This window comes from Podarcis muralis, chromosome 10 (assembly GCF_964188315.1).
Source record: "Podarcis muralis chromosome 10, rPodMur119.hap1.1, whole genome shotgun sequence".
Lineage (NCBI taxonomy): Eukaryota > Metazoa > Chordata > Lepidosauria > Squamata > Lacertidae > Podarcis > Podarcis muralis.
This window is the reverse complement of record NC_135664.1, coordinates 39,494,812-39,638,990: the sequence shown is the minus strand read 5'-3', so window position 1 is coordinate 39,638,990 and position 144,179 is coordinate 39,494,812. Positions and strand designations below refer to the sequence as shown.

Sequence of the window (144,179 nt, the reverse complement as noted above, 5' to 3'; positions counted from 1 at the left end):
CGGGTGGCGCTGTGGGTAAAAGCCTCAGCGCCTAGGGCTTGCCGATCGAAAGGTGGGCGGTTTGAATCCCCGCGGCGGGGTGCGCTCCCGTTATTCGGTCCCAGCGCCTGCCAACCTAGCAGTTCGAAAGCACTCCCGGGTGCAAGTAGATAAATAGGGACCACTTACTAGTGGGAAGGTAAACGGCGTTTCCGTGTGCGGCTCTGGCTCGCCAGAGCAGCGATGTCACGCTGGTCACGTGACCCGGAAGTGTCTCCAGACAGCGCTGGCCCCCGGCCTCTTGAGTGAGATGGGCGCACAACCCTAGAGTCTGTCAAGACTGGCCCGTACGGGCAGGGGTACCTTTACCTTTATCTTTAACATGCTCAATGCAAACAGGTTCATGCCAAACACTGAAAAGATCCAATTCTCATTTGCTCGATGCCTGCAGGGTGTTAATGCTTGTTACCATAGAACAATTTCAGAAGAATTCTGTATATGTGCCAAGTCTCAGAATCAGAGTACTCCAGGGGCTATTTTCCCCCTCCCGAAACTGAATTAAACACAGCATTTTCATTAACTGCATCGGCTGCTTTTGTCATCTTATTATCTAAAAATAGTTGTGAACAACAGCAGAACAACAATAATCCAAGCACAGCATCATAACAATGGGGAAGGGGACATTGAAACCTGCTTCATTTCTTCCTTTGGTCATGCATGTTTAGTTTAAAATGTGGAGGCAGGTTGATAAAAATGTCTGTTGCATTGAGGGACTCAAGGTCTTTGTAAAAAATGATGAATGTTGCAAAAAGTGAAGAGATACCAACCATCCCAACAGATGCAAATGTTGCAAAGGAAGGTTATCGGAGACAAGAAGGAAAAGGAGCCTGCAGTCAGGAGGATTGTCAAGTCTTTTCTAAAGAGTGTGTGTTACATGAACAGAGGGAGCTGTTTGCTAAGAATGGAGAGTCTGTCCACGTTGGTTTTCCCCAGTTTCTCATCTTAAGTTCAGGTCCTTGCATTTCCACTTCAAATTTCTAAAAAACACACACAATCAAGCACTCATGAACGTTCATTAGTGTTTTAGTGCAAATGTAATACATACATCATTGCATCCCACGTTGCCTTTGTAAAGCAATTTCCCTTATAATAATGCATTTTTGTGTGCTGTTTATTTTTCACTAATATATGCAATGGACAGCCAATGAAGCTGAGTGATGGAAGATTCAGGGTGGATAAAATAAAGTACTTCTTCAAGCACTGCCCCAGGAGGCAGTGATGGGCACCCACTTATATGACTTTATAAGAAGATTAGACAAATTAATAAAGGAAAGGGCTACTAGCCATTATGGGTATGTTATTTGCTTGCTTCACAGCCAAAGTCACATGCAAGGCTGTCTAAAACTCCCCCTCTCTATCCCTTGCAGGATTATTAAGTCCAGGGTCCAAAATTACCTACCTGTCCCACCAATCTCCAAAGATAATTTTGAATTGAGTCACTTGACTTACCTAGGGATACTTAAACCTAAAGAGGATGAAATCTGACTTAAATGAGGGCAAGGAGTCCCGGCAGATGAAAACAGACCATCCTCCCAGTCCTAGTAGTTTGTCAGTTTGATCTTCTCAAGACAGAAAGTTTTTAAAATAAACAAATGTCAAAGGATAAAAAGTTGTGATTTTCCATGGTTTGTAATGAATGTGATTATTCCCTGTCAATGAGTATTTTAATGGAAGAATCTGGGGTATATTCAGACAGGCATTTGTTGTGAAATGCCGGTCACAAGCTTTTTAGGGTATCTACATGATATTGTCATCAAAATGCTATCCTGTGCTTTTCAAAAATTTAACCCATATTCCCCCCTTTCTATGGAAAATAGCCCATTATATATTCAGAGTCACTGCTGGTGTTGAAGCTTCTTAAAGCATTTTTTTTAGGGCAGGGGGAGTGGAAGTTTGTTATTGGGAGGGGTCTGACCTCTATCACCACATCCTTACCTCCATATGCTCAGGGATTTATTTATTTTTTGAGCCAGAGCTCACCGGAACTCAGCTCCGGCACCTCTCAGGTGGGTGCCATTGCCATTTTAGGAGAACAAGGCAGAAATTCGAGGTGAGCTCCAGCACCTCTTTTTCTAGAAAAATAGCACTGCTGGCTATTTTGTTCCTGGCAGCTTAGCCAAGAGGAGTGTGCCTGTTTCCACTGATGGCTGCATGCTGAAGTGATGGCTTTATTGTAGCAACCTGGTTCAAAGAAGCTGCTCTTTTAAAATTTCCACACAGTATATGCAGTATCACTGCCTCCACTATTCAGCGGTGTCTCCTTCTCTGCCCAACCTCCTAGCCATGTAGTTAATTAGGGTGTTTGGCTCCACAACTGAACTAATTTGGGACTAGATCTGAGGCAGTGTGGGTGGTGCCCGAGTTGGCACAGAGCACATCAGCCTGATTGTTGCTGCCCCCCACCCCACCCAAGATTGGAGCCACAGGATAGACCACAATGGAAGTGGTGGTGCTACTAGCTACTAGCTGTTGTAGACCACAACATGCCTTAATAAAGTTGGTGCATGGCTATAAAAGAAGCAATAGTAATCATAAGAATAATTAAAAATAATACATGATTTGCATCCAGACTGAGTCATGCTTAGAGAAGGGTACGGTAGAGATCTCGTAAATTTTATTCTGCTCTTGTCATAAGTCTGGATCCAACCACATGTGATATAATTAGCTATTAAATAAAGAAATGGCTATTTTCTCTCCCAAGAGAATTTATTTGTTTTTGTGTAACTTAATGATAAACAAATTGTGAGCCTGCTGCACAGAGAGCCTACAATCTCGTAGGTGAGCATGTCTGCTGAAGTTAAGTTATTAATAGCGCTTTGATGCTAAATAAATCTGAGAGTCCATATGGTGCAATGGTTTAACTTTTTGGCTTGGAGATAGAAACTTTTGAAGACCATAAATTGTGTAAGGAATGCAGATGAAGGCTTGATACACCTGGATGAAGGGGTAAATGTGGTGGGAAGAGACCCCACAACTTTAATGTGACCCTGTTCAGTTATGGCGTTGGGGAAGTAAACAGGAAATGTTAAAATTTCACTCAACTCTTGTATAGCAGACAGAAAATGCACAGAAGCAATAATAAGTGGGGTTAAACAGAATACCACCATAAATTGCTTCAATTGTTTTTGGATTAATACTGAGCAGTGCCTTTGAGAGAGCTTGACTCTCTAGCAACATGAATCTACAGGAAGATTCAGAAGGAATAAAATAAAATTAGAATTACAAACAGAGTTTTTGATTAAGCTGCTAAGATTTTCTTTGAAGATAAAATGCCTTGTAAAACTGCTTCTCCAGAAAAGGAAAGCTACTCAAAGCAACATCTTTGCAGAGCATGGCTTCACAACATATTCTAGCTGAGTTCTGCATGGTATGCATAATTTTAGTGTCATGCTAACTAAAGTATTAAGGAAGGCACAAGTTCTCTGAAGGCATTTCAGCTGGAAAATGTCGTTTATGAGTTTGCTTTTTACTGGGTTGTAGCATTTAGCAACTACAGACAGGGCATAAACATTTTTACATCCGTCACAATGTATAGCATTTTGCCCCTTCGCTTCTGATCCAATGGATATTCTGAGCACTTCTACAAGGTCAGTTTCCTTCCAAGGATACCTCAAGCGTGCACAGGAATTGTATGCTATCTTTGTAACAAGGGTTTGGCTGCATTGATGGCTTCCAAGGATAGAGAAAGCGTGCGCCAGAATGTTATAGTATCTTTGTAACAACTGCTTGTCTACACTGAAGCCTTCCAAGGGTAGAGCGAGCATGCACAGAAATTTTATGGTATCATTGTAACAGCTGTTCGTCTCTGCACTGAGGGCCAAACTACAGAGGTGATGCAGGCTTTTGCGTAATTCCCCTCTTTTCTTTTCTTTTTAATGAAAAGCATTTGTTAGAGGCTGCAGTCTCGAGCAGCACATCAAGGAGTGGGGAGGAGATGCTGAACTATTTCCTCTCTGGCTATTGTTTCCACTGAAAATCCCCTCCAAGTTACGTATTTGCGAAAGCTAATTTGGCTAAATACATTTGTACGTGCTGTTTGCAAACCTTATTGCTTAACTTACATGGCAACCCTAATTAATTTTGGTCATAGTATATGCTTTGTGTCAAATTGGATATGATATCATTGTTAATTTAGGTTGATGCATTGTTTTTGCTTTCTTTTCAGCAGGAGAGAGAGATTTGGCCAAACTTGAGTGAAGGAATCTTTCACAAGGTTCCCAAATTTTGAGCAATTTCACTCTCCCATTGTAGCTCGATTGGAAACAACCCATAATGAGCACGTCTCCCTTTCATGCAAAATTGGATTCAACCAACGTACAAGAAATGTACAATACGTGAAACATTGTACATGCAATGCAGATGAAACACTGTACATGAAATGGCATAATGTACAATGCATGGGGAAATGATGCAACATTGGGAAGGTACATAGCTCAGTATCAGAGCATCTGCCTTGCACGCAGAATTTTTGAGGTTTAATCTCCAGCATCTCCAAGTAGGTCTGAGAAGGGCCCTTTTCTGAAACTTTGGATACCAGTATGCGTAGACCATACTGAACCAGATGGACCATTGTTGTGACTTAGCATAAGACAGCTTCTTATGTACCTAACCCAGAGCTTTCCAAACTGTGTGTCGTGACATGTTAGTGTGTCAGCTGTAGTGTGTTGCACGAATGCTCCCCACACTCCTCCTAGGGCTGGAAAGGGTTAGTTTAACATCCGGTTTACTAGTAAAACTGAATTACTGTGTTGCAAAATAATGCATGTTCAAAAAGCATGTCACCAGCTTGGAAAGTTTGGAAAGCTCTGACCTAACCCATCCTAAATATGTAGGACTTTAGGGTGCCACAAGACTCTTCCTTGCTTTTGTGGCAAGAGACTCATTCAGTTGGCTACCCTACTGGTAGAGATAAAGTGGGTGTTTTCTATAGTTAAACCTGCAGTGGGGGATAAATGGGAAGCTGCAGAATTGGTGCAGAGATAAGTGTCACATTTTCAGAAATGTTCAGTAATGGCCAGCTGGTGCCAATATCAAAGACTTCCTGTCTTTGTGAGTTGACAACAGCAGCTCAGAGCTGTTCAGATCACTGGATGAATAAGTGTAAAACATGACAAACCAACTGCATGCAGCTCTGAACAGAGAATAAAGGCTGCTTTTCAAATGTTCTTTTCAAAACGATGCCAACCTGATAGTGTTGCTACTTTTCATAATACGGAAAGTTAGCTCTTTAAAGACAGCAACACATTTTAGGCAGATAAAATTCACCTTACAGTGAGCATTTAAAATCCTTGTTATGAGGATCTTTAGCTGATGACCATAAAGGAAAGTCTACATAAAGGAGTCTGTCAGAGAATGGGACATTTTCAATGCCATCTATACACCTGTTCCTTAAAATTACTTGTTATGGAACTGCAGAGCCAAAGTCATTATCATTTTGCATGTTCCTAGTTTCTTTGCATTGGGCAGAGAAAGGAAGAAAAAAGCCACATTTAAATAATGACTAACCAGGAGTTTGCAGCCAAATTAGGCAAGAGCCTGGATGTAGGTAGGTCTAAGATGGAGGCAGGCCTGGGAGATGGAATTACATTTCAGTGCTGGCAGGAAAATGTAGATAGTGAAGCCTCATGCCCTTATTAAATGTGGCTCTTTTGGGGGGCAGGGGTGTTATTGGATTGTTGTTTTTATTTTGATTATATATACAGTGGTACCTCTGGTTAAGAACTTAATTCGTTCTGGAGATCCGTTCTTAACCTGAAACTGTTCTTAACCTGAGGTACCACTTTAGCTAATGGGGCCTCCCACTGCTGCTGTGCGATTTCTGTTCTCATCCTGAGGTAAATTTCTTAACCCGAGGTACTACTTCCAGATTAGTACAGTCTGTAACCTGAAGCATTTGTAACCCAAAGCGTTTGTAACCCGAGGTACCACTGTATTGTGGTTTTTATGTTGATCTTTTCTGTGAACTGCCCTGAGACCTCCAGGTATAGGGTGGTATATAAATTCAACAAACAATTGTAATAATAAGAGTGAACCACTGGAAATGATTAACAGCAGCCTTCAGAGAGAGGATGAGCAGTGGGAAGGGTTTTAAAAGGAAAAAGTTGTTAAGACAACGCAAGTTTTGAATGTGTCGCTGTGGTCATCCAGAGCCTTTTAGAGTGAACGGCTATTACTCAAGCAGTAATTTCCGCCGTGCATGAAACCACATGAGAGGCTTATTGTCTGTAATGTCACAGCATGTGACATGGATAATTTACTACTTTCTTCTTCCTTCAGTTTTTGACCGTGTGTGACAGATGCCAAGTAAGAAGCAGACCACTTGATGTGGAAACTTGCAGACAACTGGCTTTTCATGTAGTTCCATGGATGCTAAGATCAATTACTGCTTGGTAAATGTCATCCATGAATTGCATCCAACTAAGTTTTACTTATTGCACCCAGCTAAGTTTTACCTGAGTTAGTCATGTCCATTAATTTCAATAGGTCTACTCTGTGTATGACTAACTTTGGATGCAGCCCCAAATCCTCCCCCCATTTTTAAATTTTAGAAATAAAAACAATGTACCACACACAGAGATCTAAGTGAGAACACTTATTGTAATTATCTCAACATGCAACAAAAGAGACTAATCTGTGTAACTGTTCATTAGGGTCCCCCCCCCTCCACTTCTTAACTAAAACCAGGGGCAAGCCAATGCATGGTGGAAGATTCAGGGCAAAGCAAAGAGAGTGTTTCTTTACCCCACACAGTTGACTTATGGAGTTTGCCACCATATTATATAGTGGTGCAGTTCAGAGATGCAGTTGCTACCACAAGATGGCCAGCAATTTTAATGGCTTTCAAAAGTCTTGATAAACATACAGTACTTCTGGGACCAGCATCTACCAGTTGATGGAGAATGATAGTGGAGAGGACCATTGTTCTCATGCTGAACTTGTGTGATCCCTAGAAATATCTGGCTGGCCACCGTGGGGAAAAGATGCTCGACTAGATAGGCCCATGGGTCTGGTCCATTCTTACATTATTATTATTATCTTTTCTTTGATCTAGGGACAGTCTTAGCAGACATGAAGTTTCCAGCCATTTAAGCAAATTGCTTTATAGAACCTATTGAGCCTTTGTGGCATAAAATAACATTTGTACAACATTTTATACTGTGTCTCAAATTCAGAGTTAAATAACATGATATAATAGATTCAAACATGGAATTTCGGTCCTCTTTCATAATTTCATTTATACCCCTCTTCAGGGTTCCCTGAGCAGCTTGCAAAAAGTAAAAATTACAAGAAAGGGGAATTTCTTTAATTGAAATACCAAGCTCCCCTGCCCATTTGTTTTTATACAGATTATTTTTTTAAATGTTACCCTGGTCTTGTTTAGGAGAAATGCATAGAAATAATAATAATAATAATAATAATAATAATAATAATAATAATAATAATAATAATAATAATAGTTAATTCACAATCAGTCTGCAAGGGTTTTTTTTTTTTTGGAAAATAAACCCTTATTTGTGTGATCAGTTTCTTTCTGTTTTTTGTTCTGTCACAGTCAGATTTCTTAATACTCTTGTAGTTTTTGTACAAGAAAATGTCAAAAAGTATTGATAAGGTAAGAGGTGGACCCTGAGTTCGTTCACCTAAAGGGCATATGAAGGGCATATTGATCCCAACAATTTAGAATGATCTGTCTTCTTCAACTTCCCTGCTACCAGGAATGTTGCATCTATTATTAAGATTGAACTCTGAATAACCACTGCCAAAGGTGAAATATATGGCAACACATTTTTTCACCACACAGTCCAAGATTCCAAAGCCTGAGAGCCAAACTAGTCGTGATCTGTGATTAGTATTTCCGACTTTATTTTGTTTTCTGTTATTATCACCCTGTGTAACTGTCTTGAAGGTTGGGGAAAAGGCACTGCTTGATTCTTTCCCTTGTGCCATCTCCCCAATCAAACTACCTCCCTCTGAAGGTGCTATTAGCTTCACAGTTGAAGTCATATGCTACTTGTAGCCATGAGGAGAGGCGGTGGCTAGAGCAGGGAAATGCCATGGGGCAAAGGGTTAAACTGAACAATCTTCCCCCAAGTTCTTTAATTTTCAAAGCAGTCAATAGGGGCTGCTAGGTGCATTATTTAAAAACAAAAACCTCCATAAGATTCCCCGTGCCATGCCTATTTTGGTTCTCTGAGGGCATCTTTGTGAAGAAACCTATTAATCTAGGCTGTTCTTTCTGATTTAATTATTTTAAAAAGTATCTTAATGGTATGGAAGAGCTCCTGCTCTAAGCCATAGCATACCTGCTATTCTGGACGAAGCCATTCCATTAACTATCTAACCATGGCAGCCTCATACTTGTTTTTAATAACAGGGGAAACATCAATCTAGAAAGAGCAGATGAAGATAATTTCAATGTCTCCCAGTTATCTAAATCTGCTTTGAATCATATGATTTAGGGCCTCTCAATTTAACTTTAACAACTGACTAAAGAGCCGCCCTCATCTTTTTCTCCCAAAATGCTTAACAGATTTATAGTACAATAATCTCACCAAGGTCCTTCCCATTTAATATTACATCTTGCACAAAATTTATTTTAGCATATAGAGGTTTCATAAAATGCATTGATGGTAGCTAGTATAGCTGTAAATTCAATACCGAAATCTGGAAATCTGGAAATAGTAAAATAATTAACTCCTCTACATCCAGCTATATTTGGGCAGTTAGTCCTGACAGACCAGCTCCCTGGGCTCTGACTGACTCCTGCTATCAAAGCTGAGGCTGCTGAACAGAATCTTGGGTTGGGGTGTTGCTTTTTTGGGTGGGGAGGGGTGGCTGCTTTTGTTGCTGTTATTTTTTTAAAATTTCGGGTCTTCTGATATAAGTGGAAATTGTTCAGTTTAGTTGTGTACACTTTGATGTAGAACCACAGTTAAAATATTTTTTAATTATTTACTTGATTTTGGGGGGGGGCAGCTGCCCCCAGCTCCCCCTTAGCTACACCCATGTGTTTTGTTTTCTTATGGTTTTAATTTTGCATGTTTGTTTGTTTGATATATTCCTTCAATATCGGATTCTGTGTTTAGCCTGTTTCAGTGCCTAGCTGAAAGAGCGGTGGGGGGTGGGGAAGGGGCAGCATTTGTTGTTATGCTGGCGGGGGTGGGGCAGGAACAGGCTTGGCCACTATGGCTAGGTGTATTGGTGTGCATCTGGACATTGTGGCACCTTTACACAGAAAGGCTATTTGAGTCCACTTCACTCTCTCATTGACCTCTTCATAATTTTGGTGCCTACTCAATTTCTCTCAGTGCAGAGTAGGATAAGCCAGATGAAGAGTTTGGAAAGATCGAGGGCACAAGGAGAAGGGGATGACAGAGCACGAGATGGTTGGACAGTGTTCTCGGAGCTACCAGCATGAGTTTGACCAAACTGCGGGAGGCAGTGGAAGACAGGAGTGCCTGGCGTGCTCTGGTCCATGGGGTCACGAAGAGTCGGACACGACTAAACAACAACAACAAGGAGTCTCAAAGTGGCTAACGTTCTCCTTTCCCTTCCTCCTCCACAACAAACACTCTGTGAAGTGAGTGGGGCTGAGAGACTTCAGAGAAGTGTGACTAGCCCAAGGTCACCCAGCAGCTGTGTGTGGAGGAGCGGAGACGCGAACCCGGTTCCCCAGATTACGAGTCTACTGCTCTTAACCACTATACCATACTGGCTCTCAGATGCCTTGTAGGTGAGTAGGAATTGTTTTTACTAGTTAGCAGACTGGTATTCCTGACTGGGATGTCCTCCCCACCCCACTTACTCACCATTCCTGTAAAATAGGTTTATCTGGTCACATTAGGGCAGATGTGTGCAGGAACTCCACAAGTAAGGTAAGGTAAGGTAAGGTTAGGGGAGCACCCTTAAACACCTTTTGAGGTGAAAAGTGAGCTCCAAAAGTGCCTTTCAGGTTGTGGGATCTGCTGGCAAGGTAAGAACCACATTGAGGTCTAACCTATATCACCCACTTGGAGTTGTAGGGTCCAAAGAGGAGGTGAGGCAGGATGAGTAGGGCAAGAGAGGGATGGGCTAAAAGCCTACATCTGAAGGCAGCTCTGTTTAGGGAAGTTTTTTATGACTGATGTTTTAATGTATTTTTAATCTGTTGTTTGGAAGCTGCCCAGAGTGGCAGGGGAAACCCAGCCAGATGGGTGGGGTATAAATATACTATTATTATTATTATTATTATTATTATTATTATTATTATTATTATTATTATTATTATCTTTTCCCAGAACTGGGACCGGCTTGCCCATGTTATTCAGCAGTTTAAATTTCTGCACAGACTGCCACCCTGAAGATCCTTTGTACATAAATGGAATAGATATGGCCCACTTCACCCATAAGACATCTGCTTGTTTTTCAGGTTATGGTTGTAAATTTGGTTGCTAAATGTTCTGTTGTCCATGCAAAAAGGTAAGTTGGTAATTGTAATCATGCCTTCTGAATACTAAATACAACTACCCATTTCTTCTATTGACTTTTTACCTTATTTAAGGCTTCAATCCCATGGATTTTTACCTTGGAAGAAGTTCTGTTGTACTGAGTGGGACATACTTTTGAGTAGGCATGTATAGGATTGCACTGAAAGTCTGCACAATACTTTCTGTGCACCCCATCCAAATACCGTGACAAACTGCAGACTGCAAACCGCTCAATTCCTGTAATCAATAAAGTTGTGGCCTAATTTGACCCATTAACCTGAATTCTTGTGTCCTGTGTCTTTATTTCTTTGGGGGGAGGCGGGAACTCGCCATGCAACCAAAGTTATTATTTGCACAGCTTTTGGATCTTTCTTTCCTCACCCCATACCAACTAGCTAAGCATGAATACTGGTAGTTCTTGTCCAGTCTGAAGAGAGAAAACAGAATGGCTCCTGATGTTTAGCAGGAAACATTGACGAGCTCTTCAGTTATGAAACATGCACATTACGTTTCAAGACATGAGCATTCAGAAATGTCCAAGCTATTTGCTAGAATATTGGAATTCCTATACAAAGTCTCTACTTGCTGCTCTTTTTTTGCTTGCCCGTGAAGGTGCTAATTACAGCTCTTTTGATGTCAGCAAGTATCTTTCAATTTCCCCTGGAGACATCGTGAAGGTATTTGTAAAAGTGTGTGTGTGGGGGGAGGATTTTCCCATAACCCAGACTGAATTATAACTACAAGTACCTACTCACCTCAGTTTTATATATAATGGCCTCTGTAAGTAGGAGACTGATGTTCAAAGAGAAAATGTAGACAAGATTTAATGTTTAAAGTCATGCCAATAATTTCTATATCAAACAAATTTATGTGTTTCCATTATGAAGCACGTATGCAGCATCATTATCTCAACAAGAATCTAGCTTATTCCAATATTTATTGATGCCATCTCTTCTGCATTTAGTAAATAAGCAAAATGTCATTACTTTGGAGTAAGGACACGCAAATCTGCCAATTTTGGTTTCTCAGTTTCTCATTTTTCCCCAGTCTTGTGTTAGTTCTCTACAATGTCAAATATATTTGCATTTTTAGAAAAAGGCATCATGAAAATTCTTCAGCATTAGTGCAAACTTCCCCTAATAAATATGTTTTTCTATGCATGATAAACACCTTTTTTTGTCAAGCATTTCCCACTAATATAATACATTTTTGTATGTTATTTTCACCAGTATGTGCATTTCTAAGCAGACTTTACCCTAGTATATGCATTTCTGTACACATTACATGGTTGGAGGACCCTATTGCAAAATTCAGAGAAATGGTTGCATTTTGGTCCGCGTATTGTTTCAGACAAATTAAGTGGCTATTCTATTGTTTTTGTCCATTCTCTAGCCTGAACACAACTTTCTCCTTCAACTTTTCATCATAGGACTTAGTCTTATTTTTGAACAGCTCTCTTTCATTTCAAAGAGATGTGTACAATAGAAATTCCTGATGGATTGTGCCCATTACTTGTTTGCGCTAGCATTTTCATGTGAACTCACACCATCTACTACAGCTAGCAAATGGAGGGAAGCTATGACATATTTTCCTTGATTAAAAATATTGATGTGAAATAGGGATGGAGGCTAGGACCTGAACAAACGTGTTCACATTGCAGGGGAAAAGATCTCAACTAAACATTAGAAAGTACTTCCTTCTGGTGTGAGCTATTTCACAATGGAACAATTTTCTGCTGTTGACTTAGGGAACATGTTAATGAAATTTGAAGACACCAGAGGAGGTATCCTTAATTCAAAGAATGATCAGGAAGTGATGCAATGTAAACTGGACAAACATAAGTTGGACTCATTCTTCTTCTGTAAATCTCTCTGAGGTTGGTTATGGTTGTTCAAAAAAGAGAGAGAAAAGATCAAGTGGTATGTAAATTATATGAACTCATAAATTATATAAAGAAAAGAAGTGGAATGAATGAACTCAAACCAACACACTATGTCATATACAGACATCAGCTGGACCCAAGTCATGACACTCTTGAAATCATCATCAAACATGGCATTCAGAGGCTGAGGGCAGTGAACACAAAATAAAATAAGAAATTTATGTGGCCAAAAGAAGTGTCAGTCAAGGGGACAGATGGATGTCAAGTGGAATAAATGAAGGGGCGAGGAAGTTGAGGTCTTCCAGATGTTCTTGAATTATAGGTTTCATCATCCTTGAATATTGACCATGCTCATTGGGCCTGATTTCTGGAATAAATAAATACAAATATTTGGCAAGGCATTTTTTCCTAGTAACTAGTTCTGCTGTTTTGAGTGTCTATTTTGAAGTGAATAATATCAAAATTAGTGGCTACATGGTGGCACAGTCATAGAAGGGATGGTCCTGGCTTCAGAAGACTAGATTCCATCATCTTTTGGCTCCTTTTTTCTTTTTTTGTTCAATGAATCCTCAGCTTCGTTTTGGAAATAGGGTATCCAAAACTGCAGCTGCCATTCTGTCAGCAGCTTAGGTTTCGCACCATAGTACTGATCCATGATCCAGAAAGTCACCTTTAATTTTTTTGCCTTTGGGAAAGATGTTTTCGGAGCACAGCGAGTAAATGTGTAATTTATGCTACAGCAAATCAGCACAGTGCCCTGTCATTCATTCTTTCCATGACGTACCTGTCACGATGAAGGATCTACTGTAAGCTCTTTTAGGGTAGGTGAGAAGGAAACGAGTGACAAAATCAGTTACTTTTCCTCAGGCAATGAACTCCCAAAAGAGTAAAGACCTCCCAAACTGATGGATATGCTTTTTGGTTTCTAGAGTGTCATAAGCCATACAAAGCCGATTTGTGCAGTGTCTATAATGAGAGTGGCCATTGTTGAATAGTACTCACATGCTTGTAATACTCCTACAACAAGCCTTTGGCTCTTCAGAAAAGCTGCCAAACCATTATCCTGTTTTTAATTTGGCAGTGCTCACCTCCCCTTGCAATGAATCTTATCAAATCATTGTAAAGATTGCCTTATGCAGCTAATTTCATCTCCTAGCTTGATGCAGTGTCTCAGCTCTGTGGTCTAGTAATAAAAGAGAGAGACGAATATATATATAACACACATTTTGAAATGATGCAGAAGTGACACATACTAGTGACTCATAGATGATGTGTGTGATTTACATGAGTAACTGTTTCTTTCAAGTAGACAAACCAGCGCTCATGTCATCTTTTATGGCAATTACCTAGGAATAATCTCCACTTCACTCCCACAAACCTTTAATAATCTTACACAAAGTACAATTTCTACTCTGGAAGGATATGCCTGCATCATAGATGTTTTATAATCAATTAACTCCAGGCTTCCTGAATGAGCACATTTCCTAAGGATGCAAGTAAGTCTATTTTAATGTCAGACTACTTGAATTTTACAAGGTAATTCCCCAGAAGGTTTCTCAGATATTCTCATGGGCTTCACACACACACACACACACACACACACACACACACACACACACCCTTAAAAAAATAAAAGGTTTGCAGCCATCACTGTTTTCCCAGCAACACTTTCAAGCAACATTCTTTTTTTTTTTTTAAAAAAAAAAAACATATTTAAGATGACTTAATCAAATAGGCAAATGCTGAACAAAAATGATCCCCCCCCCATTTTGGCCATGTGACATTTCAGAATTATGTCATTGGGGATGTATATACAGTACCAAAAATTATGTCAAAATAACTTGTCATGATGGGGGAAATGTCTGTCTTCCTGAGGCTTCTTTTAGCTGGCAGGACTTTACTTGGGTGTTTTTTTGGAGAGAAAAAAAGACCTTACCTTTACAATTAAGCCACAGCTTTAAAAATAGCTCCATATTGATTGCAAATTAAATTTTAGCATCAGGAAGAAAAACTATATTGAAACAATCCATATAAAATTTTCACATATTTTCCCCCTAATTTTTTAAAAAACTCATTTCATTTACAGTTACATCAAACACTCATCATATGTCCCTTCACTATGTTTGACTGTTTAGTAAAAGGTTAGATCTTTCTTTGGAATGCATTTTTAATAAGCACTCATTCATTTTGGGGGAAAAGCCATTGAAATGAATTGCCTTTCTTGAATGTGATGTTCTTTTTGTATTCTTTGTAAAGGGATTTTGAGTTTCTAATTACACATTGCAGTTTCTCATAAATTCATTTCCATTTATAAATTCTGTAAATAATTTGAACTGGAGACTGGAGTAAAAAGTCTATAATAGTAAAATAAATTTGCATAGAACAGCAATAATCTTTTAAAAATCCTCTTGACAGTTTATTAAAGGTAAAGGTAAAGGTACCCCTGACCGTTAGGTCCAGTCGTGGGCGACTCTGGGGTTGTGCGCTCATCTTGCTCTATAGGCTGAGGGAGCCGGCGTTTGTCCGCAGACAGCTTCTGGGTCATGTGGCCATCATGACTAAGCCGCTTCTGGTGAACCAGAGCAGTGCATGGAAACGCCGTTTACCTTCCCGCCAGAGCAGTACCTATTTACCTACTTGCACTTACCTACTATCTACTTGCACTTGACGTGCTTTCGAACTGCTAGGTGGGCAGGAGCTGGGACCGAACAACGGGAGCTCACCCCGTCGCGGGGATTTGAACTGCTGACCTTCCAATCGGCAAGCCCTAGGCTCTGTGGTTTAACCCACAGCGCCACCCATGTCCCTACAGTTTATTATAGCTAGCTAAATATAGATATGATTAAGTCACAGCTTTTACTATAAGGCAAGTGTATACAAACAGCATGAAAAAGGTAAAGGTACCCCTGACCGTTAATAGAAGCAATGAAATCCTAACCATATTTATACAGCAGTAAGTTCTATTGAATTCATCAGGGTTTACTCCCAGTTAAGTGGGGATAAAATTACAGGTGAAGCCATCAGAAAAAGGTAATATAAAATTAAATTAATTTGCCTGTGCACGTGTGCACACACACACACACCACAGAGTGAATGCTTATTCACAAGGGATCATTACATGTGGATATACCCAACAATTCACCACTAGAAAAATGTGAATTTAAAGTAATGCCCCCTGGATTTATCCATTTATAGACTAGCCTGAGAGGCTCGGAACTCTCAAGTCCTATGCATACAGAACTGCTTAAGCCTAAACATGTTAAGATTGCAGGGAAAGTTGATCTGTCAAAGAATTCCCAATGAATCAATAGCAAAACCATACCATGAACTCGGGTTGGGCTCAACGAACTAGAAAAACAACAATGGAGGTGTGTGGAATCTAACAGAAAGCTCAACAGGTTGAGACAGATTCAGGAAATTATATCTATGGCACTTGCATTACCCACTTCGACAGGTTATTACAGATTCACACCTGTTGAGTGTTAAAATATTTGTAAATGCCTTTTTAGCTTGAGGGATTGCCTCTTTCAAATGCATATTGTGGTTACTATCTACTTGCAGCAGCTTTTTCTAAAGGAGAAGTGCAACTGAAATAACGAAAATGCTTCATACTTCTCTGTGCTGCTAACATAGGCAGTTTCACTGTCCTCCTGTGCTTCTGCCTTAAGGGACCCTCCAGCCATCATTTTTATTGTGTATCTATGATTATTTGTTATCATTATGCTATTGGGGTGGTCAGATGCACTGCTTTTTTCTTAAAAAAAATATGTTTAGGGGTACTCTCATTTTGACTCAAGAAAATCGCCATTTTATAGTTCAAATTGGGAAAAATAAATGCAGTAAATTGACAAAAGTACAAATATTCACAAAATGTTTAGGGGTATGAGTCCCCCCAGAAAAAAGCACTGGTCATATGCAATCTCACTTTCCTCACTGTTTGCACCTGCAAAAGTTGCAGGGCTGTCACATTGCTTCATTTCCCATCACTGTATCCGATAAATCAGGTCCTCCCTTAAAGAGGGCACGTATTGCGGTGAGACCTGGAAAACCGACACCCTGTGTTGTGGGTGGGTACTGTTGGTCAGCCACAATACCCAATTGGTAGGCCCCTCGAAGCTGGGTGCAATCTGGCCAATGGGACGCAGTCCAAACAGTTTGAGGGACCTATTTATGCCCATGAGCTTCCTCTTTTGACCCAGAGCTTCCTCTTTTGGCGTGTGCATTCGGAACACCCGCCCACCTCTCCCTACCTTTAGGGCTTGTTGCACTTGACCTTGCTATGCCGTTGTGTGTCGTCTGTCGTTGGGACAGGGGCATGGCAGGAATTTTCCCCACTTGGCTGATTGGCTGTTGCCATTTGGGTTTCGCCTGGTGCATAGCAAATCGTTACAACTTGTAAGGTTGCAGATAGGCTCTGGTTCAGGTGATAGGAATGGGAGAACGCTCTCACCATCCCTATGTGAAGGGTATTCCGTTAAAAGAATCCAGGGACTCGATGGTTTGGTCAACTCCTGAGAGGGGGTTGTGCCCATGCTTGAGTCGAGGGGGACATTTGGGTGGTGGAGTTAGCCCATTCCTGGTTTTCCGCTTATCCAGGTGTTCACCCTTGGCTGACCTATGCTGGAACCCTGGGTCAGCGCTATCTGCATGGCAGGGAGCTAGTCGAACCAGAGCCCATGCAACTAGTCACTTTCTGTAATCAATCAAGTTGTGGCCTAAATTCTGCCAAAAACCAAAATCAAAATTTGAGTCATGTGTGAATTTATTTGGGGGGGGGGGTCTGGGTCTGAACACGCAAGTTCCAACTGAATTCACATAAGTTTTCATAGCACAAATGTTTTTGGGGTAGGGGTTTTATTCCTGCTTTTGTTGCACTGTTGCCCCTCTGTATAGTGATAATGCGTTAGCAATGCATCGCAGGACAACTAATACAGCAAACAGTTCACCACTGGTGCACTATCATTGAGTCAAGAACATGTTGTAGAATTCATCCACAATAAAACACCAGTCTGAAAGGGCCCTACGGCCATCTTTCACATCTCTGCATCACATTTAACCACAAAAAGGTAACCGCTGACAGAAACCTGGAGTCAGGCCACCTCCACACCATACATTTAAAGCTGTATTATACCTCTTTACTGTCATGTCTTTTGCCAAAGAACCCTGAGAACTGTTGTTTGTTGTGCTGAGAGCTGTTAGATGACCCAGATTCCCCTCACAGAGCTGCAAAATCTCTCAGCATTCATAACAAGCTGCAGTTCCCAGGATTCTTTGGGGGGAGCCATGACCGTCAAAATGGTGTAATCGTGCCTTAAGTGGATGGGGTAGATGAGGCTTTAAGTTAAGGTCATCTAGTTTCTGTTTCAAAATATTACCAGTGTACCATGGCAGCCAATTTGGGCAGTTGTGGCTTCCCCCAAAGAATCTTGGGAACTGCGGGATCCTGGGAACTGGGGAGGGAATCCCTTGGGGCATATTTGAGGACTTCCCTCCCCTACTAGTCTTGGACAGGCATGTGCTATGCTTAGCACACCACAACCTGCCTGGTCATTACAGTGAATAGGTGGTCCATCTATGTCGAAAGCTCCTGTAGAGCTCTCAGCACCCCTGCTCATCTCCATAGCCTCAGCACATAAGTGGTTCTCCAATGGCACAACTGTAGCCTATACACCAGGGACCTCTGAGGAGAACTGAGGAGAACATACTTTATCAACAAGATCTGTAATCATAAGTTGCTGAATGTCTGACTGTAAATATATATAAATCTTCACTCTCCTAAAGTCAAAAAGAGAGAGGTGATAATAGAACGTTCTACAAGCAAGGAATTTTTTAAAAAATGAAACAAAACAGAGAATGTTGCATTCCAAGTCCTTGCTGGATGACCTCTCAAATGAAGCAGGAATGTAAACTATCAATACAAATAGTGTCCACCGTATTCCCCCCTCCAAGGACCTCTGCAGCACAGCATGCGTCAGGTTTTGAGTGTTCTCCCATCCAGGTATTGGCCAAACCTAGACCTGCTCAACTTCAGAGACAGAACAACATTGAGTATCTTCATCCCTGCTGGGGATGGGCAGTACCAGCACCAAGTTTCAGGTAGCCCTTGAAATCGTGCCTCTGATGCCCTCCCCCTTCCAACACCCTCCCACTACATGGCCAAGACCAGGCATCCCCAAACTTGGCCCTCCAGATGGGGACTACAACTCCCATCACCCCTAGTTAACAAGGACCAGTGGTCAGGGATGGTGGGAGTTTTAGTCCCCAAACATCTGGAGGGCCGAGTTTGGGGATGCCTGGCCAAGACCATGTAGTACTTCTTTTCTTTTGCTAATGCCACAGTGGAAACAGCAACACTACTCGCTGCCCTCCCAGCTAACCCCCCACAGTGCATCTTAAGGGGGGAGGTGAGGGCAGAACTGCTTTTGAATAGGAGGCTCCCATTTGTGGTCACCACACACGAGTCACATTCGTAGCAGACCTATCAAAATTAGCAAACCTAAGTTAATCATGTCCATTATCTTCAGTGGGTCTGCTAGTATAACTAGTGTTGAATAGAACTCAGGAGGTCCATTAACTGCACCTGTTTTTCATTAGCAAAGGCACTTAAATAGTGCAGGTGAAGTCCAGAGAGAAAGAAATGATGTGGCAACTGAATAAAGCAGTGTATAATTTGAGAAGAAAGGAACAGAGTGGTTTTGTCCTTCTTATTTCAAGACTTATACACAGCAGGGGGAAGCTCCCTCAGAACTGTGCAGCCAATAAGGGCCCATGCTTCCTCAGCAAATATGTCACTCTGACTGGTTGCCAGGCATCACACTACCAGCATCCCTTCTTAGGAGCGGACTAACACTGAGAACAGAATTCTATTACATACTGAATGATCTCTGCTGTTGCACTTCCAACATTACCATCACAGGTTACATACATGAATTTAGAAAGTTGGCACATTTCCCTCTGGTAATCAATCATTCCTTATGAAATACAGCAAAGAAGATGTTGGAGGAACTTTTAATTGGTTTTTACTAAATATACTTGTGTATTCTAATTAGAAGCATAAAATTTCTTAAAGTTGGTTATAAAAAAGTATTTGAAATGAGCCTGTATGATTTGATAGGCCTCGAGGTCAGAACTTGGAAGGGAAAACCCTTGTTTGCATGTCACAAGCTTTAATAAAGAACATTTTTATGAATACAGGTAGCCTGATCATCAAAGTACTTTGTTGGCCCACATCCCAGGTGTGGCTGTTATGGTAGTTGGGAGATTTTTATTTTATTTTATTTTTACATTCTATTCGTGGAGAGAGGGCACAGGCAACAAAGAGTTTCACTTTAAGATCGAAAGATTTTGATTGCACCAAATAGAACTTCTTCCATTTTCTTAGCTGATGGCTGGATCCAGACCCATAAAAAAAAACGTTTCAGAAAAACAACAACATTGTAAACCTCAAAGGGGGAAATCACATTGGCGAAAGATGGAACTCTACAGTCCCATCAGGTGTCACAGTGTTATAACACATATAAAACACTTTTTCTTTACTAATTTAGCTGAGTCTGATGTGTCTCTGCGTTGCTTGTTACCTACATACAAGTAAATAAATTAGAGAAGGCCATGAGAAAGTCTTGTGGTATTAGGGGCTTTTTTTCCTGCTAGGCATACTGTACTTAGAAGACTCCTTCCTGTGGGTGACCTGTAATAAGAATGAATCAAAACAGAAGTAATGAAGGGTAGGGATAGAGAAAACGGCTTCCTTCCATCTCAGAACTATGAACCTTAGTTATATATGTCATGTCATTGCCTCCGACTAGGGTGGGTGCCTTTGTTCTTGTTAGTTAGATTGTTAGTCTTTAACAATCTAAGAGGGGAAAGTTAACAGGTGACGCTCTCCCCCAGTCCTTAACATCTATGTTTGCAAAGCTTTCTCTGTTCAACCTCTGCCCATTTTACAGCTATTAGAGGCCCTGAACCCTGCCAGAAAAAAAGGTCATACCTTCATTTATTTATTTCCAAAGTGTTTCTGGAGAAAATCAGCACAACATGGATTTGGATGAGAAAAAGTTAAATCAAACACTGCTTATTAATAGACTTTTGATATCAAAGTGTCTCTTGCTTTTACGGGGGGCAGGGGGTGCCTAAAGAAGAGAACGACATATTCAATTTCAAACCAGAACAATAAATTCATCAACAGGGTAAGAAATGTGAAGATCTTAACATAAATGTTAAATTCTTCATCCAAGGAAAGAATATGTTTTGTTTACCATTACAATGAAATATTTGGATATAAATCAATTTTCCTCCATGTTGTTGTTGTTGTTGTTGTTATTATTATTATTATTATTATTATTATTATTATTATTATTATTATTATTAATATACCACCCTATACCTAGAGGTCTTCATATTACTGAACTCTGTAATATTACTGACCACTGTAAACATAAAAGATTTTTTGTTGCTTCTTTCATAACAATTTGTGGTGTTTGTTGTTGTTGTTTAGTTGTGTCCGACTCTTTGTGACCCAATGGACCAGAGTACGGCAGGCACTCCTGTCTTCCACTGCCTTCCACAGTTTGGTCAAACTCATGCTGGTAGCTTCAAGAACACTGTCCAAGCATCTTGTCCTCTGTCGTCCCCTTCTCCTTGTGCCCCCAATCTTTCCTAACATCAGGGTCTTTTCCAGGGAGTCTTCTCTTCTCATGAGGTGGCCAAAGTATTGGAGCCTCAGCTTCTGTTGTGGTGTTATGGAACTCATTAAATGAATTGTTTAATGTATTGAGGTTTGTCAAGGCTTTGTTCTTGTAGTGGATCAGTGATCCTTAAATAATATCATGCAGATCTTCCCATTGGCTACTGGAGTTTGAGACGTAAGTTTTTTTGGGGTCAGGACCCAAAGCATATCCTCTGTCACTTTGCTGTCGTGCCAGATTTATAAGGGCAAGGAGAATTTGGCATATGAGCACTCTCCAAGGAGAAATCTTCCAAGTGTCTTTTGCGATTACACAGTCCTGGGAATGACTGGACATTACAAATTAAATACATTAATCCCTTCCCCCATTTATCACATTTGTATCTCACTTTTCTGCAAACCAACACAATAACACCATTCTAGATAGGCTGTTCTTTATTGTCTCTTTTTCTTCACTAAATTGCCTCTCAGTGACATCTTTAACCTTTTTCTTTTGCCACAAAAGAAGTAGAAAATCTAGTCTTATTGTGCAAAGTAAGCATTTGCAACAGGGGGTCGAGAACACCATTCTAGATGACATGCATGGATTTTTCCATCACAGGTTGTGGAGAAAGGAATGAATAAAATGGTGGAGAGTTCCTTTTGAAGTGTATGTGAGAAAAGATCTCTACTGAGATAGCTTAAGCTCATTCAAAACCTCTTACTAAAACACTCAGTGCAGGAGCTCAAGCTCAAGTTTAAATGTTTTACCCACCACAGGAGATGGAACATGCATCTTTATGTTGTCAGGAGAGTAGCTTTAATAATCTGTTTCATCACACACAAAAACCAAGAAACTAGCTGCAGTTTGCAAACAGAGGATATGATACAGACAAAAGCAGTGATGTCAATGTTGAGTGTCTTCAGCTCATGGTCAATGATGGCCATCTTCTGTGATTTGTTGACCTGCAGCAGGTTGATGTACAAACCAGGACACATGGTCCTGATGTTCTAGCTTGCTGAGCACAAACTATTGCCTGGTGCAGTAGTTCAGTCTGCTTGTCGAGTGATACTCTGAGCTGCAAGCACCCATTGAAGCAGGTGGACAGTGACGGGCCAGCACTTTATTGACTAGGGGCTGCCTGCCTTAAAGGGGCTGGTAGCTGACCAGTGAGATGTGATAATCTCTCCCACCAACAAAGGCAACAAAAGCACTTGTACCTTATGCTAGTAAGGTTGAACTTACTCATGGCTGCTGCCTCCCATTTTGTTTTCAGCACTGAAATGACCTCTCTGGGGCACAAACTTGGGTAGTCTATATAGAGCTTCTGGGCTGCCCAGGGTGGAATCTACACACATATAAAAACTGTTCTGAAAATGCTTTTTTTAGAAAAGCATTTTTAAAAATACATTGAATTTTCCACAAGGCTCATCTTCTCCATCTAGTGCTACACTGTATATTGCACTTAAAACACACTTAAAACGTTTTGCTTGCAGCTGTTTAGCTGAGTCCCAGAAGACTAGACTGTTGTGGTCCAAAGGAAAGTAAAATAAGACATTTGGCACCAACTTGACTGCAGGAGCTGCTGGAAGGAGGCATTCAACTGCCTTAGGGACTCCTCTCTGGATTTGTGTAGGGTTTACTCCTTCGCCTTCTCTTTTCCTGAAGATGTCCCGTAAAGATTATGGATTGTTCCTCAGGGTTTACTGTATAGCTGCAAGATCAGGGTATTAGTTTTCCTAGATGGGCTACCTACCCGGGTTAATGAGCCTCATCTGCCCCTCATTTCCATCTACAGCACATTGACCTCAACTCACTTGAGGGCATAAGGCCCATTGGCTAACCTCACCTGTTTCAACTAGTTTCCGGGATGTGGCCACGGTGGGAGTTGAGTGTAGTGTGAGGACAAAAGGTGGACAAACTACCCCATGAGGAACACAACATGTTACACACCAGAGGTATTACCCCTCCCCTCACACCCCACAAGCACCTATAAATCATACGTATTTCCTGGTCACCCAGTGTGTTCCAAACCCTGGTGGTTTTCTGACTGCGAGCATTATTGGTACAGAACTGAACAAAATAGTGAAAAATGAAGTTCTGCAAGGCAAGTTAAGTCAGGCAAGTTACTAATTTGGACAATGTCATGACTAGGGAGCTTGATATCATTTCCAAACATGACTCAACTTCCTGTACTTCACAGCTCCTTTTATTCAAACAAAAACCACATGCTGTCTAGAATCAACATCACTGTAGCAATGTTGTTAATTAAGTTCTCACTGAGAAAGACTGTCTATGTGTAACTAACAGGATTAACATGGTCCTTGACTGAATGAAGGAAGATCTGAAAATCTACAGTAGAATGGACTACCCTAGAAAGTGGTGGAGCTCTCCTTCACTGGAGGTTTTCAAACAGAGGTTGGATGGCCACCTGTCAAAGATTCTTTAGCTGTGATTCCTGCTTCGCATGGGGGCTGGACTAGATGACCCTCTGGGTCCCCTCCAATGCTACAATTCTATGCTTCTAAGAATAGAAAGGTGATGTTTCCTAAGCAAACAGGAAACCAAACCTGGTTTCCACTATATAAAGGTGTTCTGGAATAAGAGGATGCTGTCGGATTAGGCAATGAGATGATTCCTTAAGAAATTCACATTCAATCGAAACCCTGGCCTAATACAATTCTAGCACTGCGTTGGAATGCTCCCTTCCCCACATTTGTCAGCAATGGGAGAGGAGGGGGAGAGCATTTGCCACCTGCCACTGGAGGGATAGCAACGTGCCATGGTCATCACCCAACTGGACACTGTCAATCAAATGCGTTTTTCCAGCATGCAAAGTAGGAATCAACACTGTGATGAATACCCCCACCCCAAAGATTATCAGAACCCTCTTCTCACTATCCTGGGGGTAGGCTTAGCCTGCTATATGATCACATGCCCAGCAAACTTCTCGGTCGCCCCTCCCTCCAACTGTGGAGTGCTCATCTCCTGGAAGTAAAGGGGATGGAGGCTCTGATGGAATTCTGTTGGCAAGTAGAAACAAAACAACTACCCATTGGCTTTAGTATTCTCATGCTACTGCTCTTTGATTATTACCTATTTGTTCTATTTGTGCAGAGTCTTGCCCTTTGGATGCAGCACTCAGACTCATGGCTAGAGGAAACCCAAAAGTTTCGTTCACCAAAGCAGCACATGGTCTCAGCTCTAGGGTACATGGCTAGGCCTTGGCAAATACTTCCAAATACTTGGCACACACCTCCCATTCTGCTTTTGAAGAGCAGGGCAGGACTGGTCACTCACACAGTTCTTGTCCCAAACAAGAAGATTGTGCTTGCACTCCTGTGGTGGGGGCCCTGAGTACAATCTTCCAACTGTCCTTCTGCCTCAGGTTCAGCTATCCCTGCTGAGTGGTCAGCCATCGCATCATCTGCCTTGGGAACTTCATTTTTCAAGAGGCAGGATAGAGACATTATGTGAATCAGCTCCCATGCCAACATTAAACAAAATAAAGGCAGGAAGAAGCAGAAGGTGTGCCTGAAAATGGCAAAGGAATAGCAGCTTTATTCTCTCTATTAAACCCAACAGTTTAATTCTCTCTAACTTCTGGCCTTTAACATCCAAGCCATCCTATAATTAGCAAGACATGCCTATCTTCATTTAACAGACTGTTCTTCCTTCCTTCAGCAAATGTTTTGTGCCAGACCTCTTATTATTTAAATATGCTCTGCTTCACGGCCGCAATTATTTCAATAGGTTTTTCCATTAAAACGTTTCTACTTCAATCTTGAAGTTAAAAGTTATGCTTTTTAACACATGCCCGTAAACACAAGCTGTGTAACAAGTCTGGGCAAAGAGCTGACTTTGAACTGCTCCACATGACAGTTGGCAGGTTTCACTTAAAATGTTGCTCGCCTTGAGGACCAGCACCACACATTGTACCACCTGAGGGGGGAGCCCCTCTCTTCCTCCCCCCTTCCTTTCGAAATGTTTTGCTGCTTTGTCTTCTCAATGCCTTCCTCTAAAGAAGGGGGTCCTTCCTCAAAGCCTGGTATGGGAGGGTAGGGTTTGTGGGCTGTCTGGAGCACTGCACAAAATTGGATTGGGGGGGCGGGTTTGATGGCTGGGGCAAATGAACAGATGGCCATGGCAAGCAAAGAGCAAATTTGCCACCCCAGTTCCCACCACCACCTGAGGCAGTTGCCTCAGTATGTCTAATGGAAGAGCCAACCCTGGCCTTCCTGGCATTTAATGGAGTTTTATAATCTTTTGTAATGCATCCCAATGGAGAGTTGATTTTCATAGCCTGCGGTCCTAAGCATAAAACTTGAGAGTAAGCCTCACTGGGCTCAATTGTACTTACTTTTGTGTAAGCATACATCATAATATACTAGTATGAAGCCTTTATGGGTGATGCCTTCATACAAAGAAACATTTCACACTAAAAAAATGGGAGTTTTCCTCCTCTTTGTAGTAGCATATAAATTTTATGACCTATAATAGATGGCTTTCAAAATTATGAAGTCTTAATAAATTCAGCTGCTCTCAGATGCCAGCTGGTTTCTGTTTGGCACCAAATGACCCCTATTTCCCACAGAGGCTAGAATCTCTCTCTCACCCACACTTTTCAGACAGGATTACCATGGCCTCTGACCTGTCTGTGATGAAACCATATTTAATACAAGGTCACCATGTCAATTAATGGAAGAAACCCTTTTATGAATATAGCAGAAAGCATTATTCTTGGGTGACCTTTATAGCTTTACATCAGTCCTAGACCAATAATTAAAATGTAATTTTGCCAACTGTGTTCTCTTTTGACTTAATTCTTATTAGATTTAAAATGTAGGGTGTCTTTTTAAAAGACTTCTGTAAGAAAGGTGAAAATTATTACAAGGCCTGTGAGTGAGAAAAGCAATTTAACAAGCTCTTTAAAAAGCAATAAAATTATTTTGTGGACTAGAGAATTACAGCCACAGACATGAAATAAAGAGGTGTGACAAGGTGAAGTTTTATTAAAACAAGGGCCACATTTATTTAAAAATGGCAAATGATTATGCAAAATATATGCAGGGTGACTGTGGCACATGGCATGATGGTTAGAGTTTCAGACTAGGACCTAGGAGACATGGGTTTGAACCCTCATTTGGCCACCAAGCTCGCTGGGTGACCTTGGACTAGTAATAATAATAATAATAATTTATTATTTGTACCCCACCCATCTAGCTGGGTTTCCCCAGCCACTCTGGGAGGCTTCCACAGAGACCAAAAATACACTAAAATGTCACACATTAAAAACTTCCCTGAACAGGGCTGCCTTAAGATGTCTTCTGAATGTCAGGTAGTTGTTTATCTCTTTGACATCTGAAGCGAGGGCGTTCCACAGGGCAGGAGCGACTACTGAGAAGGCCCTCTGTCTGGTTCCCTGTAACCTCACTTCTCGCAATGAGGGAACTGCCAGAAGGCCCTCGGTGCTGGATCTCAGTGTCCAGGCTGAACGATGAGGGTGGAGACGCTCCTTCAGGTATACAGGACCGAGGCCATTTAGGGCTTTAAAGGTCAACACCAACACTTTGAATGGTGCTTGGAAACGTACTGGGAGCCAATGCAGATCTCTCAGGACTGGTGTTACGTGGTCTCAGCGGCCACTCCCAGTCACCAGTGTGGCTGCCGCATTCTGGATTAATTGTAGTTTCCGGGTCACCTTCAAAGGTAGCCCCACGTAGAGCGCATTGCAGTAGTCCAAGCGGGAGATAACTAGAGCATGCACCACTCTGGCAAGACAGTCCGCAGGCAGGTAGGGTCTCAGCCTGTGTACCAGATGGAGCTGGTAGACAGCCGCCCTGAACACAGAATTGACCTGTGCCTCCATGGACAGCTGTGAGTCCAAAATGACTCCCAGGCTGCACACCTGGTCCTTCAGGGGCACAGTTACCCCATTCAGGACCAGGGAGTCACTGTCTCTCATCCTCACCTACCTCACAGGGTTTTTTGTGGGGGTCAACTGAGGAGAGGCAGAACCATGTATACCACCTTAAGTTCCTTGGAGAAAAATGTGGGGTATAAAGGCAACAAATAATTGCATAAAATAAACCCAGCTGTTAACCCATTGGGCAGAACTAATGGCACTGCTGCAATATAGGCAGATCACTTTGCGAGCTACTGACAAGGGGGTAGGGAGAGATTACTCTTAGCATCCGTGTGCAAAGCATGGGAGAGCATTTGTGTGTCAAAAATGGGAGAGAGGAAATTGACAATATTGGCAAACAAGGCCTGAAAAATGGGAGTGGCAGCAATGGGAGCTTTCTTCCCCATAATCTAGGGATAAAAGACACTAGGGTATACTATTACACCAGCCTTCTCAAGCTATTGCTCTTGAGCTGCTTTATTCTGCCATTTCTCCAATGTGCCTGGGCGATGGTCATGTATGTGAGAGGTACTTCAGGGTGGGGAAGGCTGCCATGCATACATCCAGAGTTTGAAAATGTGTCACTAGTAATATAGAAGCAAATAGAGGATTGCTACTACTGAAATTATGTGCTACTGTTATTAATGAAGCATGCTCAGGATCATGTGACTCATGGATTCAAAATACATTTATATATACACTAAAAATAATTCTAACTCAAAACAAGAATGGTTAAATAAGGAGGGAGTGGGCGTTTACACTCTTCCAGAGCATTTCGATGATTTTTTATTTTTTATTACAAGCAGTGCACTATTTCAGCACATGGCACTAATTTGTAAGGATTTATAACCACTTGCAAATCTAGAAGATGCTAAGAAACAGAACAGCTTCAAGAGTTTTTGATGACAACTCAAATGATACATTGGTCAGCCCAGAATTTAGCTTTGAAAAATATTTATCACGTGTGGGAGGTGATGAAAAATTGATAGTTCAAAACAGAAATAATTTGCAATGCAAATGTTTATTGTTCAGCTTTTTTAAAAAAAAAGTACAATAAAACGATAGCCTGCGAATATGGGAGACAGGAGAACAAAAATCAATGCAATTTAAGAATGCACTTGGAGAAGCATGTTGTTGCAAAACAAGGAGGCAATCATTCATGGTTCTAATAAAATTACATCTGGAATAGTATACACTTCTTGGCATGTCCGAAAGAAACAGAAAACAATCAACAAATTGGAAAGAGTTCAGAAAAGAACAGCTAACATGCTTGTCTTGCTGGAGAGACAAAATGACTTTTGATGATCTAAATATATAGCTTGCACAAAAGTTATGGAAGGACACAGTTAATCTAAGTTGGGGAAACTTTCCCCCTCCAGATGTTACTGAACAACACTTCCCATCTTCCCTGACCATTGACCATGCTGCCTGGGGCTGATGGGAACTGGACTTCAACAACATCCAGAAATCCAGAGTAAAGTACATGAAAGTCGACAAAAGATTATAAAAACTGGTTTGTTCCACTTGGTGGTTTCATGTGTAAAAGATCCTGCTGAGATCTGGAGATTTTATAGCAAAATCATACACAAACACAAGTGAAAGGTACACAAATGGTGCTGTACAAGCTTCAGAAATGAAACTGGCATTACAATATTTATGAACAAAGACTTGATATACTAAAAAATAATAATAACTGTGACTGCAATCCTAAATTATTTACTAGAGAATAAGCTACTCTGGTCACTGTGTGACTTACAACTGAGCAAACATGTCTAAGACTGTACTATAAATTGGCATGACTGCTACTTAGATCCATTTCATATTTCAGGGTGCTAAATAGTCAGGCTTGGATCAAGATTGACTTGGTTGCCACGGAAATAGATGGGTTTAAGTCAAACCATAACTAGCTTGTCTCATTAGTTTCAGTGGGTCGTAAATTCAACCAGCTGAGTTTGGGTCCAATCTTCTGTCAATTACTGTTTGACTTCCCCCCTTCTGACAAAACACTTACAGCTGTCATGCTTTCGGAAAGTGTTTTAAAATATTGTTTTCCTGTTTTTTTCAAAGCATCAAGCCATTTTTCAACACAGAAAGTGAAGCCTATGTGTTTTCTTCTTGGTTGTTCCATAAGAGGGAGAAGATATGCATGTATTGCTAATTATCAGAAAGGATCTTTGTTTTCCTTGATGTGTTCCAGATCTATTGGCTGCTCTAAATTGGGCCAGGGCACAGATAGGAATTGAAACAGAAGGTTATTGTGCATATCAGGTTTCCTTCACAATAAATGAAGTAGCTGTGCATAAATGTCTGCATTTCCCTGATACTGGCAATGATAGCAAATCATTTTGTGAGGTTGGTTCCCCCTGGAAAATATTATTGAGTTCTGCGGTGTCAGTAATATGACTTCCCCAGGGCTGCTCCAATTTGCAAATATCTACATATACTTGTAAGTTTCAAAATATTTCTTTGGAGGATGGGAGAGCTCTGCTGTTAAACCCCAGTGCCTGTACCACTAACGAAACAATGGGATGGATCCACAGCTTATTAGCCACACTAACTTTTCACATTAGGGCTTAAATGTAACTGTCTTGCTCAGGATCCATTGTAATAGGTATCAATCATTTTAAAGCACCAGTGATTTAACTGGGAAAATGAAGCCTGTGCTTCAATTTCTCTCATATTATGTCAGTTTGCAAATCTTTCTATTATTCCCCGCCCCCCCCCCACTGTTCCTTAAAAACTTTGCTCCTAGGACACACATTCCAGCCAGAATTTTGTGTGGTAGTTCACCTCCCTCAAACATCACATTACTCACTCACTGCCATCCATTGAATAGGCAAGAGATGGTAGCATCATCAATGGACTAGGAGGTATAGCCTTATGGAGCAATGGAAATGGGCCAATGGTAAATATTATAAAATAATTAGGGGTGGTATTCAACTAAAGTTTTCCTCAGAGTCAACCCATTGAAATGAATGAACATCAGTAAGTTCAGGCCATTAATTTCAGTGCATCTACTCTGAGTATAATTTAGCTGAACTATGCCAATCTAACATGATCACAAAAGACAGCCCTTTGCCACATGGAAAAAAAATGATCACATGGAAATTCTGTTCCTAATAAATATTGTTGGGTTTTATGTCATTGGTGACTGAAATAACCATTGTTTATGCAAGCCTCTTTTTGTGGTGTTTCTGCTTCTCGTGTCTAAGACAACAGGTTTATCCTGATATCATGTTGGAAGGTTGGCAGTTCGAATCCCGCAATGGGGTGAGCGCCTGTTGTCCGATCCCAGCTCCTGCTCACCTAGCAGTTCATAAGCACGTCAAGTGCAAGTAGATAAATAGGTACTGCTCCGGTGGGAAGGTAAACAGTGTTTCCATGCGCTGCTCTGGTTCGCCAGAAGCGGCTTAGTCATGCTGGCCACATGACCCAGAAGCTGTCTGCGGACAAACGCCAGCTCCCTCGGCCTATAGAGCGAGATGAGCGCGTAACCCCAGAGTTGTCCGCAACTGGACCTAACGGTCAGGGATACCTTTACCTTTTATGTAGTTCTATTCCAGGTTTTACACAAAGCTGGGAAGCTCTGGAGACCAGAACTGGGAGCAGTTGCAAGTCTGGTGGACTTTTCTCATACCTAAGATGTGTTAGACTTTGTCCTCAATAAAGTGGTTTGTTCACCGTCCTATGTATGAAGATTACATCTTACACCTGACAACCAAGAATTATCTTCCACTGAGTGCCAATGGCAATGAATGTTTTGGGTTTTTTTAAATGCCAGACTGATACCATCAAAAGTCAAACTGCATGATAGCATCTGCCAGGAAGCTCTTGGTTTGATCCTTACAGCACAATCCTATTTACTGTGAAATATGATCCATTGAGTTCAATGGAACTTACTACCCAGTAAGCATGTATAGGATTTTAGCTTTAGAAAAGCTATCCCTACCTTGATGTAATTCAACAGAAATAATCCTACACTTTTTGCAGTTCTATTATTTCAGTTTTGTAAATTGCCTTTCACAGATTTAGGAGATTCCAAGTCTGTTTCATGTTGTTGTTGTTTAGTTGTGTCCAACTCTTCGTGACCCCATGGACCAGAGCACGCCAGGCATTCCTGTCTTCCACTGCCTCCCGCAGATTGGTCAAACTCATGTTAGTAGCTTCAAGAACACTGTCCAACCATCTCGTCCTCTGTCGTCCCCTTCTCCTTGTGCCCTCCATCTTTCCCAACATCAGGGTCTTTTCCAGGGGGTCTTCTCTTCTCATGAGGTGGCCAAAGTATTGGAGCCTCAGCTTCAGGATCTGTCCTTCCAGTGACTGCATATTCTTTCATGTTACTGATGTGCATATATATAAGGGTACTGAAGAGAACAAATTTAAATACATTCAAGAACATGCAAGTGTTTATTTTCAGCACTACTCTTTTCCACCCCTTCCTCTGAATATCACATCACAATCTGGTCTTGAGTTCTGGATGGCTTTGCATGTTGATAAAGTCAGAAGTTCTATTGGGCGCTTGCATTTCTCTATATTGATGGCTAGCCTGTTATTTCAACAGATGAAAATCTTGAAAGGTTACTTTTCTCCTCAAACCATTAAGATATAATTTTGACCAGCCTGTAAACTAAAAGTTTGGCTTTAGCTAGCAAACTAAATGACGGTTATTTGATTTATTGCTACTGCCATAAAAGAATTGCCAGAGGCAGACCTTGAGAGTGCAGCAGGGAAAATTCCATGAGGTGAAATTTGTCCTGCCATCACAGTGCCATGAAGACAAGGGATGCACATGGTGAAATTCTGCTTTCTTTGCAACTCTTAAAGGTCTAGTAACACCTTCATGGTCTAGACCTGGCAACCTTCAGGCACCTCTATTTCCTGATTGATATTTTGGTTCTGATCCAGACCAAGTAAGCTGTGATTAAATCCCATTGAAAGACACTTCCAACTTGTTCCATTAGTTCCTTTAACTTGTTGGTTCAAATAGCATTTAGTATTTAATATTTTAGCTGCACTGGGTTGGCTTCAGATGAATATATTTCATATGAAGAAAGTGAGAAACATCTTGACTCCTCCAAATTCTCCAAATCACACTTTCAGCAGCACAGAATCACAAACATGGCATGTGTTCTCGATTTTTCAACCACAACAGCCTTTACTAGAGTGGAAATAAAAAAAGGGAACAGGTTCCGCCATAGTCCTTTGTCTGGTGGGTGTTAACTTCCCCTTCACTGTTTATCTGGAGACATGGAGACCTGAAGCCTCTGTTTATCATTTCATTGTTTCCTTCCTTTTAAGAGGAAGGAACTGAGGTAATTCCTTGCACTGACACATCAAGTATTCACTGAACCAGTGATCTTCCAAACACAAATCAAAGCTACTCTTATAATCTACTCCCCTAAATGGGAAAGAAACTATTAACACATATAGATATGGAGGGATTAAAACAAACTGATAGCACAAGGATATAAAAAGGTCATGAGTAGAATTATGGAAATATCAAACGTTTGGCATAACTATGTGACATTTTGGCTGGTCTTAATAAAGATTTTGGAGGGCTTCCCCAACCCATGGACCAACACTACTACATTTACTTTTTATTTGCTATTGTGTAAATTTGATTTTTTTAAGTGTAGGTAAGCATTTTGGTCCATTATAGAAAATTCAAAGGTAAGATGTGGAATAGCTATTGTGTCTTCCCATCCATCTCAGTAGCTTTGGCTCTCAAAATGAAATCTGTTTGCATCCAAGGTGATCTTAAGGCTATGATGAACTGGAGGCTTTTCCTTCTTATAGAATCATAGAATCATAGAGTTGGAATAGACCACAAGGGCCATCGAGTCCAACCCCCTGCCAAGCAGGAAACACCATCTTGTCCAGCTTTTATTTATTTTCCTTAACATCCAAGCTGAAGTAAAGTTATACAGAACTTAAATGCTCATATACTACTTACATTCTCTCTGGTCCTGATTAAAATATTGCTCTGCTATTCCAATGGGATGCAAAAATATCTTCCATTTTTAAAATCCTTACTAGGGCAGTGCCTTTATTAGGCCACCCAAAACTATCACAAAATAGTATGCAAGCTTATGAGTTGTCTGGAAGGTGTGGGTGGGGAGGAAAAGGGTTAACTTATGATGAAAACATGGCATAGTCACACCCATACTATACATTTAAAGCCCATGGCTTCTCCCAAAGAATCCTGGGAACTGTAGATTGTTAAGGATGCTGGGAATTGTAGAGCTTTGGGAGTAAACTACAGTTCTCAATATTATTTGGGGGAAGCTTTAAATGTATAGTGTGGATGTGCTATGAATCTGGTAAAACACAACCAACAGTTTTGTAGTACCTTAAAGACTAACAATTTTATCACAGCATAAGTTTTCATGTACTATAGGCCAGCTCAACAGATGCATGAAATATCATCATAATTTGTGGGTGAACTCAAAGTGGAAGTGGGAAGAAGTGTTTTGTGTGTGTGTGTGTGTGTGTGTTTTGCCGGAACAGGTTAACACAAGTACCCCTCCGGAAACTGCATTGCAGTCTCCCGATGGAACATAGGAAGAAGAGGTAGCAAACATTCACATGAGGCTCCACTAGGGGCTGTGTAGGTTTCGGGTTCCACCTAGGAAGCCTACTGGGAAGAATGAACATATTATTGCATGCTACCCCAATCTCAGAATGGTGCGAGATCCCAGGTGTTCCAGGTGGTTACCCAGGGTTTGTGTTTCCTTTGGAATGAGGGACAGCAGTGTCTGTGGTGTCTTTAGGACATATGGTTTATTTATGCATATATACAACTTGAGCCTCTGATGGAGGGGTTCACAACATCAGCAACTCAAAAGGGTCTGGCTTCTCCCATAGCCACAGCCTTGGATTCAAGCAGAGACCAACCCTTTCTCCCACAGAGCCCCTTTCTTTGGTCTCCTTACACCTCACGAGGAGGCTAGCCTGACTTGATTAGCTTTTAACACTTACTGTATCCAAGGATTAGAGAGGTCTGGCATTCAACAATATACAGTAACGGTTGACCTACCATGTATCCAAAAGTGATGCATTGAATATTATCAGTCTGAAAACATGCTTGGAGGACTTTGGAGGACTGAGGGTTCTGAAAAGAATACCGAGTTGGATAAGAACTTGCCAGATGACACTTCTTCTCCTCCCCACCCCCGAAAATTAGAAATCAAGACCCTATGTATTCCCACGCCTAAATACGGGATCACTTCCAGCTAAAGCCTTTTGTTTCCTCCAGTGGATGAGACTTTATGTTAATCGGATAAGAAACAGATCCACATTCTTGGGTTGGGGAGGTGGGTGGGACAATGTTTGTATTCCCTTAAGAGTGGCCCACAGTTTCCGAACTTAATTTTGTATTTCATTTGTGTGATTGTGTGTATGTGCACACACATATATGTGCCAACGCACATAAGCCAGGAAAAAAAAGTTTATGGTTCCCAGAAACACTGTAAAAGACATCCCACATGACAACATTGTTGAATTCAGTGCTTGTTATTTCCTACAAAACTCAAGGGTGTTCTTGATGTTTAACATTTGAACAAGTGACTCTAACTGGGGCAGGGGAAGAGTTGCAAAATGCAGAGGCATAAGAGGAGTCCAGCTGGATCAGACCAAAGACCCATCTTGTCCAATATGCTGTTCTCACAGTGGCCAATCAGATGCCTATGAGAAGCCTGCAAGCAGGACATGAGTACCCCAGCAATCTTCCGAGTTGTGTTTCCCAGAAACTAGTATTCAGAGGCAATGAGATGGACCTTAACAGAACTAGAATATGGTGGTAGCAACGTGTTGAAAGAAGTTAGGGACAAGAGGCTATGCACTGGTTGAGAAATAATGGCTTGGAAGCAGGGGGTGACAAACAAAGGTGACCCAATTCCTTCTGTATTTTCACAAGATCCACAACCATGGTCTCCCATGGTTTTTGCTTAACTAATTAGCAGCAATTGTATTTGTCCCCACCACTCCAATTAATACCAGCTTGAGGAAGGGGCAGACAGTTTAGGACATGAAGAGTAGGGTCAAACAGCTTCTGCCAAGCTCCTGGGAGCTTGTAAATATTCCAACAGAAAGCACCACCTTGTTGGTTCCTATTCAGACCCATGTGAATATTGCCACTACCATGCATGCAGAGGGGAAACGATTAAAAGAAACAAAAATGCTTAACACCCTGGTGTGATACCTGAGGTGTGACATTTCTTGTTGTTTCTTTGTTGTCCGATTTTCTTTGAGATTACTATTGATGAGCCAAGCAAAATGAGAGAACAGTAACTTGGTCAAAATGACTCCCACACAGGAATTCACTGGCAGATGCAATTCTGAACATAAACAACACTGTATAAAAGTGAATGGAAGTAAGAGCTCTGAATATTAATGGAGCCCAACAATATCCCAAACAATGCTTGCTTGTTTCAGTGGGAGTCTAACACCTTTCAGAGCTAAAGCCCTCTCAAGGCTGCTCACAATCAGTATCAGAACCAATTAAACATGTAAAACTTGTAAAATTCTAAACTAAGCCAAGCACAGCATATAAACCGTACACGAGTTCAGCCAAGCTGTCCCAATAAAAGATTAAATAATTTAATGTGATTTAAAACAGAGAAATGGCAACAATCTGAAGTGCAATACAGCATCCAACAGCTAATTGAATGAAAAGCAATTTCTTATTTTTTTTAAAGGCAAATTTAAAGGCAGAGAGGAAAGGAGTGAAGCACACCTCCTTTAGCTAGGGAATCACCACAGAAAAGGCTCCTTTTAAAAAAAACAAAACCTTGTTGATGTGTGACCTGGGCCTCTGTGGCAGTTCATATGGGTACAAGTGTTCCTTCATATGGGTAAAGGACCCCTGAACAGTTAAGTCCAGTCAAAGGCAACTATGGGGTTGCTGTGCTCATCTTGCTTCAGGCCGGTGCCCTCGGTGTCCGAGGGAGCCGGTGTTTGTCCACAGACAGCTTTCCGGGTCATGTGGCCAGCATGACTAAATCGCTTCTGGTGCAACTGAACACTGTTACGGAAACCAGAGCACATGGAAACGCCATTTACCTTCCCACTGCAGTTGTACCTATTTATTTACTTCCACTGATGTGCTTTCAAACTGCTAGGTTGGCAGAAGCTGAGACAAAGCAATGGGAGCTCACCCCGTTGCGCGGATTCGAACCGCCAACCTTCTGATCAGCAACCCCAAGAGGCTCGATGGTTTAGACCACAGTGCCACCTGCTCCCCTGTTCCTTCATATAACATGGCCTGAAAATATTTTGGTTTTTGAAGGTTTCAAACCAACATTTTAAATTGGGCCCAGTAGCAGCGAGGCAGCCAATGAAGCTGATATAATATTGGCTAAATGTCTTCCAAATAACAAGCCCCAACAAGCATTCAGCAGTCAGCTGGGTGTTAGCATTTGGGAAGCGCTAAAGAGGGGAACTTGCATGCATCCCGCCAATCAGCTGATCTCCAGTGCCTGCAAAACCCCTTTCATCCAAGTCCTGCTTTTAGCTGACTGTGTCGCAGTTGGACATCACTTGACCAAAACAGCCTTGTGGGCCCAATTTGTCCTGTGAGCCAGAGGTTCCCTACCCCTGCTCAAAGGGTTTAGCATTAGCGTAACTGCTGTGGTGTGGGCCTTGGCAGGTGCCCAATGACACCAACCCCTGACACCAGCCTTGGCCTTGGAAAAGTGGCCATTCCTGGGAGCAACATAGCTTCCCTATTTGCTATAGGCTTCCCACTTGCACTTAAAGCAGGATCAGTTGCCCCTCACACATAATCTTCTTTAAGGGCTGCAAAATGTGTGGCCCTCCCTTTCTTCATTCAGCACCCGTAGATTTTCTTTCTTGAAAGAGGGATGGACATTCCAGTTGGAAAGAGCCATTACCTCACTTTGCTGTCCTTATCTTAGATATGTGCTTGGTCAGCAAAGGTCAAGCACTCCATTCTGGAGACCTTCCAGCTGCGCACTTGGAAACCTTCCACTTTGAAGTAGTTGCATCTTCTGCTCAGTTTTATATACCTGAGGATTGTAGCATTTCAGGTTTCTTGGAGTTTGTATAATTTCAAACACATAGAACGACACATGCTTTGCCTTTTCCCACAGTGAATTCTACCTTCACTGTCTTTCCATTAATGGTTTTCGATACTAATCAAGGGCAGCTTTTGTGCAAGAAGACGAGGTAATTTGTTTCCTTAACTTAGCTAGGATGGCTAAGAAAGGAGTTTACGAGCACAAAGAAATGGCATTTGTGTAAAATGATTAACTGATTACACTTCCTAGTTAAGAAGTAAATGCTGCATTACTTTGAAGAACACTTCTTTTGATCTTCTGAGCCGACAATCATCTCTTCAATCTCTTAATCAATGTCATGACTAAAGAGTTATTTTCTAATTTCAAAATCTTGTTATGAAAAGTAGGCGCAGTCTGCCCACTTGACATTCAGTATGGAACAACTGACATTTAATTGGAAGGAAGATCTTTTCATTTCCTGGATGGGAGTAAAGTGGACTAAGAATGTGGCATTTATTGATGGTCTTTAGGGTTGTCGTTTTTTTATGAGAGAAGCACTCAGCTTTGTAGAATTTTGGACTGAAAAGTAAGCACTCAATAATATTAAATATGCTTACACTGTACAATTAAAACTGTCCACTCAGAATAATATATGTGCTTATAAAAAAAAGGGGGGGGAGAGGGAACAAGCCTTGGTGCTATACCAAATCTACAAAAGGGTGTTACACTTCTATATTCTAGATTTCCTTTTGATTATTATATAGGCTATCATAACAAAATTATATTGTTAAGCCTATATTTATGAAGAATGAGAAGTGATCTAGCTTAGTAGAATAGCATCTGTTTTGGGTGCAGAAGGTTCCAAATACAATCCCTGGCATCTCCATGAAGGCCTGTGAAAGACCCCTGGACTATAACTTTGGAGAGCTCCTTCCAGTCCGTGTTCTGTAGACCATACTGAGCTGGATGGATCTATGGTCCGCCTCAGGATAAGGCAGATTTCTATCTTCCTGTGCAAGATTGTCAGTAAAAAAAACATCAGTTTTGTTCACAGGTATACATTTGAGAAAAGACAGCAGGAAAAGAAAATCCCACCCTTCTGGAAATTTGACGCCAATAACAAAATACATAGAGTTTTAAGGGCCAGTTTATATACCGTATTTTTCGCTCTATAAGACGCACCAGACCACAAGACGCACCTAGTTTTTGGAGGAGGAAAACAAGAAAAAAAATATTCTGAATCTCAGAAGCCAGAACAGCAAGAGGGATCGCTGCGCAGTGAAAGCAGCAATCCCTCTTGCTGTTCTGGCTTCTGGGATAGCTGCGCAGCCTGCATTTGCTCCATAAGACGCACACAAATTTCCACTTACTTTTTGGGAGGGAAAAAGTGAGTCTTATAGAGCAAAAAATATGGTAATTGTTTCATCCTGTTGTGTTGGCTGAGAGTCACATGGCTGGCTAAATCCATAGCTGTGCAGCAAAAGGTCTGCATTGAGTGAGTGAGGTTGGACTCCAATGCACACCTGTGTGTGAGTAACCCACTGCACACAGCAGGATTTGCTTCAGAATAAACATGTCTAGGCTTGCATGGTGTAAGAACAATGAAGCTGCCGCTGGCTGGAACGGTTATGTGAACTGGACCTCAGTTTCAACAGTCTACTGAGTCAACTTTTTATGATTTCACAGCTACGATTCCTTCTGAGTTGCAAAGGAATTCATGTAACACTGTTGACATTTATATATTTGTATGCAATACTTTTTATGATTTTCTTCATCTCTCCTGTGTAGTCTTAAATAAATTTCATTTAAAATATCTGCAGGTGCATATAAATCTGCCAGTCAGTCACTGCTGCTGCTTTATGACATGTTTCTGCCCATGTCAAGTCAGCATTTGTTTGCATCACTCACTTATCTTGACCTTGGAATGTAACACACTACTCTTGAAATTGTTTCCTCCTTTGAAAGAGGCAGTGGAAGATGAAATATGTCAATGGCAAACAAGCAGCAATATAATATGCTAGAGCTGGCAAGACAGGAATGGGTAACATGCTACTGATAAAAAGCACCAGAAAACATGATTTATTTGGGGGGTGGCAGTGGGGGACAATTTACCTAGCAGCTTTTGATAAATGCTATGGTTATACCCTTAAATCATCCATTCTCTTGGATGCTCATTCGACACACCACCCACCCAAATCCAACTGTTTTAAAGTTTTGTTCTCTCTTTTGTTCTCTCTCTTTGTGTTAAGAAGAGCCTGCTGGGTCAGGTGAATGGTCTGTGTAGTCTGTTATCCTGTCCCCAAGATTTGCTAACCAGATGCCTATGGGAAGCCTGCAAGCCATATCTGTGCACAAGAGCACTCTTCCCCTCCTGTGGTTTCCAGCAACAGTAGTGGAGGTGGAACAAAGCTACCAGGGTGAGTAGCTACTGATAGCCTCACCCTCCATTAATTTGTCTAATCCTCTACTGAAGCCATCCATATTCCACTTGCCACTTCCCAATTGGTCCTGATATGTATTCTCAGTTGAAAACAGGGCAAGAAAATCTGCAAACTGTTCGGGAAAGGTTACATTTTCCTGTGATTTAAAAATAAATGCAGCACTTTTCCTCCTGGAGGAGCAATTTTCTTTGGGACTACAGAACAAAGGGGAATAGTTACACCCTTCCGCCATGTACCATGATATGAATCTAACTGCCAACCTGGGGCTTTCCAGATGTTTTGGACCACAAGTCTCATGAGTCCAAATGTAGCCGAAAACATCTCGAAGGCAGTTGGTTGGCAAAGACTGCTTTAAAACAAACAAACAAAACCCCACATTAAATTTGATCACAGATTTAACATCGTGTTTAATTTGGCCCTTATTCTGCTCCTTTTTCAACAGCCCAAAGGTGTTTCCTATTCACATATTCCTCCTATTTCTCTCATTGTTTTTGAAATACGCCCTCTGGCTCTAGAATGTACCATTAGGCCTGCCCATTTTATCCGTTGGCTACAGCAGATGCAATCCTTGTGTCACAATCTTTGGCTTCTAAATAAATTCAACAGCCTCACTGATGAAGACACCCATTAATAATACTAAGCTAAAAGTTTCCTGCTATTTGTGCATCTTGGTGTTCTGCTTCTGTGAGACATCTAGAAGGTTATACAGTACTTCTGGTCTCCAAAACCACTGGAGATAATGCTGCAGTTCCTCTTTTGAGGCACATACAGTATTGTTGTACCGGTACCTGAAAAGTTTGGTTACTTGCTTTTCAGACAGCTTGTCCAATAAATATGAAGCTTATGTCCAGCATTATTTTTCTTTTTAAAGTAGCTTGGACAGTGTGAGCCAAGTCTGACATGAATTTCCCAACCAACGTTACTATTAAAAGTGCTTTGGTCAACTTACATCCAAACCATAAACATGTAAAACAAAGATGAACACTGCTTATCTTTTGGAGGGAACATATTTGAGATAGATGGAATTCTGACAGCGTCTATCAGTACATCTTTTCAGTCAGCTTTCCCCCTAAATATGTAATTTCCTGCAGTCTACATTTGCATTTCTGATTATTCAGCGATAGACCTGCTGCTCTGGTCATTCCAGCTTTGGTCATGTTCCTCCAACATTTTTACCCAAATAAATACTGCACCAATATAAACCTTAATGTCTTCAAAAATCCGCTACTCTTTCCAGTGAAAGATACTTATTAACAGCGCTTTTTTTCTAAAAATATGTTTAGGGGTAGTCTCATTTTGACTCAAGAAAATCACCATTTTATGGTTCAAATCGGGGGAAATAAATACAGTAAATGGACAAAAGTACAAAGATTCACAAAACGTTTAAGGGTATGCATACCCCTGCGTATCCCCAGAAAGAAAGCACTGCTTTTTAAAACAGTGAGAAGAACGGTAAGAATTACTCAAATGTGAATAAGGTAGAGAAGATCGTATGCATGGCCCTGGTGATGTCACCAGAAACAAAATAGCAGCAGAGTCCTCAAGTAAGGAGGTGAGACATTCTAGGGCTATGGTTCATCCTCCACTAATGCTACAGCAAACATTGAAACCACACACTCCTAAAAAAGAAAGGAGGGTAGCTTAAAGGACCACCCACATCCCTGAAAATCACACTTTGGTTCTAGCTTCAAACAAGCTCCCCAAATAGTTGATGATTTTCACAATAGTAATAAAGATGGACGAATAACTTGGAAAACATAGGTTACAAAATGATGATGGCACTGTGTGGATTCTCCTCTTCCAAATAAAATGCTGATGACTGAGGCATGGTGATTACACACTTAACCTCCAACCTATTGTTGGAATCAACTACTGAATGCTGATGTTAACCAGAAAGACAATCTGCAGATGTAATGTCCCCCAAGGAGAGTATTAAAAGTTCACACAAGTGCTCATCTACTGGAATTTGCAGCAATCAAGTAGGTAGATCTGGTGCCAATAAATATTTATCAGTGGCCATCATTGCCAACAATGTGGGCTAGGGAAAATGTTGCAATTTTAATACGTTTGTTCCATTGGAACTAAATACAGTACTTTATGGGGAGGGAGATGTGGACAATATTTTTCATCCCAAAGGCTGCATTTCTTTCTGGGGAACCTTCTGGGGTCCACATACAAGTGCTGAGACAGGATAGGGACAAAAGTGGGTGAAGCAATGAATGTAAATTCTACTTTGTACGTAAGTCCAGTTTCTGTGCATGTCCATAATATTCCTCTCTACCCTTCACCCAGGCCAGCAGAAGGCTTTATCAGAGTTCAGCTAGAAAAAACATTCAAGGAGAGACTGAAGCAAGGGAAGTGAGGGGTGTGCCTCAGGGTGACTCTTGAGGACTAGGCATGGAGACCTGGAGGTCTCAGCCCTTGGCCCTGAAGTTACTCATCCCTGTTTAAGAGCTCTTGTTTTATCAGGTCAATTCTTTCCTGGAATCAACAGTCGAAGCCTTGTTGCATCCCAGTTGAAATCTGCTAAACAAGTACACCAGAAACTTCAGATTAGACAGGCCATATTACAGTGTGCCACAAAATAGCTTAGCATTCTCCTAGCTCTGCTGGGTAGTATCAAGTCAGCCAGAACCAGTTCTGTATTGTCCTTTCGAAGCTGACACATTTTGCTTTCCCAGTCGCCCTTCCTCTCTGTTTGCATGGAAGCCGGTCAGCAGGAGCTGCCTCGGCTGCTCCTTTCTCTGCCTCTCTTGGATGTGAAGGCATGCGGTTTGACTTCCAACTCAATTAATTAGCGAGTGGGCCATGATGGAGAGCTATGGAAGCATTGCATTAAGATGGCTTTGGCACACACATTGGCTGAGGGGGTTTCTATTCTTTTGTTTCCTGCTAATTGAAAAGGCTTGGAAGAGAGCTATATTCATCGTGGCCTCCTGCATTTCTTCACCGATTTTCATTTGCTCACCTCTTTCCTCCATATTGTCCCGTTCTGAAATTAGCCTTTGGATATACTAAGCCTTGAGGCCTGGCACAAACTATTCCAAAATTAGCACTTTTCTAAATTAGATCCTAGCAGCACTTTGGGAATAGTACATCTTGGAATTGGCAGTCCAAGCACTCCTTGAAACCAGTACACTTAGAACTACTGACTATACAGTAGCTAATTGGCCTCCTAAATCCCCAGCATAAATGCTCTGATCATCCAAATGTGCTAACTAATTCCAATAAAGCTCATCAGTTCTCAGTGCATCTGTAAATCAAATTGCCTGCTTGGATTTACTGTAAAAAGATTGATTTTACTGAATCCACAAAAGACGTGTTGCCTTTTTATATGACACTCACAAACTTTCCTTCTCTCTGTTTGCGCAAATTAGGGCTCAAAGTTTGACGTGATTATTCAATACGATTAAAAGACTATGTTGCTTATCTGAAATGTAAGCTGGTTAACTGGACAAATGATTAGCCTTGTGGAACAGATTCTTGTCATACCACCAAAAAGGAAGAAAAAGAAACCTTGCTTGAGCCCTTAAATGTATCTCAGCCATAACAGGAACCACACCATAAGGTGTTTCCATCGATAGACATTTTCAACCAGCTGTGATTTTTTAAATTCAGTCCAAATTGGCATGCTAGTCTGGTTAAAATAATGTCTTAAGAATACTAGCTGATGGGAAGAATGGTCTCCATAGTCATACCTGCGTTATCTATCTCAAGGCATTTCCACACTCTCTAAAATATAATTGAATTCCATAGCTCTCTTCTTGCACTAGCTAAACTCTAGCATTAACAGTGAGTTGCACATAAAATGAACTGTGTGTGGGGGGGGGGGGGCGCAAAACCAGGCAGTGATGGGGAAAGCTGCCCAATTTTTAAAGTGGCAACTTTAGACAGCAAAATTTCACTGCAAATTCTTCCTCTGCAACCCATCTTGAATTCTAGCCAGAGATGCAAAGAATCTTCCTTTGCAGCTTGAACCATGCCTGTTAAGGAAGATGGATTCTTTGCAGCCCCAGCTTGAGGTTATGGTGGGCTGCAAAACAAAAAACCTTTTTTGTGCAAGCCACGGTTGCAAAGGAATGAAGTTCTATCAGCTGAGTCCATGGTGACATCAGTTGATTTGCAAGTGGGTACCCCTGCCCACCTGCCAAGGTAGCCCATGGCGGGGGAGAGGGAGAAGAAGTCCAGGAGCTGTCCCACTGGCTGTATCCATCTCTTCACCCTGATATAAGCCAATCCAAACCATTGTGCCTTTTTGCTCGCAGGAAAGGACCAGGGCTGTTGAAGGGTTAGTGAACAACAGCAGTATTGGGAGCAAAGTTAACCCTTGCCAGGAGAATCAGACAAGGAAAGAGGAGAGCGATATGAGCTCTAGTCATTGATATTTGTGTTTCTGCTGGGGAAGGGCACCTCCCTTCTCTGGAGGCTAATACAGGAAACAAGAGGCTGGGTTGTGTGTTGTGTTTATGAAGGAGGGAATGTACGAATCTGTGCTGCCCTGGGCAAAAGGTGAGAACTGAACCCCCAAGCAGGGGAGAGAGGCCAATAAGGAAGGTAATACATTCAAGATTAGAACAGTGTTCACTATCACTTTCATACTTTCTTTTATGCCACATTCAGCTGCAAGCATCTCAAGCACTTCAGGAAGAAGGAATACACAGGTACAGGAGGTCATTTTATGACGTCTGCAGGTGGCATACTAAAACATTATACGCACAGTATGTCATACAGCATTCCTTCTTAAATATCACGAAGAAAATCAGCTAGCTCCACCTTAAAGCAGTGCTTATACCTATCACGCCCTCTTGCTTGTTGAAGTTACACACACTCTCTCTCTCATACTCATTTTCCCCTTCCTCATTTTGATCTGTTACACAGCTCAGTTTCAGTCCATTTCACTATTGACCTCAAAACTTATTAAAGTGTCTCTGCACACATATATCTTTTCATTCATTTTTCTTCATAACCTGGAAAGGGGGGGAAGAATAGACACCCTCAGCCAGCACCTGTAACCCAGATGTTCTCAAGGGATTCCTCCATTAACTTGGACATTTGAGAGTAATTTTTAACTTAACGAGGCACAAAGTTCACAGAAAGTTTGCTTTGAGAATATTTAACTCTCCATTCAAGCCCAATTGTGGTGTTTGTGTGTGTGTTAATTCACAGAACTCAACTAAGCCTTAATTTAGAGTGGCTCTCTCTCGTCCTATGCAGAGGAGAGTCCCCTATTTGAAGGGTCCTCTGGTCCTGATAAAAAACCATAAGAAGAAAGGGTAGGTGGGCCTTGAAGCTGCCCACCAATAGCTAAAACCTAGAAAGCAGATTGAAAACAGGTATGTGGCTCACATTGTCAAAATTGTCTTATCTGATATGGTGTATTTCTATTTATATTGTAGTGACTGTTTTTAATTTGTGAAACTATATTATATACAGTATTTCAAATTTAACCCTGGTGGGTTTTAGGTGTCTGGGAAAGACATTTTTTATTTATGCAGGCATTTGGTTCGCTTGACTGTAGGAGATATTTTGTCATCCTCGTGCTACTGTAATCCATTGTTGTAGTAGTTTGATTTTTTCAGATTGCTTATTTGGTCATGTTATAAGGTTACCAGATTTTTTTTTCAATGAATCCAGGGATGCTTTTCAACTTTCTACTAAATAGATGGATTTTGTCAGGGGACTGATTTGTAAATCTGGGGACTGTCCCTGGGAAACGGGGACATCTGGTAACCTTATCATGTTACACACACACACACACACACACACACACACACACACACACACACACAATGCTGTAACCCACCCTGGGATTGACGTTACATACCTTTCAACATTTCTTTGAAGAAAATTGGGACACCCTATTCAATAATAATAATAATAATAATAATAAAAAAATCAAACAAGTGCTATTATTTATACCCCATCTATCTGACTGGGTTGCTACTTCATTATACTAAAATTTAGTATAATGAAGCAACTGTGAGAGACAAACCTGTTACTGAAAACAGATTATATTAAAATTTACATGTTCTGTTTTCAGTTTTAGGAAAAGCAATGGGTGGTTGGAAGAAATACTTAAGGCTCTGCAAAATCTTTCATCATTGACTCTATCTTTAAATATTTTACAAGGACCAGAACAGGTTTGATAGGTCTCTTTTAACTTTCACAGCATTCTTTAACTGAGTTTCTGCTACATGATTACTTTTCTTTTAAGTTCTTTGTAAATAAGGGTGAAATTCTGCCTTATAGGCATAGCTTTGCCCCAGGGTAAAGCCATACAAAGTCCATGTAAGTATAACATCTCTGTCCTATTACTGTGGTGTCCACCTGGGCACTTGGTTAATCATGGTACAGTGGTACCTTGGTTTGCAAACGTTTTGGATTACAAACACGTCAAACCCGGAAGTACGTGTCCTGGTTTGCAAACTTTTTTTGGATTACAACCCAATTTTTTTGGGATTACGAACAATTTGTTTTTGAGGCCCCAATTTTTTTTTGAGGCCCCCCCATTGGGGGCTTCATTTTTTGAGGGACCCAAGTGCACCTTAGGTTACAACCTGTTTTGGTTTTGGTTTACACATGAATACTATCAGCCACACAAATATGAGATACTCATATTCTTTGCTTTCACATAAGCAATTGAAAATTTCAGCTTTTCACAGAGCTATTTCTGGATGTACCGCATTTTTCACTCTATAGGATGCACCCTGTTTTAGAGGGGGAGAACAAGAAAAAAAAATTCTCCCCCTCTCTGCTCAGCACCCCTTCAGCGAAGCAGCAAGAGAAACGGAGCCCTTTCCATTTCTCCTCCCGCTTGGCTGAAGCGGCGCTGCACAGCTCTCCCTCTCTACTGAAGCCAGGAGAGTCTTGCTCTCCCGGCTTCAGCAAAAGGAACCCGAAGCCTCCGGAGCGCAGTGGGACCTCCCGCTGCGCTCTGGAGGCTTCAGGCGGCTATCCCTGAAGCTTTCGGAGTGCAGCGGGAACTTATCAACATTTCCTTCCCTGTTAATTCCCCCATTTTATGTGATCTTGCGCAGGACAGAAAACCCACCTCTGGAAATCTAGCAGAATTTAGCAGAAGCTTATTGTTTCCAGAACAAAATCTGTTTGCAGCCCCTGAAACCTGGAATATCGTGGGAGTTTTGCACTGTACGTTTCCCATGGTTTTCATGGATCTGTCTCACCACTCCTGAAATGGAAGTTTTGGATGGCATTTTGGCATACTTTGTGATGAATCATGGGGAAACAGAAGTGTGATTGCAAAGAAAGGGTGAAGGGTGGTGACATTGTTTGAGGACATTTGCTGCTGTGTCACACCACACCCATTGCTGTGAGTGAAATTGAGTATGACATGGCGGACTATCAATCAAAAGGCTACAGTTCCAACAGGTACTGCAAGGTAAAAGGAAAAGTAGAAACTGGGGCAGAAATGCTACCATTGCATCCAAAAATACTAATGCAATAAGCTCCATGTCTGTATGCATCCTTAGAGTGTGTCCCCAAATCTCTCCTTTGAAGTTGAGCCACCTACAATCATGGAGGTATCAGGTTATTGAAAGCCTTGCCCCCTTCCCAAAGTGGTTCATGGAGGGTGAGGAACTTCAAGATCCAGCCTGTCAACCAGATTCTGTGCCCCACACCTAATTTACATCAACCAAAGGTAATACACCAGCTGTTCACCTTTCTGGAAATGGTGTGTGTGTGTGTGTGTCGTCTCTGCTCGATATGTTTTGATGGCTTTTCAGCTTGGCTATCGTAATATGTAGTACATGGGGTTGACTCTGAGAACAATTGTCTCTGAAAACGGCCTCAGGTGACAGATACTACAGGAGCAGGAAGGAGAAACAAGCTGCTGGAGAGCAGAGTTTTGTGTACCCAGTGCCCTCTAAGCTAACTGGCTGCCCTCAGGTACTATGGACAACAGCGCCCTGTCATCTAACAGACAAGTACTTATTTCTTACCCGATGCAAAAGATATAGTTTAAGAAGCAACAATGGAGCTAGAGCAAAGGTTTTGGTCTACAGTCTTAGGACAAGGAGAACATGGACTTCAGGAAACATGGTTCACTGGTTTCATCTGGAAATTGGGGACTAGGTGTTCCTTTGCATCTTATTTGCATGAAGAGGCACCATGATTAAAAGGAAGCAGGACCTTCTGCTGGCTCTGTGCCCAACATCACACCCGCTCTCTGGGCTCTGTCCTGATCTCTGCATTTTTAACAAGAGTCTAAAGGTGGATATATTTGTGGAGGCATTTTCCAGGGGAAAATATAGAAAAATTACTAAGCACAAAAAAAATTCAGTTTGCAAACTCCAAGCTTGCCTAAATTATTGCATTTGCAATTGGTATACAATCATTGCTATTAATGAACTTAAGTACAATGGTACCTCAGGTTACACACGCTTCAGGTTACAGATGCTTCAGGTTACAGACTCCGCTAACCCAGAAATAAGAACTTTGCTTCAGGATGAGAACAGAAATCGTGCGGTGGAGGCGCAACAGCAGCGGGAGGCCCCATTAGCTAAAGTGGTACCTCACGTTAAGAACAGTTTCAGGTTAAGAACAGACCTCCAGAACGAATTAAGTTCTTAACCCGAGGTACCACTGTAACTATTTTTTTTTCTGCAGAAAAATGAAGCACTGGGGTCTGTAAATTAAAGAAATGAGAGGAGAACACAGATTCTCTTCAAAGTCCAGATCCAAGAATAATGGACAAAATGACTTCTCAAAATTTATGGCAGGCACACACACAACAACATCTTCCCATACCATCTGAGAATGTGAAACAACAACAATAACCAGCAACTCTTTCACATTCTCACTTTAGGTATTATTTTCAACAGACTATATATCCCACATATAGTTTGTGGCTTCTTATCTCCTAGAAAGGTCAGTCTGTAGAGCAACTCCTGAGGAAAGCTGACTACAAAGGGGGAGTCCCCTTCCAGACCCTTTCCCCTCCAGCAAGAAAGAATAGAGAAATAAATTAGATGTTTGGGTTTCGTCTGCAATAGTTACACCTTCTTCTGTCTCTTTTCATAGCCTTAATACAATTTGTGGATTACATCATTCAATTTCTTCCTTTTAGAACTATCAAATTTGGTGGGTGTCCCAGTTTACAGTGGTACCTCGGGTTAAGTAATTCGTTCTGGAGGTCCATACTTAACTTGAAACTGTTCTTAACCTGAAGCACCACTTTAGCTAATGGGGCCTCCTGCTGCTGCCAAAGCACGATTTCTGTTCTCAACCTGAAGCAAAGTTCTTAACCTGAAGCACTATTTCTGGGTTAGCGGAGTATGTAACCTGAAGCGTATGTAACCTGAAGCATATGTAACCTGAGGTACCACTGTATTTCTAAGTGATTACTATAACTTAGTTTTAGATTACTATAACTTCTTTCTGGACTTTACTGCTCCCAGTCTGGATTGCTCCCCTTTGCTTCGGGTTTCTTTTTTAAAACTCTTGATCACAATTCTAGTTCATACATACAGACATACATATATGGTCACAGGGTTTCAGGAAGTCATATCTTTTATCAAGAAGCACTGACACCTGTTTCTAAAAATACATTTTGTTTTCTCCTTGATGCAACATTTTGTTGGTTCATCCTGAACTGAGCATCAGAAGTCAACGTGGGAACAGAAACCAAATCTAGCTAGAGGCTGTTTTTGTGTGTTTTTAATACTGAAACAGGTTCATCTCTTAGGAGGAGCCATAGAACAGCTAAAAATAAACTTTAAGCACCATGAAAGAGTTGGCATGAATTGGCAGAGAGTACATGAACATGACCCAAGCATTCCTTAGCACAAGTATAGCCAATTCCTCCCTCCCTCCCTCCCTCTGCCTGTCTCTCTGTCTCCTGTTCTACCACAAATGTGATGGATGAAATCTATAGATTGTCTATGTGTGGTAATCGGTAAAAGAATTGGCTGGATCCCTAGATCCAAAGCATGGGGCTAAATGCACTCTTCAGTAATAGAACCCCAGTCATAAAAGTCATAAAATGTGTAGCGACCATGAAGCGTTATGAATATAGGATGTTTGACCCTTTTAATATCCCATTTAGTCTGAATAAGGCACCTTCCCCATTTCTACCTCTTTTGCAATGAACAGACCATTAGTAAATGTAAATACTTTACATACAAATTCCAAAGGTCAGATTCATGTGTTATTCCATGCAGCAGCAAGAGGAACACAGGTAGAAAATTATTGGGTTACAAAATACAGAAAAATATTTCTGAGCATGTGGTCTGGGTTTGAAGCGATCAAGCCGAGACATGTTGCCTGGTCAGCTTCACATAGTAGAGGAAAGTGAACAAAGGAAGTTTTGCTTCCTTCCTCGCTGGAGGTGGCAGAACATGGCCCAACTGAGTCTAGGAATACAGTTCTGTGGTCTTAAGCCCTTTTTGCATTAACTAGCCATAAGCTTGTTAGTTATATTTGATTGCCATTTCCCACAAGATGCACAGGGTGTCTTTTTCCTTTCAGAGATCTGAATTTGGGGTACTACAACCCACAGCTGGAAAAGATGTTCCATGTGTCTATTATGGGAGTGCCAATGGTTCCCTCTCATAACCCTCCCCCCTTCCTCAACTGCCTTGGAAAAGAGCAATACAGTGGTACCTCGGGTTACAAACACTTCTGGTTACAGACTCCGCTAACCCGGAAGTAGTACCTCAGGTTAAGAACTTTACCTCAGGATGAGAACAGAAATCGCACACTGGCGGTGCGGCAGCAGCAGGAGACCCCATTAGCTAAAGTGGTACCTCAGGTTAAGAATGGTGTCAGGTTAAGAACAGACCTCCGGAACCAGAGGTACCACTGTAATGTCAGGTGCTCAGCTGGCTGCAAACAGAGGCAAGGAAGGATTGTCCAGTTGGATTTTAAGAAACAGACTGAGAAATAAAGCAGGAAGTCCCTGATTCAAGTCATGCTTCTGCTATAAATTCACTAGCGTCAGAGCAGCTGCTTATGCGGCACCAAAACAGAAGAAAAAAGACGGTGGTGATCTGCATAATATTTGAATATGCAGATTTAGAAATAGTGTTTTGATTAAAAATGGCAGTACATCTCACCACGGTGGGGAAGACTTGGACTGATTGACCTTTCTACTTGCTCAGTCTGCTGTTCAGGTGCTCTTGATGGGCAAGTTCAAGGGCCTGGCTGCTTTTCCTACTAATAGTTATCTTTGAAACTAGATTTGGACTGGGCATTACTTCAAATAGAGGTCTGGCCTTTGTACAGGAGGCTAGATGGTTACTCTAACCGGTGGCCTTAGCTGAGGTACCGTCTCTCAGCCTGAAGCACCATCTTTTCTAAAGAGATAATAATGTTGACCTAGCTTACAACTTTGAGAGGTTGAATTGTACTAATGTATGTGAAATGCTTTCAATACTTAAAAAAAAAAAGGCGAACCCCATAAATACTATCATTAGATCACCTTGGAAAGCCAAGGTGTTCTTATTCTGGAAAATGTAATAAGAAAAATAAAAGTAAAACAATCTAGCTACCTTGAAGTGCTCTTGTGAAGATGATAGATGTTTGCACTCTTAACATGCCGACAGTTTAATTAACAAGCAATTAATAAGAGTTAGCACATTTAATTGGTGGTGCTTTGTTTTAAACCAGTGTATCCCTATTAAAGTAAATGCTGAGAATTTTAAAGGCAGCAACATCTCTGTGAAACAAACTGCATTCAATTTCTACTGCCTTTAGTTCCATTGACTTCAATAGAATTAAAGCAGTATTTGCATCATCCTTTCCCCAAGTTCTGATGTGGCAGAACTTTGTACTTCATTAAGCAAAAATAATGTGGTTCAGGATAACAAATTGCCAACACTTTTGTAAATCGTGTGTGGAACGTAACTGATTCCACCAGTCATTGTTCCAATGTGCTGTGTGCGTCATTTGAACATTCTGGTATGATGGATGATACAGACACAACTAATGTGCAACACAGTGTTGATTACATGGGTCAGGTGAGCATCAGTACTTACCCAGGGATTTCCTCAAATGCTGTAGCTCAAACAGAAATCTTCTCTTACAACTATTAACCCTGGAAAGGAAGCTCCCATTGTTTAAGGGCAGGGGAGGTGAATTTTCATTTTGACTGTGGCATGGGCAGAAGGGAAGGTTTACCATCTCCTTGGTATTATGCTCAGAAGCTCAGGGGTGGAGTGACCCAAGAGAGGCCATTTTCTGAGGCAGCCCCTCAGTTGTGCCTTTCCACCCCCACCTGCCACACAGAGGTGGCAGGTGCATCTGGCTTCTTCACTGTATGGCTTTGTGAGAATGCTGAAGGTACACCTCTTCACCCTGGCCTTTGTCCCTAAAGAATGCAATTCTGTTTTAATTCTGAATTTTAAATAATATCAGGCTATACTAAGCTCACTTGCTTGGTTATCTCAACTAGGCTAAGAGGCACAATATGAGTTTTAATGGTACCATCCTTACAGGCTCATGCTTGTTTACTGCCTTAAATATTGTTACATGCCACCCCAGTCTCTGAGTGGTGTGAGATTCCAGGGGTCCAAGCACTTACCCAAGGTTCATGTTTCCTTAGGAAATGAAACACAACAGAGAATGTTGTTTCTTCCTCCTGCCCTCTTTCCACAGCAGGCTCCCAGGGAGTAGAGAAATCAATTAGCAGCAGCTCTTCATTTCCAGCCAACAGCTCTTCAGCGTCATCCAACCATCTCCTCAGCCCCCCTTCCATCTGGCTGCCTCACACCTGGTCTACTGGGTCACTTTTGATGTCCTCATCAGGCATCTTCATAGAGGATTCTCATCCACTTCATCAGCAGCTGGCATGTTCTATCAGGCCACTGGCCTTGCTGCTGGTGTATCTTGTCGAACAGGAGGCTTTGTCACTGCTCCCTTCTCTCAAGCTGCTCAAGGAGTGCTGCTATCCTTCCCTTCATTTTGGCTCAGGCACACCTTGCTCTCAGGCCTTTTCTCCACAAAACACAAATCCCACTTCTGACACCAGTGTTACATGCCACCCATCTCTTTGCAGTGTGAGATTCCAGGGTTCCAGGTATTTACACAGGGTTTGTGTTTCCTCAGCAACTGAGGCACAGTAGAGACTGTGGTGTCTTTATGATATATGGTTTATATACAACCTGAGCCTACAGTGGAGGGGCTTTTTTAGCATTACACTCCAAAAGGGTCTTGTTTCTCACACTGCTGCTACCTTGGATCCAAACTTAGCCACACTGTGTTTTATGCCCCTTCTCCAGCTTGACACATTTAACAGACTGACACCCTGTTCCCTCAATCATACCACAGCCAAATGAAATCATAAAAACTTTCTCCTAACTAAAACTCTGTCACTGTCTTCTGACTAACGATCTTAGAGCTTGGTAAGGGACTTCTCCAATTTTCTGACTGACACAGAGTCTCTGCTTTGCTGATGTCCCATATCTCAAACAATTTCCTGAAAACGGAAAAACTGGTTCAGCCTGTATTTTGACACTGCTAAATTCAGCGTCTGGTGGCTCATCTTAATACTCCAAGCATTGGTTAACCCCAAAACTTAATAAATCCAGGAATTTTTGGTGTCTTGCACTGACAAACTCTGGCACCAACAAACTCATAACAATGTTGTTTCCAATGGTAAACATCCCTGCAGCATGTAGATAAGTGTCAGATTTCTCACACATTTCATTCAGTTTCATAAGCATTACTACTACATTATTCAATATTTTCCTCTGAGCCAGCTAGTTATGAAAGGGAATTGTGTAACAGACAATGGGAAGCAGCATTCTCTACTAAAGGAGACATGTCGGGTTGGTGAGTCCTAGAAAGGTTTCCTAGAGCTGACTGGATTCTGAGAATGTACTGAATAGCCTGTGATGTTGATGTCCTGTTGGAACTGTGGAACAGCAAACTGACTTCACCCATTAACACAATGGTATCTAGATAGTCTCTTCCCACTGCAGCAGAGGGCATTCCTGTCAAGAGCTGTGGTTAAATATATATATTTCCCTCAAAAGGCTCAGTACAGTGGTACCTCGGGTTAAGAACTTAATTCGTTCTAGAGGTCTGTTCTTAACCTGAAACTGTTCTTAATCTGAAGCACCACTTTAGCTAATGGGGCCTCCCACTGCTGCCGTGCCACAGAAGCACAATTTCTTTTCTCATCCTGAAGCAAAGTTCTTTACCTGAGGTACTATTTCTGAGTTAGCAGAGTCTGTAACCTGAAGCATATGTAACCTGAAGCGTATGTAACCCGAGGTACCACTGTATTATCAGTGAGGTCTGTAGTAGCTTTTAGCTGAATGCTTGGGGGCACAAACTAGGTAGAGGGCATGGGTCCCTGTGTGCACCAATCCTGCTCCCTTCTCTCCTTACCTTCGTGTATTCAGCTGATTTGAAGCACGTTCAGCTGAGTTATTTAAGGAGAGACCTTTTGGTGGAGCCCCTGCCAACCTTGCAGTTCAAAAGCACACCAGTGCAAGTAGATAAATAGGTACTGCTGTGGAGGAAAGGTAAACAGATTTTCCGTGCACTCTGGTTTCCATCACGGTGTTCCGTTGCACCAGAAGCAGTTTGGTCATGCTGGCCACACGACCCGGAAAGCTGTCTGTGGACAAATGGCTCCCTCAGCCTGAAAGTGAGATGAGCACTGCAACTCCATAGTCACCTTTGACTGGACTTAACTGTCCAGGGGTCCTTTACCTTTACCTTTTTTTACTTTTATATAGTTCTAACCAGTGCTATGAAAAGAGGTGCAGAACTCACCATAAACTCCTCCCTTGTTCTCTTATAAAGGCAATGGTACCTACCTAAGAGGATGTCAGAACTGAGTTCCAGTGAGTTCCAGCTGGAAAAAAAGCCCTGGTTGTAACCCTTCTCCTAGATAAATCAGGGGAAACAAAAGAAAGCACCTCCATTTCTAAGCCTTTTCAACATTGTGTGTTAACATCAAGAATGCGACAATACTTTTTCCTCTCAGAGAAATGATTAGCATCAGGAGATAACCAATTTAGATTCCTTGCATATTACATAAATAAGACCCATATCTCAGTAAGCTAGCTAGACCATGGGTGGGAAACTGAGGGCCACTTTCCTTCATCGGCAACCTCATAGGGGCCACGTGCTAGTAGGAGGTGGAACCAGAGGCAAAAGGAGGTGGAACAATGGATGTAACACTTACCTTCTGTTGCATGCAAAAGTGAGAAATTTCTACACCAATTCCCCTCTCCATCAAGGCAACGAAGAGGCGTTACGACAGTTCTAGAACACATTGCAAGCTGGCCAAAGCACTGGCACACAGCCAAGATAAATCCTGAGGGCAGTCCTGAGCAGAGAGGCTGGGAGTGCCACATTCCATACCTAGGCCTGAGGTCAGTGGCGGAGCTTCATGCTCCGGCAACAGGGCGCAGAGAGCAGGCAGGGGCGGGACTCGCCATCTGAGGGGGGTGGGGTGTCCAGCATGGGCGGAGGGGGGCAGCCATGATGGCACCCTGAGGATCGCGCTGGCAGGGGCGGTGTGCTCCCCCTGCACTCCTCTTCCTTCACCAGTGCCTGAGGTTTGACTTTGAACAATTATAATCTTCAGTTTGGCTTTTTGTGGGGGAAGGTGAAACAGCAGGTGGTGGCCTCTCAGCTCCAGGCAATATAGGATTTGAGGGGAATTTGCTAGTCTCCCAGGTCCTAGTCCACTCAACAAATATAAATTGTGTACAGATAGAGCATATGCTCATCCCTTTCTATGTTCCATCCAGGCAAGCAAGAGACATTTGGAACGTAAAGGATGGCTGGTGGCAGGTGTGGCCTAGGGGAAGGTGTTGGTTGGAGGGCCTGAAGTTCCCTCTCCCTGCCTCCTCTCTCTTGCCCTGATTGACGTAAAAATCTGTGCTTCCACCATGCTTTATATTTAGTGGCAATTAATATTGGGAGAAAAGCTCCCATAGGTTCCCAGAGTTCCGTTCACCTTACAAACAGCCACTTATGTCCTTTCTAGAGTCAGATCTCTTCACAAACTTCTCCCAAGAGATCCAAAGATTTAATCTCAGGATGACAAAATTCCCTTATAAAGCAGTACGCTTCCCTGGGAAAGAGCTAATGACAACAGATAGTCTTTCAACAGCACTGCTACAGACACCATTATCACCAGATGAATGACATGAAGAACATGATGTTGCTATCTCTGTGGACTTCATTTCAGAGAGGATATCAATACCACTCTTCCACCCGCAACGCCTCCCCCGCCCCAACAAAGTTTCTTGAAACACAAGAGGCCAACCCTTTGTGTGAGAAAATAAAAATAAATATTGCTTAGAAGAGTGGCTGCAAGGAAACCTGAGAGGTGCTGAATTGGCTAAATAGCAACATGCGAGACTCGAGCTTCCTGTGTTCAGGAATTTGTTCATGTTTCAAACACAGCCATGATGCCAACAGCATTAGAGAAAGAAAGTTTTAGAAAAGATACGCTAAACTCACCAGTGCACCACTAAATGTCAAGCTTCAGCTCATCAGCCAGTTTTGAGATGGTGTACAAATCGTGACTACAACAGGTATGTGTAAACTGTCACATTTGAATTTAACACCCACCAATCCCAGTAGAGGCAGAACTTTTGGATCACCCACAATCAGTGCTGCAGTTGCTGTAGAGCAGGGGTCAGCATACTTGTTTAGCAGGGGGCCAGTCCACTGTCTATCAGACCTTGTGGGGGGCCGGACTATATTTTGAAAAAAAGAAGAAAAGAGAATGAATTCCTATGCCCCACAAATAAACCAGAGATGCATTTTAAATAAAAGGACACATTCTACTCATTTAAAAACATGCTGATTCCTGGACCGTCTGTGGGCCGGATTTCGAAGGCGATTGGGCCTGATATGGCCCCTGGGCCTTAGTTTGCCTACTCATGCCAAGGCCAGAGCTCAGGGATGATGGGAGTTGTAGTCCATCAACATCTGGGGACCCACAGGTTGAGAACCGCTGCTCTAGAGAGACAAGATTTGTAAAAGACTCAGGGCCAGTTTGGGTGATTTCATTTCTGGTTCACTGCACAGAGCAATGCACTGTCCCTGCATATCTATCCCACTTATAGCCTGTGTACATAAAAGCCTAGGTACATCAGGCAATATTTTATTTAGCAATTGACCACACAGTGTTAGCCTACATAAATAAGATTGCATGCATGTTCTGTGTTTGGATTTGTCATCTGCATGTGAATGTGTGGGGACAGCAGAGTTGAGATAGTGTGATGGATGGAGGATGCCCGCCCCCTCCTCATGATAACTTGGTCAGTAATAAACTGGTTGTACTGTAGGTTGAATACAATTATAAAAGAATTGCTATGAGTTGCTGGGGAGAGTTGAGACCTTTCTAACCCCTGGATCCAGCAAGTGTTAAGCCTGGCCCCTGTGTTGATTGGCTGGGTGATGGGCCATTAAGAGAACAAAGGGAAGGGGGCTCTGTTTGAGACAACAAATGGGCGCGCCCCCTCCTTCAACTCAGAGATAGTTACCGTAGATGGAGAAAGCCAGAGTCTGAAGTAGAGTTTTGGGGCTGTGATGTGAACTAGGGTAAAAGTAAGTAGCTAGAGAGAGAGTCGGAGCAACATGGTTTGTGAAATTAGTTGATGGTGGGAGGAAAAAACAGAGGGACATGGAAGCAATAAACATCCCCTCCAATTTGGAAATAATCATTGTGATTTAAACAGAAACACAATACATATCACCACAGTGGAGAAGACTTTGAGTACTTATTCATACTTACCTTTTGCCCCATTCTTTAAACCAAACTTGATTGGATAGCCCTTCAAATGGATCAGGAGTACGGAACCTGTGACTTTCCAGATATAGCTGGACTACAGCTCCCATCATCCTTGTCCATTGGCACTGCTGGCTAGAACTGAAAGGAGTTAGTGTCCAACAACCTCTAGGAGGCTGCATGTTCCTCATCCCTAAAGTAGTGGACTGTCATCTGTAAAGTAGGACACATGACTACTTTGTTGATTAGGTGTTGGTTCCAAGGTAGCTGAGACTCTGAATAGGAGCACTCTTTTTAGAGATTGGGGATACATTGCAATATTACATTGTGTGCTTTTAATGCTCACAGTCTGCACTTCAAAGGCAGAATCAGTGTTATATACTTGCCTTAAGCAGGACTGGGAGTAAAATGTGAATTAGAAAAAGAAAGGTCTTGTCACCTTCAGCAAATTATGGCATGTTTTTTCTTTCTAGAGGAAATGTTTTTCTCCACCCCAAAACATTAGTTCCTTCTCTTATCTCTGAACAAGGTGGGTGTGGACCTCCTTTCCTCTCTAAAGCTCAACCCAGCGACACATTTTTTGGGGGAAATTAGCTACAGAATATCAGCTACAGAATATCTCATCCCTGCACTCCAAGTTAATGCACTCAGGGGGGGAACTAGCTCATAACTGTTTCTCCTTATCAACCTTAAGTTTGCACTGTAAAAAGGAATATGTGTGTAGGGCATGCCTCTATATGAGCCTCACAAAGTAGTTAAAGGAGAAGTGGCTAACCTTTTCTGGCCCATGGACTGCATTCACCCTTGGCCAACCCTCTGAGGGGCAGTGGCCACCCCAGACAAAGGTGAATCTAGGGGCGCCCCACCAGTTCAGTCACACTGGGCACAGAGCTTCTGAGGTGTCACTGCTGGTGCTGCAGCTATGAAGTCCAACAGAAGACCAGAGGTAGGGGGACAGATTTTGGTGTTGCACAGGGCGCCATGGAAATTTGAGGTGCCAAGGTCTGCCACTGCCACTTTTGCAGGCATACCCTCAGGCATGTACACAGTTCCCGCTCCTTAACTAACCTGTGCAGATCAGCTAGGAGGTTGTCATAAAATGATGAATCTGGTGACTAGGGAGGGAATGATCTGCCTCTCCCTCAGAGTGCTGGGTTGCATGGAGAAATGTAAACCTCTCTTCCCACTTCAGCACAGTGTTAAATTTATTTGTTAATGTTTTGCTGCACCCAAAATCAGTGGGTCCATAGGCTATAATTTTCTTTTGGAGGGGTGCCTAATCCACCTCCTGCCCCAGGACACTGTTTAACACTCTTAGGCAAGGACATTATAGGATAAATGCTACAGGTTAAATAATCTTTAAAATGGGTTACACACCTTTCAGAATGGCAGACACTCTCCAAGTATTGTGGGATGGTGATGCCCACCCATCTGCCATCTTAAGTGTGCCAATGACCTTCAACACACCATTAATCACACACAAAGTAAATTCGTTGAAACGAAGAACTTTATTTCAATGGGTATACAGTCATACCTTGGATCCCGAACGCTTTGGTACTCAAACGTTTTGGCTCCTGAACGCCGCAAACCTGGAAGTGAGTGTTTGGGTTTGTGAACGCTCTTTGGAACCCGAACGTCTGATGGGGCTTCCACGGCTTCTGATTGGCTGCAGGAGCTTCCAAGGTACTACTGTATTTAAAGGGATGTCCATTGCTCAAATACACTTGAAAGAAAAGGAAGTGGTTGGGGGCATCCTTAAGGCACTGCTCTCCCTTGAGAGCATTTTCACAGGGTGCTTAGATTTTTAACAGGGAAGAGAAAGCGGAAGAGGACTCTTTGTTGTACAGATTGAAGTGAGCCTTCTGGCCAATGCATATTTTTACATCCATATATCAAGCCTGACGTGTGAAATTGCCCTTACAATGAATGTGAGCCTCTGCTACTGATTTTGTACATGAGTCAATACTGTTAATGTGGGAAAGAAAGCCAATTACTTCCCGTGGGGGTGGGGAATACATTTTTTCCCCAGTATAAACCGTACACATGTAGGGACTACAAAGCTGTAAAAATGGCCTTATTGGAGCAGGACATTCAATACAGGATCTCAAAGCAGCTGTCTTATTACAAAAGAATTTCAGAAACACTTGAAAGAGAAGTTGCTGAATTACAACTTATCACTAAACTGAAAACTATGGAGAGACCTGGTCTTAATAGAGATATTAGATTCCTGTCTCATTACATATGCTAATCATCTGCATACTATCCCTTGCTTTTTCCTGTAGAACTAATTGCAGTCATTAACAGTTGTCAACAGGTTTACCATACCAATTGAGTCAATCACCCATCTCCTACTACCCTCCTGAGAAGAACCCCACCTTCCCACTATACCGTATATAAGGTTCTGGTGACTTCTGTTTCAGTGTATCTGGAAAAGTGTGCATGCACATGAAAGCTTATACCAAGGACAAACTTTGTTGGTCTCTAAGGTGCTGGTGACCATCAGGGCTGGAGGGGTGGGAGTCAGGTATGCCAAGAGTAGGTGGAGCCTGGGCCAATGATGGGCAGAGCCAAACAATTCCAGTTTTGCCCCCATCCTCCTTGCTACTGAGTTCTGCAAGGGCAACACTGCGATTGAGGAGGAGAAAACTGATAGCCAGTGTAATTCGCTGGAAGACAGGCAGGTGGGAGCTGGATGAGGGCAGCCTGAAGTTGGTAGGGCAGGGCCACATTTGCCTCCACTGTGTATGGCGATAATTTTCAGAGGCTGTTGTGGAAAAAAGGGGAGAAATACAGTCTTGTGGCACCTGCAAGGCTGACCTTTTATTATGACATAACAGAATCACAGACTTGTAGAGTTGGAAGGCTCCCAAGGGTCATCTACTCCAATCCTCTACAGTGCAGGAATCACAGCTAAAGCACCCCTGACAGATAGACAGCCAACCTCGGCTTCAAAACTTCCAATGAAAGAGAGTCTGCCACCTTCTGAGGGAGTCCATTCCACCTTCCAACAGCAAGTTCTTCCTAATGTTTAGTCAGAATCTCCTTCCTTGTATTTTGAATCCATTGATTCATCAGATGTACCCCAGCATTCACCTTGGATCTTGTGTTGTTGTTTAGTCGTGTCTGACTCTTCGTGACCCCAAGGACCAGAGCACGCCAGGCACTTCTGTCTTCCACTGCCTCCCGCAGTTTGGTCAAACTCATGCTGGTAGCTTCGAGAACACTGTCCAACCATCTCGTCCTCTGTCGTCCCCTTCTCCTTGCGCCCTCCATCTTTCCCAACATCAGGGTCTTTTCCAGGGAGTCTCCTCTTCTCATGAGGTGGCCAAAGTACTGGAGCCTCAGCTTCAGGATCTGTCCTTCCAGTGAGCACTCAGGGCTGATTTCCTTAAGAATGGAGAGGTTTGATCTTCTTGCAGTCCATGGGACTCTCAAGAGTCTCCTCCAACACCATAATTCAAAAGCATCAATCCTTCGGCGATCAGCCTTCTTTATGGTCCAGCTCTCACTTCCATACATCACTACTGGGAAAACCATAGCTAGAACTATATGGATCTTTGTTGGCAAAGTGATGTCTCTGCTTTTTAGGATGCTGTCTATTGGATCTTGTAATTGCCTCTTAATGTCTTCTGAGCCTCTTCCTCCTCTTCTCCAGATTTTATGGCAAGTCTCAGATTGGAGCATGGCGAATAATCACACACACACACACACACACACACACACACACACTACTGTATGTGCCATCAAGGGCCTTGTAATCGCCCAGAGCACTTGATCAATGTCAATCAACTGCTTCATGACATGTGACAGTCCCTTATGCTGACAGGGAAGGTGATGTGGAAGGAAACCCACAGAGGGTGCAGTGGGCTTCTTTAATCCACCTCTCCCTCTCGTCTCCATAACTTCCCTCCTTTCTTTTCTGCCCGCCTGGCAGACAGACAGACAGACACACAGCGCAAGCCTCCCTCTTGTAGCCTGGTGTCCTGATTCCGCTCTTGAGAGCTCCATCTCTCTGAAGTTCCCCAGGGCTTCCCCCGCCCTGGCAAAGAAAGCCTCGCAAGAAAGGCGTGTCCTCCTTGTCAGGATTGCTGCTGCTGCTGCTGCTGCGGGAGGCAGCTCGGAGCTATAAAAGCCCTGCTCAGAGGACGGCTTGGGCTTCACTCCCCGCCTCTGCTTGCTGCGAGAGCACCGAGGCCGTGCAGAGCCAAGCAGCGCCGCCGCCGCCTGCGTGCCTGGGGGCAAAAGAGAAAGCGAGCGAGCGAGCGGAGACGCGCAGCCACCGAGGGCGCCGGGCAAGCCCAATGCGCGGACTAGGTGCCTTTGCAACATGCAGGAGCTACACATCAGCTAAACGGAGTTTGCACGCCGCTGCTGGGGCTGGATTGCAGCGCTCTCTTTCCTTATGAAGAAGGCACAAGTGAGTATCGCACGGGGGAAGTTATGCGCTCTTGTGGTATATATTTTTGCACGGATAGGTGGCGGCGGCGGGGAGATGGTCTCCTCTCCGGATGACTCAGAAAAGAGCAATTGCTCAGGGAACTCGGAGAACCCGCTCTTAGGCCGGAGTAGCGCTGCCTTCCTTCCTCGGGCACTTGTCTCAACTGAGAGAGACCTGCCCGGGGCTGTCGGAGTGCACGCTGAATGCTGAGCTGACAGGCGTCTGAGTCTCGGGAGCGTAGCAGGAGCTCTTAACTTCCTGCACGTGGATTCGGGTGGCACAGACATGGAAGTCGTCTCTGGGTTCCCAGCAGATGGGCATCGACCTATAGCGCTTGGGATGTGCTGATGATGAGCTAGCCCTCTGCCAGGTTGCTCTGGCCCAGAAGCACTGCGTCCGTTTCTCGCCAAGGCGCCTTCCCCACGACAGCGCTGTTCCCGAGTTTCGCGCAGCAAGACGCTGCCCTTATCTGTTCCTTTCTCCTTATCTGCACTGTCCTTTGTGCAATTTCGAGGGAAAGTTCCTTGCTGCACTGATAGGGCACTATTAATAGATGATGTATTACAGATGGTGTGAATAGTGCACACACGAGATAAGCAGGTTGGCAAGCAGGCGCACGGAACCTGCCCCTACTGAAATTTTGCTGGGAGAGAGACATGCTGCTGCTTATTTCTGGCTTGCAGCAACTTCATTCAAACCTCCCGTTCTGTGCACATCCCTTCCATGTACACTTGCATCTGTCACCACCAATACACTTCCATTTCTCTCTCCTTGCCCAACCTTGCTTAATGCATAGCTATGTGCGCTTATTAGAACCCTCTTCCATTATTGCTTCCCAAGTTGCGTCCAAGTGGCCGGTAGTGTATCATATATATGAAGCATAAGGTGTTTGGAGAGAAAGGAACCAGAAAATAATTGCTCTGGGATTTATTTTTATTTTTTTATTGCTAATTGCAGTAAGCTGCTTAAAGTGTGACTTAAAGGGAATGGGTAGTGTGCAGAAGTTGTGTCTACTTTCCCTTACTGTATGGCATTTGGTTTTGTTTAACGTTTTCACATAACTGGTTCTTTCCTTTCCCCACCCCCTTATCGCAAAGCTGTGCTTACTTTCCTGCCAACTTCCTTCGGTACCTGCTGCTCTCTTGGCTCATTCCATTTTAGGTCTTTCATGTGTATCTAATAGGGGAAAGGATGCAGTGGATGCAAGAAAGGAAATAAGGTGGGAGGGGGGAATCAGGGAAATTCACTTGGGTAGATCAGTCCATTGGTTGCTCAAGAAGACTGAAACAGGGAGGCTCTGTATTTTATGTGACACTTAGCACTTAATTTTGGGAGCCTGAGATCTTAGGCACCCTGAAAGATTTAATACCTATTTGCAGGTTAGATTGATCTCTGACAGTCTTTTTAGTACTGTAGTACTGGAAAGTAAAAGTCCTACAAACTTTGGCTGTTGGGTGGTTGGCCTTTAATTGCCTGGTTTGTACCCAAAGTGCAGAGTTAGGCTGTATGCTGCAAACTTCCAGGTGTCTGAATCTGCTTAGAACTAAATGAGCACTCACAAGCTCTTCCAAAAGCTGGTTGCAATGTAATGAGGACAAGGGATTTGCTTTAAAAATAAAAACTTTAAACGGCAATGCCGGCTAGATCTCACTCCTAGACTAGAACCTGAGTCCTTTGGAAAAGGAAAGTTTATTTTTAATGTAATGTTAATGTTAACATTCCAGATTCCAGCAAAGCTGACATGATAGATCTCATCCCATTAATCTGAGGAAGGAGGCAGTTAGCCTTGGTGCTCTGGGTCATATGGCTGAGCTCAGGAGTTCCTCACGGTGGCCTGTGGCACCGTTTTGACTTGGCAGAGAAGCATCCATCAGCCGCCACCACACTCTCAGCCTTCTTGTGAGCTGGAATTCAGTTTCAGGGATGTGGTCAGGCTGAGAGCGATATTTTTATTTTTGTCATTGGAAAAAAATGGAGGGTGGGGGCCATTTGCCGAAAGATCTGTTCTCTTCTTGCTGAACAGTGTTAGATGTTAATCTAAGCCGAGAAGGGCAAAAACAAATGTCTGATTCCTTCGGGAGAGATCAGAGTAGACGAGGCTTCAAGCAAGAAGAGGAAGTGCCTCTCCCCCCTCTCCCCACTTTAGAAAAAGTAACATTCCACACTCAAGGCAAGTGGAAACTAATCTGGTGGTGATAGTCAAGCACACCTGATTTCCCCCTGCTCCCTTTGTGTCATGCAACAGAGTGCGAATGAAATGGATTAAACCAGAGGATGTTTCACCTGAGGTGTGGATGTAGGTTGATGATAGTAGGCGCCTGCCTTTTGACCCGGGGAGAGGGGGGATTGTACTGAATGACCTCTAGGTGGCTTCGGAGTGTGATGTAATCAGCCACTGCATCATTCTACGTCAACCATTGTTTTATACCTTTCATCTTGCTTCTGTAATATGCTCTATTGTTCCCGTCACATTTTTACCCAATGACTTTTTGAAGAAAAAAGGGAGGGGGTGAGAGAAACAAGTTGGATAAGGGAATAGCTTCTGCTTCAAGGTCTTTGCATTAGGAATTTGTATTAAATATTTCAGGTCAGATTTTCGGCTTGAATCCAAACATCTTTTCTTGGAAGTAAGTCCTGCTGAGTTCAGTACTGAGTTCAGGAAGACCTAGTTCGTAGCAAGCATGCTTCGTATTGCAACCTAAGGCTCTAATGCTAAGCATGCTTGATGGGAGTAAGTCCCACTGAACTCAGTGAAACCTGTGTATTTATGACCGGCTTTAAAAATGAAGCTTTTGAGCAACTGGTATGACTTACACAGAAGATCACCAGTTTTGTTGTTATTATGATTTTTAATCCTTAAAATTCATTATAGGACATATGCCAGATATGAACATGCTTATATATACAAATATGCAAGTATATCGTAATGTGGAAGTTTAACTCTTCTATTATGGTTAGGGGTACAGTTAGAAAAACAGATGCATATGAATAAGGTAGTTTGATGTGCAAGAGAAGAACTTCATTTATAACAGCCTTGATGTGTAGTTTGTGACCTCCCACACTTAAAGGAAAGAACCCAAGTAAGCTGGCACCACTTTTATCATATTGGAAAACACTTTTCATAACTGGGAACTGAGCATGTATGTACAAGATTTTATTATATGTTATGGTCTTTACAAAAATGTCTTTGTAGTAATGCCTTTTAAATTAACCATGTAGGATTCAAACATTCAGCTACTCATTTACAGTAAGCACACTGATGTAAGCACATTGAAGGATTACTTGGGTGAGAGGATTTGCAGGATGATAAGTTTATTAAAAGAAACACTAGTACAAGAGGCAAATCTATACAATTTTGACCCTATCATTCAAAACATTAAAGCTCTCACAGTAATTGTCGGAAACGTGTTTTAAGAAAAAAAGGGGGCAGGGGAGAATGAGTTTAGAAAATTTTGGACTTGCAAAAAAGCCCCTATTTTTACAGATTCGATTCTGCAGCTAATATATTGGGAGAAGTGTGTGTGTGTGTGTGTGTGTGTGTGTGTGTGTGTGTGTGTGTGTTTTAAAAAGATACTGCAGTGATTGCACCAACTGTATGTCAGGCATTGAAATATGAGGGATAATAATGAATTTGGTGATAACTGCCCAGAGCCCGTCAGAAATTTGACCTGTTGGCTAGACATGCAAACTTTAGGAGACCTTAGTAGTGGAAAAGAGCTAGAGGCAGAAAGAATACAGCTTTCTTTTGTTGAATGCGTACATTCATTGCCAGCAGTTATATGACCTTCAGGGCTTCTCAGCGAGGACAGTCCTGGTAGTGCAGCATTCTTGCTGTTGAAGAGGATCTTTGGAAATAAGCAGGCAGTGCAAACCATACCAGAATATTTCCTGAAGGAGAGCAGAAATAAAGGGAAGATGATATTATCACCACCACCACCATCATAGTCATTATGTCTTGCAAGACAAACCAAGACACCCATATTCCCATACCACTTGAAGGACTTGTGCACTTGATTCAGAAGCCTTCTTAAAGGCCCAATTTTTGTGACAAAGCAATCTTTGCTTTGGGAAATGAGAGCTGCACTCGTAAAGGGGCAGTTAAACTTACTGACCTGGTCTGGATCTAGACGTGTCCAAGATGTGACTCAGCTTTTTGTTTAGTCGTCTTAGTCATGTTTGACTTTCTGTGACCTGACCCCATGAACCAGAGCATGCCTTGGAAACTCTCACTTTCTTCTCAAATCTTCTCCGTTTTTATGTCCATGGAGTTTTCTTGGCAAAATACTGGAGTGGATTGCCAGTTCCTTCTCCAGGTGGATCACATTTAGTCTAAACTCTCGGCTATGACCTGCCCGTCTTGGGTGGCCCTGCATGGCATAGCTCACAGCTTCTTGGAGTTATTCAAGCCCCTTTGCCATGGCAAGGCAGTGATCCATGAAGGGGGTGATTCAGCTAAACGTGTTGTAAACTCATAATGTACAGGGAAACCCAGTAGGAAAAGACGGGACTCCACAGCACCATCTGGTGTCACATTGTTATATTGCATATACAACACATATAAAACGCTTCCTCTTTACCAGTCTAGCTGAGTCCCTGTAGTATTGAAATGCCACTTTGTTCTCCTAATAGCCTAATAATAAAAAGAATACCAAAGAGGACACCTGGGGGTGAGAGGCAGCACCTCCTTGAGAATCAGAGGAGAAGGTTCAAAGATTCAATGATTATGCCCAGATGCAAAAGAGCTGAGCTGGAAATAAGTTTGGGCTTTGATTTCAGTTTCTATGTGAGCCAGAGTGAGACACCTAACTTTTGCAGGCATAATCCTAGACCAATAAAGTGTGATCTTGGTGTCTGGCCATTTGTTTTGTATGCTTATGTTTAAAACTCAGTGATAATTTCTTCCCTCCCCCTTAAAAAACCAACCAACCTCTGGCTTTGTTTTGCAGGGCTTGGTTTGGACCAGCAGTAAGCTTCCAAATCTTTTTTTGGTATTGGTGCTTAGGTTTTGGAAAAAACATAAATGTGTCTTTAATTGGTGCTGAGGGAATTTTCCTTGGAATCCATGGCTGCAACCAACCCTCCCACAGTTCAGAGGACTTCTTGCACCCCAACTGTCTGCACAAAATCTGTGACCCTTTAGCAGGGTTCATTTCTTTTATAACTCCAGCAGAACCCCATTATCTAATTCAGGCACATGTTCTTGAAATGAGTGTTCTAACACCTTATGCAACATTTCAATGATGGATGAGCCATGATAGACCTGAGAGTCCTGTGCTGGAAGCTTGCTGTTGTTGTAGCTTTTGCATGACTCAGCAATGCATGGTGTTATTCCATCTTTATACAGTGCCATAGGGGAAGCTGTTATTCCATCCAGGAAGCCAGCTCAGGAGTTGTACAACATAGGATGCATAGGTTAAAATTGAACGTGCATTAAAAATTGGCACCTGCTACAAAGAAAGCATATAAAACCAGTTCACATTCTTTCTGTTGAATGCTGTGGGGCAATGCCACCATGAAAGAGAGACAGAATAAATATTATGTTGAAGGAGAGCTTCATTTCTGCACATCCTTCCATTTACTTAGCACGTCATTTTAAAAATGCCTATCATTTTAATTAAACTGATGAATTTCTTATTTTAATAGGGCACTTAAGGGGCGTATCTGGCAAATAAAAAAGAATATTTTTGATCCAAAGTCTTTGTAATGACCGAAACTTGTATAAGTGTGAATATTAGTTCTTTTATTAGTTAAAAAACTCATTTGGAAATGAACTGAATAACTGCTGGAGGGGATGTGTATGGGGAGCATAGAGATGTAATCTTCATTGAATAATTGATTTTAAAACTGCAAGCATCCACAGGTTGTAATTCTCAAGCTACTCATTTTGGCATTGATCCATGAAGGCCATCAGGTCTGCTACTAAGAAATTAGTTGGAGATCTGCAACCAAGGTTTCTTAAAACATGAGTTATACAGGCTAAAATGCTTTCCTGGCTGCTTAGAATAACCTCTAAGATATGTGGGGAAGATAGGAGCTTAACCGCAATGGTTTTGTTGGGAAGACGTTACTGTTTCAAAATACAGTTTATAAGCGATTTGATGTGAGTAACTTCCGTTCTATCATGTTCGTAGAGTTTGTCTGCACTACTGCTGGCCTGGGAATCATTTCTGTGGCTTTGGCGTGCAAGAGTTACAGCTCATTTTTCTGTGTCTTGTCTTTTCATATATCCTGCACTCCTACCGAGGCTCTCCTCTGACTCCTTTTCAGGATATACAGGGTGGTATTCAATGCTAAACCTACTCAAAGTAGACTCATTGACATTAATGGACACGACTAACTTGGGTTTATTCATTTCAGTGGGTCTGGTCTGTGTTGGACTTAGTTGCATAAAACCCACTGGGTTTTCATGACAGTAGCTGGCCTATCCTCAGGCATGCTGGATAGAAGCTTCTTGGCTCTTTCATACCTAAATCAAGTTTAGTGAAAAGCAGTGTGTGGAGGGAAACCAGGAAAATACAAGGTGGAACAGAGGTGAGACACCTTGCATTCTATCATTTTGTGTGTGGGGAGAGTGGACAAAGGTGTTAAAAGGACAACAATCTCCTACAGTGGTAATTGCTTTTCCATTGGCTTCATGCAAAATCCATCCAAGCTGACCCACAACTTGCACAGTGGTTATGTTCCAGGGGTGGTGCATAAAGCCGAAATCATGTATAGTCAAAAGAACTCTGAAATTGCCCCCTGCAGGGACCCCTTCCTTTCTGAAGCTGGTACACTGAGCATGCTCTGCTGCTGCTACCTCACCCCAAGGTGGAGAGCTTTTAAGGTCTCTGCTTTGCTTACTAGGCTTTTGGAAGCTCTCGTGCAGACTGTGGAAGGCTCATGCAAGATCTTGGATGACCCTGTGAGATCTCGTGAGAGCTTCCCAGAGCCCGCAAGGTGAAGAGCCTAAAAGATCTTCCTGTGCCTTGCATGCATTTAATTTGTGCCATGTCAGCTGGCCAGACTCCAACCATGTAAATCTGCAATCGAGCATGTTAAAGAAGCAAAAGTTGTGAGTCTGCCGTACACATTTTGTAGTGACTTACAGTGGTTAGATAAATGCATTTATTTTCTCTCTCTCTCTCACTCATGATTGGGGGACATGGAGGTTTATAAAATGATGCGTGGCTTGGAGAAAGAGAAGGCGTTATTCCTCTCTCATATAACGCTAGAACCTGGGATGATCCAACAAAGTGGAATAAGGGAGCATTCAAGACAGACACAAGGATGTATTTACACATAGGGCAGAGTTAACTTCTGGAAGTTGCTGCTCAGGATATGGCATCTGCTACCTACATAGATGGCTTTTTTCAAGGGAATGAGAAAAAACTGTGTGCAACAATGGCATACAATGCACTTCAGAGGGAAGGTCATTCCAAAGCCAGGGAACCACCATAGAACCATCTCTCTCATATTTCCCTGCCCCTCAAACCATAGAGTTCGGTGGCAGTGCCATTAACACCCAGACAGGTCAATTCAGAAGAGCTCCTCCTCCTTGAGGATTTCCCAGAGGCATCTGGTAAATAATTAATGTGGAAATCAGGATCCTGAACTGGATAGGACTTTTGGCTCATCTAGCAGACCTCTTCTTGTGTTCTTATTACTCTGGGATAGCATGGAGAGTGGCAACTGAGTAACCCACCTTTGGTTATGAGATATGAAGAAGCAGTAGTTGAGGTGGACATCAACATCTAGGTAGATGCTGTAAATGCAAGGCTAAACAGGATTCCAAGAGTGCGCCATGGATGGCTCTTTCCGAATATTTGTGACAGGGTGAGGGTTTTTTGTTGTTGTTTATCCAGTAATTTCCCAAATTCTGAGTCAACTCCTAGAATTGGGTCAGGCTCATCAGGTTGCTAGGAAAGAGAAGACCAGAGAAAAGGTGTGCTTGCTCTGTTGGCTTAATTTAACTTGGGGACATTGGTAATTGCTTATGTAAACCACTTAGGGTTTTTAAATTATTAAATTAAGTGGTGTAAAAACTGCATAAATGAGCAAACAGGATCAAGTTGGCACTGCCTTTTTTTTAATAATCAGATTACTCAGTTTAGGGGAAGAGGAGGACAGGTGTTGCCAACTGAGTTGAGTATTCTTCCATTATTCTTCCAAATAACCTGCAGAGGTTCATCCCAGCTTCTGCACTTGGGTCCTGTTTGCAGATTTCCCATGAGCATCTGGCAGCCCTTTGTGAGAAGAGGATGCTGAACTAGATGAGCCTTTGGCCGGATCCAGCAGGGATCTTTTTATGTTCATCTGCTGGGCATCCAGAGGAGGGCCTTCTTTGTTGGTGGTGCAACCGTGTGGAATGCTGTCCTTGTTGAGATCAGAGCCAGATACCAACAGTGTTGTGTTGCTACGATGCGAACCAGTTTAGTATTTCTTTGTAAATGAGAAGTGGTGTAACAATCATTTCAATCCATCCATCAATAAAATTCCCTTAATGGGCAAGATCAGAGCAAGGGTTTGCGCTGAAGGTTGGGAGATGGGGAAATGCCAAAGCGATAAGCTGTAGAGCAGAGTGACCAACTCACAAGTTTGAGGGGCTCCTAATCAAATTTCACTGAGACTCAAAGACTCTTATCCATTTGGCGGCAGTTGGTAGAAAGGTGATTGTAAAATAAAAGCCTGTTCATTTGGCCCCCTGGGTACGTTGAGCACATGAAAGGTGGGGGGGCTGTGTCATATGTGTACATATGCACATAGGTTGTGTGCCTGCACAATTGGGAAAACAGTCAGGCAAACCGCCAGCATTTATTTTTATCTACTTGTCCACTTTTGATATATTTAAATAGAGCATATTTATTTATTTATTTAACTGTGTTTATGTAGCTGCCCTGTAGCAGGAGTTCTCTGGGCAGCTCCTGATCACCTATATGCATTGGAAGTCATTGGATAGATGGATGGATGGATGGATGGATGGATGAATCTGTAGCTCCGGTGCAGAAAAGTTGGTGAGTGCCTGGTGGTCATGAGAGCACTTGGGATGCATTCAGGGTCACAAACCATCTATAGGGCATCACATTGATTATCCTCAGTGTAGAGAGTATTTGGCACAGGATGTTTTCCCTTGGCTGCATAGATTTGAGTGTCCTCACATTTGTGGAACAAACCTCTCTCTCTCTCACACACACACACACTTTCCTCACCTCCACTTATGGATGAAAGGAGACAACATTGTGTAGCAGAAATATACACATACAAATCCTATGAACATACAGTTTGAGCACACATAAGGATTTCACAAATAGCCAAGTGAGCAGATGTTGGTTGGGAGAAGGACTTGCTGCAATGACGAGCCTCCTCATCTCTTCCCCACATCATGTGTGTCCACTGTATAAGTGTTGAGTTCTTGCATATTTTCTTTTAGTAAGAAAGCTAACGATGCTTGAGACATTTGTTTTCAAAGCAGCAAGTGTGTATTCAAACCATGCTCTTTTTACTAACAGTGCAATCTTACACTTAACTATGTAAGTCCCAATTTGTAGACATGCATAGTAGGATTTAACTCTTTGAATATTACCGTATTTCTGACTTAATCATATCCCAAAGACAAAGAAACAAAGAAATAAATTTGGATTTTTATCTTTTTAAAGAATTTGTTCTTGTAGAATAAATAGATTTTTTTGGGGGGGAGGGACCGTAAGTGTCCAAAAACCACAATGTTTTCATCATGTGTTCCATTTAATGTGCCAATAGTATTGATGGTAATGAAATGCTAAGCTGATGAGCGACCGTTGTTGTGCTTATGGATGTATTAATGGATTTGTATGAGTTTTCCTGCCATGTCTGGCTTTTCCCGACATCACTTTTCTCTCTCTCCAAATCCTTCCTCACGTTTCCCACCCTGCTGCGCTGCTCCTTGCCATGGCGACTCACACTAATACTTCTAGAAATTGTATCTCCTCAGGGATGTTCCTGCTGACCTTGTTTATACTCTGAACATCCCTAGATTTTTTTCCCTGTTCGACTGACACCTAGATTAGGAATTGTAAATGGAATTATATTGTGTGAAAACAGCAATTTCTTGTGGTTTGAAGGATTGTGTTTGAAGCTTAATAGAAGGGAGCCCAGGGTGCCTCTGGTAAACAGATGTTCAGGTTTATTGAAAGGTTTGCAATAGAATAAGGCTGAGATGAGAACAGTTGTAGCACGTTGTGTAAAAAGGAACGGACCTGCGAAAATTCTAAAACACTGTTGGGGAAAAAGGAATGACTTTATTCATTACTCTGCTGTATCTCTAACTGAGAATTTTTTTTTTAATGTTCCGCTGATCTAATATTTTCTATAGTAGTATCTGGTGCATATCAGCAGTTGACTGTGTGTAGTCATCACATTTGAATCCCTACCTCACCTAGAAAGAATGCAAGGTGGCACACAACAATTCTCCCCACAACAGTCCTCTCAGGTGTTGTTTCCTTAGCACACCACCTTCTTAAAAAAATATTCCGCTTTGGTAATATAAGAACTGCCATGTGTCACTCTGCATGAAATCACAGAGAACTGCTGACTGGCAGTACAGTGGTACCTTGGTTGTCGAACGCCTTGGCTCCCAAACAAATTGGCTCCCGATTGCCGCAAACCCAGAAGTGAGGGTTCCGGCTTGCGAATGTTTTTTGGAAGTCAAACGTCCGATGCGGCTTCTGATTGAGTGCAGGAAGCTCCTGCAGCCAATAGGAAGCCGTGCCTTGGTTTTTGAACGGTTCCGGGAGTTGAACGGACACCAGGAATGGATTAAGTTCAACAGCCAAGGTACCATTGTATAGGCCATGATGGGGAGATTCTGGATTGGGTTTAGATGCATTCTGCTGCCCCCAGAAATCTCCCCAGGTATTCGCCACCCTTCTCAAGTGCTGTTTGCATGGCTAGAATGTTTCCTTCAACCATATCAGTGGCTCGGTCTTACCTAGATGGAGACATGTTGGTCTTTTCTTTTCATGCAACCATTAAGTTGGTTTTTTCAGGGGGAGGGAAGAGGTAACGTTTGGGAAGGGTCTCAAAGTGTGGCTGCTCTCCTCACATGTTAATGATTTATCTGTGAGTAATATGTACATAGGGCTTGTATGTCCCAACATTTGAAATAGTGAGATCAGTTGTGTTTCTGCAGGAAGGTTCCAGTTAGCAAAAGAACACTGGAGCACTTACAGTCCTTGACTCAGTCAATGGGTTGGTTTGGAACTAACGCCAAACCATATTTTAGCTTTTATGAGAACAAGTTTCACAGAGCTTGGGCTGGTATACCTTGCTGTGACTGTGTGGAGGAGCTCAAAAGCTTCGAGTTTTTTATTATTAGCCACATGTCATTATGGGACGCGGGTGGTGCTGTGTGTAAAAGCTCAGCGCCTAGGACTTGCCGATCGCATGGTCGGCGGTTCGAATCCCCACGGCGGGGTGAGCTCCTGTCGTTTGGTCCCAGCTCCTGCCCACCTAGCAGTTCGAAAGCACCCTTAAGTGCAAGTAGATAAATAGGTACCGCTTTATAGCGGGAAGGTAAACGGCGTTTCCGTGTGCTGCACTGGTGCCGGCTCGCCAGAGCAGCTTTGTCACGCTGGCCACATGACCCGGAAGTGTCTGCGGACAGTGCTGGCTCCCAGCCTCTAGAGTGAGATGAGCGCACAACCCTAGAGTCTGTCAAGACTGGCCCGTACGGGCAGGGGTACCTTTACCTTTTACATGTCATCAAAACCCTAAACTGTGATTTGTTGTAGCTATAGCTAGTTGAAACAAGCCTTCATAAACTATGGTTTGAAGTTACCTTGTACTGTATTAACATATGGTAGTTAAGATTAATTACAGTTTGTGGGGGGTTTTAATGGCATGGCAAGATTCTGATATTGATCCTGTGCCCATGCTGGATGAAAATATGGGATGGAAATGTTGCTGAGCCCAAGGCTCAGTGTGACTCATATTCATAGCACTATTTGGGGAAATTGTTTTTCAAAACTGTGGATGTTAGGAAAAAGTCGCATACAAAATGTGTACATTAGGAGAAAATATTGTAGCACTAAAGTGCTGATTAATTTTCATGTGTTTTTAAAGCAAAATTTGAGAGTCACCCATCCCTACTTTGAATGGAAATCTACCCCAGGTCTTTGTCAAGGCCTTTGGAAGGTAGTGAGACCTGAAACGAACCAGTCAGCTAGAATCTGATTGTCTCCTGTTGCTACTTGATCTTCTGTATTTTAAAGAAGTTTTATGGTGTTTCAATTATTAGGTATATGTGTTTGTTGTTTTCTTGACCTGTTTTACTGTTGTATTCTCACCCTGGAACCAGTAGGTGAAGGATGAGTTTGAAATATCAAAAAAATAAATAAATTCAGATTCAAAATTGCTGTGATCACTCCAGATTGGTAGTCAAAGCTCCCACATACTTTCCTTCAAGTTATAGGGTGGGATTTTTTAGGAGGAAGGGAAGCAGCCTGATTGATCAGCATTGCTATTTTGATCAACAAAATGACATTAATTTGGTTAGCTAACTAATTTTGCAGATCTAATTGCAGCACAATGATGCCAGGATACATTCTTAGCAATACATAATGCAGATATACATATTTATATTCTAAATATAGAATGCATTATAGACTATCCAATAGTACTTTTAAAAAATGGAACAAGTTTGTCAACCAGAAAAATGAAAAATGAAGCAAGCGGTCAGTTTGCTTATGAGCAAAATCTTGTTGTATGCATTTGCTCATGTGTAAAAGTTAAAAATGTTGCAGCCTTATGAAGTTCCTGCACTGCAAAGTTACTAGTCGGTTCTCATCTGCTGGCTGTGCTGGAAATAGCAGTTTTCAAAATTATGCAAGCAGAGATCTATAGTTGCATAAGTTCACGTGCAAACATGCTTATAACATCAAGCAATGGGGAGGAGGAAAGCTGTTTAAATTTGCAGATTGCTCTTTTGGTCTCCTCTTCTGTTCGTTTACCGCAAGTTGTGAATCACTGCAAGCAAGCACTCCAAATTATTACTAATCCCATTCACATTTTCTATGCCTGAAAAAGCTGTGTCGGACTTTCTTTTTTTATTGGTTTTTATTTCAAAGGTGTATGTAAGGCTAACACATATCTTCTTTCCTAAAAAAAAAATTACTTTCTCGGCTGGCAAAGCAGTGCAATGAAAATTAACTGCCTGTATTACAGTCCCCCCCCCCCCCGCGATACCACTAATGACCTATCTTTTCCCCACCCCTCCCTCTTCTATGCATTGCACTCCTTAGACCGAGGTTTAAAAATAAACCTGCTACATTATACATGTAAGATAGTGGGCACAGTTGCAATCATACCAGAGAGAGCACAGTAAAGTGGCTATATTCTGCTCTGTGTCATACGAGCAGCAAAAAGGAAGTGGGGCGAGGGAAGAGAAAAGCAGCAGCAGCCCATAATAAGCCTTGTCCTACTACAACCCTTGCCTGGTCAGAGAGAAACGTGCTGTGAACATTTGCTGTTTTGTTGAGTGAGGGACAGAATTGAGAAAGAGATAACAAGCTATTTCTAGGTGCCCTTTCTGATGCTGTGGTGTGGGTCATTAACACCATCTTATTTCTACCCCACCTTTTTTCTCCAAGGAGCTGAAGTCGGCACATAGGGCTCTCCCTCTCCTCATTTAATCCCTCCAACAACCCTGTGATGTAGGTCAGGTGGAGAGGCAGTGGCTGGCCTAAGGTCACCTGCCGAGCTTCACGGCCGAGTGGGTCTCCCAGGTCCTAGTCTGACACACTAAGCACTACATTGTTCTGCCTGGACACTGAGGTCCAGCTTTGAGGGCCTTCTGGCGGTTCCCTTGCTGCGAGAATTGAGGTTACAAGGAACCAGGCAGAAGGCCTTTTTGATAGTGGTGCCCACCCTGTGGAACGCCCTCCCATCAGATGTCAAAGAAATCAACAACTACCAGACTTTTAGGAGACATCTGAAGGCAGCCCTGTTTAGGGAAGATTTTAATATCTGACGTACTATTGTATATTAAGATTTTGTTGGAAGCTGCCCAGAGTGGCTGGGGAAATGCAGCCAGATGGGCAGGGTATAAATAATAATAATAATAATAATAATAATAATAATAATAATAATAATAATAATTATTATTATTATTATTATTATACTTCAGAACAAATGGTGCTTGTTTGTTGATTGTTGCACATAACCATGTTGGAGGAGTGGGTAGGTGTGAGAAGGCAAGGACAATCCCTCTTCCACCCTCCTTTCCCCACTGTGATCTCTTCTCTTTCCTTTTTAGAGGATACAGATGGGGTGTTGAGGAAGGAAGCCTTTATGGCATTGGGTAAAAGGATGAGGGTGTCCAACTGATCTGTTCCACAGAATTGAGATATCACTTTGCAGAACCATTGGTCTTACATTTCCTTGACAGAGAGCAAAGAACACTCCTTTCCCCATGCTGGTACAGTGGACTCTCAGGTTGCGAACGTGATCCATGCAGGAGGCACGTTCGCAACCCGTGGTGTCCGCAACCCGCAGCACTACGTCTCCGCATGCACGGGTTGTGATTCGGCACTTCTGCGCATGTGCAAAGTGCGATTTAGTACTTCTGTGCATGCGTGAGTGCTGAAACCCGGAAGTAACCTGTTCCAGTACTTCCAGGTTTCGGCATGTCCGTAACCCGAAGATGTGCAACCTGAAGCGTCTGTAACCTGAGGTATGACTGTACTGACACAAGGAGTTATGTTGATGTGGAGCCAGCATGACATAGCAGTTGGACTAGGAGGTTAGGGTTCAAATCCTCACTCAGTGATGAAAATTCAGTGTGTGGCCTTTGCTGATTGGTGACTCTAGCCTAACCTACCTCACAGGATTGTTGGAAAGAGGAAGATCCATGCATGTCTCCTTGAGCTTCTTGGAGGGAAGATGGGATATAACTTATCAACATGATGGGATGTCTCTTTATAGTGGGAAAATTTCTGCTATTTAGCTCACTTTGAATTGCAAACAGCCACAAACAAATGGTCAGTGTTGTCTCTGTGTTAGATGATTAGGCACTTGTAGATACATGCACACAGCAAAACAGACCATAGCTGTATCTTTGGATAAGGGTCTTAAACTTGGCAGAGTGAGATGGGAATGAGGCGGCCAAAAACTTACAGAGGATAAACGTACTACCCCATTTCAGATTTGGGGTGAGTGGTTTATATTTTTGGAATGGCCATGCCATGCCCAAAAAACTGCTCTCACTGCAGGTAGAAGTCAAATGTAGCAGGAAACAGACGGAGCTGTTACAAAGGGTTTTCATGCATGTTTTTAAATAATTTGTTGGAACTTTGCTTACCTGAGGGAGAATTTAAAAAATGGAACTCTGTGGACAGAAATGTCACAGTCCTGATGGTAATCACAGGAGCCTGCATTTTCATGCTAATGTGTGCGTAGACCAGGGTTTAGGCTCTTAATATGGAACAACATCTTTATAAAGCATGAGTTCTGTCCACGCTGTAGCCAAGAGGGCTTGTGCAACGATTCTGTTGTTCCAGTATCTAATGCAATAATTACACAGCAACTCCTTTTTAAAACTGTTACAGATTTGGATGTCAACTCTTGTTTGAACTGAATAGCAACTGAGCAGCAAAAAAATAAAATAAAATAAAATAAAAATTATACGCTTTGAGTCGTATGTGGGAGGTTGAACAATAGGCAGCCAGCTTAATTTAGAAAACTTGTATAATATTACTTGGCACACTCCCTCTCTGGATTTTTTTAAAGCCTCATGTACAAACTAAGCTTCCATAGAGAAGAATGTGCAGAATTCCTTCCTGTAGAATAATTTTTGAGTATTTGAAATTGCCACCTGTTTTAAGTTATGACATCTCTTGTATGTTTTATAAAGATTTTCTATTGACATGTTTTTGTTCCAGAGCAAGCAAACTTTATCTTCATTGATTACAAATCCATAAACTGTAATCCAGAACTCTGCATGCTCAGGAAGTTCCTACTGTTAGCTTTGACAATAAATTATGGCAGCGTGGTAGATCTGCTAGCTTCTCTTGATGGAGTTCATTCAAACATGTGGTCTTCTACAATGCCTGTCATCACTGACCATTGAGCATGCTGGGGGTGAAGGGAGTTGAAGCCTTCCAACATCTGGAGGGCCACAATATCCCCAATATGACTGTTCTTCTTCTTTTTTGCCAGACTACAAAAAGGTAACTGGAGTAATTTCCCCTGTTTTCTCTGGTAGGTGTGGCTTGAACTCTCATCTCCAGCTTCCAAATCCTATGCCCTGCAGCACTTGTGTGCTGTGTACATCCTTATTGTGTGTCCTGGCCCCTCTCCTGGGCTGCTTGCAAAACAGCCTTTCCCCTAGGTGGGCTTGAGTCCCATTCTAGGTGTGCTATGTGTGTGCTGGCTATTTGTGTGCTGTGTGTGTGCAGGTGTCCTGCCCAGAGAACCTCGTGGGTACTGTGGTTTGTCTTCTTGTTCCTCTTCTCGCTTTTGAAAAATCACCATCCCTGTGCTTGTGAAGAATATAAGGGGATTCAAAGTGCTCCCTGTCACAGTGCCTGGAGCCTAGATGTACTGGGGTTGTTGCTAGAACACTGTGAGTCCTTTTCTTTTTCTCCTTTAGTCTTCCCAGAATGATTGCCAGGTGTCAGTTGTCTCTTATTTCAGAGCACTTAAGTTCCTTAAGACACTTCAGAAGAGATGCAACAAATCCAGTGTCTCTTACTCTGAAAATGTCCTGCAACCCTGCACTTGACAAACACAAAGTAATCCTTTGTGGCATTTCTTGACTATCACCTGCCTTTTGTAATGCCTAATACCACTTTCTCTCTGCCCAAGCTATCTCTCTTTCAAGATCAGTTACATTTCTTGTATCCAGTCATCCATGCAAGGCCTATCCAACCAGGGGTATCCAACATGGTGCCCTCCATAAGGTGTTAGACTCCCATGAGTTTCAACCAACGTAGCCAGTGATTAGGGATGATTGGAGTTGTAGTCCAACAAAATCTGGAGGGTGCCACATATTTTTTATTAGGCAATATCCTTTGGCTATTTTTCTTCCTTATGATGATTGGTGAAGAAAGAGCTTGTAGACCATAGGAGCTCCTGATATGAAGGGGCAGTTGTACTTTGCATTGCATGTTCACATGCTCATGGGAAGGGTGGCCCTGAGTCCCACCAGCGTAAAGCAGGGAGGTGGTTTTGGTCAATTTCTCTTCCTCTTGCAACCTCACGAGTCCTCTTTAAATCTGCTTTAGAGCACTGGGAATGCTCTAGAACAGTACGGGAGGCAGCATAGCAGGGGCTGAGCAAAGACCTGGAAAAAACAAATTCCCTTTCTTTGTGTGAGTCTCTGTTGCAGCCATGGCTAACACTTAATCGGGGCAAGGGCCACTTTGACACTTGGCCAACTCTCTGTGGGGCAAATTTCAAAGGAGACCTGGCAAGAACACTCCCCTTCTCGGGATTGCCTTCCAAAAGTCAGTCACTTAAAAAGATATTAATATTTCTTAAATTTGGGTTGTTTTATTGTTGTTTTTTTAAAAAATCAAGGACCCTTGCCTTCACAGAAGGACTTTTGGGTCTTGTGAATGAAGCCTCATCTCTTAATCTCTGTGGTCCTTCTGCATTGGAGACTTTCATACAGTCACCTTGCTTTCCTTATTATTTTCTATATTTGAAATAGCTGATTGACAATGACTTTTGCAGATTCTACATTTTTGAAACACGACTTTGTCAACTGTTACTTGGCTTATCTCCTTCCTCACCAGACACATTTCAAAAGCTCCTTTTCCAGAAATGTCATCCCATGTTTAGCACAGGGAATGTGAAAATTATCAAGACGTCTCAGAGATGGTGACTTGTCTATCACCTTATTTTGTCTGTAACATTTTAACACATTTTTGCACATAAATTGTGACTACCGGGCTGTTCCCGAGACCCAATTTAATCAGAACCACATTGGATAAGATGAATCACCTACAGTTTCTGTAGTTCACAAAATTATTCTATTATCTGACATCTGAAGGAAGCCCTGTTTAGGGAAGCTTTTAATGTTTGATGGACAACTGTATTTTAGTATTTTGTTGGAGGCTGCCCACAGTGGCTGGGGGGACCCGGCCAGATGGGCAGGGTATAAATAAATTAATAATAATAATAATAATAATAATAATAATAATAATAATAATAATTTTATTAGGGTGGTGGCAGCGGCAGCATATGGAAATTTCAGTTCCTACTACAGGATCAAAAACTGGGGGTGGGGGTGCAGTGGGAAGCCTCAATTGAAATATGTAAATATTAGTCTCTGTCCATTTACACAAGTCTGCACCTAACAATTGTTAGTTTGTGCAGGTTTTTTATAAAACCAAGTCCTGCTATTTAGTATTATATGTGCTAGATCCAATGTGCCTATGAGATCAGCCCAAAGCACCATATTGGCTTCAGCGTCAAACCAGTTGCAGACCTGGGTTCAATGATTACTACGTAGTTACATAGTCATCCTGAGGGATGGAGAACCTATGGTTTGGGGGTTTCAACTCCTAATCAGTCCCAGCCAGCATCCCCTTATAGTCTGGGATGATGGGTGATACAGTCCCAACAACATCTGGTGAACCATAAGCTCCCCACCACTGCTCCAAAGGGTAATTGTGGGCAGTGACATGCGGTGAACTTTTTCATAAGGGAACAGTTAGGACCAGAGGTGCCAGCTTGCGAGGGTGATGCATGAGAGGATTGTGCCTTCCTCCTTAAGCTGGACAGAAGCTTCCTGGGCTTTGGGGAGGAGCTGCCAGGGCTCTGACAGGATTCTGGAACCCTTCTACCTCCTTCCCAAAGCTGGGCGGGCTTTGGGAAAGTGGAAGGTGGGCTCTTGGATCTGTACCTCCTTCACTAAGCAGGGCAGAAGCTTCCCAAGCTTTGGAAAGGGGGCACCAGGGAAACATTTAGGAGACTAGCCTAGTCCCCCTAGTCCACTGACCACATGCCACTGATTGTAGGTGACAATTCAGGGGTTATTATGGCAAGTGTTCCTCCTCATCTCCGGATAGGCTTCTGAAGCCCTGCCCTCTTCCTATACCCAAAGACAGACTCTCTATTGGGAGAGCAGCAGATTCTTAGCAGTTGAATGTTTTGGATGATTACCAAGTAGCCCCAGCATTGTCACCCATGAGGCAAAGGCCAGAGCCTGTTGCTCTGAAGAAGAGCATTGAGTGTGACAACTGCAGCCCTTGTCCCAGTCATTCTATCATGGCTTTCCAGGTATTGCTGGATTCTAGCTCCCATTTCCCCTAATCATTAGCTGCACTGGTCAGGACTGATGGGGAGCCCAGAGTCCAAGAGCACCTGGCAGGATACAGGTTCCCCATCCCTGATTTTCTAAAAAAACAACAACAACGCACTCCTTCTCCCCATGGCTTTGGAACCATGTTTTGAGAGGACAGCTGGGCTTGTTGGAGTCAGCGAAAGGAACGAAGAGTGAACACAATATTTCATGTCTTACTGATTGTCATGGGGCACTTTTGGGGATTATTTCATAGCCAGGGCAAAGTTTGTGTGAATGCTTCCATTGTCCATGCACATTCCAAACATGATTTACAAATGGAGAAGCAACACGCTTGCAGCATTAGAAGTAATCTATATCTGAAAGGGCTCTTGGAGACTAGAGGACCGATAGAACAAGGTAATAAAACTGTCATCCTAGAAGAGAGGTAAACATGATAACTCTGTTAACTGTATTGTAAGACTGCACGCGTGCAAATCATGTGATCGGATAATAGGTGAAAGATGTAGCCTTGGAATCATTTTTAAAAATTGATATCTTCTTTTTTCCCTTTAATGAATTTGGAAAAAGAAGCAATGAAAAATTAGACTTAGAAATAAAAAAAAAATGCAGGCATGAAGCCATAATGTATTTTTATTATTATTTTATTGAATTAAAATAAATTTATTTAAAAGCATTTGTTTACTTCTTAATGGTACAGTCTAAAAAACAAACACACTATCATAAAAACAAAAACTCAGCCTAAAGCAATAGTGCAGCAATATAAAAATGCATAAAAGTGATTAATAATAATAATAATAATAATAATAATAATAATAAACAGTCTATTCTTACAGGTCAGGGAATGCCTGGGCAAACTGTCCGTAGTGGCATGTGTTTAAGAACAAATTGTACCAAGGATCACAGTGATCTTATTAATAAGGAATGTAGACAGAGTTAAAAGTGGGCAAGAGAAATTCATAGCGGAATGGGCTGCCAATGGCAACTAGTCATGGTAGCTACTTCTAGAACCAAAAGCATCATGCCTCTGAATACCACTTACTGGGGATCAGGATGAGGAGCATGCTATGGTGCTCAAGCCTGCTTGTGGACCTTGTCTGATCCAGGAGGGCTCTTCTTTTGCTCCTATGAAACCTTGCCTATAAGCCAATGAATTTGTAATTGGGAATCCATTGGGGAGAAGCAGGTTCTTGGTAAACACATGTCCTGACTGCTAAGCATAGCTGGAATCAGCATTTGACATTGTGGGGCTAGTGCCAGGGCACAATGCCCACAGAGGCCCCCATGCTACTGCTGACGTAAATGAACAATTTTAAAACAGTTTTAGCACACTTTTTAGACCCTGCTGCTCTGAAACAAAGCACCAGATGAAGCGTCTGCTGCCACTGTCACCTTAATTTTCCCATAACAACTCTGGACCCCAATGTATGATCCAGAGGCCTTCTGGGTAAATCAAGATGGCGACTACACCTGCCACTCCCATTTCCAGCATTAGCCGTTCATCTGCTACCCTTAGGAAGGCACTGGGGCACTAGGGCGGTGCTGGGTGCTCCCAGAGGGTGGTGCTTGAGAGAGGCCTCTGAAGTTAGCTGTAGGTCCTGCTACTTAAGGCCAGTGAAGATTTGTGCAGCCACAATCCTTTGCTTCATTCATTTTCAGCAGCTGTTAAAGCATCTTTTCTGATGCTGTCTTTTTGAGAGTTTTAATATTTTATAGACGTCTAACCTGGAATATCATTACCCATGCCGAAGTCATTGTGCTGTGCTAAAAATGAAAGAATGAAAACAGCAGCCTCAATACTTCCATAGGCTGCAAATGATTTTCCTGTATATGAAGTGAAGGTTATTGGAGGGTGTGCTTTGCATTGCTTTGTTTTTTTTAATTGTTCCTTTTGAATCTCATTGCAACATTTCAATATGAATCAAACTTTAAATACCCCTGACAATCTAAATACATTGTTTGTTCCATTAATGTTCCTTTTCCTGGTCTTGTTCTTTAAAACAAAGGCATTCCAGCCCTCATACAAAACCTACAAACAATAATCACTGACTGGCTATTTCTAGAATCTTGTCCACTCTTAGCAAAATGTTTCAAGTCAGGAGTAAACCCAATTTGTAGCTTACCACTTTATTTTTATTAGCGTCGAGAGTAAAAGTCTCCTTGCCCTCCGTGGCACCACCCAGTGACAATAAGCAATTTACACTTCGGTGCATTTCCTTACATGAGGGTACTAAATGTGACTGTCAAACTGTGAAGTTTCACAGTTTTAACTACTGTGTAGTTAACAAGATTTGGCACATGGGAAGTTTCTTTCTCTCTCTTAGTTTCTTGTCCTTATGGTTTTCTTTCCCAGGCAAAGAATACCTTGTAAAACAATGCAGAAAAATATCTTGCTTCTTAGAAATCCACTGAAAACACTTGACCAATCAAGGAAGGGGTGAAATCTTACCCCAAAAAGTGTCTTATGTTATTACAGCATATAGCAAAAGTGGCTGTTGCGTTGATGTATTCAGCCCATCTCAGTAGGGTTGCGCCAGCCTTTTATACTGCCACACACTTCCTCTTTACTGCTTTTCATGGGAGCCAAGGAAACTGCATGCTTTTGCAAAGCAACTTTTTAAAGGAGACATATACAGTTGAGTCGTGGGAACGGTGGCGCTGCAGCCTAGTAATGAGTCACCTTGTAATATGGGAAGGTATTTCCAAAACTCACTTTATTTATAGTTATGTGGAGTGGTGATATCTTCAAGCTGGCTTAGGAAAAACTGGTAGTTATTCCATTATGGAAGGAAACATATAAAAGATTCTATATACTGCTCTTTAACTTACTAGTGCCTGCCCCTAACCTTTTACTGATACCATCCATACCCAAGGTGAGCAGGCTTGCAAGAACTCTTTTAAATTTTGCAAAAGTACAAAAATAAATAATTTGGAGGGTGGGACCTAAGATGAAGCCCAGTGGGGATTGAACCTGCTCAGTGGGTCTGAAACGATGAATGGCTTTTTGTGGGCATTGGAATGGAGTGTTCTTGAAGAAGCCACAACTGGCTGGCAAGAACTCAGTAAAGGATCACTCCATGGTGCATTACAGAAATAGGTAGGAAATCTTAAATTCTGTATCCCCAAGCAAGCAACTCTGGGTTAGTGCCAATATCTGAGAGAATCCTGCTGTGGCATGCCATGACGACTAATTTCATTTATGTTACATTTTTAAAATAATTTGCTCAATTGTCCTTGTTTAGACTGTTTCCATTTGTTGGTCTAATACATATTTGGGATTTGTGCCCGCAGTAAATTAAAGTCCCTTATTCATAGTGATGCTTGACACTAATGATGCATGAAGCTGCATTAGACATGTGTGCCATCTCCATACAAGGGCATTCTGGGAGGTGTGACTCCCTCCCACCTGCCAGGAAATTCCATATCTCGAGGGCACCCTTTTTCTTAATGAAAAATGTCAAATATCCGTGCTGTTGATCAGAGCCTTTGAGGTATGTTCGGTGAAATCGTTGCATTTGAGAACTGTTTTCTGCAGCTGTGAGGAATACGGATTTGCTGGTGCAATCCCATACATGTCTACTTGGAGCTAAGCTCCATTAAATTCAGTGGGGCTTACTGGCCGATAAGTACGGTAGGTACAGGTTTGCAACTGCTTAAATGAACAGTGATCAGAATTTGTGTGCAGAGACAGATTTTGGGGAATGCAGCCTGTTCAGTCGCACTGAGCCTTGGGGGTTCCACTATGATTTAGAATGGAGTGCGAGAGGTGGAGGCCCCCCCCCGAATTTGGGCATTGCTCGGGGCACTTCTGAAATTTGAGGTGTGCCACTTTTGTGTGCTACACTAAAGACTTTCAGGAGATCTGCCAAGTCTGGTTCCAAGATTGGCAGGTACCTTAGACTCCTGTTCCTACAATGGCTATACAGTGGCTTAAGAACAGTTTAGTTTATGGACAACTTGGATTAAGAATGCTGCAGTAGGTGTTTTGGTTTATGAACTTTGCCTTGGAAGCAGAGCATGTTTTGCTTCCTGTTGAATGTGTTCCATTTGTAAATTGAGTCCCCCGCTGCTATGGGAAAGCACACCTTGGTTTAAGAACGGACTTCTGGAACAGATTAAGTTTGTAAACCAAGGTACCACTGTATATTGTTGTTGGGATTGAGTTTCTTTTCATTTTGAAGTTGAGCACGGATCTGCAACTGCAAAATACATGCACCTTTTGTCATGTCTGAAGGATGCACATTCTGTCTCCCTACATCCTCAGAATCTATGCTCAATAAAGAACGGGGCTCCTGCTTTTGTGGGTTTTAAAGGGACCAAGTGAATGTAAGCAAAAACCCTGCTGGATCAGACCGATGGCCCATGTTTGCATTTCACAGTGGCTAACCCGCTGGAATAGATGTGCATCAGAGTAGATCAGGCTTGCTTGTATTTTGTACAAAAGGTGCAGTGAACATTGACCTTGAAGAGAGAATAATAGAATTATTAATGACGTTGGGCAATGGAGGCTAGCATGGATTAGCAAAGTGAAAGTGAAAAACAATAGCAAAACCTGGCAGGTTAGACATTGCCAAGGCCAAAGTCTAACTAAGGTGTTGGCAAAAGAAATGCATGAAGAACTGCACTCAGGCATGGGATTTATTGTACTAGTTTTTATCTATTATAATGCCAGTGCTTTCTTTCTTTCTTTCTTTCTTTCTTTCTTTCTTTCTTTCTTTCTTTCTTTCTTTCTTTCTTTCTTTCTTTGCATTGCTTTACCAGTCATGTTATGGAACTATAGCTTTCTGAACGATATTCAGTAAGCCCGTGTCTTACACGGGAGTTAAATTCCAGGGATCACAGCTAAAGCCAAAATCACATATAGTCAAAACATACTGGGTTCAGTGGTGGGTGGGATTGCCAAAGTCTTTTTGGCCCACTAAGTCCACCCCTTTAGCTGACCTAAGGTTAACCCAGCGACCTGAGTGAGGATTTGAGCTTGTGTCTCCCAGTCCTAGTCTGACACTCAAACCATTACACCACACTGGTTGTGCATTCCTGATGGTAGGTTACAATGTAGGAAGAGAGAATAGACAATGGAGGAAACTATGACAGTAAAGTCTAGTCGTGAACGACTCTGGGGTTGCGGCTCTCATCTCGTTTTACTGGCCAAGGGAGTTGACGTTTGTCCGCAGACAATTTTTCCAGGTCATGGGGCCAGCATAACTAAGCCGCTTCTGGTGAAACCAGAACAGCACACAGAAATGCCCTTTACCTTCCCACCGGAGTGGTACCTATTTATCTACTTGCACTTTGATGTGCTTTCGAACTGCTAGGTTGGCAGGAGCTGGGACCGAGCAACGGGAGCTCACCCCGTCACAGGGATTCAAACCGCCGACTTTCCAATAAGCAAGCCCAAGGCTCAGTGGTTTACACCACAGCACCACCCGTGTCCCAAGAGGAAAGTATGGATTCCTGAAAAAGTTGCAAGAGATGCAGAGTCCTGCAAGAGGCAAAGCTCAGTAGGTTTGTAGATCTCATTTAGATGGAGTTGGCCTTAAGTCTGTAGCTGACTTTAAATCCTCCTGATAAAATATTGTATTGCTTGAGGGGAAAAGCAAAGGTTATTGCTTCTATGCAGAAATGTTCCTCCCACCGTGCTTCTAAATCCTTTTCTTTTTTGTTCTCATGTGAACACTGCCAGGGCCATAGTGGGCCATGAGGCCATAGTGCGATAGAGAAAATAGTAAGCCCATTTCTGCCACACTCTGCTGTCACCAGGGGTTGAGCTCTAGACATTCTTCTGGTATTGTGTCGTGGGCTCAGTTATTCTGCGATTGTTGGCTTGGACTGTGGTGATCCCATTATTATACCCACATCTTTGGAACTATTTCAAGAGAAGGAACTGAGCCCCGTTTGCCGGGGGGGGGGGGAGAGGAACAGTGAATACACTATTTCATGTCTTACTGATTGTCATGGGGTGCATGTGGGGATTATTTCGTAGCGGGGGCAAAGTTTGTGTGAATGCTTCCATTGTCCGTGCACATTCCAAACATGATTTACAAATGGAGAAGCGGCACACTTATGGCATCAGAAGTAATCTATATCTGAAAGGGCTCTTGGAGAGTAGAGGGCAGCCAGAACAAGGTAATAAAAACTGTCATCCTAGAAAATGGGATGTAGCTTTGACAACCCTATTAACTGTATTATAAGACACAGCATGTTTGTTAAATCCAAATCACACGATTTGATCATGAAAGACCCCCATGATATATTGAAGTTGTTCCTAGCAGCATGATATAAGATTCAAAATATTGGAATACATTTTCATAAACGACTGAGCACAAAAGTAATCTTATTCATAAGGAAGGTGAGTGAGCGACCATTACGGGGATGACTTTCTCAGAGGCGTAATATATTATTGACCTTCATGTGATAGATTGCTAGCTTGTACAAGTATGGATAACACTTTGATGGTGATTATAGCCCTCTGCCTTGCTGATGAATGTGGGAGCAAGGAGCCAGACCGCATCAAAAAGCCCCATTCCGGATGCAGCACTCTCCATTTCTAGAGGGGAACCACATTTGTAGAAACTTGTGTGTGCATCCATGAAGGCCCTGTCCTTGCAGAAGCTATTTGCAGATGTCAGGGGAGAGAAACGAGATGGGAGCATGCCTTAATTGAGATTCCTGCAGTGCAGGGGGTTGGACTAGATGACTCTGGGATCCCTTCCAACTCTACAATTCTATTACAGTGGTACCTTGGTTACATACACTTCAGGTTACATACGCTTCAGGTTACAGACTCCGCTAACCCAGAAATAGTGCTTCAGGTTAAGAACTTTGCTTCAGGATGAGAACAGAAATCGTGCTCCGGCGGCATGGTGGCAGCAGGAGGCCCCATTAGCTAAAGTGGTGCTTCAGGTTAAGAACAGTTTCAGGTTAAGAACGGTCCTCCGGAATGAATTAAGTACTTAACCCGAGGTACCACTGTATTCTTTGCAATGTTGGAGCTGCTTGGGACATCCATCAATGTGGGAGCTATCATGCTTACATAATGCTATACTTTGTCCCAAAATTCACTTCAGCTGTGTTCTATCCTAAGGGTCTCTCGCCAAACTTTTAAACTGAGTAACAGTGACTAAGTACTGTTAAGCTGATTTGGTAAAAGATTAGATCTACACCTCTCCCCAGAAGCACTTTTTGCATACTCAGTCCTCCAAGGTCTGCACAATTTTCTAAATCCCCTTTTAATGACATCTAATCCAATTACATATGAAAAGTCACCCCAGAATGGCTTTTATGAAGCCTGTGAGCTATTGTTAGAATCTGGAGAATCCCAGCATTCATTTATTTGTGGTGTTTTTTATATGTCTATACAAAATCTTCCCTCTCCCCCTTCTTTGAGAAATTATTTTAAAATATGGCGACATGACTTTTGATATAAAGTATTGTTGGGAAAGCTGTGCACATCTAAAATCTGGGTGTTCCGAGTCATGGAGAAGGAGGCAAACTTTTTTTTTTTTTTTGTCTTGCATTTTACCTTTACTCTTTGTAAAGTCTTCACAACTATGAAAACACCTCTAATCACTAACTCCTACAAATGGCAATATAAGCAAACCTGGGGAAATGCAACAGCTTTCCAAAACACATACGACTGTGAATATGAGGATGAATGTTAGGCCAACACAAACTGTAAGGCTGCCCTGTTGGTGTGAGGCCCACCCCATATTTAAACGTGAAATACTTCTAAGTACCTTTACTCATGGTTCTTTGTGTGTCAGCCTTCCAAATATTTACCTCTAAGCCACCATCTGTTAGCAGCTGCTTGTTCTGGTCAGCACCTTTGTAGGCCCCAACAACATAAGCCTAATCATATTTATTCAGAAGAAAGACACACTGACTTCAGAGGGGTTTAATCTCTGGCAAGTGTGTTTAGGATCACACCTTCATTTTCATTGCTACTTATGCAAGTAAGGAGATGGCATGTTGTATAATCTTACTTTAGTGTTCATGTGGTCTACTGAAAGTATCACAGATTGCGTCAAGATCTGTGTTCAGAATTATCACAGAGACACTTGGAAAGAATTCATTTCATTTGCCAGGCTGCAAGCCCACTGATGGCAAGTCATTATGATCAAAGTGATTTCCCTGGGCAATGTTTTGCACACACTTCCCCTTCCCAATCCCGTAACCCATAGATCCATGTCTCCTGCTCCTCTTCCATTGTTAGTGTCATGCATGTTCATTTTGCTGTTCACAAATGGCCGAGGAAATGGTTCCTCACCAGCTCTGGGAAGACAAAGTTGCTTGTGTTCTCTTAAGGGCAGTGCAGGAGAGCCCATTCTTCTATGTCAGGGGCGAGGAACCTTAAGTCCAGGGTCTGAATGTGACCCTTCAAATCTCTCTGTCTGGCCCTTGGGACTCTTCCCAGACCACATCTCCCACTGGCCCTGCACTGCACCTTCCTTGAGTGCTTTTGCCTTGCTGGAACATGTCCTTGGACTCTGATAAGGCCTCTTCCCTGGATGAAAGCGAGAGAGAGGAATGTAAATGTGTATAGAAACTAGTCTATAATTTTTACATTCATTGCTATGCCGATTTTTGTCTCTGGCCCATGCCTACCACCGCTGCTCTACCTCTGTCCAAAAACTCTTCCTGCAACAAGTCAATGGGGAAGCCCTAAGGATCACAGTGACTGGGGTTGTTCTGGCACTCTGGGGAGAGCTGACAGAGAGACAGGAAGAATAATGAGTAATGCTGTGTGTCTTCTGGTTATTGGGACCTGGAAGCGCAATAGATGAGCAACTGATGCCATGACCATCTTCCTGTCTCTGTGCCTCATCCTGTTGGGGGGAGGGTGTATGATCGCTATGGGAAGTTCTGTTGGAACTCTGGATGGAGAGGGAATATTTGGCCAGCAATGGCAATAATGAGAGTGGAGTGCTTGCTGATTATCAATGGGCTTGTAAGAAGCAGTGATTCCTGTTCTGATCTCACAATCAGAAGTGTTTCTGTTCTGCTGCAGTACGGTTTCTGCCAGATACTGCATTATTTTTCTTGCCTCAGCTAAGTTATGTAACTATGTAACTTACGTAGCTTGCATCCATTTCAAGGTAAAGGAAATGTCAGAACAATGTTTTAAAAACTAGGTACAGTCAGCCTGCAAATTACACTTGGGTTATGATCCAGGGATCATGCCTAAAGCTGAAATTGCATATAGTCAAAACCCATTGAGTTCAATGATGGGTGGGATTGTTAAAGACATTTCCTCCCAGAAACCCACCCACTGTCCACCTTTTGTTTTTAAGTCACGTGTGTAAGGCTGAATGTCCACAAGTTAAATGTGCATAAATTTCAGGCTTACTGTAATCACATTTCATTTGCAGACTTAAAAAAACTGATGTGAACATTATATCCGCTTGAATGATTTGCATTCCTGACCAGAGACGAACTCATAAAACTGTGACAATTTCCTTCTCTGTTTTTTCTGAAATTCTCTGACATCCCTACTTCTCAATGGCATAACTGCGCTGCCTCTGACTTCCACTGGTGTGGGTGGTGTGCAGTCTTAACAGTGAGTGGGGGATCTTCGGCTGCTTTTTCTGCACTTTGCATACTTTCTCTTGGGTCTCCTATGTAGTTCTCCTAGCTGCTGAAGAAGAAAGTAATGGTTAGCCAGCATAGTTTCGCTAGTACACACTTGAAAATTGCTGGGAGTAGGAATAGGAGGCCTATGACTGACTGCTTTGGGTGGGGTCATGCACCCCCTGAAGGAAGGCTTGTGGTCCAGGGATGCTCTATCCTTGTTGTTAGAGGCCAGGTGATCCACTTCAGCTGGAGACACAACTATGGCCATTTCTGGACTGGGAGAACATGATGACTTTAGTCCACTTGCTGGTAACCTTCAGGCTGCAATGTGCTCTAGGTGGGGCTGCCCTTGAGGTTGGTCCAGAAGCTGCAGCTTTTGCAAAATGTGGTGTGTTGACTGGAGTTCCTATATTGCTGGGGTGATTTGATACAGTTTAACTGAATGCTATGCTCTGTGGTGGCAGAATGGGAGAGGGTGCTGCGATAGTATGTTTTTGTTTGTTGCCAATAGTATGTTTTGACTTGTTGCCTTTGAGCTGAATGGAGCAGTTCTAACTTGCCCTGCTACTTACTTCAATGTAACATTACTTCAGCATAGAAGCAGGGAGCAGTGTCTGCAGGAGTATTGGATTAGAATATGCCTCCTTCAATGTCCACTTTGCTGCTTCTCCTTGGTCCAATGTTTCACAGTTCTGCCAACACATTTCCGATGCTCCATCAGAATAAGATACTCTGAGATGGTTTATGAGGCCTGTCTACTCTGGGACTTAAACTGGAATCCAAGGCACTCCAGGTTCTGGTAGGGGAGAGCAGGAGGTTGTTCAGTCTGTTATCATTTGTAACTAGCTCTTACAAGGGTTTTATACAAAGTCTTCTGCTAAGAGATTGAAGGGTGGAAGAGAAAAGTAGTCCAACCATTGCAGTTCAGAAGATGCATGTCAGTTTTATCAATGTATATTCTATAATATATACCAAAATGATGTTTAGATACACAGCTAATTAAATAATAACAGATGGAACCTATTTTTAAAAAGTAACTAATGAAGAAATTTAGAGATTCTTTTTTAAAAACAACAACACGAGACTGACATGTGTCTTTAATGAAATAACATTATAAGTGGCTTTTCATGTTAAAGGATTTGTCCCCTTCCCATCCCTTCTCTTTCTATTTTAAGCTTAGCATTTTATAGCTGATTACATTGCATTTCTATCAAGAAAAATAAAGGGGGAGGGTTGCTTCCCAAAGCAGCAATTAAGCATTTCCTTTTCTGGTAGTGCATACACACAGTAGACACTTCAGATGTGACCATTTTTTATAGAGGAGTGGCTAGCAAAATCTCTTGTATAGTAAAACCTTTTATGAAGTCAAAGAAGCTGGGAGACCTTTACAGCTGAAAATCTGAATAAATGTGACCTACATAGGGTAATACATAATTAATTATAATTTTTTGGTACATATAGAATTATAGAATCATAGATTAGTAGTGTTGGAAGGGATCTCAACGGTCATTTCACCCAACTTCCTGCAATGCAGGAATCTCAACATGTGACCCCCTATCCAATTTGCAGAAGTAGTACAATTTACACTGCAATAACCAGAACACGATTGATTCAAATTTTACTTTAAAAAAATGGCTACATCAAAGCAGAAATTTAGAAAAATAGGTATTACGGATCTGCTAATTATTTGCACTCAGCTTTAAATTGCTGTAAGCATTTAGGTAAGTCATTACCAGCACTAACCATCTGAGATAAAGGGCTTATCATCCGCCTCATGCATCTACTTACGTTAAGACTTGCTAGTAAGATTTGAAGATTAGTCTCAGTTACTAATTTATCCACTTCCGTGGAATTTAGCTTTTGGGCTTGCAAGATGACATGGCTTGGATCAATAAATACCCATTTACTATATAGGGAAACACCCTGCAAGTTTCACTTTAGCTCTTTGCATTTGGCTCTACCCCGATGTAAAAGAAAGTGTCTGAATGGATGTAATTCCAATTTTTAGAAGGATGTAGGTGTAGTGAAACTCTTTCATTCACGTATGATTCTGCGTACTTACAAGTGAGCCCTGCAACTGGATGATAGTTTGGAGTGCTTCTGTTGAGGTCTTAAACCACTACATTCCTTCACTCATCTCTCCTTTTTCTTCCCTCCTTCGACACTTAAGCTAAGAAACAAAACAAACAATTGTTCGGCATTCTGTGCCCACTGACCATGCACTGGACTGTTTTGTTTTTTCTCCTTTTGGGGGGGGGGGGTGCACATACTCATGCCTAATCCTAGCTGCAGTAAATTTGTTAATTTCTCCATTAATGTCTGTGAGCAAATAGCTTCAGTGTGAATTACCAATTAGATGCATCCAGGTGGAGGTATCTGTTGCCCTTCAGTTATTCATCCCAACCAACATGGGCAATGGTCAGAGATAATAGGAGTTGTTATCCAGAAAGATCTGGATAGCTGCAGGTTTCCTACCCTAATAGATACCTATATTAGATGTTTTCTCTTCCAGCCACTTAATGCTATCCCCCCCCCCACCAGTTGTCCTGTTTACTCTGCATCCAGTGTGCTCCCACTGCTGATTTGGGAAGAGCTATACCCACAGTATTAGCCACAACCCATATCTATCCTGTGGTTTCTTATGAAATGCTGCAATCTTCCATCCAAATTGAGAAAAAAGAAAAACCTACTTGCATTTTAAGCTGGTAAAAAAAAAGGTCAAGGTAAACGAGTCCAGTCAAAGATGACTATGGGGTTGAAGTGCTCAACTCGCTTTTAGACCAAGGGAGCTGGTGTTTGTCCACAGGATTTCCATGTCATGTGGTCAGCATGACAAAACCACTTCTGGTGCAACAGAACACCGTGACGGAAGCCAGAGTGCACGGAAATGCTGTTTACCTTCCAGCTGCAGCAGTACCTATTTATTTACTCGCACTGGTGTGCTTTCAAACTGCTAGGTTGGCAGGAGCTGGGACAGAGCTACGGGAGCTCACCCCGTCATGGGGATTTGAACCGCTGACCTTCTGATTGGCAAGCCCAAGAGGCTCAGTGGTTTAGCCCACAGCGCCACCCATGTCCCTATTTAAGCTGGCAATGTGTACACAGTCACAGTGTCTTGATATTCTGGGCCACTGAACTATCATGTGGATGTTCCCAAATGGGTTCCTCCCCATTGCCTCCACCTCCCTGCAAATTGTTTGTACTTTTGTCAGTGCCTCTCTCTTGTGCAGAGTTGTGCTTTATGAGGGTTTTCTCTCTGTGTTCTTTTGTTGTTTGAGACTGTCCACACTAACTGTCCACAGCAGTTCTTCAAGGATTCAGAGATGAAAAATCCACAGCCCTACCTTGAGATGCCAGGATTTGAACCTGGGGCTTTTGCATGCAAAGCAGATGCTCTACCACTGAGCTATGGCCCTTCCTTTCCCTCCAAACCCTAAGGCTTGACTCCCTCCCCCCAGATTTTTTTGTGGCCTCTTTGCCACCAAATTTGTGAGGAGAAAAATGGGAATTATTCAGTTGTGTAAAGTAATTGTCACCTGTCTACACTTGTCAATATTTCAATAGATTAGAGAGCTGTGTACTTTGACTCTGCCAAGCGTTCAGAACAATTCTCAGAACTTCAAAGTTTAATCTGTCTCAATCCTGCTAGATTTCTCTTTGCAAAGTGCCACAATGACAGGAATACATGCATGCACAATGAATACACTTATTTATAGTATTGTTCTAGAAGATGCTGAATGAATTACGCAGATATGGCCTGAATTTCAGTATGGCTTTCAGTTGTTGTAACTTGCCTGGCCTGGTTCATACAGAAATGCTTTGTTTCTCTCTGGGCAAACTGTGACTGGGAGTCAAAGCCAACCTCTCAAGCTTTCTTTGAAGGAAAGAAACAACGAATTTGGGTTTGCACATAAAACTAAGGCAGCCTCTGCTACCCCCTACATGGAAACAGCAGGAGAGGGGCCAAGCAAGTACGGTATTGCCTGTGTGCACCTGCATGCTTCTTGTTGATAGTTTATTTTTAACTATGGTTTGTTCCATGCAAATCAAGCCCACTTCAGCAGTACAGTGGTACCTCTGGTTCATACGCTTCAGGTTACAGACGCTTCAGGTTACAGACTCCGCTAACCCAGAAATAGTGTTTCAGGTTAAGAACTTTGCTTCAGGATGAGAACAGAAATCGTGCTTTGGCGGCGCGGCAGCAGCGGGAGGCCCATTAGCTAAAGTGGTGCTTCAGGTTAAGAACAGTTTCAGATTAAGAACGGACCTCCAGAATGAATTAAGTACTTAACCTGAGGTACCACTGTAGTAGCTATTTTAATATTTTGAAGCGGTCCTGGAACAAGCACTGTGAACACAGCTTCCTTAGGGAGTAGGCTGGCCGAGAATCTTCATTGGTATTTCTCATGCCCTTTCTAACTCCTGGGAGGAGACTAGCACTATGAGCTGCATCTTTTCCAGGGCAAGCTAGCAATCCAGGACCCATCTAGTCCACTATCCTGTTCCCCCAGTGCCTGTTCAACCAAATGCCTGCAAGAAACCCATAAGCAGCACCTGAGCACAAGAGCACTCCTCTCTTGTGGCTTCCATTACTGCCTCCAACGGCAGAGGCAGAGCTTAGCCATTACGGCCGGCAGGCATTAATAGCTGTCTTTTCCATGGGTTTGTGAAAAAGCTTGTCAAAAAATGTTTAAAAGCTTGCTAGTCTATGAAAGATTGTTGAAGGGGAGTCCACATACACATAGGGCAACCCAAGGTAGATTTAGATTGCAGCAGACTTGGATAGTCAAAGGAATAGGGGCCCATTATTCTATTTTGTTCCTTGTTAGGCTGGGTGGCCTTGAGAGACTGACTTGTGGGTTGAGCATGACTGGTGAGCCGAGTTGCTTATTATCTAGGAAAGTGTTCTTAACACCTTTCAGAGCCAGGCTTGAGGCTGGAAATGTGTTAATTAAAAAGGAGATTGCTGGGCTTGAGTGGGCATATCAAAGGGATTGTCCCAGCGTGGGCCTCACCACCTCAAGTCTGCCCAGGACTTAATCACTTTCCCGCCCTGCCCCATGGCTTTGCCTGCATCCCTCCTGGTTGGATGGGTACCAGCACCAGCCACTCCCCACATCCTGATAAAAATGTGCAGGTAACAGAGAGGTTCAGGTCAGGGAAAATGTCAGAAGAGCAGTCAAAGGAAGGAGAGAGAAAATGTGATTTAAAAGGAATAAAAGGAATAAGAGAAGAAAACTGTAAAGGGAGCAGAGTGGGCGAATTAAAGAAACTAGCAGTTTGAAGCAAGGGATAGCAGAAAAGTACAAGTTAAATGGGGAAGTAAAAAGGGAGACGAAATTACAAGAGAGAAGTATTAATTGTGAAAGATAGCGAAAATATGAAATAAAAATATTCTCCAAGTACAGCCACTGAATCGGCAAGTTCTGCCCAAATTGGAAAGATGGATGCACAATACCTCCTGAGACAGTTTCTATACAACTTGAGGAAATATAAACTACCAGGAAAAGAATTTAGCAATTTCCCAAACAGATATTCCATATCAATAAAAAACGACCACTAGTGGATGCCTGCTGATTATGCCCAACTTCTCCTTTATCTGCCACCATTTTGTGGCAGGCTTTGCACCTGTGCCACCATTTTGCGATTAATGGGTCTCAGTAATTTCTAGCCCTCCAAAGTGGGCCCTGGGGGTAGAAATTTTGAGAACCCCAGTCATTCCTTTGGGAGTTCAAATGCAGCAGGTGTTGTGTGTTTCAGTCTTATTGGAAGAACGAAGCTTATTTCTTAAGGTTGTTCTTAAGGAAACATCATCTACAGAGCAGGGCTGCTCCACAGGTCCCTAGTGGCAAGGGCCATAACTTAATGGATGAAGACATATTTTGCATTCAAAATGTACTACATACCATCCCTGGTGTTTCCAGGTAGGGTTGAAATCTTGGAGAGCTGCTGCATGTCAAGTGTACAGTACTGAGCTAAATGGACCAATGGCCTGATAGCTTCCTGTGTTCCCTAGAGGGCTTAATATAAGGAAATGCAGGATGCTGAGTCAGGTCTTCTGCAGTGATTTGGTGTAAAGTTTCCCACACAGTCATCTCTCAAGTCCCTCTGTCCTTGGGAAACTTAAAATGCTCACTCCCTTTTCTTTTGATCTGATTGGCTCTGTGCCTTGGATGAGAGTGACCTCTGATCCAGTCACCTTCATTTTGAAATAGAGTTGCATTCAGAGAGGTTCACATTATTTTGTTTATTGATTTGTGCTATGTATCTGAATCTGAATATGACAAAGTCTCTGCAAAAATCTCCTGGTCTGGGGCTTTTCCGGACAACTCTAAAAATGCTACTTTCTCATAGCATGCATGTGTGTATGTGTGCCCACCTAGTCCAGGGGCAGGTATGCTACCAGAACTGTGGTGGTGATAAATCATAGTTGCTATTTTAGGCTACTTTAGCATCTCTGGATTCTGTACAAGCAACTTAATTTAGAGAAAAGGAAAATAAAAGAAAAATAACCCCAGAGTAAAAACAAGACATTCTGCTTAAATTCAGATGCCCATACTTAAATGTCTCACAACAAATGTAACTGATCTGTAGAAAACACAACCTGAAGAAAGAGACAATGCATGTGCTTTGTAAACAAGGAAAATCTTTAATAAAAATTATTTTAAACAATATGTTGAACTGGTGGCAGTGCAAAATCAGGAACAATCCTCCAGGTAATTGTGCGTATTTAACTGTATTCAAAACAGACCTGGATACATTTATGAACAACCTCTTGTGCTTCCTTATTATGAACAAATTCTTGTGCTTTCTTATCTGATATCTCCATTGTCACCCATGAGTGTTTGGATCCCTCAGTGTAGTTTTCTTGGGCCTCCCTCTTTTGCTCATCCCCAGCTGCCTCTTAGGCTGTGTAAACATTACTGGCTTAACACACAGCTAGGTTGTTCTCCTTTCAATTTGGATTGAATTATGTTTTGTGCTAAAATGTATCAAAACTCAAAATTACCTAAGAAACAACAGAATAGATATGGATCATGTGAACACCACTTCCCAAACTGGAACTACACTGGATGCATAGCAAACAGCTATGTGTACAGCCTTGGACCACCACAAGGTTTGGTTGCTTGGAATTATGCATGATTTTCTTTCCCTTTGGTTTGGTTTACCTGCAGATTAGGTCACCGTCTTCTTATACTAGGCAGGTCATAGAGGCAAATTCAAGGTGTTAGTGTCAGCGTACAAAGTTCTAAAAGGAGTGACTCCCCCAATATCAACCACCTCAGGCTCTATGACTAGCAGGAAAGCCTTGCTGTTGGTGCCACCTCTGGCTGCTGTCCGGTGATGTTGACCCATGACAGGTCTTCTCAATGGTGCTTCCCTGTTTGTGAAATGTCCACCCTGGTTTGGTACATCTGTCTCCATAACTGCTGACTCTCAGGAGAAATGGAAAGACATTCCTATTTAACCAGGCCTTTGCTGGCTGACAGTTATTGGCCATGACAACTTAGAAATTAGCAACAGTGAGGGTATGTGATTGTTTTTATGTGTTTATAGATTGTGTTTAATAGTATTAAATGTGCTTTATATTGTGTTGTTTTAATGTCTTGATGTGTACTCTCCTGGGCTCCTTTGGCAAGAAGGGCAGGGTACAGATTTAATTAATAAATGTATAGTTAAAGCCATGGTTTTCCCAGTAGTGATGTATGGTAGTGAGAGCTGGACCATAAAGAAGGCCGATCGCTGAAGAATTGATGCTTTTGAATTATGGTGCTGGAGGAGACTCTTGAGAGTCCCATGGACTGCAAGAAGATCAAACCTATCCATTCTTAAGGAAATCAACCCTGAGTGCTCACTGGAAGGACAGATCCTGAAGCTGAGGTTCCAATACTTTGGCCACCTCATGAGAAGAGAAGACTCCCTGGAAAAGACCCTGTTGGGAAAGATTGAGCTACCAGCATGAGTTTGACCAAACTGCGGGAGGCAGTGGAAGACAGGAGTGCCTGGCGTGCTCTGGTCCATGGGGTCACGAAGAGTCGGACACGACTAAACAACTAAACAACAACAATGTGCAGCACTAAGTAAGAGTTGTACCTGTATGCACTGACTGATGAAGATGCAAGGAAAACCAGTGTGGCATAGCAGCTACATTGTCAAGCTCACTCCATACAGCATGGCTAATGGTTAAGGCTGATGCAAGTTGTAGTCCAGGCAGATGTGGAGAGCTACAGGTCCCCCATTTGTGCTCTAGAGAGTCAGAATTTGATGTTCTCTTGATCTCCCTCCAAGTTACGTTTTCCTGAGGATTTTTAGTAGTCTTGCAATTCTCTGATTCTAACACACACACAAATCCCCTACCCTTATAAAAGACTTTGATTACTCTTTGTCTTCTGTCTCCATTCCAGCATCTTGGCTTGTTACATATGCATATTATAAAACACTCTTCCAACATGTGGTATGCACTCTGCATGTTTGTGCATGAATTACAGTTGAGCCTTCAGTCTGGTGCTGTTTCTGACAGGACGTTAGCAATGCAGAACTGTTTCACGTTGACATTAGGGGAAGACGAAAGCAGTAATTTAAATTGTGAAAGTCTCTGTAGTTTTTATTTTCAGTAGCTAATCTTCCAAAGTTATTTGTTACAATGTGTACTCAGTAACAACCCAGTGGGCTGATGTACAGAGCGATTCTAGGCATGCTTACTCAGAAGTAAATCCCTATGTGCTTACTGGAGTTTAACTCTCCCAAAGTGTGCCTATGACTGTTTGGCCAACAGCCCTAATCCTATTTACTTGGAAGCAAGTCCCATTGAAAGGAACAAGACAAATAAACATTTAGGGTCAATGTTTTGTTCAGTAGTAAATATGTTAGAGCTATCAGGATGGATTTCAACAGTCTTCCTAACGGACTCTCTCACAGGCACTTTTTGGCAGAGTGTGTGGTTTTTTTTTACTCCCCATTACTTCTAGTTCAGTTGTATAATAATGATAACAATTAGTTAATCTTGCCAAACAATAACAACAACATCCTATAAAGTCAGCCACAGCTGTTCTCTTATGGATGGATGAGCTGATGTTGAGAAAGAGGACTGTTTCAGATGGCTTGGGAAACCATAGTTTCCTGCTACATGAACAAACTGGTGAGCTCTGGGCTTACATGTTCTCACTCATTCCCCCCTTTTGTGGCTGTGAGGGCCATTCAGGAACTTCCACTTTCAAATAAACCACAGATCCCTGTTATGTCTGATCTCAAGCCACTGTGGTTTGTTTAAACTAATTAGTGAACAAACCATAGCTTGATCCTGCTGTGCTCTAAGTTTTAACAAGACACAGTGTTTCAAGTATGGCTGTAATGGGAAACTGTGGTTTCTTTAAAGTTGGAACTTAAAACTTCTGAACCTTTCTTGTGGTTCACAAAAGAAGAGGAGGGTGAAACAGGAAGCTCACAGGCCTGAGTCTTGTTCATGGAACAGGGAACAATGATTTCCCAATAAAAATGAATTGGCCCATAGTGTTTTGCCTAAAGCTATCTCCTGAGTTCATGGCTGAGGCAAAATTTGAATGAGGATTTCTCTGGCTCACATGCTTAACCACTACACTACATATGTGCAAATATGGATGAAAATACACAGAGGATGCTGTTTTACTGTAGTAGTTTAAACAAGATGCCTACAGATTTCACTAAGCCCTAATATTCTAGGGCTGGCCACCATGAACTATTGTAATCTACTGTGGCACTTTCTTGTAACATTGCTGAAGTATTTGAGACTTTTCCAGGTACAAAATCGAGAGAAGCTATTAACGTTTGCTTTATTCCCAGGAGGAATGATTTTAAGGACAATGTTTATAAATAGGAGATTGTTCCAAATGCATTTTGCATTTGGAACAATAGTCCTTGGTTCTTGAAGGAGCACATTCCACAGTCTTGGAAAAGCTCCTATGTAAAGCTCTGCATCCTGTATAAACAAGTCTCTTGCAGCTGGCAAATGGTTCTCATGAACAAGGAATGGCATTGCCAGTGATAAATACATAATGAACACAGGTTCAATAAATGCATTAAATATGAAAAATGAAATGCATTGAAAATAAGGAAAGGGATCTTTAGTTAGGCAAAGTGTTTTTTTGAGAATCCATCAAAGAAAACGATGTACTGGGTATATACTCCAGGATTCTCTGAGGGCTTCTTCAGAAGTAATACATTTCTTACAGAAAAAGAGAATTTCCTTGTAGGAAAAGGCATGAAACAATCCACCTGTCATCTGTTTATACATTTTGGGAAGCTGCAACCAGTCAAGTATGATTGTGGGAGGGGGGACAGTTACTGTTTTTGTTAGTTACTATGTTATGCATTTTGGTGTTTTTATATTGTAAGCTGCCATGCGATTCTTGGATGGAGGGTATAGAAATTTAATATATTATTATTATTATTATTATTATTATTATTATTATTATTACATATATGCATACTCCTACTTCACTGCATAGAAGTGCCATTCATGTAGGAAATGCAAAATGTTAGCAGCCACAGTGTTTGGGATATTTAGAGAAGTCCCACTGATATAAGAAAAAGTGTCTCAGTTGTCATGGTTTGGTAATCCAAATTGCCTGAGTGTTGAACTGAATATTCTATGCTTTGTTTGGAGCTCTTTTGGACAGGGTGGACCTTAAAAACACACACACACACACACACACACACACACACACACACACAATGAAAGTGACCTTAAAATTCCTTTGTGAGAGATGCAGACATTGTACCTTGAAGACTCACCTGTACTGAAGGGAAGCAAGCATTAAAGAGCAATTTGTGAGCTGCAATTTAATATGACTGCCCTGCTGTGAACACTTTGACAGCTTTTGTGCTGCTGTAAAAATACATTTTATTTTTAAATTGTTTTTTCTAGCGTATATGAACCCCTGTTGAAACCCCACAATGAAATGCTACACTCTCCCTTCAAGAAATGTCCTAACATTTTAAAAGCTGGAGTTTTTGTGGTTTTTTTTTTAAAAAAGAGAGAGTAAAAACCAGTTTGATTTCTGCTCTTCCACTCCTGTACTGCTAAGTTCACAACACAATTTTTTTACCTTAAAAGTGAGCACAAATGGTCTTCTCCATTTCAAAACTTATTGTTCCTCCAGCTAAGACGCCCAACTTGATGTAATTATATTCCTACAGTTAATTTCACATTTAATTTGACCCTTAGTGTGACCAAGTAATGACGAAAGATCAAAATTTGTTCAAATGCACTTTGAACAACTAATTCTGCTGGCCAGGAAATCAGGTCTTTTTCTAAGTCAAGCTCTGCGTTTTTCCTTGGTTAAGATCGAAAGCTCTGCCCCACTCGAATTTATTTTAGGCAAACAATGTGTGATATTGATGGGTATGTTTGACTGAACATTGTAAAAGAGAAAATTGTGCATCACTTGCTTAAAAAAAGAAAAGGCAGGGAACTTGAGATGCACACCCAAATTCTGAAGCCTTCCACTGTGGTCTCAATCTTGAAATATCCAGTTAATACATCTTACCATGCAGTTCAGAGGGTATTTCACAGGCTGCAGGAAGCATTGGAACTTCGCCTTTCCCCTCTGGGAGCAGACGAGTTTCACATGGATCGCTTGGGGTCATGCTCCATTATGTAATCCCATTTATTTAATTCCGCAGGAAAATGTTAAGAAGGGCTACGTACACACTTTAACTCGATAGCCCATTCCAAGCAGATAATGGGAATTGTCACTCTGTGAGGGGTAAACTACAGTGTCCAGAATTCTTAGAGGAAAAGAATGTGCTTCAAATGCATTTTAAAGGGATATTGCGTATGGAGCCAAGTTATTTGCTCTTCAGCTGTATCCTCTAGGATTAATTATTTTAAATTCTATAACTGCATGTAGCTATGAGGCATAACAGTATGTGGGAGGTTTGTTTTAACAGCATAATGTTAACTAGATCAAAGTACCAATTAATACGTATAATCCGTGTTGTGAAATCTGCTGTCATATTCAATTTTGTGCAGCTGTTGACATGTATCAGAAAACCTGTTGACTGAAATGCGAGGTGCTCACTGGAGATTCTCCTGCACATCAGTTAAAGCAAGTCTTTTTGTGGACTCTTGCAAGTCTCATGCTCAGTTCTGTTCACATGTAAGTGATGGGGAGAATAGTTGTGGCTCAACAAAAGGGAGCGTTGCAAAGTGAAGACTAAGCTGATAGGATGCATGCTACAGAGGAGAGGAACTCACACCACAGAAGCATTTTATTAAAGTCATAGGAATAATCAGTTGTTAACCCCTCCACTTCATGACAGCTTAAACCCTGCCAATGGTAGTCATCAACAAAATAAATTGTTTTATAGGTTTTTGAAATATACTTCAACTGCAGAAAATACCAGAGAAGGTGGTGGTGAGGGCTCTACAGTTATGAAGCTTCTTCCAAATTTAGTTTGACATATTTGGAAAACTTATAATGTTACTTGCATTAGCCTTTAAAAAAATAATAATCAGCACTCACAAAGCTGCGTTTGTGTGCATTTATTCACTTACTGGGCATGACATGACACAGACTTATGAAATTATGTTGAAGGGCATTACAAAATCCCCCTCTTTCTCAAAAGGTAAGAATTTGAGGTTATTCTGTGAACTCAAGAGGCAGGTTCAATGCAAAAGAAACTACAAGCCCATGAATTTCAGGGTCACTTCTCTCATTGTGAGGTTATGTGGCCGTTTGTATCATCTTGTCAACTGGTAAGGATTTTTTTTTTATCATAGATTAGGTAGTAGATCAATGGTCATCTGCATCTACCCTAGCATTTATCTAATACAAAATGTGATGTGGAGAGTACTTTGAAACACACATTTGAAAATAGCTATTAATACAAACATAGATTCAAACCACTTAGAGTTATAAGGAGCCATAAGCACCTTAATATGATCTTTATGAAATCAAGCTTTTGCTAGTTTGGGTGGACATGAGTGACAAAAAAAATCATGTCCAACCACAGGCAAAAGTTGATGGAATAAAATATAAAAAACAAAATCTGACAGAATAGAACTTGTAAGAATATGGAGAGATGCACATAAGAGAGACACATTCAGAACACTCTGTGCACCACTGGCCACCTCCTCTCAAAAAGGATATTGCAGAACTCCCCTATAGAAAAGGCAAAAGATAAGGAAAGTGGAGCAGCTTTCTTGTGAAGAAAAGCTTTATACTGCTTTTTAGCTAATGGTAAAGAGATGGTGACTGGTAGGTAGCACAAGAGATGCTTAGAAAATTATGAATTGCTTGTTTCTTGTATAGACTCTTGCAATGCATGATAGATTGGCTGCCTTTAAAAGCAATCCAGAAACTGTGGTTGGTGCAGAAGAGGGTCATGAGTTTATTAACTGAAGCTGCTTCCAGACAATATCTGTTTTGGGGTGGAATTCAGTCACATGCATACAAATTTAGGTCAAACAATTGCACAGATGAGTGGGAAGTGTTATGCAAAAAAACCCAAGTGGACTTTTTGTAATAAGGAAAGTGACGGGGAGATTAACTGGAAAGTGTAGAAAAGCCTTTGCTTCGAGGCAGCAGCACCCAATTTTCCCACAAGCAAACTGGAGTGAATGTTCATTAAACATCAATTGCCATCTAATCTCCCTGAAAACAAATAATGACGAATGCCCAATAAACAGGTCTGAAAGTGTCCTGAGACTCAGCAGTTTAATAATAATATTAATAATAATAGAAAAAAATCCAAAATAAAATGTAATAAGAATCAATCTAGACCTGGCTGCTTGATCACACTATGTCTGTGGATTGTCAGTTGCACTAGCCCCTGGGCCCTATTTAAAACTCTGGTTTGAACCTTAGAAACCCTAAGCAGCATGGGACCAGGTTACATGAAAGACTGTCTTCTCCTACACATGTTGACCCAAACCTTAACATCCTCCTAAGAAGTCCTGTACCTGGTACCTCTGATTAAGGAAGTGAGGTGAGCAATCACCAGAGACAAGTCCTTTTCAGTAGAGGCATCTCAGTTATGGAATAGGTTTCCAGGGGGACTAGCCATTTTTGTGGTCTTTTTGCTGCCAGGCTGAATACCTTTTTGTTCACCCAAACCTTTGACATAATTTAAGTAGTCTCCCTCTCTGCTTATGAACCATGTTTTGTTGTTTTTAATTTTGAGGATGTGGCAAGTTCTGTTTCATTGTATCTGTCCGGCTTCTTCCCCTTTTAATGGTTACCATAGTATTTCACTTGTTTTCGCTTACTTATTGCTAGCTACCCAGAGAACTTCATACAAATACCAAAAATAAATACGGAGACAAAAGAAATTATATGCAGTCCATTTCTACGCAAAGAATTCAAGATAATTACAATGAATTAAATTAATTGCTAGTAATTTGATAACTGTGAAATGAGTGACTTTCCTACACAGTTGACTTACAGATTTATTGCTGCAAGATGGGTCACTGGAACAGGTCGGTTTGTTAAAAGGATCAAACAAATTGGTGCTGGATGTTCCTAGTAGCCTTAACAGCTGAGAACAGACTCCATGTGTACATTGGGTTTATAGGCACGCAATGAAGGTTTTTCCTGCTCTCTTATGATACTGGTTCATCCAATGAAGGTGAATATTGGAAAATTCAGGGCAGACGAAAGGAGGTACTTTCACTGAACTCTAGAACCTGTTCCCACAAGAGGTAGTGATGGCTACCTACTTGAGTGGCTTTAACAGAGGAGTAGACAAACTCAGAGAAGAAGGCTCTCAATGGCAGTATGCCCTGAATTCTGCCAACTGCTGGCAATCACAGGTGGGGAGAGTGGTCTTGTACTCATGCACTGTTTATGAGCTTTTAAAAGGCATCAAGTTAACTACTGTGAGAACAGGATGCTAGACTATATAGACTATTGGTCTGATTTGGCATGGCTCTTCTTACATTTTTAAGGAACCAAACTAATTCACAATTCCGAGACAAATATATGGATCAGAACATGGTTATCCTTTGGTTCTTGCATGTCTACTTCTGAGATAAGTCATTGGATTAAAAAAAAGGGTGCTAAAATGCATATAGAATGCATATTTTGAGATAAAATGTAAGCAAAAATGTGTGGTTTGCTGGAGAAGTGAAAACATGAAACTATAGGCAAGTCTCTATGATCAACTTCATTACACTGAAGTGCAATTTCAAAGAGTGCTACCCTTGGGTGTGCTGCCAAACAGTTCTGGCTTGGGGAAATGCTCTGCTGTAGCATGTGAAAGCTGGGTGTGCTATTCTAATGTGTGAAGTGTGTCCGCATCTCAGGATCATTGTTTGCATGGAACTGGTTTCCTGAAGTGGGATTTCACATCTTTGCTTGTGTGAATATGGTAAGGGCCAACGAAGAACCCTTCCAGATCAGACCAAAATGCCACCTAGTCCAGCATCCTGCTTCTTCTCACAGTGGCCAAGCCAATGTCCCTGGAAAGTCCACCAGCATGGCTCAAAAGCAGAATACATTTTCCCACTGTTGCTGTCCAGCTACTGGTACTTAACATCATCTTTAAAATAATCTATATGCCACTTTTCCAAATGATGCTCAAAATGGCTCATGAGAGCAGTAAACAAATCTTTGAATATGTAGGGTTTGCATCCAACGTTAGCCATACTCAGCAGAAGCCCCTTTAAATGAATGAACACTTAGGTGCATCCCTTTCAGTTTCAGTTTACTCTCAGTAAATCTTGGGTGCAACCTATAGTCAAATATCAAACATTTTATGAATAGCCTATTTTATGCTCCTATTATACAACTAACAAAAACATTTATTTTAACTTATGAGATACATTCTAGGCATCTTGAGCCTGTTCTAGGCATTTTCATGTCTCCTTGAGACGATTTGGTCGGGGAGATAAACACTTCGGGTAGTATTCAACTAAGTTTTATTCAGAGTTGAATCCATGGGGTTTAATGAACATTACAGAGTTAGGTCTATTAATTTCAATGAGTCTGCTCTGTAGAGAACCTTATATTTGCCTTGGAAGCATGAATTTGTTTCTGCAAATATTGCCCAATGAAATCTTAACCCACGATATCAGCATTTTTATCATACTCATCTGCATTTTTGTAAGCTAAAAAGGTAAAGGTAAAGGTACCCCTGCCCGTACGGGCCAGTCTTGACAGACTCTAGGGTTGTGCGCCCATCTCACTCAAGAGGCCGGGGGTCAGCGCTGTCCGAAGAAACTTCCGGGTCACGTGGCCAGCGTGACATCGCTGCTCTGGCGAGCCAGAGCCGCACACGGAAACACTGTTTACCTTCCCGCTAGTAAGCGGTCCCTATTTATCTACTTGCACCCGGGAGTGCTTTCGAACTGCTAGGTTGGCAGGCGCTGGGAACGAACAACGGGAGCGCACCCCGTCGCGGGATTCGAACCGCCGACCTTTCGATCAGCAAGCCCTAGGCGCTGAGGCTTTTACCCACAGCGCCACCCGCGTCCCCTTTTTTGTAAGCTAGTGACTGACTATTTTACTAGCCAAGAAATGTTTTACTTCAAAGTATCACATGTTACTGTATGTAATTGGTTCTTGTGAAGTTTACCAAGCAAATATTCCCTCTCTTTTACAGACTTGGATTATCACTTGCTTTTATCTTCAGCTGCTCCTCCTTAATCCTCTTATCAGAGCCCAAAGTCCCTGCGGGAATCCTGTGACGGATGATGTGTATGACATTGCAAAACTGGCAAGTGGCTTTCCTTGTAACCTTCTTTTTAGATGCTAAATGTTGTGACTATGCTAAGCAGCCACAGTAAGCAGACTACAGTAAGCGAGAAGGGACACTGGGGGAAGCATGTTGACGGAAGTGCTTCTTGACTTACAATTGAAGATTGAAAGTGCATTCACAAAAATGGTTGTGTTTACAGCAGAGCTAGCCAACTCGGTGCCCACCAGAAACTGTTGGACTCCAGTTCCCAGCAGTCCCTGCCAGCATGGCCAATGGTCAGGGATGATGGGGATTCTGCTCATTTCCACTGTAGCACAGCATTGCAGTCAGGCATTGACTCCGCCACCTCATCCCAAGGGAATTCTCTCTGCTCAGGACCTCCAGCCAGTGAGGGACCAGGTCACTCTCTCGTTGGTTGGGGGGACTTGGATTCAACCTGCCTGTAAATTGACCAATTGCTGATGGGCCCGGGGCAGACTTTCAAGGGGGAGGGCAGACAAGATCCAAAGGAAGACTTTACTCTGGTCCACTTCTCAGAAATGAAAAGCAGCTAGCCCCTTTGTGGCACTGCCATTTTCCCGTTTCTCTTTTGGGTTCAGCTTGTGCCTACCTGTTACTGTGGGTGATTGCTCAGTGCATGACCTTGTTATAGATGATCTCAGTCCCCATATTGGGGACCAGGGAGGAATTTTTCTGTCAGACTAATTTTCCTCATCTGAAGGTTTTGCCTTCCTCATAACAATTGTCACAACTTTGATGGGTTAGGCCTTAGTCTTGGTTGGTGGAGAGGCTGTAAGCCTCTGTCTGCCCCACTGAGGGAACAGGTATCCCATTAAAGGAATTCAGGAGGAGGTGCTTCTGTCCAGATGCCCATGTGGGGTCCAGGGTCGCAGCACTCCTCAAGGCAGCAATCCAGTCAAGGAGATATTTGATGTATGTCACAGGGCCTAACCATCTCTGGATCGACCCCCCATAAAACATCCAGCAAGTAGGTTGGTTGATATAGGATATACCCAATGCCTTGGCCAAACCCCTTACATCTGTAATCAATAGGGTTGTGGCTAATTCAATCCAAAATGAATATTGCCATGTGTAGTCCTTGATTGGGTGGGGCAATGGTTTCACAGCACTTTAGTGTGCAATAATTGCTGCAATCCAACAATCTCTGGAGAGCATCATGTTGGCTACCCCAGATTTGCAGCATCCAAGACAGCAGCCTTCGAGGGCTTCCTTTTCAACTCAAATGTTTGTTCTAACAGTCAGCAGCACATCTCAGATGTCCTTAATTTGTTTTCTTTGGTCCATTTTTGATGCCCATTAGCAAATTCCCCAAGTGCTAGTATTAGCTTTTCGCTCAAGCCCATGGTAAATAGGCCCCCTGGCCCCTTAACCTAAACCTGAGTGTTTCATTTGTGTGTTTTTACTTGAAAATAATGGATTGAGGAGCGTTCTGCTTGTGTTCTCACAATCTTATGGAAGAAAAACCAAATCGCGTGCTTTCCCCCTAATTAGATAAAGGGCAATCTTTTATTAATTGTATTTTTTTTCTTTTACAAAAATGCATCTCAAAGGGGTTTCTGCCAATTTAGATTAGATCATCCCAGCAAGACTCAGATAATGGAAATGTCACAGAAACAATTTGTAACGCCCAGCCTTGCATGTTTTACCCCCAAGTAAAGAGCAAGAAAAACAGCATGCAGTACAGTTATGAACAATGTACAGTGATCTTGTGAGCTGAACAATTTTTTTTAAAGTCACATGGATTCTAGAAAACACATGTTCCCTCACTTATGAGAAACATGTTGCTTTTAATGTGGAAATGAGTAAATAAAATAAGGGAAACATTAGCTGATACTGCTCCACATTGACCCAGTTTGCACATTAAGCTAAGCCAAACCATGGTTTAGTGCAGGGCTGAAACTAGGTTTTCTGTCACCTGGGGCAAAGACTCAGTTTGCCATCACCACCCCACATGTGTTTGTGTACACACACACACTACAGGAAGGGATGAATACAGTGCTTCATATGTCAGCATCACATTTATTTCATTGCAGATATTTTATTTTCAGTATGAAGAGGACTCAATTTTTGCAGCTGATTGTATGCAGCAGTGCCCTCTTTATGTATTCATATGGTGTAAACATGTATGTTGTCCTCTAGATCCAAACACACACACACAGAGAGAGAGAGAGAGAGAGAGAGAGAGAGAGAGAGAGAGAGAGAGAGAGAGAGAGAACGAAGCAATACTCCAAAGTGCTTCTGTTCCCAAAAAGGGCAGGAGGTGGTGTTCTGATCTCTTCACCACTTTTAATTGATCTTTGAGACGTTGATGGAAGCAAAAGAAGAAGAAAGAAAGCAACAAAACATTCCCTTTTCAACGTGCTTGGAGAGCAACTTTCTCCAGGATTTCTCTTTTGCACACAGTTCCAAAACAGACGGGGGAAAGGGGCAGAAGGATCGTTTTCCAGGTTTTCCTGCTTCCCCTGGCAAATTAGCACCCCTCTGGTTCTCAGCAGCTCAAGGTCCACACTGCTACAAAAGACAGGAAGGACACTTTTGGACTCTGGAGCCGCAAAGAGGTGCTGCAGTCAGAGGAAGCCCCTGCAAGCTGGGAGCCTCAGTGGTGCCCCTCTAGAAGCTTCACCCAGGGCTGAGAGCCTGGCTAATGCTCCGTTAACTACAGCCCTGCTTAGGGTGAAATCACAGGATCTCAGAAAGGAGATTGCAGTCATTTTGCTCCTCCTCCAGTCCTGATGCTGCTGTGCTTCTGTGAACTATGCCATGGTTTGGCTTAACATGTTATCCATATCCAGGCTAGTGGTTTTTCTCACTCTAGAGAAACAATGAACTATAACAATGGTTTGTTCTATAGCATTTGGCTTGTGGTTTATGTGGAAGAGATAAATTAGAAAACCAGGTTTGGATGGCACACTAAGCCAAACCATAGTTTAGGTCACAGCAATGTAGCAGGACTGAAGGAGGAGCAAGTAACCACAATATTCTTTCTGGAGCCCCCACATTCATGTGCTTGTGTCAAGCCATGGTTTAGCTTTGTGGTATTTGCAATGTGTGTGGCTGTGGGGAGGGGAAAGAGATGGTAAGTCGTGATGTGAAACAGTCCTGCATATGATCAACTCTCTTTCGGTACAGTAAACCTTTGAGATTTTTGAGCCCTTGCAAGTTTCATGCTTTCATGCAATCCATTTCATGCTACCATAAATATTTATGGTGAAGCTGATCTCCACATTGGAAGAAATGTGGTTATTAGCTTGTGCAGTACGAACAATCACACCTACCAGCTTCCCAAGGGAAAATGAAATAGTTTCATGTTGTAGTTTTTCCTAACAAGGAGTTTAATGTTTGTTTGTTTGTTTGTTTGTTTGTTTGTTTGTTTGTTTGTTTGTTGGTGGTGAGGTTTATAAACAATGCACACATGGATCCTTGAATGTGTTGAAAATCTGAGGTGAGATACCCACACAGTGGAAGTTGCCCCCAGTTCCATTCGCCACACAGAGGCAGCTTAAGGTCCAAATAGTTTACTGTTGCAGAAGATAAGGCTTCAGTAATACATTTCATGGCGTTGATATACAGCTTGTAAGCTTTGCAGATACAGATACAGATAAGTAGAACTACCTCCATTGTTCCATCAATTCAAATCTTTGAATCACTTCTTAAGATTGACTCCAACACAGACAGCAAAATACTGAGTGTGATATGCCTTAATCACTTATACCAGGCATGGCCAAGCTTGGCCCTCCAGCTGTTTTGGGACTACAACTCCCATCATCCCTAGCTAACAGGACCAGTGGTCAGGGATGATGGGAACTGTAGTCCCAAAACAGCTGGAGGGCCAAGTTTGGCCATGCCTGACTTATACAGTCAGCACTGACTGGGCTGACTCTGCACCTGTTAGCTTATCTCATACATAGAGTGATTTGTGCTCATGAAGGACATCAACCCCTTCCTCCATGTCCAGTTCTTCAGACACAATGTGCAGACAATTCCCACCTTTGCATGGTTCCCCACCATCGCCAGTTATTCAAGCTCCAAGAACAGTTCCTAGTGTGATTCTATTCCTGAACTTCTTTATTTTTTTATACATTGCATTTATATACCACCTTTATCTTCCAAGGAGCTCAAGGTGGTGTGCATGGTTCACCTCCTCTCTGTTTTCATCCTCACAACCCTATGAGGTAGGTTAGGCTAAGAGATGGTGACTGGCCCAAGGTTACCCAGTGAACTTCATAGCTGAATGAAGATTCTAACTCTGGTTTCCCAGGTCATAGTACAACACTCTAACCATTATGCCACACTTTTTGGGAGTTTTCAGAGAACAAGCAGAGCATTACACTGGGGCCAAAATATTTAAGTTATTGCTTAGATCTGTGAGGCATAAGAAATGGCTTAGACCACTGGTCCACCTAGCTCAGTACAATATACTTGACTGGCAGGGATTCTTCAGGGTTTGGGTCATGAATTTTTCCTAGCCCTATCTAGAGGTACCAGGGATTGAACCTGCATGTAAAATTTGTGCTCTACCACTGAGCTACAGCCCTTCTCTGTTTGACAGACAGCCTTTTTCAGCTTTCTAAAAATAAACGTACATGCTTGGCCTTTTACAAACCATTTCAAAGGCACTCTTATGTGTGTCTCTGCTCAGCTTACTCATGTAAGGCAGTATGATGGGGGGGGGGGGGTCTGGAAGAATTTACAATTTTAGTGTGCATTGCTGCTGTTCCTATTTTTTAATTGCTGTGCTTAATTTTAATTACCCTTCTCTCCAGGCTTTTAATTTAAAGCGGCAACTCTGAAACAATGCTTTTTATATTTTCATGAGCTGCCTGGAAACATTCTATGCACATAATATTCATTTTCTATTAATTGTGTTAATGTAATATGGTTTTATGAGTGATGCCGCACAGTTTTATGATCACTGTTCACAATCCACTTACTCAAGAGTCATCAACTTCAGTAGAAGTGGTCTGGCATAAGTGGTTTTAGTATTGCACTGTTAAATAAGTAAATATCATTAACTGTTTCATTGCTCTACTTAGAAGGGAGGCACACTTTTCCAGCTGAGAAAGAGGAAATGCATCGTGTGGGAGAATATAAACAAGAGGCAAGAGAGGAGAAATGTACAAGCAGGAAAGAAAGTGAGAATCAGACATCTAAGCAGAAGAAACAAACTGCAAATACAGAGAAGGGGCAAGTGAAATGAAACGGAAGATCTAGCAGCTGTGCTAAGTGAAGCCATAAGGCTTTGATCAGCTATTTATTCAAACAACAAATGGCCTGTTCCTACACACAAAAGCCACATAGAAGCTTTGGTCTAAGTGCAAACTTCCCTTTAAAAATTATTATTGTCCTCGTTTGAATGGAAGGTATTATACAACCAACAAAGTAACCTGAACCAAATGACACAAATAAGCATAGACTCATAAACAGGTTGATTTTTGTCAGTCTCGTACATTTCACTGTATTATGCTGTTTGACAGCAGAAAGGTCTCCCACGAGAGGTGGTGAACTCTCCTTCCTGGGAGGTTTCTAAGCAGAGGTTGGATGGCCCTTTGTCATGGATGCTTCAGCTAAGATTCCTGCATTGCAGGGGTTTGGATTAGTTGACCTTCACGGTCCCTTCCAGCTCTACAGTTCTACGATTCTCTAAGCCCCTATTGACTATGGTCCTACATACATTAGCTGCATCTCAGCTGGACTACCATAATGGATATGTGTGCCACTGCCCGTGAAAACTACTCTGAAGTATCGGTTGGTACAGAATTCTGCTGCTAAAATTTTGACTTGGACAAGAAGCAGAGATCATGTGGCCCCTTCATTGTCTCAGCTGCAGAGGGAGCTATTTTCAGCACAAGGGGTGAATTCTCTTCTCCCTTCCAGGGGCCGCATGCCACTGGTGGGAGGGGCCAGAGGCAAAAATTGACAGAGCAATGAAGGCTGACTAGATCTTTGTACCGTAGGCTAGTTTCTACAAACACTCTCACACACCCCTCTCTCCTCCATTCAAGGAGGCATGATCAGAGCTAGAGGGCATATTGCAGCTAGGCAAAAACAGCTGAGGAGGGTTCAAAGTAGTGCTGGGGAGAGACCCATATAAAGAGGCTTGTGGGGGCACATTTGGCCCCCAGGCTTGGGGTCCCCAAGAGCATCTGTGGGTGTTTCCCTTGCATGTTCCCTTGCCTTTGAGGAGACTTGCTGGCAAGCCGGAAGTGTTTTTATGGTGTGTGTGTGTGTGTGTGTTGTGGCCGGACCTCATATGTGGAACTCCCTGCTTCAAGAGGTTAAATCATCTTCCTCCTTATTTGTGTTTACTAGCGATGGAAAACTTTGCTTTTTAAACAAGCTTTTGATTCTGTTGCTGCTGTATTGATTGGTTGGTACTGCTCTTTTGATGCTGTTTCTAAGTTTGTGTGTCAATGATTGGATTACTGTGATGGTTTTCTGTGATCCTGTAGCACATTAAGTTGCCGTTCTTTATGATGCCATCAGCAAGAGGTGGCCATCAATTTGCTCATCATCTTTGGCATCTTTTTAAACCTTTGGAATCATTCTTCAAACACTCCTCCTTTGTGACCTTCCTTTTCACTATCTGAAGCCAATTCTGCCATCTGAAAGGAATTCACTCCAGCCCTTTCTCCTTTTTGCTCCTTCTGTCCTCTCTTGAACCATCCCACCTTCTCTTTATCACCCTACAACAACTGTGCCTTTCCAACTCTTCCCGTTGTTTGTTTTTAATTTGCACCCGGAAAACTCTGACTGTGAGTAACCACAAATTAAATTTTACAACTTGCCTTAAGTGAATTTTAAAAGCACACTAAAATTATAAAAGCACACTTGAAACTTTTGGGAAAGCTCCCAAGGGGAAAGGGTCCCACGGTTGTAGATTGTGATAGTGATCATAAAGCTCAATAAAACTCTTCTGGTCTAGGGATCACCTGGGTGTGTGTTAGGATTGTTGCACATGCAGAGCAGGTCTGCAGATCATTTTCTGCTTACACAAGGAAGGGATGCAAAGTGAGTGGTCATTCAGTGCTTCCAGAGTTGTTGTGCACATACTAATGAAAGAGGAGATTCCTCTCTGTATCAGAAGTACTATATGTTGCACTAATCATGGGACCTACAGTATTTCCCCAAAGGTATATGCAACCAGAGGTTTCCCCTTTATATATATAAAAAAGGTGAATGATAGGAGGGATACTACTGTCCTCCGGCATTTGCCACCTGAGGCATCCGCCTCACTCTGTCTAGTGGTAGGGCTGGCCAAGCTCAACTTATATCAAAATGTATGTGCTAAGATAGTTCATTTTTATGGTACTTTATATATATAAAAAAGGTGAATGATAGGAGGGATACTACTGTCGTCCGGCATTTGCCACCTGAGGCATCCGCCTCACTCTGTCTAGTGGTAGGGCTGGCCAAGCTCAACTTATATCAAAATGTATGTGCTAAGATCATTTTTATGGTAAGAAACACTTTACTGTTTCATAGTCTACTCACACTGGAAACATCATATCTTAACTATTAACATTAGGCAAACAAAACAAATAAAGCCTTGGCTAAGTATATAATACATGTGTTTGTCATTTAGTATATGTAATTGCTTATGGCAATCATTGCAGCCTTTTAACCTGAGTTCCAAGAGCAAAACGTTCAGTGTTCCTTCCCAAAACAAACTTACGGATCAGATATTCATTCTTGATCCTACCCTGCAGCAATGCTACTGCTGAACACATAAACATTTATTGTACTGATAATTCGGTAATGGTAATCCCACTTCATCTTTCTACAGCTTTCCCCAAATCCTCCTAGTAGAAACCAGCTGGAGAAAATGGCTCAGGGCACATCACATAAAGGAGGAAAAGGACACAGAAGCACCACAGAGCTGAGGTGCTGGGTAGTAAACAGTCCTCAAAAAAATTGGAATCGGCCCACATTCCATATGGTCTGTTGGAGGGTTTTGAGGAAGGCTGGTGGGGAATATGACTGGTGAGAACCCCAAGCTCTAAACACAGAGGTTTAGAGGTTCTCATTCTGCCTCTGGACTTTGAGGTATCCCCACCCCACTTTAAGTCTCCACCACCATCGCTCAGCTCAAACACTGAGGTCCAGCACTGAGGGCCTTCTGACAGTTCCCTCACTGCAAGAAGTGAAGTTACAGGGAACCAGGCAGAGGGCCTTCTCAGTAGTGGCACTCTCCCTGTGGAACACCCTCCTTTCAGATGTCAAGGAGATAAAGAACTGCACAACTTTTAGAAGACATCTGAAGGCAGCCCTATATCGGGACGTTTTTAATGTTTGATGTTTTATTATGTTTTTATATATGCTGTAAGCTGCCCAGAGTGGCTGGGGAAACCCAGCCAGATGGGCGGGGAATCATCATCATCATCATCCACTATTTCATGTTCCTTTTGAGGAGACTTGTAGTCCAGTATTGTCAACATGGCATAGTGGGTTTTCCTAGGGAAATGCAGGGGTGGGGAATCTGTGAAGTTGACTGTAGCTGAAGGGCTGAAGGGGGGGCGGGGCAATTGATAGCTGCAGTAGTGCATAGAAAAGCATTATCTGGGTGCCTGGCCCAACCACAGATGGACAGCAGGTCTACTCATTGAGAAATGATGGAGAGGTAGACCTGGAGTACAAGTTTCCTAGTGGCCAGCTCTACCCAGGCCTCACCATTGCTCAGTCATCAGCTCTACCAGAAATAGCAGGCCTGTTTCCTGAGTCTAGTTATGTATGTTTGTTTGGAGTACTATATATACAGCTTGGCATACAAACAGAGAAGTAGGCAGGTGAAGGGGATTGGTCTACTGAACTAGTGACAGAAAAATCATGTTCATTCTGTGTTAAGAGCCTAATTAATTAGATATCTAGGCTGGGAAAACTTTCAGCCTAGAAAAGCCCTCTAAAGCTGGTGCCAGTTTGAGTGGATAGGCTTCCCCAACCTGGTTAGACTACCACTCTCACCAGCTGGAGGTTTTGTTCATCTTAAAGAGCACCAGGTTGGAGAAGGCTGGACTAAGGCAGCTTCCTTAGGGTGTTCCTGGCTGTCTTTCCCTAAGTCACAGTAGTAGTAGATTATTTTCCCTCCTTCTTAGGTCTCTGACAGTGTCTCTGTTGCCAGAGAAGTGGCACCCAAAGACATCTGAAGCATTATTTTGCAGAAGAATTTGTGCCACCACAAGCCAAAGTGGCTCATCTGCTCCGTGTGATGTGGCCTGCCAAGGACATGACACACCTCAATTTTCCAGTTCCCATGCAGGAAGCAGGTGCTTTACAGAGCACCTTGCAAGTAGCTGTGTCACATGTAGTGCTGGAGTTGATTGCTTACCAGATTACTGGACCAGGAACAACCCATTACAAATGGGTTAAGGAAGTGGTACACAGGCCTGTGTTGTCTTTTGGCTGAAGGGTGTGCAACTGTCTCCCTGACTGAGGCCTTGAAAGGTTTTACTGAATTTCACATGTGGGCAAGATTTATGTAAATTTCCAAACTGTTGGCTCTGGACCTTTAAATTGTAAGGGCCTATCCAAGTGCTTTCTGTGACATCAGAGGAGGCATGCAACCTTCAAAGAAGATCAGCTGACAGTGTTAAGAGAGGCAGGACAGGCAAATACTTCAGAAATCAAGGAAGGTAATGCAAGTCTGAAAGGGTTGGAGGATTAGGATTCTGAGGAGGATCCTTCTAAGTATGAGCTTTGCTGAGACACTATCCACGTGACCACTCTGGACTTGCTGTGACTTGGACATAGATGAGACTGCAAAATTACAACTATATTTGATAGACAATTCTATAAATAATTGGCAATTAAGGAAAGTTTTCTGAGTAAGACACCATGCATATATATTATCCACTGTCATGCACAAGCTGTCTCATGCTGAGTTGTTTTCTGTTTGGAAGTAATGCTCTTACTCTTTAAATCTGTAGTCTTGACCTCTTACATTTTTGTGTGTTTTTTTTAACTGTGCGTGAAAAGTGCTTGACAGGCCCTGATGCCGGTAAAGTAGATTGTATACATAATGCATGCCAATTCTTGTAGTGCTTGTTGATCTGGAACAAATTTAATCTTGCAGTGACCTTTCTTAAAGGAATATACAGTTGCTGACATTGCTAAGTATCGAGTCCCTTCCTGCATACCGAGTATGGAAAACAATGTATTCCCTTTTGCTTGAAGTGTGGCTATTGCTAGATCCCAAATTATCTGCTATCAGGATGGTGAGAAATACAGTGTGAGATTAGACTTGTGGATGCCTGCACAAGGACTTCCACTAACGCAATGGGGCTTTGCCTCCTCTTCTGCCCCCATCTCCCCAAACTGGCTTAGGGGGGTCAGGAGAACCTTAAGAACAGCATATGGGGGAATAATTCCATCTGGCAAGCTGAAAATCTTCTCCAACAATGACTGGGCTGAGGAATTAGCAGCCGTTCCCAATAACCTACTATTCCAGTTCCGAATTCAGATGCAACAGAAAATAAGCGCAAGACACGATGAGTCTTGGATTCATGCACTACATTTTTATAGGATTTCATTGGACTCGAATTCCCATGAGCCCCAGTCAACATGGCCAGTGGCCAGGGATGATGGAAGTTTTAGTCCAGCAGCATCTGAAGAGCTATGCATTTCCCACCCCGCTTTAGCAGAACATTTAATGATATTTTTCTATATAGCACATAATTAAATTTAAGCTTTATTTTATATAGAACCACTAAATAACCTTTAATGTCCTTTCTGTCTGTAGGTTGGAAATCTTCCAAATGATTATATGATAACCCTTAAATATGTCCGGAAGATGGACAGTCTGGTATGTACAACTGCTTGAATTATATTCTTTGTAAAACAACCACGGGAGTCCTTGATGATTCTTGTTTTCTGCTCTTATGAGATGAGAACTTCAGGTTTTGTTAAAGCTCTTACTAAACAAAGGCCTTTCAAAAGCTATTTACTTCAAAAGATATTGATCAGTACTAAGACTCAGTGGTTTCTGTGGGTGAGTTAAGCTTAAACCAGGAGTGGCTAAGCTTCAGCCCAGCACACCCTATGACCCCCACAAATTTGGGCAGATCTAAGAAGGGTAAATATATGCAATGCTCTGCCCAGTCCAACACCCTCATTGGGACAGAAATTACCTCCTCATCCATTATTGGATCAGTCATTTAATGCATGGAGGTGAGATTTAATCACACTTCTGCCTAAATCCACTGATGAGGAGGCCTATGTTCCCATGTGTGTATTCTACGTGGGACTACCTTTGAAGGTGACTCGGAAACTGCAACTAATCCAAAATGCAGCAGCTAGACTAGTGACTGGGAGTGACTGCCGAGACCATATAACACCGGTCCTGAGAGACCTACACTGGCTCCCAGCATGTTTCCAAGCACAATTCAAAGTGTTAGTGTTGACTTTTAAAGCCCTAAACGGCCTCAGCCCAGTATATCTGAAGGAGCGTCTCCACCCCCATTGTTCAGCCTGGGCACTGAGGTCCAGCAGCGAGGGCCTTCTGGCAGTTCCCTCACTACGAGAAGTGAGGTTACAGGGAACCAGGCAGAGGGCCTTCTCGGTAGCGGTGCCTGCCCTGTGGAATGCCCTCCCATCGGATGTCAAGGAAATAAACAACTATCTGACTTTTAGAAGACACCTGAAGGCAGCCCTGTTTAGGGAAGTTTTTAATGTTTGAAGTTTTATTCTGTTTTTAATGTTCTGTTGGAAGCTGCCCAGAGTGGCTGGGGAAACCCAGCCAGATGGATGGGGTATAAATGAATTATTATTATTATTATTATTATTATTATTATTATTATGTGAGAGAGTTTATTGAAGAGTGTGGGATAGCAATGCCCCTTTTTGGCCACACCCAGAAAGGGATGCTCTGCCCCAAGCCTGGACCACAGGTGAATGCCCTCAGGGGAAAAACAACAACAGCTAACAACACCTGGCTTAAACCTTTCCCCTTACCATTAACCATACTATATTTCTGCTTGAGAGTGCCCCATATTTTTTCTTTAGTGATAAAATGCAATAAATGCTCATTAGTGTGCAAGGCAGAGAATATAGATTTTTGGTTTGAATCTTTGATTTATATTTTCGATCCTATTGTACAGTGACTTTGGCAGCAAAAGGGATAAGCCTATGTATAATTATCATTTCCTCAGTGGAAATCCATATAAGACACTGCCAGAGATAAAGGAGGTGAACAGCTTCTTTAGTTGTGATAATTATTATGATTATCTCTTTAATGAATGCACCGGGTAATCAAAAGTATATTTTATTTCCCTGACATATATGCCTTTCTTTGTTGTTTTCTTGCATAATTCTGCCAGTCCTAAATGCTCCTTATTCCAATGCAATATTTATGCTGTTTTAGAAATATCCGGATGCTTTCAGAATCTAAAAAAAATAAGTGTTGTATTCAGTGTTAATCCACTCAGAGTAGAAACTTTGGACATGGTTAATGGCCATTGTTAAATTTTGTTTATTGAGTTCAGTGGTTCTACTCATGAGTATAATTTAGTTGAATAGAAATTGAAATGCCTGCAAATTTTGTTAGCCTTGGTACGAGCTCTTAAGTGCTGTGTTGTTTGGTTTTGTGAGGAATATTAAAACAGGGACACTTCCCCTCAGAATAATATTGTTCTGACTGGCAAAAGCTAATTTATGAGATTGGTTAATTTTGCATTAGTAGGTATATTTTAAACTATATTTAAAAAGGTAAAGGGACCCCTGACCATTAGGTCCAGTCGTGGCCGACTCTGGGGTTGTGGCGCTCATCTCACTTTATTGGCTGAGGGAGCCGGCCTACAGCTTCCGGGTCATGTGGCCAGCATGATGAACCAGAGCAGCGCACGGAAACACCATTTACTTTCCCGCCGGAGCTGTACCTATTTATCTACTTGCACTTTGATGTGCTTTCAAACTGCCAGGTTGGCAGAAGCAGGGACTGAGCAACGGGAGCTCACCCCGTCGCGGGGATTCGAACCACCGACCTTCTGATCGGCAAGTCCTAGGCTCTGTGGTTTAACCCACAGCGCCACCCGCGTGCCAAACTATATTTAGAACATAATAATTAATCCTATAACTGGTGTTATTAACACCCCAGTTGTATTAATAACAATGCCACAAAGGTTAAATTCTCTTTCCAGAAAGAGAATCCTTCCTTTTTGGGTGATGTTGGAATATGTTTTCAAATGGGGCAACATAGCTCCTTTTTTCTGCTAATACACTCCCTGCCCCCCAACAAATAAAAAAATATTATTATTAAAATATTATTATTGTAATAACAGTAATAGCTAAGAATAGAAAGTGTCATCTTAAAAAGTAGAGACATCACCTTGTCAACAAAGGTCCGTATAGTTAAAGCTATGGTTTTCCCAGTAGTGATGTATGGAAGTGAAAGCTGGACCATAAAGAAGGCTGATCGCCGAAGAATTGATGCTTTTGAATTATGGTGTTGGAGGAGACTCTTGAGAGTCCTATGGACTGCAAGAAGAACAAACCTATCCATTTTTAAGGAAATCAGCCCTGAGTGCTCACTGGAAGGACAGATCGTGAAGCTGAGGCTCCAATACTTTGGCCACCTCATGAGAAGAGGAGACTCCCTGGAAAAGACCATGATGTTGGGAAAGATGGAGGCCACAAGGAGAAGGGGACGACAGAGGACGAGATGGCTGGATGGTGTTCTCAAAGCTACCAAACTGCGGGAGGCGGTGGAAGACAGGAGTGCCTGGCGTGCTCCGGTCCATGGGGTCATGAAGAGTCGGACATGACTAAACGACTAAACAACAACAACAACAACAACGTTTCTTTGATCTTCATGCTGTGCTTGTGCGTTCCCAAGGCGTCCAGCTGGCCAGCATAAGAAATGATGGTCCTTTGGTCTGCTCCAGCACGGCTGTTCTGAGTTTCTTTTGTCTGAGGCCCTTAGTTCCTTCCACTATTCCCCCCCCCCAAGTGTTCCAAAATGTGGAACTGCGGTTATCAATATATCCACATCAGTGGAGCAGCTTTTTGTTTTCATACTTGTGGTGCAGTTTTCTCACAACAATGTTCAGTACCTTAAATGAAAAACACATGGACGCTGAAACATCTGGACCATTCTGGACTGTTCTTGACAATAGTTTGGATGTGAAGTGGTCATTCATAAATTCCATTGGTGTGTTTTCATGCTGCTTCATCTACACAGTGTACAGCCCTGCTTTGATGAATAAGAAAGCCAAAGCTGCAGATCATCAGTATTTATAACAGTACCGCCCTTCAAAACATCTAATGAAGTTCTTACAGAACCATAGAATTGTAGAATTGGAAGGGATCTTTTGGGTCATCTAGTCCAATCCCCTGTGGTGCAAGAATCTCAGCTAAAGCATCAATGGCAAATGGCCACCCAGCCTCTGCTTAAAAAGCCACTGTCAAACAGCTCTTACAGCCAGAAAGTTCTTCCTGATGTTTAGTAGAAATCTCCTGTCTTGTAACTTGAAACTATTGGTTTGGGTCCTACCCTCTGGAGCAGGAGAAAACAAGCTTTCTTCACCTTCCGTGTGATAGCCCTTAAATCAGTTTTAAACTTAAATCAATATGTGGGGGAGGGCAAGGTGGAACAAGCCCAATTAGCATGCTTTCAGTCAACTGAAGAAATATATTAGTTTTTGGCACTTGGTGCCACAAAAAATATTCCAAGCCAAAATGTGTCAGCAACACAGATCTATAAAATGCATCCAATGCCAACATTTTTTTAAAATAATAATAATAATGCATTGCAAATTACTTTCAGCCAAGCATCTAATTCTGTGGGCCAAAAAGCAAATGTACAAACTGCAAAGAATAGTGTGGGTGGGTGCAGCTCAGTTAAAGGCCAAAGGAAGTCTGTTCACTGGCAGGAAGAGTAAGTAAAATGGTTTTAGTGTGTGTGTGTGTGTGTGTGTGTGTGTGTGTGTGTGTATTCTTGCATGTGCAAATGGAAGCATGAACGAGGAAGAACCTTCTTCTGCAAGTGTTGAAAAAGATAGGGTGGGTAATCCAAGTTTTGTGGCTTGCTCAGTTGGTTAGAGCATGGGGCTGATAACTCCAAGGTTGCAGGTTTGATCCCCATATGGGACATCTTCATTGCAAGGGACTGAATGATCCTCAGGATCCCTCCCAACTCTATGATTCTATGATTTAAACGTTACTATTAAATTCAGTTCTCCATAAACTTGATGTTCTTTACTGAAAGTTAGTGTTTGTAGGAACAGCAGAATTAATAGATTTGAGTTATTCTCTTATCTCTGAAATATGCTACCAAGCTGTATAGTGAATTTTATGGTTCTCCTTTACTCCTCTCCCCCCACCATTTCCCTAGTTTGTTGCCAACAACTGTTTTTATGGTGGACCACCCAGAAAAAGGATAGTGAAATTAGCAGCGAGGATTTGTGCTGTAGAATTCTGCATGTAGGGCAGTGGGTGCAAATACAAATAAAGGCACATATAAATGCTCATTAAATAAATGCAATAGACTGATAAACTTCAGGTCAAAATATTACTTCGTCCTCATGAAATTTGTAAATGGGGCCCTTGGCTTCTTCAACTGGGTCTTTCTGCTTCTCAAATGAACACACCATGAGTTTCATCATTTGGGTCAGTTTCCAAGAGTTAGCAAGTGATTCTACAGTATTGGTTTATTTGCTTTTGACATCTCCGTTTGCTCTCAGTTAAGATTTTTGCAGTAGCTAGAATCCAGTGACACCGGGAGGGCCATAGGTTCTCCATCCCTGCCCTGTGCAGCTCCACCGAATCGTTGCATTAAAGATCTCAAATTGTGTTTTAGTTGTGAGTGTTAGTAAACCATGTTTGACATTGAGATAGACAAATTCAAGGCATAAATTGTGGGATGATGGGGGTTACATAATGTGTTTTACAGCAAAAGGGTCTTGTGGAACCTAATGTGAAGATACATTTTTAAAAAAAGTATAGCATAATTAGAAGAATAAAAGGCATAATAATCAATCTACAAGTCATTGTGTAAAGAAGAACAAGATTGTGTGTTAGATTCCCGCATACTTCAGTGTGAAAGAAGTTAAACGCTAGCAGTGATTTTTTTGACAGCTTTGAAGCTGGTAGACTCAGGGATAAAGCAGAACTGGCAACATCTACTGACAGTCATGGCTGACCTAGTTATGTTAAGAAGGACTGTCAGGAATTCCAAAAAGGACTCAAGAAAACAGCAGGTAATCTAATGGCAGCTGAATTTTCAATCTGACAAAGTGCAAGCTAATACCTATTGGAAAGGACACGTTAATCTACTTTTACACACTTTAAATTACTTAAACAGTTGTGTGTGGAGTGTAATCTCTCTCTCTTTTCTTTTTATCACCCCTGACAGCCTAATCATTGTTGGTTGTATCTGATGGTTCCTGAATTGTCAGCGAGTCTGAATAATCTTCTGCACAGATTTAAAGACTTTTCAGATATGTCAGATGTCTTAAGTAATTACTCAATCATCAATAATCTCACAAGGATCATCAATGATCTAATGGCATGCCTGTCTACTAATAAAAATAAGGTAACAATCTAAGATTAATCTTCCCTCTTGGTTGCAAAATAATACCTTTGTGTATAGAGAGCAGACCAGAACAGAATAGACTGGTTTGTATGTAGTGGGAAGGATCCTGGCTGAGTTTCAGCACCTGCTTCCATCTCGGCCTCCTGCACAGCCAGGCAAAAGACTTCTGCAGTGCTTCATTTTGCCTTCAGAAAATCCCAGCTCTTCATGTGCAAATCAGAGACATTTATTCTAAAGTTGTTAATTAAACAAGTCAGTTTGCAGTTTGATTGTTTTAAAATGTTGGAATTTGTTTTAAACCATGGTCTGTAGTTCACAGGTAACAACATCAAGCCAGGATTTTCTAAAAGTGAAACTAAATGCTGCAGAGGTCCTTTTTCCAATCATAGTAGAAGGGTGTGTGTGTGTGGAAAACACAAGCCCAAGACTTTGCTTGGGCTTGCCCTTGCTTGTGCCTATATCGCTAAATCTTTATTGAGTGTTACACGGAAATTATCTTGTCTCTAGGATTGTTTCACTTTGTACTAGTTTCTTGCTATTATATTTAAGCCCCTCAGTCTGCCTGCAACTAGATTTCCTATCCACTTTTTATCATTTATTTCAGTGCGATTCTGTAGATGCCTACTCTGAAGTAAGCCCAATTGAGCTCAATAGTACTTATTCCCAAGTAAGCATTTTTTGGATTGCATCCTTAATATTTGACTGGGGATGCAATACTACTTTTTATATACAGTATGGATGGACTCCTTGTTGTCTGGGAGACACACCTAAGGCTCCACACACCTAAGGAAGCTCTGGACATCTACAGAACTATTTTTTAAATCTAAGCGAGTTTCTGAGGCAGTTTCGTACACGCCACCTGCACACACACACACACACACACATTTCCAAAAGCAAAGTCACTGCACATTTGAGCCATTGGGAATAGCTAAAACAGATTTAGGAAATCTGTTCAAGGACTGCTTCCCCCAAAATTTAAGTGATAGCAATCTTACAAATGTTACTGGCATATAACATTATACTGTAGAAGTAATTATGCCCTCACATAGATCTCCCATGATGTTGAAGGCAGGCAGGTGTAAAACCTGCCCTTGTTTCAGCCACATGGATTACTTTGTGATTAAACTACTGTGGCACATTCTACGTGGAGTTGCTCTGGAAAACAACCTGTAAACCACAGTTGGTGCAAAATGCCACTGCCATGATTTTGACAGGGGCCAAGTGGTGAGTTCATTCACCACTTTTATTTTATCAGTTGCACCAGCTGCCATATGATTTAGGGGTGCAATTCAAAGCACGAGGTATTCCCTTTAAAGACCTAAACATCTTGGGATCAAGTTATATCAGTATCAGTTGCTGCCCACGTGAAGCTGCCTTGATACCCTCTTATGCATGTCAAGACCTTGACTCAGCTAGGCGGGCAAAGAAAAACCGATTTTATGTGTTGTATGTGCGATATACAACGCTTTAAACTGAAACACTTCTTTGATGAGTCTAGATTCAGCCGCTTCTGTGTTATGATTGGTGGCAGAAGGGCCTTTCGGTGGCAGCACACTGCATGTGGAACTCCCTGCCTCGTGAATTTAGTATTATTGTCTTAACTTGCTGGTTAAAATGAAGGGGGAAGCAGGGTATAAATCTTAGTATAAAAAAACAAACAAACGCATGGCACTGATCAGGAGAGTATTGCACAATCTGTCCGAGGTTCCCCATGTTTACAATACACAAAGTAACCATGTTTTAGTAGTTAACTGAAATATCATGTTAAAGAAGTATGATGTAACTGAAAACCATATTGTTTGGAGCCAGTTTTGCCATTAACTGATAAAGTTTTGCAGCAAGAAAGAAATCAATTGCAATCCAGGGAACAGAGCTTTCGCATCAAGGAAAATGTGTCCAACTGAATTTGACCTTTATAATTTACAGTTTTGACCTCCCAGTTTGTACCACCTGTTAAACACATTTCCATCTATTCATGATCCATACCATTTCACGCTGTGGTAGCTCAGCTTATTTGTGCTTCCTTTACAAATGGATTTTGTTATTTTTCTCCCCTTAGAACTTTAGAAAATATAATGACCATCTTTATGAAGAAGGTAAATTCTTTCCAGAAGAGTTCTTTAAGCACTTTAATAGCACTATTGATGTCTACAAAAGCATTGCAAAAGCACCAGAACAGAGCGACTGTGTTCTGCTTTCGGCAACAGAGCCCTCCCCAAATGGTAAGACTTCATTTTTATCTGGATGTGTCCTCAAATGACACAAACTCTGATCATCTATGGTCCCCGGGAAGCTATCTCAGGGGCCGGAGGAAATATCTAATCTTCCACTCTGACACTGAAGAGATGTCTCAGATTTTGGAGAAGGAGGTCCAATATCAAATTTCCCTGTTCTGCCACCTTGGAAACATTTGATGCCCTGGCCCAGCTGCTTTCTGAGCTCTGAGGTCCATGGGCATGTTGTAGAGGACTGGGAAGCAGTTTGGTTCCAATGTATCCCAAACCACCTGTGACTTTTCTTTCCATCCCATCAATCTAGGTTGTTGCTGGGAGTTGCAAAATGGACAGAGAACCATATGAGTTTCCTCCAAACTCACTTTCACCCTGCAGGAATGAGCCCAGTAGGGCTTTGGTTGGACAGCTAAACTACCTGTGGATTGCCCCGCATGCCAACTTCAGGACTGCACTGTTAGCAAGACTGTGCTAATTCTGTATAATATGGCACATATAGTTATATAAAGCTGCAGCTGATTATATATGGACATAGATCTTACTAGTAGTGACAATCAGCTGCTGAATGTGACAATCATTTGATGTTAATGGAAGGTTTCTTCCCTATGTGAATGGGGTGAAAGGTGTTGGGGGAAGTTGGACTGGGACTGCAGAGAGGACAAAGGGTTGTTTTTCTCCACCTCCCTCCAATATACTGGGGCTGATCCACATCAGTAGGCCTTCTGGTGACTATCTCTTAAAATGGTTGCAAGCATATGCTGGGGTTATTATGAGGGAGTTCGACAGGGCCATCTTAAGCATATCCAGCACCGTGGTTCAAAGATCCCTCTGGCGCCCCCCCCCTTTCCCAGAGTTGCCGACCTTTTCCCAAGCCTCTGCGGGGATCACTCTCCTCCTGCGGAGGCTTGGGAAGGAAGCTGCATGCCCGCCAGCCATATGGTTGACAGGGCACAGCTGGTGGGCATGCAGGGAAAGGGAAGGCCGCCGGCAAAGTTGCGCAGCTCCCCCACTCACTGGGGTGCCCCTGAAAGGCCAGCGCCCTGGTTCAATGCACCAGTAAGCCCAATAGAAAAGACAACTCTGAAGTTTGAGCTGAGGTACAGCTGAGTAGTTTTAAAAAAACAGATTTTTTGGGGGGTCACTGTTAACCTTTTGTTTGTTTGTTTGCATTGTTGCTATTGGTCAATATTATTTGCAAACAGTTCCGTTGACTTGGTTAAATGCTATAATACAGGCAAAATAATCTGCAGTTTCCCAAAATATAGACCACCAATCCACTCTGTTTGTCTTAGATGCCGGCAACAGTGTCACAAAGCCCGTTTTGTTACATCCTGTTGCTGCCAGCTCTCTTAAGAATGACAGCAGTGGCGATAGCAGCGAGCGTAAGTATAAACCATTCTACCCATTTGCATTTGATTTCTACAGGGGGAACCAACTGTATTGTGCAGGGAATGGGTGTGTGTTGTCAGTATCTAATGTGGCGTAGTGGTTAGAGTGCTGGACTTAGGACCTGGAAGACAGGGGTTCAAATCCACACTGAAACATGAAACTCACTCAGTGAACTTGGTCTCAGCCTATCAGGGGTTATTGTGAGATTAACATGGGGAGGAGGAAAACTATGAGTTCCTTGGAGGACAGGTGGAATATCAATGAAATAAATAAATCAGCATTTGTGTTTGCAAAGGAATACAGTTTATTGCAAGCACATTGTGCAGTTATAAGTGTTAGTAAGTAGTAATAACACTTAGAATTGACATCACTTCTAAGGTGGAGGCAGCAACATAGTGAGAAAGAACACATGGGTTTGTTTTTTATTTGTTGCTATAAGGCAGGTGTGGGGAACGTTTGTCCATCCAGATATTGCCAAACTACAACTCCCATCAACACTGACCTTTGGCAATGCTTGATGGGGCTGAGAGTTGTACTACTTCAAAAGCATCTGGAGGAACAAAGGTTCCCCACAGCTGGTACAGTGGTACCTCAGGTTAAGAACTTAATTCGTTCTGGAGGTCCATTCTTAACCTGAAACTGTTCTTAACCTGAAGCACCACTTTAGTTAATGGGGCCTCCTGCTGCCGCTGTGCCACGGCAGCGCGATTTCTGTTCTCATCCTGAATCAAAGTTCTTGACCCAAGGTACTATTTCTGGGTTAGTGGAGTCTGTAACCTGAAGCGTCTGCAACCCCAGGTACCACTGTATAAGTTATATAATGGTGCTAATTAGGAGTTGCAGGATGGAGTCCATATTGCAATGATTGGCTGGTATTATTAACACCACAACTGTGGAATCTGCTTCCCAGTCAAGTTCAAGAGAACTTGGCCGTGTTCATACCATACATTTAAAGCACATGGCTTTTTGCTAAGAATTCTGGGACTTGTAGTTTACTCCTCACAGAGCTATAATTCCCAGCACCCTAAATAAACTACAGTTCCTGGGACTCTTTGGAGGAAGCCTTGAACTTTAAATGTATGCTATGGTTGTGAGCTACCTCTCTCTTAGCACTATATTACATTGCTGGAAGGTTTCAGTAGTATATGATAAGTCCCGTACATGGCTACACAAGGTCCTGTTTCAGGCTTCCAGGAACCTTGTTAGGGGCTGGAAATGCACATTAACATCTAATATCATGATGACTAAAAATTGCCACATGAAGTTGCCACATGAAATGTGTCTCAAGAGCCAAAGCATAGTTCCATAGTGGAGAACCAAAGAAGAACAAGCTACTATTCTGCTTAGCCATCTGGCTGTGATGCTAAGCCAAGCTGGTTATCCTTCAGAATCCAAGTCAGGGATTTACCTTGTTAAAATGTGCAGCAAAAAGGCAGGTGTGTGAGGGCACTTGGAGGTTATCCATGTGTGTGTAGGGGGGAGATATAACTCCAGGGGTTTGTCTCCCACAATAGGAAATTTTCCTCCTCCCTAGGGGCACCCCACCTGCATTGCTCTTCCAGGACTGTCCACTCAGCTCTATCGAGAAATTCCTCACCTTGCCCAGTAGCTTGAAGTGTGGTTATAGGTGGGCCTCAAGTTTCTACACCTTCTCTTCCAGCAAGGCAACCAGACTGCACTTGCTGCAGGTAGAGTAGTGCATATTCTCAGGCAGGAAGACAAATATAGCAAGGATGCTGCAGGTCACTGTCTCTTGGTCCTACGCACACCACGAGACCGCATTCTGGGCCTTTCCCTCAAAACACCTTCGCAAACACCCCTGTTTACAAGTCCTGGCCACAAGCTCCCAGAGGCTGCAATCAGCTAAACAGGAACTGTTGGGGGCTGCTAACTCCTCACTACAACTTGTCGTGATGGATCAGGTCAATGGTCCATCTAGTCCAGCATCCCGTGGCAACCAGAGGCCTGTGGGAAACCAGCAAGCAGGATTTGGGCAAAAGAGTACTCACCTCACCTGTAGATTCCAGCAACTTCATATTCAGAAGTATTGCTGTCTCCATCTGTGGGGGTATTGTGGCTGTTTTGCTAAATGCAAGATGGTTCTTTTAATGATTAGATTCAGAAGCAATACAAACACAACTGGGTAAGAAGATTACAGATTTTATTACATATAGCAAGCAAAATATACATTACCAAGCAGCACCTTGATCTGCCACTGAGAAGCCCGGAAGGAGTGGCAAAGTGTCCCTCCAAATAGTCTTGGTGCACAGCTCTACGGCCGATAGACTGTGCTGAGCTTCTGCTTGGCATGCTCCATAGCCAGGTATTTTATAGACCTGTGTCCTATTAGGACATGGGTAGGCAAACTGAGGCCCGGGGGCCACATCCAGCCCAATAGCCTTCTAAATCTGGCCCATGGGCAGTCTGGGAATCAGCGTGTTTTTACATGAGTAGAATGTGTCCTTTTATTTAAAATGCATCTCTGGGTTATTTGTGGGGCATAGGAATTGGTTCTTCTTCTTTCCCCCCCAAAATATAGTCTGGCCCCCCACAAGGTCTGAGGGACAGTGGACTGGCCCTCTACTGAAAAAAGTTTGCTGACCCCTATATTAGGACGAGACAGGCTCAACCAGAGCTACTCTACATCAAAAGACAAAAATGCCAGGCTATACATCAAAGGCTTTGCTGACCAGTGTCATCAGGACATCCAAGGCCTTTTCACAAGGGATATTGAAAGTAATAAAATACAGATAGGAGAATTATGAAGAGACCAGAGACGGAAGGGGGGACCATGTCAGATCACTATCTCCTCGAGATCCCATACAGTGGCTAATAGTCATTTCTCACAGGTGCCCCAGAGAGTGACGTGATGTGTTGTGGTGCCTTCTCCAGCAAGGTTTTTGCATGGAGAAAAAGGCAGAGAAGCTGTTTTTGGATATTTTTTAATGCAGTATGTGGAGCTACCCAGTTTCACATTCTTCATTTTGTATTTATTTGTATTATTCTCCGATTGGCCTCTGTATCAGTGACTGCATTTCACGGAGAGCTTGACTCTCTGCTGAAGCAAAGCACCATCCTCTGCCATTTGGCTGAAGCTTGGCACGCATCCTTTCAGAAACCACCCTTCTGATCTCTGTGGCTCCATGTTTTCAGACTCTGATGTCCCCAATTAATCAAACATTTAAAAGCAATACAAAAAAAAAATATGGCATTCAGTAAGTAAGTTCCCTAAGAATGAATACATTTGCAATTTAAAGCAGAGTGGATCGGCTCTGCATATTTGTTCCTCTGCCCAATTATTTTTAATTATATGACTAAATGTGCAGGTGTGAAAAGCATTGAAGTAACATAGATTAAAATCTTGTCTTAATTAATCTGGAGCAAATCCATGGGTGACAAAGCTGGCAGCAGGATTAGTATGTGGTTCATTGTGTCAGTTTTCCAACTCTATTCACCTTGCCTGGCACCAGATGGGAGTTGCTGCATTCTTGAAGCTTGACGATGTTACAATAGAAATATTAAGAGCCACGGCTCCTTTGCTGATTAAAACCCAAGCTATACATGTGTGCAAGTTTGTGCCCTACCCTAGTGGGTGAGTGGGTGTGAGTGTTTTACAAAATGCAGCAGTGGAGGCTGTAAACTGAAGCAGAAGACTGGCATGGGGAGGGCAGAGGAGCTACTTCTGAACTGTCTCCCTTTGGAGGCAGTTTCTAGAGGGGGAGACAGGTGAGTCCCTCTTTCTCCTACCTCTTCTCAGAACTAATCTTCTACTTCAGTTTACAGCTTCAGCAGCAGTGTTTGGGGGAAGGAAAACAACAACAACCAGATCAGCACAACCATTAAAATGGGGTGATGTGCTTGATGGAGGTGTATTTTTTTAAAAAGGGAAAATCACAAGCAAGAAGCTAGCACTCAGGCTGCCAGGAAGCAAAGATGTGAAAGGATTACTACAAGAGAAGGCAAACAAATTCATTGCAACCACCTACACTTAAAAAGGGATGCGGGTGGTGCTGTGGGTTAAACCACAGAGCCTAGGACTTGCCGATCAGAAGGTGGGCGGTTCGAATTCCAGCGACGGGGTGAGCTCCCGTTGCTCAGTCCCTGCTCCTGCCCACCTAGCAGTTCGAAAGCATGTCAAAGTGCAAGTAGATAAATAGGTACCACTTCAGCGGGAAGGTAAACGGCGTTTCCGTGCGCTGCTCTGGTTCACCAGAAGCGGCTTAGTCATGCTGGCCACATGACCCAGAAGCTGTACGCCGGCTCCCTCGGCCAATAAAGTGAGATGAGCGCCGCAACCCCAGAGTTGGCCACGATTGGACCTAATGGTCAGGGGTCCCTTTACCTTACACTTAAAAAACTGTTGGACAGACTCAGAACTGAACTACATTGGGTTGGGGTTGGCAGTGCATCTGTAGAGCCGAGTCATATAGCGATGACCAGATGAGCTTGAGTGCTTATTGACAGATTTAAAATGAAAAATTCACGAAATCTAGATGACTTACACCAGAGATTGCTTAACGAACCCAAAAACAAAATGCAACTTGCCACTAATCAATTAGCTTTCCAAGGACTGGATGGTAAGCAATACAATGCCAGGTTTTTGTTTTTGTTTTAAAGAATTCAAGGGAGATCAAGGAAGCAAAATGTCCATTGACTTCTGTTCCTGTTAAGAGCAGGGAAAGCACTTTTTAAGCCTTCAGTTATATAGAATAACAAATATTTCCAAGGTAGTATCCCTATGGTTTCTGCAAAGGGAAGGCATGCCTCATTTAGGGTACATTGAGAGTATCAACAAGAATGTAGATTGGATGGATCCAGCTTTTGACCAAATGCTTTCACCAGAGTAAACACAGCATGGAATAAGAGGACATAGCCTCTTGTGGATTGGTAACTGATTGTGCAAGTGGAAACAGAGAATAGAAGCAAGCAAACAATGTTCACAGTGAAGAAGACTAAGCAGTGAAGTTTCCCAAGTATTTGTATTGGGACTATTGCTATTTAATTTATTCACAAATTATCCAGATTCTGGGATAAGCAGTGAGGAAGCCAGATTTGCAGATGATACCAACATATTCACCATAAAGAAGGCTGATCGCCGAAGAATTGATGCTTTTGAATTGTGGTGCTGGAGGAGTCTCTTGAGAGTCCCATGGACCGCAAGAAGATCAAACCTCTCCATTGTGAAGGAAATCAGCCCTGAGTGCTCACTGGAAGGACAGAGCCTGAAGCTGAGGCTCCAATACTTTGGCTGCCTCATGAGAAGAGAAGACTCCCTGGAAAAGACCCTGATGTTGGGAAAGATTGAGGGCACAAGGGGAAGGGGATGACAGAGGACAAGATGGTTGGCCAGTGTTCTTGAAGCTACCAGCATGAGTTTGACCAAACTGCGGGAGGCAGTGGAAGACAGGAGTGCCTGGCGTGCTCTGGTCCATGGGGTCACGAAGAGTCGGACATGACTAAACAACTAAACAACAACAACAACCAACATATTCAGGAGAGTGGAAGCCCAAGTCAATTGCAGAGGGCTCCAAACTTAGATAAATGGGCAGCAAAATGGCAAATAAAATTCTTTGTAAGAAAACATAAAATAAAGTGATACAGGATCATTGATCACTCCCTATGGAGAGTCCATGCCTCCAAATAGAATCCAAAAATGCAGGAAGGTTGATCCATTATATGCATAGGGTAGCTGTAGATAGAATAACAGGACCATAATCATCTTCATGCTTTCCTGGGAGTAAGCTCCATTGCTTGCTCCATATTTGCCTACTGCTGACTGCAGAGGTTCACCTTGTAAAACACCCTGAACCAAAGGTCTGAAGCCAGCAGCTATATAATTCTTTACCTTTCAACCCCATCAAAGAAAAGAAAAGAAAACTTTCTTCATCCTCTGACTCCCTCTATGCGAGGGGTGGCAAACCGGTGCCACTTCTTCCCCAATGTAGTTGCACTATCCATCATCCCTGGCCAATGGTCATTCTGGCTTTTAGCTGATTAGAGTTTAAGTCTATCAGCATCTTGGAGGGCAGGTGGAGACAGGTAAGCCCCCCCCCTGCTCTGTGCAAATCTGCAACAGACAAGCTTGAAAGCACTTCAATCACTTGGCAGAGCAAGGAGGGAAAGTCCATTACTCTGGTACTTTGACAGATTGCACCTGCTCTGAAAGATGCAAAATCTCCTGTCACCGCCCCCATCCTAGCTGGATGCTTAATTAAGGTTTTGCTTTTTGCTTTTGTTTTTTTTAAAATCCAATTAAACATTAGTCCCTTCACTGAACTAATTTGGGACCAGATCCAGGCTGAAGCAGGTTGGCCCAGCCTGATTGGAGTCACAGGGCAGATGGATGGGGAGTATCCTGCCTTTTTTCCAAGTCACCTGGAAAACCACTGTCAGTCAGCACAAACAACACTGACCTAGATGCCCCAGGCAGGGACACGAGTCTGGAAAGGGCAGCTGCCTAAGTTTCTACTAAGGTTTTTTTTTCCAGAGCTTCACCTTTTATCTACTACGGTTAGCATGCATGGTGTAAAATAACCACCTTCCCATTATGCAACCATGAAGTATCTGTTCTGCTTGACTAAAATTTCCTTTTAGAGTTGGCACACCTGCGGGGGCTAAGCAAAGTTCAAACAATGTTGGCTAGAGATTTGATTAGAAACAAGGTTTAGAATCCAAGACAGCTTTGTGAACTGTAAATTGTCAGTCCCTGTTTGCACTGAGGCTTGAGATGTGGTTTGAACTCGAGTGGGCAGGATTTTTGTGGTAGAATTGAAGTGGGAAAATAAAATCTCATCGGCAGAAGAAGTGGTTCCTAATGAATAGAAAGTCTACAGGAAGGAATCGGAATGGCGAGTATATCTGGCACCATATCACACCGGCACTTCTTAGCTGCTGCTTATCCCATTCCCTAGTGTGCTTAATTTGATTTTGTTGAGAGTTGAGTTTTTAGCTGCTTGTCTGCAGGAAAAACAATCGGAACTAAAACGTGCAACAATAGTTTTTTTTCACCTGCACTGTGACAGGAATAGACAGGCTTGGTTTAGATCAGCGTTTCCCAAATATTTTGGGAAATTAGATATTTTGGGTCTCCAGATATTTTTTGGACTACAACGCCCATCATCCTTAAGTAGCCGAACCAGTGGTCAGGGATGATGGGGACTGTTGTCCAAAAACAGCTGGATACCCAAGTTTGGGACCCCCTGATTTAGAGCAAGGATGGGGAACCTCTAGATCAGGGGTCAGCAACCTTTTTCAGCTGTGGGTCAGTCCACTGTCCCTCAGAACATGTGGTGGGCCGGACTATATTTTGAAAAAAACAACCATGAATTCCTATGCCCCACAAATAACCCTTAGATGCATTTTAAATAAAAGCACACATTCTACTCATGTAAAAACACCAGCCAGGCCCCACAAATAACCCAGAGGTGCATTTTAAATAAAAGGATACATTCTACTCATGTAAAAACATGCTGATTCCCGGACCGTCCGTGGGCCGGATTGATAAGGCAATTGGGTCGCATCTGGCCTTAGGTTGCCTACACCTGCTCTAGATGTTGCAGGCCCAGGCATCATGCCCCCCAGCCCCCCACCCCACAAGGAAGTAAAAGGCAACTGAGACTGGTTTGGATCAAAACAGGCCACAACTTTATTGAATGCAGACAAAATAAGTTTGTCTTGGGTATGGGGCAATCAAATTATACCAGCCTGCCTGCCGAAAGTGGTGCTATTGGTCAATCTGTACAGGGGTTTCTAATACTTACATCAAATAGGGTGAGCCCCACTGGTAACTCCCCTAAGATGAGCCCGTATAGGAAATTTACTCCTAGTATCTTCCTGCTGAAAAGTCTGTTCTGTTCTGCTAAGCGGCCTTGGGAGGTGAATGGGGAGAGGAGATCTTTTGCTGCAAAGAGAGAGAAAGAAAATAGCTTGGTAAATGTTGCTCCGCAGATGGTAAAATTGTGATTATACAGTTGCCAGAATGTTTGCCTTTCCGGAGGGAGTGCAAATAAAGCTGTGAATTTCAGGGAGCCAAATGCTTCCTAATGACAAACAAATCTCTCAAGGTATAACTTGCGATGTATGGTCTGCAAAGGCGATACCTAACTACCTTTTATGAACAATGTTACCCCGGAGATTAAAAAGAAAGAAATGTGCCTAAGCTAACTGGAAATGTTTTCAATTACAGACGCAGAGTTGGGTTTCCTCAACAGCGCCAGCATGCATGGAATCAGCATAGCACTAACAGGGCTGGTGACTCTTCTTATTGGCTTTATTTTGGGAGCTCTGTGCTGGAAGGTGAGATATGCCAAATAGAACGCTGGCTTACTTTATGCATTTGCTGACACGTAAAATTACTTATATACCACTCTTTTTCCATAGAAAACAACCCGCAAACACTTTTCAGAAAGTGACCAGAATACAGAATCAAACATCTGCCAAGAGGATAACGAAATAAGGTATTTTTTTAAAAAAAATCCATGGCCCCTGGATCAGACCAATCTGCTTTGTGCTGCTCTGGGGGATGGAGTGGAAGGGGCATAAGGATTTTTTTAAACCCTATTTTAACAAACAGGAGCTGGTGGGGGTAGGTGGCGGTGCTGACTAGAGCATGTTGGTTCAGTCCTGAGGTGTGCTGTTCCTTTGCAAATAGCACCACGTAGGAGCAAATCCTGCTGCTGGTAAGCTAAATAATGTGATCCCATGGGAAGCTACCCCTTTGCAGGCGGTTTCATGCATGTGAGGGAAGCCACTTACAGAGAAGTAGTGACTGGCACTATGCAGGATGGGTGTGGTGTAGTGGTTAAGAGTGGTGGACTTGTAATCTGGTGAACTGGGTTCAATTCCCTTCTTCTCCACATGCAGCTGCTGGGGGACCTTGGACTAGTCACACTTCTCTGAAGTCTCTCAGCCTCACACACCTCACAGAGTGTTTGTTGTGGGGGAGGAAGGGAAAGGAGATTGTTAGCCGCTTTGAGACTCCTTAGGGTAGTGATAAAGCGGGATATCAAATCCAAACTCTTCTTCCTCCTGTTTAGCAGCTGGTAATCAAGGGGATTTGATTCTGTGCAGTGCTGCTTCAGGGATGGGAAGAAGGTGAGGCCTGAACATGAAATACATCTGAGGGAAAACTTTGGGTCATGTCTCATATACTATGTTCCATTAAGCCTCCAGTCCAAAGCTAACTTGCTCAGGGTAACATAGGGCGACTTATTTTCTGAGTAGATATGCAAAAGGATGGTGCTGTCAGAACGTAAAACAAACAGCTGAAAAGTCAGAAGAAAGTTTTCTTCCCATGCAGATGTCAGGTTTATTGCAGTTCTTTCACCAGCTTCCAACACAGTTCTTTGTATGCCTACTCAGAAATAAGGCCCATTGAATAACTGGGTCTTACCCACAAGAAACTCAGAGGAGTCTTAAGAATAAAAAAATCATAATTTTCATCCAATTATGCTTTACAATAAGTCTGAAATCCACCTATGACCTTTCGCTACAAATGGATGCTCTTTCATCTTGAGCAGGGATCTTTAAAATTGTGTTAAAATTGATCCTCTCTGCTGCCCATATGATAAATGCATTTTGGTTTTTGTTTACCTTTCAGTATGCTGCAGCAAAAAGAGAAAATACTTCTACAGGTGTAGCTGTTGCTTTTTTATATATATACACTGTTACTGTTTCATGTCTTGGTAAGTTCTGGAAAAGACAATTTTGAATTGCCCACAAACCTTTTCTAATGATTAGCCTGTTTAAATGTGTAGTAACTATTTCCCTAAGGATTATTTTATAAAACTTGAAGCTTACAGGCTGTTGATTTAAAAAGTGCTGCTTCAGTAACAGTAGAGTTACAGCCTTTGAAAGTAAGCCCCTTTGCTTCCCTTTAGAGAGGTATTCAAAAAATGGTAGGCTATTCAATGAGACCTCTGAGCTCTAGTATGTAAAAACACAACTTGTGCCCTTCTGGGGCTAGAACTTCATCTCCCATGAACTCCCATCTGCTTTGCATGCAGATGGTTGCAATATCCAGCATCTACATATAGGATTGGGAATATTCCCTGCTTGAGATACTGGATAGTCACCACCGGTCAGTGTTGACAATACGGAGCTAGCTGGACCAATGGTCCTGACTCAGCATACAGCAATTCCATGTGTTCCTGTGAAACTCTGCATTAGCATTCCAAAATATTAAAGGATATTTACCTGCAAAGTAGTTGCTGTGGTACAAACGACCACTTTGAAATATGGCATTCTATGGCCTATCCATATAGTGGGTTGACAAGGGCCTTCACTGAGTTTCCAGTTTCCATCATAGCATTCATTTTGTATTGCAGCCATATATGGGGGAAAAATCCAAAATCCAGCCCTCAACCTATAGAAGCTTTACAGTTTGCACCTAATCCAGGGCAGGGAGGGGGTGATAGTCACCAATATCACAGCCAGGGAGGCTTAAGCCTCCCTTCACTGTTGCTTTCCTGAAGACAATCTCACCTCCTTGACTGGTATTACTTGATTATCAATTGCATCTAGGGGTTGACTTTTTTGACAAGTCTAAGCTAAGTTGGCCAATATGTTTCAGATGTGAACTGAGCTTAAGTTAAAGATTTAGAATGTACATAAAATGAGGTTTGTGGCCAAGGTTTTTGCTGGCAAACACCATAACATTTCCCCTCTTCTCCGCCCTCTCTCATACATACACACATACATGCATACATACACTAACACATGACTTGTTCCCACTTTACACTGAACACCGGTACAAACTGTCTTTACACACATACATGTGTTTATGATGTGAAAGAGTACACTACTGTGTATAGAGCTACACAGACCATATACTCACTGACAGTGTTTTTTTTCCTGGGGGGACTCAGGGGGACGCATACCCCTAAACATTTTGTGAATCTAAGTTTGGCCTCATTGAGGGACAGTATTTCAATATGAGTAGGAAAATGAAAGTACCCCCTAAACATTTTTTTAGGGGAAAAAAAGCACTGCTCAATGAATATTGCATCTGTATAACTACAAATGCACAGTTCAACTCGTATGTCTGCATGGCACACATACACATGTTGAAGGTAATATATGAACAAACACCCCTAGTTAACACAGCGTGGGATAATATTCTTCTATGCTTTCATTGTTGTCCATATTCTCATCCCACGGTCCTATCCTCCAACCCTCTTCTGTGCCCATTCCTTTCATAAATTTTCACACTTTGCCCAACATTTCTTTCCTCTCTTTCCTATATCTTCTTCTCTTCCTTCTTCCCTGATACCTCGTAATGCTATCACTTCCTTCCCTGAGAGGGCAAGTCCGTTCTGCTACAGACATAATGCATGTATGCTGAAACTACTTCACAAGGAGGAATTTGCTTGGTTTTGTGATTTGGAGGTGCCTTTTGCTAATTTGTGAAATTAAACAAATTTCAAGAAAACATCTCCCAAAAGCTATTGCGTTTTTCTTTCCCCCCTCTCTTCTCTACTAGGCAGCTAACAGTTCCATGTTTGCTTCATAAATGAAGCAGCTTTAAGCATATTTGTATTCCTTCTGGAGTGACAGACTGAGTCTGCATCTGTTGTTGTTGCCCGTGACTCCATATTGAGAATATAGAGCTGTGGACAAAGAGTGTGCTACTGTGAAACCAACGTTGAATTAAACATCAAAGAAGAGTCTGCACTGAAATGGACTGTATTTTTATATTCAGACAGATTTGTTTCTTTGCATCTTCAAATTTGCAGTGGAATTTCGCGAATGCATGAACAAGTAATTCTGGATTTATGTGATCCAACTCCAAAAGTCATCAGGAAATTTGCATTTTGTGTACAAAAGGAGACTCTGAATGGGAGAAAAACACAGAAATTAATGAGAATACAAATCTTCAGCACTGTACATAAGACTTGCAAGTAAGGTTATGCAGTGGACTAATGTGCTAGCTTTCTTTCATCGGTGGAACTGGGTTCATATTAAATAAGATTGGATATCTGTCGAGCTGTAAGTGAAATTTTATTCCATGTCACAGAAAACAAACATACACTTTGGCAAAGCTGTTAATATCCATCAAGGAGAAGTAAACACTGGATCTTGAAAATGAGGCAATTGGAATAGAATGGAACATTGATTGCCTGATGTTGGGGAGACTCCTATTAATGTTCCAGTGAGAAAATGGAGAGAGAGAAAAGAAGTCAGCTTCAGGAATAAAAAAAAATGCCATGATGTCTATTTAAAATGCATATAAACATGCAATTTTGTTCTTGACATTTGCAAAAAAATCATGTCATCTCGAAGATACTAAGGTTTAGTTTAGCTTTTACTGTATGCCATTTCATATTTGCAAATGAATTTTAAAAGTAATACACTTTTCATCACTTAGCCTTCTCCATCAATTATTATATTAGTTCAGCTCAAATAAAAAAAGAGAAAACTTTCTTAATAGTTGTCAGCCTCTTGATATTATTTGTAACAAAGCTGTGGACAACAAATCCAAGACTGAAAATAACCTGCTATTCATAAATTTAAAAGAGGGTGCTAAAAGTTAATCAGAGCCCATATAGAATTTACTTAAGTTATTATTATTTCTGGAAGAGATATTCACAGGATATTGTATTCTGTGAAACAGCTGGGTTGCTCTACATTCCAAGCTACTAATCCAATAATAACCTTAAACTATAATCTTAACTATTGTTAAACTAAAAGTTTAACTATTGTTAAAATGCTCATTTACAACGCAGTGATTAAATTACCTATGCTTAAGGGATACTTTATTTAAAAGATTTTCACATATTTATTTATTTTTCATATATGTCACAGACTCTTAGAAATAATATATGAAAAGCTATAGAATGTATTTAGGATAGATTTAAAAATAACACAAATCTGGCATTCCTAAAATCTCTGTCCTGTTATTTTTTTGGCTAGTATGGAAGCCAAATGACAGCATACGTACCACCAAAACCATTTGTAGTAATTAGGATGAGATCAGTGTGTCTGGCTGTTAACCAGAAAGTTGGTGGTTGGAGCCTACCCAGGGAAGGATGGCTTTGAGCAGGATTCCTGTATTGCAGGGCATTGGACTAGAAGACCCTTGGGGTCCCTTCCAATTCTACAATTCTATGAGGCATATTTGGGATGCATGTTGCAGTCCAAATGACAGAGCTGATCTGTTGAGCTGGCTTGATGATGCCCAGGACCACCAGCTTCTATCTGTGACTATAGCCCATAGCTAGATCAGAGCCTACAATTGTGACTGTCCATCTTTAGAGTCAGAAAATCATGAAAATCTTTGTGCAGCCTAAAGATATAGGAAGATCTGCTTGAATGTAGCTCTAGTGCAGGCCCCGACAAGGTAGAAACTAGAGCCTCAGTCAATAGTAACATGCCTCAGTAAATCACTATGCACACCATAAACATGTACAACATTTCACATTCCAGTAAGTGTTCTGGAACACAGTTGTGGATGCAATATCCGAAACCTGCTTTAAAAAAAAAAAAATCTTCAGAAGGGAACAAAGGACCCATTTGTTGCTTGATTAAAGTGGCTTTAAAGGTAACGTTGCATACTTGTTGGAAACTGCAGTACATATTGTGCAAAGATTCATTTATACTGCAGGGTTTATAACAATGCCACATTCTTTTTCCCTTCCCAAAAAAACAGAACGAGACAAATTTAAGGTCAAGAGGCATTTACAGAGCCAACGAAAAATTCCAAGTATAATCCTACTGGCCTTACCATGCTTGCATAACAATCATTGTTCTCGCTTTGAATGTAAACAACCTCCATTAGCACAAAGTGGAATACCATCCCATCAAAACTAAAGCTGAATAATCATTTTGACAGTGAGTAGCATTTCCTTGGCATTTTATGCTTAAGACGTTTGACTGAGTGGTTTGGGCCATCTCAGTTGAATGTCACAAAGATGAAATATCTGGAGACTACTTCACTACTTAGGATTACCATTTGGCAACCTAATCTTTGAAAACTGTAATGGGATGGATATCTCCATCTGAGGAAGACCAATCTTTTGGATCCAAATTCAGTTTGTTTATTTGGTACCTAAATTTGGTTGTGGACATAGCTCATTTCTCTTTTATTGTGATATTAAAATGATTCGTGGCCAGATTTTGAATTCTGGAATTGTCAAAGTGGCTACTATTGAGTTTAAGGGCATGACTCCACCAGAAAGGTAAAATTGGTGTATTTGTGCCAGAATTGGGATCCAGCCAGGTCACAGCCAGGACTCAACAAGGCAAATAGTTCAGAGCGGCCACATTATCTGATTTTTTTTAATTTTTTTTTTTAGTAATGAGTTAGCTGTTCTTCACGGGAAGTAGAGCATGGCTGTCTAGCTTTCATGAGTCACAGAGCTCTGTTTTAGATTCAACAGTGCCAATCACTGTGTGTGCGATGTTGCAGCCCCAAGTGTTTCATGAAGGGATCATTCACAACAGCATGGAGAAGGGGCAAACACTCTTTCAAAGAAATAAAGAGAGGTGGGAAGCTGGCTTAGCACATACGGAAGATCACTTAATGCAGATTAATCACTCCAATACCATTTAAGAATTCAGTTAAATTCAGAATCTGGATGGGTGAACTTCCTCTGTCTTCTCAATGCATAGTTAGCAGTAGACTGAGGATATGAATCAGTTTTTGTGTGGGCAGAACCCCAGCAGGGTTTTCTTTTGTGCTTATGAGTTCTTTTGGATTGTTGATCACTGAGTATAAGGGTAGGAGCCACCATTATCATTCAGATAAAAACCTTTTTAAACATCCTTTGGGTTGGATCAAGCCCTTCTACAAACAGAAGGGCTACTCCTAACAACAGCACAAGATCCTTCCATGGGGAAATCCAGTGGTGTGCTTCTGTTGCACAACGTCTCGAGATGTGTGCTTGTGCAAAGTCTGTGTTGAACAAAGACCTACTTCCTGTGCAACAGTGTGCAAATCACTGACACTGCCCATGACTTTCCCCCAGTGACTTATCTCCAGATCCAACATTTTCTCTTTGTGTAGTGTATGTAGTGCTCTTTTTTGGGGGGAGGGGGTGTTTTTCAGCAAGGGGCCCTTATAGTCGTGCCTTGGAAGTTGAACGGAGTCTGTTCTGAAAGTCCTTTTGACTTGCAAAACGTTTGAATACCAAATCGCAGCTTCTGATTGGCTGCAGGAACCTCCTGCAGCCAATCAGAAGCTGCGGAAACCCCGTTGGACGTTCAGGTTCCAAAAGAACATTCGCAAACCAAAGCAATCACTTCCGGGTTTGCGGAGTTCGGGAGCCAAAACGTCTGAGTTCCAGGGCATTCGGGACCCAAGGTACAACTGTAAATTCCTCCAAAAGAATAAAAATGCTGTTTTTTAAAGAAAATTAATAGATCAATTAAGCCAACATCATTTTATCCCTTATGGAGCTTGTGAAAGTGCATCTAGTGAATTCATGGATAGCTTCTGTGGAAACAGAAAGCAGCTAGCTACATAGGGCAAATTTCAATATTGCTATGTTACAAGAGATTTTACTTGAATAACTTAATGGTACTTATTTCACTGCAAACTCATTCTAGATCCATATTTCATACAAATGTGCCATGCTATGTTCCTTTCTCTTTTGAATGTGGTTAGACTCTCCAGACTACACACTATTTAATTGTTAAATCAAAAAGCTACGTTTGTATTGTTTCAGCTATTTGGAATAAGAGTTTGAGAATTACATAATAGTTTCCCCTGTATCACTAGTAATTTCATTCACCTGTATTTTTAAAAGAAGCCATGTTAAAAAAAATATTATTATTAAATATATTTAAGTCCTAGGAACTCAGAAACTTCAGGCTCCTTCTTATCGGACAGATATATTCCTTTGCTGGCTCGGTCATGGATTGAGATTATGTATATTTTGATGTGTATTTGTAATCTGACTGAAGGTTAATTGACCAAGTTTATAAAATGTAATGTGTATCTTATGTGTCCTCTTAAAAATAGATGTATACCCCTGTCCTTTTTTATATTGGTTGAATCTGAAATTATATACATATGCTTTATTGTTCTAAACAATGAATTTTATGCACTGAGGTTTAATGAGTGCTTTCCTTTCATTCACTCACTCCATAAGGAGAGGCTTCCTGGGGAAGATCAGCAGTCTTTTAAATATGACATCCCTTTTCCACCAGCAGCAATATTATATACACTGATAATGTTTAATTGCACAGGGTGCTAACACAATATCACATCCCTAATTGATTCCTTCCATCGTCTGTGGAATTCATGATATTATTACGGCTATATTCTTAATGAGCTTTGAAAGGTCTCTAGATCTTTAAGGAAATCCTCTTCCTAATGGTCCCAAAGTTGTTTCCTAATATCAGCACATTTGCTATTAGTCAAACCTTTTGCAACAGTCCATGTATGTATTTCTTGTTTGTACTGCACTTTGCCAGATGTTTGGAATCAATGTCATTAAGGACTGGGTGCATGTGACTCAACTGTAGTTGAATCCAGACAACCATGAAACACTGGTGACAAATGAGACCATGTGACTGAGAGGGGTTATATTCTAGTGAAACAGCCTTAGGGTTTTGACCCTGGAGCCATTGTGCTTGTGGCTAGATTACTATAATGCTCACCATAGGACCTGTGCCAGATGGCCAGCTGTTCAGCTGGCATTGATTTAGTCTCTTATGTGTGCCCATGTTGGAGGAAAAAAGAAGCCTGTAGGGAGCAAATTCAACAGTCCTACACCTGTGGAACTCAGTTTCTTAGATGCTTGCCCAAACTTGATAAACCCTATTAGCAAAGGCTTAAGCCTGATCTTAGTGCACGAGTATAAGCAAGATGATGAGGTTTTAACATTTGCCACATCTAGTGATGCTGTTTTTTTTACAGCATTCTCCCTCTGAAATTTGAAAACGGGAGTGGCTCCTGTGAAGATACGTATGTTGCGATAAGTAATTGTGCACTCAGCAC

General features: G+C 42.2%; 1 protein-coding gene across 5 annotated transcripts; it reads left to right on the top strand.

Annotated features, from left to right (window-relative positions):
* Positions 1–44,560: 44,560 nt before the first annotated feature.
* KITLG (KIT ligand) lies at positions 44,561–143,288 on the top strand. 5 transcript variants are annotated; one of them, XM_028746081.2, is made up of 10 exons: positions 44,561–44,745; positions 106,985–107,098; positions 117,834–117,896; positions 123,441–123,620; positions 125,680–125,842; positions 127,144–127,233; positions 135,426–135,535; positions 135,620–135,696; positions 136,839–136,923; positions 138,720–143,288. In XM_028746081.2, exons 3-9 carry the CDS (start codon positions 117,858–117,860, stop codon positions 136,876–136,878), a joined length of 699 nt encoding a protein of 232 aa, XP_028601914.2. In that variant the 5' UTR covers positions 44,561–44,745; positions 106,985–107,098; positions 117,834–117,857; the 3' UTR covers positions 136,879–136,923; positions 138,720–143,288. The 5 variants fall into 5 exon arrangements, with proteins under 5 accessions (XP_028601914.2, XP_077790926.1, XP_028601911.2 ...); XM_077934798.1 differs by lacking the exon at positions 44,561–44,745 and adding an exon at positions 61,040–61,551 and having other exon boundaries at positions 138,724–143,288; XM_028746076.2 differs by lacking the exon at positions 44,561–44,745 and adding an exon at positions 61,041–61,551.
* The last annotated feature ends 891 nt before the right edge of the window (positions 143,289–144,179 follow it).

Coding starts and splice junctions, on each gene's coding strand:
- KITLG (XM_077934798.1), top strand. Junction 107,099..117,833: donor TGTATGACATTGCAAAACTG/GCAAGTGGCTTT, acceptor TTCTGTCTGTAG/GTTGGAAATCTTCCAAATGA. Junction 135,697..136,838: donor CAAGAGGATAACGAAATAAG/GTATTTTTTTAA, acceptor TTTACCTTTCAG/TATGCTGCAGCAAAAAGAGA.